Here is a 144,179-nt window from a genome sequence, read left to right as displayed (position 1 = left end):
AACGTAAACTTATGTACGTGAAAGGTGAATCAGAAATCGTTTCGTCCGCATTCCATTCTCATTTTCAGTTTTAAATTGCAAAATTGTCAACCTCATGAGGAGATTTCAAAGAATAAAATGCATGATTACTGTAGCTTATTGTCTCAGCTACAACATACTAAAGTTTCAGAGGAAATGAGGCAAAATCAGCTGACATAATGGTGCTTAAACGTTGTTAAGTCAATGCATGGTTTCTAAAAAAATCACCTCCCATAGACAATACACGTAAACTTGTCCGATTTTGCGTCTTTACCTTTAATCACAATTTAAGGTATTATGACGTCATCAAATATCAAAAACATGACATGGACTTAAAAGGCAAATGTTCAAAGTACAACATATCTGAATTTGGGATAATATTGAGCTTAAACAACAGAGATACGAGCAAATGAATGTCAGAAACAGTACCTTAAAAAAATTAATTCCACTTTTTTTATTTCAGATGACGATATGATGACGTCATAATGTAATTATGGAAATATTGATACTTGAAACGTTAGGTCCAATTTATGTGCTTTTGTAATATGCAATAAAAACATAGGGTAACCAGACGTTTTGAAGAGCTATGGCGAAATAAACAAAGACATGTTTTTTCACTATATTTGCACATAGACGCGCAGGCGAAATTTGAACTTTGACGCAAGTGCATTGCTTTGTTATTTGTCAGAATCGATCAGAAATCAATGGATATTGTTACTCAAAGTATCAGGAATCCAAATCAGTCAAAAAAAGTGCATTTTCATGTTACTGACGCGCTGTGCGCGCGAAAACGCGCGGACGGACGCGCACGCGCAAAATTGTTTGAAACGCTTAAAATTGTCTGAAACTTCGAGATTTCCCATTGGAAAGTTGTTTTGAGCCTTTTAAAAGTTTGACGCGCGCTTACGCGTCCTAGATGACGTCCTAGGTAATTAGCATCAGAGAAAGAAAGATAGAGCGTGACCTGAACTTTATGTTCACAAAAAATGATACAGAAATGACCTTTAGTTATGAAGTTATGATCGATCATGTAACATGGTCCGAAAATCACAAAATGGCGCCTAGATGACGTCATAGATATGTTACTGTCATGAAAACCTTATTGTGGCTAGATATTGTCATGAGACATGTTCCCTGAAAATGCCATGTTATTCCGTAATGTCATTCTTGAGATATTGATGACACAAAATTGTCCAGAAAGAAAGAAGAATAAAAAGAAATAAAGAGAGATTTTGACAATCACAATAGGTGATACGCTGATAGCGTATCACCTAATAAAGAGAGATTTTGACAATCACAATAAGTGATACGCTGATAGCGTATCACCTAAAAAAAAAGAGAAATTTTGACAATCACAATAGGTGATACGCTGATAGCGTATCACCTAATAAAGAGAGATTTTGACAATCACAATAGGTGATACGCTGATAGCGTATCACCTAAAAAGAACAATAAAAAAACACGAGATATGAAACTCGTCACACTAAGGACGAGTTAGGTGATACGCTTGGGGTCATCAGATGTCGGTCATCCGTGATCGACAAAGAAAAGAATGTGATATAGGCACCTTGAAATTATTCAGCGTGCATGCAAATCCGTTTCTCTAACCACTCGGCCACGGGACATCCACGGAAATGGTTAGGCAAAAAAAAATGTATAGATATTACAGGGGGAAAAAGTCAATGCCCACTCAACAAACGGGGCCGCGTGAACATGTATTGCATTGCTAGACGGAAATGCGGCCTTGTAACGACTGATGTCGCTATGCCATTTCTGGCGACTTGGGAAAAATACGTGCCGTAGACATAAAACCTATAATCGGCTGGTTTTGATACCTTGCCTTTAATCACAATTTTCAGTGTGATGACGTCATCAAAGTACGAAACAATAAGCCAGTTCGGGGTTCCACTTTGAGCATGAGCAGAAAAAGGTCATCTGTACCAGCAGAGCATGGTGGTTTTTAAATTCACTGAGATAAGCATCTGTAATGTAATGATTATTCAACTGATCCCTATAAGTGGTGCTTGCCAGCACATCCACATGACAGCAAAAGCGGTGTCTGACAATATCAATAGAAAGAGATTGTTAATACATTCAATGCAAAATAATGAAATGGATGCTTTCCAAAATGTCAATGGAAGGATCATTCTGGTCACCTGGTATATGCAAGTTCATCCTTTGTTTGAACATGACTGATGAATTCCATAAATTGTTACGTTGGGCAAGCTCATGCCTTCTGTCGCTTGAAACTAGTGGAGTGCCTAATCAACTGAGAAAGAATAAAGGTCATTTGTACCCATGTGCCCATGAGCTAACCCCGAACTGGCTTATTGACATGGTCTTGAAAGACAATTTTTCAAAGTACAACACCTCCGTCGTCGTCATTACATACTATGATCGGTTTGACAAAGTCAGCCTGCAAAAGTTTGCAGCAGTCGAAGCAATGTGGTCTCCAACACAAAAAAGAGGGATATTGTGTGTGTGTGTGTGTGTGTGTGTGTGTGTGTGTGTGTGTGTAGGTGCGTTTATATACGAACTTGACTTCTACATGGACGAATATGTAATACACCATTGAAGAAAAAAAAGTAAAATAGCAAAGTATTTTGTTTCGTGATCTTGTGGGGTTCGAACCCGCACGTATGCAACCTCACTTCTCTGAGACGTCGCCTTTAAAGGAGACCTCCGGATGATTTTCAAATTTTTACATTTGAACATGTATAAATTAGTTATACTGGGTACAGAGTTTCAGGATTTATAATGATTGGGATGAAAAATAAGAATATTTTCGAAATTTCTAACAAATGGCAATGAACAAGGATGATGACATGGCAGCCTCACCATAAGAATGCATGAGATGTGGCTCAAGGAAGCAGAACAAAAGAAGAAGGCATGCATAGATTACACACAGGTGAGCTTGCAAGCATGCCGTATTGTAATGGAATGACACTGCTACATTTCTGAGATATGTGAGGCTCCTATGTCATCATCTTTGTTCAGTGTAATTTGTTTAAGGTTTTTGAAAGTACTGTTTCTCTGCTCAAGAACCACAATAAATTCTACAAATCTATACATGAAGCTGTTGATTTATGTACTACATGATGTGAAATTATGAAAATCGTCCGGAATGCCCCTTTAATCACTCGGCCATACGTCTCGACGAGAAAATATGACGAACGTAAACTTATGTGTGTGAAAGATGAATAAGGAATCGTTTCGTCCACATTCCATTCTCATTTTCAGTTTTAAACTGCAAAATTGTCAACCTGATGAGGAGATTTCAAAGAATAAAATGCATGATTACTGCAGCTTATTGTCTCAGCTACAACATACTTTAGTTTCAGAGGAAACGAAGCAAAATCAGCTGAGATAAAGGTGCTTAAACGTTGTCAAGTCAATGCATGGTTTAAAAGAAAAATCACCTCCCATAGACATAACACGTAAACTTGTCCGATTTTGCGTCTTTACCTCTAATCACAATTTTCAGTGTGATGACGTCATCAAAGTACAAAACAATGACATGGTCTTGAAAGACAATTGTTCAAAGTACAACACCTCCGTAGTCGTCATTACTTATACTATAATCGGTTTGATAAAGTCAGCCTGCAAAATTTTGCAGCAATCGAAGCAATGTGGTCTCCAACACAAGAAAGAGGGATATTGTGTGTGTGTGTGTATAGGTGGGTTTCTATACGAACGTGATTTCTACATGGACAAATATGTAATACACCACTGAAGAAAAAAAAAAGTAAAATGGCTAAGTATTTTGTTTCGTGATCTTGTGGGGTTCGAACCCGCATGTGTCATGGTATACCCTACTGTAAAGTCATGTAATGTCGTTGTGTTTCTACTGTCTTGTTCTCTCCTGTCTTTGTAAAAAAAAAAAAAAAAAAAAAAAAAAGTTTAATGTATTCACAAGAATCCTTTTGAGTGGTTCACAATTTACAAGCATGCTTTTCAGTGAACCTCTCAGTTCTTTCTTTTTTTTTTAATCCTCCAAACATAACTTTGTATTTTGCCGGTATGCATGTATAATTTCGTATTTGTTAACCATTATCTACCATGTAAAGTCGAATACATGCCTATGTTATATCTTCTGATACATTTCGTGTTATGTTTGACGAAAAAGAAAGAAGGAATGAAATAAATGAAATGAAAATGAAAATGAATGAATGAATGAATGTGTGCAACCTCACGTCTCTGAGACGTCGCCTTTAACCACTCGGCCATACGTCTCGACGAGAAAATATGAGGAACGTAAACTTATGTATGTGAAAGATGAATCAGGAATCGTTTCGTCCACCTTCCATTCTCATTTTCAGTTTTAAGCTGCAAAATTGTCAACCTGATGAGAAGATTTGAAAAAAAAATAAAATGTATGATTACTGCAGCTTATTGTCTCAGCTACAACATACTTAAGTTTCAGAGGAAATGAAGCAAAATCAAGTGAGGTAAAAGTGCTTGAGCGTTATCGTCTATGCATGGTTAAAAAAAAAAATCCCCCCCATAGACATAACACATAATCTTCGCTGATTTTGATATCTTGCCTTTAATCACAACTTCTAGTATGATGACGTCATCAAATTAGAAAACATCGACATGGACTTGATAGACAATTGTTCAAAGTATAACATATTCAACGTATGTCGTCAGTTTGGTATTGACTGGACGATCAAACACAGGAACATGAGGCAGCGATTAGTAATCTTCGCTGATTTTGATATCTTGCCTTTAATCACAACTTCTAGTATGATGACGTCATCAAATTAGAAAACATCGACATGAACTTGATAGACAATTGAAGGGGTCGATGCAATATAGTGCTAACCCACACAATGTTCATTTTGAGATAATCGCTGTTGAATGTTTGGAAAGTCCATACATTGTATATTGATAAAACATGAATGCATGCATTTTTTACCATCTTATTGGTTGAATTCAAATATGATATTTTCACGGAGGTTAGAGTGAAGGATAAGGATTATGAAAATGCTTAATCGTGTCATTAATTCCCAATCAATGACATCCCTACTATAGGCATATCATAATTTCTCATCTAAAATCAATGGTCTATAGGATTCATGCACCATTACTTGTATAGTGCATAAACTTTGCTTTTTAAGCTTTGAGTGAAACGTGTCATAGCATAATTCTGTAATTCCATCAGCAGTGATTGACATAATGAAGAAGAAATATATATCACATTGAACGCTTAGAACCTAACGGGGGGGGGGGGGGGTATTATAGCATGATACTCGGTTTTTTACTGCCCAGCTAGATGCCAACAACATCCATCACTCACGGCTACGCATAGAGAAACAGCCATGGCGAAAATAAAACTTTGCTTTCTCATAGGCACAATGACACAGAACCCCGTCAAACACACTTTTCTTGGCAGGGATGGACATGAAAAAGTTCATTACTAATACTAAACAGCGTATGCATTCCATTCATGTGGAGCTAGATACCTCTATAGCAACATAAAGCCTGTCTTCAACTCCGTTGATAGAACAATGACAACCTGAAATTTCAAAGAGATGAGCGAGACGCTATATACACCTGGCCTAGAGTTAATTTATTCAGTTCTCATTCCTACTTCAAGTTGGGTTATGTTATTGTAATCATTCCCATCTGCAGTATAACAAAACCAAAGTGAGGGAAAAGGGGAGAGAAAAACGAGAGGTGGCAAAAGGAAAACTGCATGCACAACTGCAATCCATAGCATTGCGTGTGACAAGTGAAACAAATGTTTTAGTTGTTATAGCAGTGTTTTATGAGCATAAACAGACAAATAGACAGACAATGTCAAATTTAAAAACCATCAATTTAATGTCAGAGAAGATGGTAAACAAGATGCATTGAAACCGTAACTAAATCGAACATATTCAGATATAACAAACAAGATAAAGAAAAATAATGTCCACGTCAGGATTAAAAAAAAAAAAAACGCCGCACGAACATGCATTATATTCTTGATGCAAAGTTCCAAGGATTGTCTCATTAATTTAAAAGCAATGATTCCCTTACCACCACCAGCACCACACCACAATGACGTCTCTAAAATCAATGGTAGCACATATCATTGTATCTTGCATTGAATTAGCTCCCTTTTCCTAAACTACCAGTGAAAAGTGCCATATTATATGGTGTAATTCGATCAGTAGTGATTGACTTTAAAGAAGAAAGATAATGCAACAAATTGAATGCTTACCACATTGCTTATAGGGCTATTCCAGTTTGGTACTGATCTGTTCTATTCTCCCAGATGCCAACAACACATATCACCTATGGCTAAACTAGTGAAACAGCCATGACGAAAATAAACGACAGAGAACCCTGTCAAAATCACTACACTAATTGGAAAGGTATTGCCCGAAATTCCTCATATAATATGAAGCAATATCAAGTCACTTCCTTCCCTGCCTGTCTTTAACTCCGTTTTTGTCAAACAATAACAACCTGGAATTCTAAACAGATAAGCGAGACGCCATACACCTGGACTAGAGTTAATTAATTCAGTTCCCATTCCTGTTAGTTATGTAAACGTACACGTTCCTAAATATCCTGCTACAGTATAACAAGAACAAAATCTAAATGAAGAGAAAAGGAAAGAGAAAAAGAATGGTAGCAAGCGTGGCACTGTTTCAAGGGGCAATTTGCAACATTACGCGTGACAAAATTAATGAAGCAAACCCAACCTCCAAACTCCAATACAAAACAAGGGAAATAGAGTAGCTGTGTTCATGACATCAGAGTGAAGCTGAACTGCTGAAAAAAAGAAAAGAAAAAAGAAATAAAAGGAAAAAGTCCTGCGGGACTCGATTAACTTCTCTCCTTCCGGTCGGGCATTATAAACACGCAGCGTGCTAAGCGATTCTGCCACACGGAAGATCCGAAGATCCAGTGCGAAACTTAAATCTATCTATGTATGCTATACACAACACAAATTTACATTGATATTCAGTTTTTTGGCGATATACGTCAAGTGACTGATAGCGCTGTTCAACTTCCCACGAGTGGCCGCGTGGATTCGATCAATATACAGTTACAAAGATAAATCGGGAATCGTTTCGACCAGATTCCATTCTCATTTTCAGTGATCGACAACGAAAATAATGTTAAGTAGCGACTTGAAGTATAATATAATATTGAGAAATATTCGTGAAGTCCAATTCTTTATGCAGTCCTACATAATTCAGATGAAATTGTTTCTGTCATGCAACCAATTGAAAATTTCGTGTGGTGTCGGCGTGTCCAAGTAAGTTGATTGGAAAGGATATGTGAATGAATATTTACCAATAGGTCTTTATATTGTAAAAAAAAAAAAATCAAACATGGCCATGCGGTCTTTTAAGAGCCATCTTCACTTTAACATTTGTAATTTCAAGTCCAAGTTGCCAGTCAAATCAATGTGGTCTCCAACACAAAACAAAGGGATATTGTGTGTGTGTGTGTGTGTGTGTGTGTGTGTGTGTGTGTACGTTTACATGAAAACGTGATTTCTACATGGACGAAGGTGAATACTCCATAAAAGAAAAAAAGCAAAAGATGTAAGTATTTTGTTTCGTGTTCTTATGGGGTTCGAACCCGTACGTGTGCAACCTCAGGTATCTTGTGACGTCGCCTTTATCCTCTCGGCCATACGTCTCGACGAGAAAATATGAGGAATGTAAACTTATGTATGTGAAAGATGAATCAGGAATCGTTTCGTCCACATTCCATTCGCATTTTCAGTTTTTAGCTGCAAAATTATCAACCTGATGAGGAGATTTGAAAAAATAAAATGCATGATTACTGCAGCTTATTGTCTGAGCTACCACATACTTAAGTTTCAGAGGAAATGGAGCAAAATCAGCTGAAATAAAGGTGGTGAAACGTTGTCAAGTCAATGCATGGTTTAAAAAAAAAAATCACCTCCCTTAGACATAACACGTCAACTTGTCTGATTTTGAGTCTTTATCTTTAATCACAATTTGAAGTATGATGGTAAGTCTTCTCGAACTAAGAGTGTGGAACGGAAGCTTCTACGTGAAAGATGAATCATGACGATCACCCGTGACCGACACATCTTTAAAGGGATCAGTTATTAGAGGTGGAAGACCTCGTGCCAAGATATTGTTTCAGCAATTCCAAAGCAATGATACCCTTACATTTAGGTATACCATAATTTCCCTCTGAAATCATTGGTATTATTCATGTACAATTGCTTGCCTTGTCCATAAACTTTGCTTTATAAACTTTCAGTGAAAGGTGTTATAACATAATTCTGTAACGCCATTAGCAGTGATTGACTACATAAATAAAGATATATCAAATTGAACGCTTAGCGCGTATAAAAGGGGGATTTTAGCCTGATGTTGTGTTATTCACTGCTCAGATACCAACAACACTCATCACCTACGGTTACGTATAGAGAAATAGCCATGGCGAAAATAAGGTTTTCCTTTTCTTTGGCAGATAGACACACAACCCCTTTGAACACACTATAATTGACATGGAGGGACATGAAAAAGTTCATTACTACTACTAAACAGTGATGCCTTCTACTCATGTGGCACAAGATACCTCTATAGCAGCATAAAACCTGTCTACAATTCCGTTATTGGGTCAAACAATAGCAACCTGGAATTTCAAAGAGACGATCGAGACGCCATACACCTGTCCTAGAGTTAATTTATTCAGTTGCCATTCCTGCTCCAGTTGAGTTATGTAAATTATTTTCCGACCTGTCTTGTGCAGTGTAACAGGAACAAACGTAGAGAAAAGGAAAGAGAAAACGAAAGGTGGCAAGCGGGGCACTGTATATCAAGGGCAATTTACAACATTACGTATGATAAATAAAGCAAATCCAACCTCCAGCCTCCGACAAAAAAAAAAGGGGGAAATTTGAGTGACTGTGTGTCGTGGGGTAATGACATCGGAATGAGGCTGAACTGCCAAAAGAAAAACAAAGAAAGAGAGAGAGAGAAAAAAAAATAATAGCGTCCTGCGGGTCCCGAACATCTCGTCCTAAGGTAGTGCATAATGACCATGCAGCGCGCTAAGCGACTATAAAGCCACACGGCTGTCCCGAAGATTGGATGTGAAATTCATATCTTTATATCATTTACAACATGAAAAAGTTCATTACTACTACTAAACAGTGATGCCTTCCATTCATGTGGCACAAGATACCTCTATAGCAACATAAAACCTGTCTACAACTCCGTTATTGGGTCAAACAATAACAACCTGGAATTTCAAAGAGATGAGCGAGACGCCATACACCTGGACTAGAGTTAATCAATTCAGCTCCCATTCCTGCCAGTTATCTAAACGTACATGTTCCTACCTATCCTGTTACAATATTACAAGAACCAATGAAGAGAAAAGGAAAGAGCAAACGAAAGGTGGCAAGCGGGACACTGTAACAAGGGGCAATTTACAACATTAAGTGTGACAAAATTAATGAAGCAAACCCAATCTCCAAACTCCAATACAAAACGAGGGAAATAGAGCAGCCGTGTTCACGGGTTACGTATACTTGGTAAAATAATACGATAAATGACATCGGAGTAAAGCTGAATTGCCGGAAAAAAAAAAAAAAAAAGAAAGAGAAAACTTCCGCGGGAGTCGAACTTCTCGCCTTCCGGTATGGCGTTATGAACACCCAGCGCGCTAAGCGATTACGCCATATGGCTGTCCTGGAGATTCTATGCGAAACTTAAATGTATGATAATACTGTCGTGACAGTGCTGACTGAGATGGCGCTATTCAACTTCCCACAAGTGGCCGCGTGGATTCGACCAATATACAGTTGCAAAGAACAATCGGAATCATTCCGTACAGATTGCATTCTCATTTTCAGTTTTTAACTACAAAATTGTCGACCTGATGAGGAGATTTGAAAATATAAAATGCATGATGACTGCAGCTTATTGTCTCAGCTACAACATATTTATGTTTCAGAGGAAATGGAGCAAAATCAGATGAGGTATAGGTGCTTAAACGTTGTCAAGTCAATGCATGGTTTGAAAAAAAATCACCTCCCATAGACATAACACGTAAACTTGTCTGATTTTGAGTCTTTACCTTTAATCACAATTTCTAGTATGATGACGTCATCATATATCAAAACCATCACATGGACTTGAGAGGCAAATGTTCAAAGTACAACATATCTGAATTTGGGATAATATTGAGCTTAAACAACAGAGATACGAGCAAATGAATGTCAGAAACAGTACCTCAAAAAAATCAATTCCACTTTTTTTATATAAAATGACGATTTGATGACGTCATCGCGTTTCTCTGGCAATATTGATACTTGGAATGTTATTTACAATTCATATGCTTTTGTAATATGCAATAGAAATATAGGGTCAACGGACGATTTAAAGAGCTATGACGAAATAAACAAAGACATGTTTTTTCACTATATTTGCAGAAAGACGCGCGTGCGGAATTTCAACTTTGACGCCTGTGCATTCCTTTGTTATGGGTCGAAATCGATCGGAAATCAATGGATACTGTTACTCAAAGTATCAGGAATCCAAATCAGTCAAAAAAATTGCATTTCCATGTTTCTTAAGCGCTCTGCGCGCGAAATTGCGCGGACGGACGCGCACGCGAGAAAATGTTTGAAACGCTTAAAATTGTCTGAAACTTCGAGATTTCCCATTGGGAAGTCGTTTTGAGCCTTTTAAAATTTTGACGCGCGCTTACGCGCGCCTAATGATGACCTGGGTAACTAGCGTTAGAAAGTAAGATAGAGCGTGACCTGAACTTTATGTCCAGCGAAAATGATACAGAAATGACATCTAGTTATGAAGTTATGATTGATCATGTGACAAGGTCCGAAAATCACAAAATGGCGCCTAGATGACGTCATAGATATGTTACTGTCATGAAAACCTTATTGTGGCTAGATATTGTTATGAGACATGTTGACTGAAAATGTCATGTCATTCCGTGATGTCATTGTTGAGATATTGACGACACAAAATGTGGCAGAAAGAAAGAAGAATAAAAAACGAGATATGAAACTCGTCACACTAAGGACGAGTTAGGTGATACGCTTGGGGTCATCAGATGTCGGTCATCCGTGATCGACAAAGAAAAGAATGTGATATAGGCACCTTGAAATTATTCAGCGTGCATGCAAATCCGTTTCTCTAACCACTCGGCCACGGGACATCCACGGAAATGGTTAGGCAAAAAAAAATGTATAGATATTACAGGGGGAAAAAGTCAATGCCCACTCAACAAACGGGGCCGCGTGAACATGTATTGCATTGCTAGACGGAAATGCGGCCTTGTAACGACTGATGTCGCTATGCCATTTCTGGCGACTTGGGAAAAATACGTGCCGTAGACATAAAACCTATAATCGGCTGGTTTTGATACCTTGCCTTTAATCACAATTTTCAGTGTGATGACGTCATCAAAGTACGAAACAATAAGCCAGTTCGGGGTTCCACTTTGAGCATGAGCAGAAAAAGGTCATCTGTACCAGCAGAGCATGGTGGTTTTTAAATTCACTGAGATAAGCATCTGTAATGTAATGATTATTCAACTGATCCCTATAAGTGGTGCTTGCCAGCACATCCACATGACAGCAAAAGCGGTGTCTGACAATATCAATAGAAAGAGATTGTTAATACATTCAATGCAAAATAATGAAATGGATGCTTTCCAAAATGTCAATGGAAGGATCATTCTGGTCACCTGGTCTATGCAAGTTCATCCTTTGTTTGAACATGACTGATGAATTCCATAAATTGTTACGTTGGGCAAGCTCATGCCTTCTGTCGCTTGAAACTAGTGGAGTGCCTAATCAACTGAGAAAGAAGAAAGGTCATTTGTACCCATGTGCCCATGAGCTAACCCCGAACTGGCTTATTGACATGGTCTTGAAAGACAATTTTTCAAAGTACAACACCTCCGTCGTCGTCATTACATACTATGATCGGTTTGACAAAGTCAGCCTGCAAAAGTTTGCAGCAGTCGAAGCAATGTGGTCTCCAACACAAAAAAAGAGGGATATTGTGTGTGTGTGTGTGTGTGTGTGTGTGTGTGTGTGTGTGTGTATAGGTGCGTTTATATACGAACTTGACTTCTACATGGACGAATATGTAATACACCATTGAAGAAAAAAAAGTAAAATAGCAAAGTATTTTGTTTCGTGATCTTGTGGGGTTCGAACCCGCACGTATGCAACCTCACTTCTCTGAGACGTCGCCTTTAATCACTCGGCCATACGTCTCGACGAGAAAATATGACGAACGTAAACTTATGTGTGTGAAAGATGAATCAGGAATCGTTTCGTCCACATTCCATTCTCATTTTCAGTTTTAAACTGCAAAATTGTCAACCTGATGAGGAGATTTGAAAAAATAAAATGCATGATTACTGCAGCTTATTGTCTCAGCTACAACATACTTTAGTTTCAGAGGAAACGAAGCAAAATCAGCTGAGATAAAGGTCTTCGCTGATTTTGATATCTTGCCTTTAATCACAACTTCTAGTATGATGACGTCATCAAATTAGAAAACATCGACATGGACTTGATAGACAATTGTTCAAAGTATAACATATTCAACGTATGTCGTCAGTTTGGTATTGACTGGACGATCAAACACAGGAACATGAGGCAGCGATTAGTAATCTTCGCTGATTTTGATATCTTGCCTTTAATCACAACTTCTAGTATGATGACGTCATCAAATTAGAAAACATCGACATGAACTTGATAGACAATTGAAGGGGTCGATGCAATATAGTGCTAACCCACACAATGTTCATTTTGAGATAATCGCTGTTGAATGTTTGGAAAGTCCATACATTGTATATTGATAAAACATGAATGCATGCATTTTTTACCATCTTATTGGTTGAATTCAAATATGATATTTTCACGGAGGTTAGAGTGAAGGATAAGGATTATGAAAATGCTTAATCGTGTCATTAATTCCCAATCAATGACATCCCTACTATAGGCATATCATAATTTCTCATCTAAAATCAATGGTCTATAGGATTCATGCACCATTACTTGTATAGTGCATAAACTTTGCTTTTTAAGCTTTGAGTGAAACGTGTCATAGCATAATTCTGTCATTCCATCAGCAGTGATTGACATAATGAAGAAGAAATATATATCACATTGAACGCTTAGAACCTAACGGGGGGGGGGGGGTATTATAGCATGATACTCGGTTTTTTACTGCCCAGCTAGATGCCAACAACATCCATCACTCACGGCTACGCATAGAGGAACAGCCATGGCGAAAATAAAACTTTGCTTTCTCATAGGCACAATGACACAGAACCCCGTCAAACACACTTTTCTTGGCAGGGATGGACATGAAAAAGTTCATTACTAATACTAAACAGCGTATGCATTCCATTCATGTGGAGCTAGATACCTCTATAGCAACATAAAGCCTGTCTTCAACTCCGTTGATAGAACAATGACAACCTGAAATTTCAAAGAGATGAGCGAGACGCTATATACACCTGGCCTAGAGTTAATTTATTCAGTTCTCATTCCTACTTCAAGTTGGGTTATGTTATTGTAATCATTCCCATCTGCAGTATAACAAAACCAAAGTGAGGGAAAAGGGGAGAGAAAAACGAGAGGTGGCAAAAGGAAAACTGCATGCACAACTGCAATCCATAGCATTGCGTGTGACAAGTGAAACAAATGTTTTAGTTGTTATAGCAGTGTTTTATGAGCATAAACAGACAAATAGACAGACAATGTCAAATTTAAAAACCATCAATTTAATGTCAGAGAAGATGGTAAACAAGATGCATTGAAACCGTAACTAAATCGAACATATTCAGATATAACAAACAAGATAAAGAAAAATAATGTCCACGTCAGGATTAAAAAAAAAAAACGCCGCACGAACATGCATTATATTCTTGATGCAAAGTTCCAAGGATTGTCTCATTAATTTAAAAGCAATGATTCCCTTACCACCACCAGCACCACACCACAATGACGTCTCTAAAATCAATGGTAGCACATAATCATTGTATCTTGCATTGAATTAGCTCCCTTTTCCTAAACTACCAGTGAAACGTGCCATATTATATGGTGTAATTCGATCAGTAGTGATTGACTTTAAAGAAGAAAGATAATGCAACAAATTGAATGCTTACCACATTGCTTATAGGGCTATTCCAGTTTGGTACTGATCTGTTCTATTCTCCCAGATGCCAACAACACATATCACCTATGGCTAAACTAGTGAAACCGCCATGACGAAAATAAACGACAGAGAACCCTGTCAAAATCACTACACTAATTGGAAAGGTATTGCCCGAAATTCCTCATATAATATGAAGCAATATCAAGTCACTTCCTTCCCTGCCTGTCTTTAACTCCGTTTTTGTCAAACAATAACAACCTGGAATTCTAAACAGATAAGCGAGACGCCATACACCTGGACTAGAGTTCATTAATTCAGTTCCCATTCCTGTTAGTTATGTAAACGTACACGTTCCTAAATATCCTGCTACAGTATAACAAGAACAAAATCTAAATGAAGAGAAAAGGAAAGAGAAAAAGAATGGTAGCAAGCGTGGCACTGTTTCAAGGGGCAATTTACAACATTACGCGTGACAAAATTAATGAAGCAAACCCAACCTCCAAACTCCAATACAAAACAAGGGAAATAGAGTAGCTGTGTTCATGACATCAGAGTGAAGCTGAACTGCTGAAAAAAAGAAAAGAAAAAAGAAATAAAAGGAAAAAGTCCTGCGGGACTCGATTAACTTCTCTCCTTCCGGTCGGGCATTATAAACACGCAGCGTGCTAAGCGATTCTGCCACACGGAAGATCCGAAGATCCTGTGCGAAACTTAAATCTATCTATGTATGCTATACACAACACAAATTTACATTGATATTCAGTTTTTTGGCGATATACGTCAAGTGACTGATAGCGCTGTTCAACTTCCCACGAGTGGCCGCGTGGATTCGATCAATATACAGTTACAAAGATAAATCGGGAATCGTTTCGACCAGATTCCATTCTCTTTTTTTTTGTTTTAAAGAATATTTTATTCTTCATCAATGGAAACATAATATACAAATAAATTGATACAAAAATCTCCGGACCAATTTTATAGTCCTTTTCAACCTTGGATGCAACACTGATACCAAAACTTTACATCGGTTTAACAAGTTTTGATACACTCTGGTACATTTTTTTTTTCACAATCAATATATACAATCCATATAAACATCTCTTCTTTTCTAGTTTTACATTACTAATTCTATCAATCTCTTAACAATTTTTTTCTTTCATTACATAGTAATTTCTATTAACTGAGTCAATTACCCCAAAAATATTTCTTTTCAGCTTTCATACAATCCAACCTAAATTATCAATATCCATTGATTGAAGTTTTTTGTTAAAAAAACAAAACAAAAACAACCCCCCTCGCCACCCCCCTACTCAATACCCCCGTCCATTCTCCCTCTTACTTACCCACCCCATCCCCCTCCCCCTTCCAGAACCCCCATCACAACTGAACCTCAAAAGCAACTGAAACCTGTGTGTCCTGACTTAGATTATAACACTTAATACGAGTGCGTGGAAAAGGCATTTCGTGGTGGATGTGCGGCAGACCATACTCTGTTTTCAGTGATCGACAACGAAAATAATGTTAAGTAGCGACTTGAAGTATAATATAATATTGAGAAATATTCGTGAAGTCCAATTCTTTATGCAGTCCTACATAATTCAGATGAAATTGTTTCTGTCATGCAACCAATTGAAAATTTCGTGTGGTGTCGGCGTGTCCAAGTAAGTTGATTGGAAAGGATATGTGAATGAATATTTACCAATAGGTCTTTATATTGTAAAAAAAAAAAAAAATCAAACATGGCCATGCGGTCTTTTAAGAGCCATCTTCACTTTAACATTTGTAATTTCAAGTCCAAGTTGCCAGTCAAATCAATGTGGTCTCCAACACAAAACAAAGGGATATTGTGTGTGTGTGTGTGTGTGTGTGTGTGTGTGTGTGTGTGTGTGTGTACGTTTACATGAAAACGTGATTTCTACATGGACGAAGGTGAATACTCCATAAAAGAAAAAAAAAGCAAAAGATGTAAGTATTTTGTTTCGTGTTCTTATGGGGTTCGAACCCGTACGTGTGCAACCTCACGTATCTTGTGACGTCGCCTTTATCCTCTCGGCCATACGTCTCGACGAGAAAATATGAGGAATGTAAACTTATGTATGTGAAAGATGAATCAGGAATCGTTTCGTCCACATTCCATTCGCATTTTCAGTTTTTAGCTGCAAAATTATCAACCTGATGAGGAGATTTGAAAAAATAAAATGCATGATTACTGCAGCTTATTGTCTGAGCTACCACATACTTAAGTTTCAGAGGAAATGGAGCAAAATCAGCTGAAATAAAGGTGGTGAAACGTTGTCAAGTCAATGCATGGTTTAAAAAAAAAATCACCTCCCTTAGACATAACACGTCAACTTGTCTGATTTTGAGTCTTTATCTTTAATCACAATTTGAAGTATGATGGTAAGTCTTCTCGAACTAAGAGTGTGGAACGGAAGCTTCTACGTGAAAGATGAATCATGACGATCACCCGTGACCGACACATCTTTAAAGGGATCAGTTATTAGAGGTGGAAGACCTCGTGCCAAGATATTGTTTCAGCAATTCCAAAGCAATGATACCCTTACATTTAGGTATACCATAATTTCCCTCTGAAATCATTGGTATTATTCATGTACAATTGCTTGCCTTGTCCATAAACTTTGCTTTATAAACTTTCAGTGAAAGGTGTTATAACATAATTCTGTAACGCCATTAGCAGTGATTGACTACATAAATAAAGATATATCAAATTGAACGCTTAGCGCGTATAAAAGGGGGATTTTAGCCTGATGTTGTGTTATTCACTGCTCAGATACCAACAACACTCATCACCTACGGTTACGTATAGAGAAATAGCCATGGCGAAAATAAGGTTTTCCTTTTCTTTGGCAGATAGACACACAACCCCTTTGAACACACTATAATTGACATGGAGGGACATGAAAAAGTTCATTACTACTACTAAACAGTGATGCCTTCTACTCATGTGGCACAAGATACCTCTATAGCAGCATAAAACCTGTCTACAATTCCGTTATTGGGTCAAACAATAGCAACCTGGAATTTCAAAGAGACGAGCGAGACGCCATACACCTGTCCTAGAGTTAATTTATTCAGTTGCCATTCCTGCTCCAGTTGAGTTATGTAAATTATTTTCCGACCTGTCTTGTGCAGTGTAACAGGAACAAACGTAGAGAAAAGGAAAGAGAAAACGAAAGGTGGCAAGCGGGGCACTGTATATCAAGGGCAATTTACAACATTACGTATGATAAATAAAGCAAATCCAACCTCCAGCCTCCGACAAAAAAAAAAAAGGGGGAACTTGAGTGACTGTGTGTCGTGGGGTAATGACATCGGAATGAGGCTGAACTGCCAAAAGAAAAACAAAGAAAGAGAGAGAGAGAAAAAAAATAATAGCGTCCTGCGGGTCCCGAACATCTCGTCCTAAGGTAGTGCATAATGACCATGCAGCGCGCTAAGCGACTATAAAGCCACACGGCTGTCCCGAAGATTGGATGTGAAATTCATATCTTTATACAACATGAAAAAGTTCATTACTACTACTAAACAGTGATGCCTTCCATTCATGTGGCACAAGATACCTCTATAGCAACATAAAACCTGTCTACAACTCCGTTATTGGGTCAAACAATAACAACCTGGAATTTCAAAGAGATGAGCGAGACGCCATACACCTGGACTAGAGTTAATCAATTCAGCTCCCATTCCTGCCAGTTATCTAAACGTACATGTTCCTACCTATCCTGTTACAATATTACAAGAACCAATGAAGAGAAAAGGAAAGAGCAAACGAAAGGTGGCAAGCGGGACACTGTAACAAGGGGCAATTTACAACATTAAGTGTGACAAAATTAATGAAGCAAACCCAATCTCCAAACTCCAATACAAAACGAGGGAAATAGAGCAGCCGTGTTCACGGGTTACGTATACTTGGTAAAATAATACGATAAATGACATCGGAGTAAAGCTGAATTGCCGGAAAAAAAAAAAAAAAGAAAGAGAAAACTTTCGCGGGAGTCGAACTTCTCGCCTTCCGGTATGGCGTTATGAACACCCAGCGCGCTAAGCGATTACGCCATATGGCTGTCCTGGAGATTCTATGCGAAACTTAAATGTGTGGCGCTCCGTCGGAATGAGTCAAAAGTCGCAAAAAATGAAATCGTAGTTATGCCTATAAGTGAATTCTACAGACTCTAAGCTTTACACTGATATGTAATACAACTCATTTCGACATCCCTATAGATCATAAAAACGAATATTAACCACGTTTGTTATGTCAGTTGATTTTCTAAATAACGGAGAAAATCGCTCTCAAAGTTCAGGCTATGTTCATGCTCACAACCTGTTTCTTTCACGGGACGAAACAATACAACTGTCCTGCTTAGCGACGGCGTTTACGCTCCATCGCACGCACTACCGTATAAGGCGATAGCTTGGGTATGTAAGATAATCAACCAATCGCAGGACAGGTCTATCATTAACGATTCTGACCAATACGGCAGCCCGAATGTAAACTTCGGCGCGTTTGTGTCCGTGCCGCTGCCGCCGCATGAATGAGTCGGTACGCGTTGTGTGTCGGCTGCGTTGTGGTTTGCCGCAATTTTTAACTCATAAACAATAGGAAACAGTAGAAAGAAAAGAAGGCACGCAATGCGTCTTACGAGAAGCGTCTTTTAGCGAGGGCGTTGATCGCTTCTATTCTCCTCCCATGTTGTTGTCAATGGAAACTAAAGAGGATGCGTTTAGCAAGTACCAATACCTAAATAGAACCTGAGAACCTATTGTAGGCGGGCACGCAATGCGTCTTACGAGAAGCATCTTTTAGCGAGGGCGTTCATCGCTTCCATTCTCCTCCCATGTTGTTGTCAATGGAAACTAAAGAGGATGCGTTTAGCAAGTACCAATACCTATTAAATAGAACCTGAGAACCTATTCTAGGCGGGGGTTCAAAAGACAGCATCGGCAGAAAAAGTCAATGAAGTTGATTAACGATAGTCGTCTTTTGAGATCGTGTTCTTTGCGTGTACTTAAAACCCTCAAATTACGCACATGGTCGTAATGTTGCAGAGCATCAAAAACTGCTTTCGCGTCTTTTCTGCTGCAGCTGTATACAGCCGTAACATTATGAATTCCCGCCATATTAAAGGCACATTTCCTTTATAGGCGTTGCGTGCACAGTAATTATCGCTTATCACGCTTGCCAATGCTGCACATATTATACATATCAGAAGCAAAGGTTGATGTAGGCTTGACAGCTTCACGTTGGGTTTACAATGATTCTCAGTCACTTTTCTAATAGCATAGCATATAAAAAACAATTAACTTGTAGCTTAAGCGGAATTATTTTTTTTTTTACATCACATGTGCAGTTACAATCTTTCTGCGTTTGAGAAGTGGATCATAAATAATAATACTGAAAAATATTCGGAATTAATACTTAGGCCTCCTTCACTTCGTTTTGTATTCACAAACCTTATCAGAAAAAAAAAAAAAAAATGATTGCTTGATTACATTCGGGTAAAGGAACTACCGGAAAGGACCCGCATTTAATTTTCTTGTTAACGAACCTAAGCTAATAGCAAACCATATTTCATTGTGTGATTAACGAACCTTCAGAATAATCAATTGTATTACCCCCCTCCCCCAAGGAAAAAAAAAAGCATTTCAATGTCATGTGTTGTCAATAGCGATAAAAGGCCCGTTTTTATTTCGTAGTGTGTCTCAGTACTCCTGTGCTTATTTCTAAGGATGTGCCTCTCTTAATGATTGCGATTGATGTTCAACTATTTCTTTCACGCGAGTTTGAACAGGAAGAAGCTAAAATTCAGGCAAGGAGACGAGTTTTCTTCCATGAAATGCAATCATTAAGACACATCTATTCACGAAAGTTGTGTGATTGCTTATGTGCTAAAGAATTGTGTCCATTACATGAATCAGGCACTATACAAAACGGTTGAAATCTACTGAAAGTCGAACTTCGTTTTGTTTTTTGTTTTTTGTTCAATTTCATTTCAATTTTAAGCGGGGATAGACTAGAAATTAGTTTGTCTATACTGGCAGGAGACATTACAGTTTTCCAGTACATGCTCCGCATTTAAACAGTCGCCATATTTTCGTGGTCAGAATCAGATAATGGACACGTGATATATTATAAAAATGAAAATAGAAAACAACGAACACGCCATATGTACAAACATTATGAACTTCAATGAATTAAACTTACCTGTGATATTCTGCATAAAAAAACAAGCACGCCGATTAAATGATTTAATATAATTAATAGAGCACACAGCGATATCATGCATGGCAGATCAAATCAAGTTCAATTGGTGAGAATGCTAAATGAAGTTAAAAAGTTGACTTCTTTTCGTTTCTCTTTCAATTCATGAAAACAGAATTACATTGTATATCTATTGAAGAGGATTGTCTCTGTTGCGAACAATCGCCATATATAGCACTGTTAGTCTCCTGCGCAAATCCGAATCCCTAAATACTTTAATTTTTGCTTGATAATGTAATAGCCCTGCTCATAATTTCATAAAGGACTCGCAAATTCAAAGTTTCAAACCGTATACTAAAACATTATATTGTATACGGTGTATTTCAAAAAAACATTTTGAATGCGTTGCGTGTTAGCATGTTAATAGCACCAATCTGCCTTTTATTTTCCGTATACGTAAAGCGCACAGAAACGTAACCAAATGTTACAAAATACAGTGAAATGCATTGTACGGCGTGGTACTATCATTAGAAGTATATCCCATTCCTTTTTACTTTTATTTGCTTGAACCAAACCATGTGTCATTTTCGTAGCGACATCACTAGGAATTAGAATGTATGAAGATAATCGTTACTCATTTTTTTTTTTTGCGCTACTATTATAGCATTTACATTTTTCAACTTTTATTGACATGCAGTACTATGTTACTGTATTGCTACGATTACGAATGTTGGTTATGAATTCAAAAGACTGGTTTATTAATCGAACTACAAAGGTAATAGCTGTTTTGAAAGTAGTTCGATACAAGTTCAAAACGCGATCGAAGTCATTGTCATAGGGGGAACTGATAGCTCTAGAAAACTTGTTTAGGCTAGTAAAGATTGCCGTATAGGCAATCTTTGTAGAAAGTTTTGACTTAGGCCGTCTATTGAGTATTTTGAGAAATTTAATAAAGAATTATTTGTTTTGATTATGTCAAGAATTAGTTTGAACTATGAGAATAAAAAGGCGCGGTTACCCAAACAATGTCGTAGTTCGATTAGACAGTCATGATGGGTAAAGTGAATTCATGACTTGACTAATCCTTACTGAATTGATGATCACTTCTGTAAACCATCAGTTATGTCTTGTAATCGTAGTCAAAATTCTTTTGAGCGATGAGACGAAAACCAACAAACAAAATGCCGTGTATCATCGCTCGAGATTCCAACATTTGGCGTCACCCGACCAACAATAAGTGACAAATCAAATGGAATATTATGTTGTGGGATAGCAGACTGTGTTACGATTTTTAAATGTTTCGAGCAATTGTTTTAAAAAAAAGAGAGAAAATGAGGGCAAAGTTCAAGAAATTAGAAAAAAGCAGGTAAATGCAGGAGATCATGTTTGATAATCAAAGTAAGAGATTACAATCAGCCATGCGGATGTCTATGATTGCCTTATTTACATGTCTGATTTCTGTAAACTATGTGATATTTAAATTTAAGTTCCCTTCCCTCCTTGATAGAAGTTTTGTTGGGTTTTCGCTAAAGGCATTTATTAGGAAACGCTGTAAAAACGACAACAAATGCCTACTATACATCAAGATAGGACCTATACATACATGAAACACAAAAAAAAATCTCTACGTTCTGATATAAATCAACTGCTTGTTTGTTTGTTTGTTTGTTTGTTTGTTTGTTCTGAATTACCATGGTCTTTGTCGGGGGAAAGATGAAGAAAAGTAGTAGAGTGTATCACTCTCAAATCCGGATGATTGCGATAAGTGTGTATCCCCGCCCTTTCTATACAGGTAAACGATTTAAGCTTGGTATGCTATTATAAAAGCCTGCATGTGTCACGCGGAAGAACTGATTCCGTGATCACTTTTAGCCTTTCATAAAATTCACGTTTTAAGATGGTAACGATAGCTTGTAGGAGATAGAGTAAGTTAGCGTCACTGACTGTGGTTCTGAACACAAAAGGAGACTGAAAAATTCCTTTACAAATTAGCAGACATAATGCCGATCCTCCAACACTGTTGCTCCATTCCGTCATTGATTCTGCTATCAATGGCGAAGAAAGAATACTGGTTGCGTGATTATCCACCCCTTGATAGCAGGAAGTTTACCTTTCATTGTTTAAGGCTTCGTTGATGCGGGGTTTACTCGGATACAAGGCGTGAACATTGCCGTCCGAGTTCTTTCATTCGAAATTCCTCAGAATACGCAATTCAATGGGCAATTAGCGCTGCTACTTGGCAAAGTTGTTAGCCAACCCAATTCTTTGCAGACTTGACCTCTCACATGTCAGCTACACGCAATACACGGCAAACAGCTATCATTACAAACATTCTGATTAAAAAACAAAACAAAATGAAGAAGCACACTTTTGAGTAGCGACACAGCTTTCTGTCCCTTTCTCAAATAGGTCCTACTTCTAAAAAAATACACAGATGACTAGAGTCAGAATATCCTCCAAAGGGAACACGAGCTATCTGGGCATTAATAATGTTTGTCTTCCGATTTCTCTCCATGCCGTCACGGCCCAAACCATCATAAGTAATAAGGCAATAAGTTTCATTAACCAGGGAAATAATAGTACGCATTACATACATTTGGCGAATTATCACACAAATTGTCGACTTTATAAAAACGAGAATAATTGACAACTTAGGCCCTACTATATCTCCAGAGATGAACTTTAAACAGCAAGTCACATACCAGGGAACGAAAGTTATGATTATTTGAACAAATTCATAAATGAGGCCAATTAATAACCGTTGTAAAAGTACACACACGCATAAAAAAGGTTTCGAGTTCGATATGTGATCATTGTATTAGTTCATAGATAAAGTATCATAAATTTTGCGTGATCGTTCGTTGGAATTATTTTTTTTTTTCAGTGCGATTTGTGCGTCATGTCAATCACCATGTCATTGAAATGGAGTGCATGTATCAAACGAAACTCGCTGGTCATGCAATCAATAGCCTTGGTCAGCTCACTATTATTGCGTAATTCTATAGCCCTCGCCGCTTGGCCGCCGACGCCGCCGCGCGCACCATGCTTTGTTTTGTCTTCAAAGGGGTCAAGAGCAATGCCTCATTAGCATACACCCTAGCAACGGAGGCGGAGTCTCGATCTGGCAAGAACAATAGGTGCGAAACGCAACGCAAAGGCGAGCGTTCGAAAAAAATGTAACCGAAAAAAATTGTCTCAGAAAAACAGTGATTTGGGACACTTGTACTCATTTTCACACGCTGAAATTTTCTGTACAAACAGATAAAACATAAAGGAATCAAAATCCGTCATAAAAAAATTTCGACCCGAGTAGTGCTTCCCCTTCATTTTCGGCTCATTACGGGAAAACTCCCCGTGCGACTTATGACTCATTTTGTCGGAGCGCCACACAAATGTATGATAATACTGTCGTGACAGTGCTGACTGAGATGGCGCTATTCAACTTCCCACAAGTGGCCGCGTGGATTCGACCAATATACAGTTGCAAAGAACAATCGGGAATCATTCCGTACAGATTGCATTCTCATTTTCAGTTTTTAACTACAAAATTGTCGACCTGATGAGGAGATTTGAAAATATAAAATGCATGATGACTGCAGCTTATTGTCTCAGCTACAACATATTTATGTTTCAGAGGAAATGGAGCAAAATCAGATGAGGTAAAGGTGCTTAAACGTTGTCAAGTCAATGCATGGTTTGAAAAAAAATCACCTCCCATAGACATAACACGTAAACTTGTCTGATTTTGAGTCTTTACCTTTAATCACAATTTCTAGTATGATGACGTCATCATATATCAAAACCATCACATGGACTTGAGAGGCAAATGTTCAAAGTACAACATATCTGAATTTGGGATAATATTGAGCTTAAACAACAGAGATAAGAGCAAATGAATGTCAGAAACAGTACCTCAAAAAAATCAATTCCACTTTTTTTATATAAAATGACGATTTGATGACGTCATCGCGTTTCTCTGGCAATATTGATACTTGGAATGTTATTTACAATTCATATGCTTTTGTAATATGCAATAGAAATATAGACATAGGGTCAACGGACGATTTAAAGAGCTATGACGAAATAAACAAAGACATGTTTTTTCACTATATTTGCAGAAAGACGCGCGTGCGGAATTTCAACTTTGACGCCTGTGCATTCCTTTGTTATGGGTCGAAATCGATCGGAAATCAATGGATACTGTTACTCAAAGTATCAGGAATCCAAATCAGTCAAAAAAATTGCATTTCCATGTTTCTTAAGCGCTCTGCGCGCGAAATTGCGCGGACGGACGCGCACGCGAGAAAATGTTTGAAACGCTTAAAATTGTCTGAAACTTCGAGATTTCCCATTGGGAAGTCGTTTTGAGCCTTTTAAAATTTTGACGCGCGCTTACGCGCGCCTAATGATGACCTGGGTAACTAGCGTTAGAAAGTAAGATAGAGCGTGACCTGAACTTTATGTCCAGCGAAAATGATACAGAAATGACATCTAGTTATGAAGTTATGATTGATCATGTGACAAGGTCCGAAAATCACAAAATGGCGCCTAGATGACGTCATAGATATGTTACTGTCATGAAAACCTTATTGTGGCTAGATATTGTTATGAGACATGTTGACTGAAAATGTCATGTCATTCCGTGATGTCATTGTTGAGATATTGACGACACAAAATGTGGCAGAAAGAAAGAAGAACGAGATATGAAACTCGTCAGACTGACGAGTTAGGTGATACGCTTGGGGTCATCAGATGTCGGTCATCTGTGATCGACAAAGAAAAGAATGTGATATAGGCACATTAAAGTTATATTGAGCGTGCATACAAAACCGTTTCTCTAACCTCTCGGCCACGGGACATCCACGGAAATGGTAAGGCAAAAAAGAAATGTATAGATATTACAGGGAGAAAATTCAATGCCCACTCAACCAACGTGGCCGCGTGAACATGTATTGCATTGCTAGACGGAAATGCGGCCTTGTAACTACTGATGTCGCTATGCCATTTCTGGCAACTTGGGAAAAATACGTGCCGTAAACATAAAACCTATAATCGGCTGGTTTTGATACCTTGCCTTTAATCACAATTTTCAGTGTGATGACGTCATCAAAGCACAAAACAATGACATGGTCTTGAAAGACAATTGTTCAAAGTACAACACCTCCGTCGTCGTCATTACATACTATGATCGGTTTGACAAAGTCAGCCTGCAAAATTTTGCAGCAGTCGAAGCAATATGGTCTCCAACACAAAGAGGGATATGGTGTGTGTGTGTGTCTGTGTGTGTGTATAGGTGCGTTTATATACGAATGTGATTTCTACTTGGACGAATATGTAATACAAAACTGAAGAAAAAAAGTAAAATAGCTAAGTATTTTGTTTCGTGATCTTGTGGGGTTCGAACCCGCACGTGTGCAACCTCACGTCTCTGAGACGTCGCCTTTAACCACTCGGCCATACGTCTCGACGAGAAACTAGGAGGAACGTAAACTTATGTATGTGAAAGATGAATCAGGAATCGTTTTGTCCACATTCCATTCTCATTTTCAGTTTTAAACTGCAAAATTGTCAAAGTGATGAGGAGATTTCAAAGAATAAAATGCATGATTACTGCAGCTTATTGTCTCAGTTACCACATACTTAAGTTACAGAGGAAATGGAGCAAAATCAGCTGAGATAAAGGTGCTTAAACGTTGTCAAGTCAATGCACATTAAAAAAAAAATCACCTCCCATAGACATAACACGTAAACTTGTCTGATTTTGAGTCTTTACCTTTAATAACAATTTGAAGTATGATGGTAAGTCTTCTCGAACCAAGAGTGCGGAACGTAAGCTTCTACGTGAAAGATGAATCATGACGATCACCCGTGACCGACACATCTTCAAAGGGATCAGTTATTAGAAGTGGAAGCCCCCGTGCCAAGCATATTGTCTCAGCAATTCCAAAGCAATGATACCCTTATATTTAGGCATACCATAATTTCCCTCTGAAATCAATGGTAGGTATTATTCATGTACAATTGCTTGCCTTGTCCATAAACTTTGCTTTACAAACTTTCAGTGAAACGTGTCATAACATAATTCTGTAACTCCATTAGCAGGGATTGACTACATAAAGAAAGATATGTCAAATTGAACGCTTAGCGCGTACAACTAAAGGGGATTTTAGCCTGATGCTCTGTTCTTCACTGCTCAGATACCAACAATACTCATTACCTACGGCTACGTATAGAGAAACAGCCATGACGAAAATAAGTTTTTCCTTTTCTTTGGCAGATAGACACACAACCCCTTTAAACCACACTATAATTGACATGGAGGGACATGAAAAAGTTCATTACTACTACTAAACAGTGATGCCTTCTACTCATGTGGCACAAGATACCTCTATAGCAACATAAAACCTGTCTACAACTCCGTTATTGCGTCAAACAATAACATCCTGGAATTTCAAAGAGATGAGCGAGACGCCATACACCTGGCCTAGAGTTAATTCATTCAGTTGCCATTCCTGCTCCAGTTGAGTTATGTGAATTATTTTCCGACCTGTCTTGTGACAGTGTAACAGGAACAAACGTAGAGAAAAGGAAAGAGAAAAGGAAAGGTGGCAAGCGGGGCACTGTACCAAGGGCAATTTAAACAATACGTATGATAAATGAAGCAAATCCAACCTCCAGCCTCCGACAAAAAAAAAGAAAGAAAGGAACTTGAGTGACTGTGTGTCGTGGGGTAGTATAATTGATAAGATAATACGATATTAATGACATCGATCGGAATAAAGCTGAACTGCCAAAAGAAAAACAAAGAAAGAGAGAGAGAGAAAAAAAAATGATAGCGTCCTGCGGGTCTCGAACATCTCGTCCTAAGGTAGTGCATAATGACCATGCAGCGCGATAAGCGACTATGAAGCCACACGGCTGTACCGAAGATTGGATGTGAAATGTATCTTTAATATTTTTTTATTATATATATATTTATCTTAAATCTTTATACCATTTACAAGATGAAAAAGTTCATTACTACTACTACTAAACAGTGATGCTTTCCACTCATGTGGCACAAGATACCTCTATAGCAACATAACCTGTCTACAACTCCGTTATTGGGTCAAACAATAACAACCTGGAATTTCAAAGAGATGAGCGAGACGCCATACACCTGGACTAGAGTTAATCAATTCAGCTCCCATTCCTGCAAGTTATTTAAACGTACATGTTCCTACCTATCCTGTTACAGTATAACAATAACCAATGAAGAGAAAAGGAAAGAGCAACGAAAGGTGGCAAGCGGGACACTGTAACAAGGGGCAATTTACAACATTAAGTGTGACAAAATTAATGAAGCAAACCCAATCTCCAAACTCCAATACAAAACAATGGAAATAGAGCAGCCGTGTTCACGGGTTACATATAATTGATAAAATAATACGATAAATGACATCGGAGTAAAGCTGAACTGCCGAAAAAAAAAGAAAAAGAAAGAAAGAGAAAACTCCTGCGGGAGTCGAACTTCTCGCCTTTCGGTATGGCGTTATGAACACCCAACGCGCTAAGCGATTACGCCACACGGCTGTCCTGAAGATCCTATGCGAAACTTAAATGTATGATAATACTATCGTGACAGTACTGACTGAGATGGCGCTATTCAACTTCCCACAAGTGGCCGCGTGGATTCGACCAATATACAGTTGCAAAGAAAAATTGGGAATCGTTCTGTACAGATTGCATTCTCATTTTCAGTTTTAAACTACAAAATTATCGACCTGATGAGGAGATTTGAAAAAATAAAATGCATGATTACTAAAGCTTATTGTCTCAGCTACAACATACGTATGTTTCAGAGGAAATGGAGCAAAATCAGATGAGGTAAAGGTGCTTAAACGTTGTCAAGTCAATGCATGGTTTTAAAAAAAATCACCTCCCATAGACATAACACGTAAACTTGTCTGATTTTGAGTCTTTACCTTTAATCACAATTTCTAGTATGATGACGTCATCATATTTCAAAACCATCACATGGACTTGAGAGGCAAATGTTCAAAGTACAACATATCTGAATTTGGGATAATACTGAGCTTAAACAACAGAGATACGAGCAAATGAATGTCTGAAACAGTACCTCAAAAAAATCAATTCCACTTTTTTTATTTAAAATGACGATATGATGACGTCATCGCGTTTTACTGGCAATATTGATACTTGGAATGTTATTTACAATTCATATACTTTTGTACTATGCAATAGAAATATAGGGTCAACGGACGATTTAAAGAGCTATGGCGAAATAAACAAAGACATGTTTTTTCACTATATTTGCAGAAAGACGCGCACGCGGAATTTCAACTTTGACGCCAGTGCATTCCTTTGTTATAGGTCGAAATCGATCGGAAATCAATGGATATTGTTACTCAAAGTATAAGGAATCCAAATCAGTCAGAAAAATTGCATTTTCATGTTGCTTACGGGCTCTGCGCGCGAAATTGCGCGGACGGACGCGCACGCGAGAAAATGTTTGAAACGCTTAAAATTGTCTGAAACTTCGAGATTTCCCATTGGGAAGTCGTTTTGAGGCTTTTAAAATTTTGACGCGCGCTTACGCGCGCGTAATGATGACCTGTGTAACTAGCGCTCAAAAGTAAGATAGAGCGTGACCTGAACTTCATGTCCACCGAAAATGATACAGAAATGACATCTAGTTATGAAGTTATGATCGATCATGTGACAAGGTCCGAAAATCACAAAATGGCGCCTAGATGACGTCATAGATATGTTACTGTCATGAAAACCTTATTGTGGCTAGATTTTGTCATGAGACATGTTGACTGAAAATGTCATGTTATTTCGTAATGTCATTCTTGAGATATTGACGACACAAAATTGTCCAGAAAGAAAGAAGAATAAAAAAAAATAAAGAGAGATTTTGACAATCACAATAGGTGATACGCTGATAGCGTATCACCTAATAAAAAAAAAGGGAAATTTTGACAATTACAATAGGTGATACGCTGATAGCGTATCACCTAAAAAGGGAAATTTTGACAATTACAATAGGTGATACGCTGATAGCGTATCACCTAAAAATATCTGTGGAACGGGGTTATAATCTCAAATGGTTGTGAATACAAAATACCTTTTCATCAATAAATCTTTTAGTATATTTTTTATGGAAACTTACATGCAATGGAGACTACTTCTTAGTCTCTGAATCACAAGCCTTTCTTTCTTTCTTTCTTTCTTTCTTTTTTGACTACAGACTTACTAATCTAGTTATCAGTCCAATATACCTTTACTTTAAAAAAAAAGAAACAGACTTTTAAAGACTACGGACTTACTAATCTGTTATTATTCCAGTATCATTATTTTTTTTTTTTTTAAGAAATAATTGTTGCGCTTGTAATTGATGTGGTAAAGGCTTAAGGTCAAGAAGTAAAGCAATAAGAGCGATATCAAAAATTGATTTTATATCACGCATTATACATGTTCTGTCAGAATACAATGAAGAAATTCGCCTAATACTACAGCGTACATCATAAACTTATTTTCACTAGCTTTCCCCGGCCAGAAACATGCAAGCAGAAATGTTATGTCAAAGCATTAATTGATATGCTCCTGCTGAGCTGTTCACTTACGTCAGTCGCGTGAGCGATGGATGTCGATCATGAATTAAATACAAGGAACAGACTAACTTAGAACATCAGACATGAAACTAGATGTTAGAAAGAAAGATAGCAGTAAGGCAGATGGACGTTTGTGACAAGTCCCCAGCTAGACTAGGAAAGCATGACAACAACCTTCTGTAAATAGTTCGCCTATAGATAATCCCTTCTTATATGATTCGGATCAACGATGAGAGTTATAACTGACTTGAAAAGTTATAGTTATGATTGATTTTGAAAAAAAGAATATCATTGATTCAGGAGGAAGCTACACATACTTGATTTCCATCATAGGCCCTTGATAAATCAGACTTATGATAAATAAATCACTAAAAACATAGTGATTCTTTTTTCTCTTTTATCCATCCACTACATCACAACTGGACCTTTTCGAGCGCTCAAAGCGCACCAGCTATACATTGCGGGAGCCAGTCAAAAACTATTAGCATGTCATTCCTAATGTCCGCTCGGATTTCTGTGTTGTATATATTCCATTGTTATCGTCTCGGAAGCCCTCGGAGACAACCGATTTGTCCTCGTTTACATGTTATGTGTGTTTCATGTTTCTCTTCGTTGTTACTGAACTTTCTCGTCTACTTTGTACTGCTCTCTTTTCTTCCCTGTTCGACTTCTTCGCAGCGATCCTCTGCTCATTATGATTTTGACAGAATCCATGTTCTTCGGCTTCTCCAGTGTCTTGCCTCACTCTGTTGGTTTCTTATTTTCTCGCAGTATGCACTCGTTCCTGTCATTGGGGCTCGATCGGTAATACAAACTTTCATAGATATGTTCCACATTTATAATGGCTCATTTCCCGAATGCAACGTTTAGTTCTCCTTCAAATAATGACTTTTTTGAGTTATTTAGGCACATAAGGTTTGATTCAGATCCGGTTCGTGGAGTATCTAATTCACGAACAATTTTTTATGACAATGCTGTCGCTGAAAACTTAAATTCATCTGTAAATGAATTGCCTTATGATTTTGGTGGAGAGTTAACTGAAAATATGTTGTGTAAATATATTACTGTGAATCAATGTAAAGATATGTACGAAAGTTTTTTCTGAAGATACATTTTCTTTGTTGCATTTAAATATCAGGAGTTTGAATAAGCATTTTGATGAGTTAAAATTATTTTTAGAGACTGATGCAAATCACGCATTTTCTGTCATTGGTTTAAGTGAAACCTGGTTAAATTCCAACACTGAAAATTTTTTCAACATTGACGGCTACAATATGTTTGCTAATAACAGGCCCGATAAGAGTGGTGGAGGTGTTGCACTGTACATATCGAATGCTTTTGAATGCATTGTTCATGATGATATTTCCAGAATGGATAATATTGTTGAATCATTATTTTTAGAAATTTACATCACAGGAATTAGGAATATTGTGGTCGGCATTATGTACAGACCTCCAAACTCCAATATCAAGGATTTTTTAACTTACCTTTCAGATTTGATAAAATCCCCAGTTTTTAAAGATAAGGATTGTTTCTTCCTCGGCGACTTCAATATTGACTTACTCAAGTTGGAAAATGATACTGCCGCACACGAGTTTCTTCAAACATTTTTGTCCTCTTCTTTTCTTCCGCTTATTTCGAAACCTACGCGTGTCACTGATCACTCTGCTACTCTGACGGACAATATGTTTTGTAATACCCTACCCCTTATTAATTCTTATATAATTCTTTCAGATATGACAGACCATTATCCAATTATGACTCATTTTGCGCTTAAAACCTCAGTTAATAATGTTAATTTTTTTTCATCTCCTTTATTGAGTCGTCGAGTCTCGTCTGAAAAGCTAGCTAGTCTTGATGCGGTTCTCGAAACTGTTGATTGGTCAAGAGTTTTTGAAAGTGATGATATTAATTTGTCTTTTGATTATTTCATGGAAACATTTAATTATCATTTGGATAATGTAATTCCGAAACAAAAAATAAACCAGATTATAAAAAGACACCTAGGTTGCCGTGGATTACAAAATCAATTCTTCGGTCGATTAACAGGAAAAATCAATTATATTACAGATACAAATTGGAAAAAAATGAGCGATCAAAACGTAAATACACTTCATATAAAAACACTTTAACTATGATTTTACGTTCTGAAAAGAAAAGATACTATTTTAAGCAATTGCAAAGATACAAGTTTGATATGAAAAATACTAGGAATGTGTTAAAGCAAGCTATGAATATTTCGAGTAAAAAATCTGGTTTCGACAACATTAAGTTGAATGATGAAATCATCAGTGACCCTGTTCACATTGCAAATGCTTTCAATTCTTACTTTTCAAAGATAGGTGAAAATTACGCCCAAAATATTCCTGCGTCAGAGCATCATTTTATTGAATATTTAGGCCAGCGAAATTCCAATTCTGTTTATTTTACTCCAACTAATAGACATGAGATTATTGATATTGTATCTTCTTTTAAGAACAAGAGGACTTCTGGGTATGATGATATAGATAATTTCATTCTTAAAGGTTATATCTTCAGTTGCTGATCCACTTGTTCATATATTCAATTTGTCAATTTCTAACGGTGTGTTTCCTGACAAGATGAAACTGGCCAAAGTAATTCCATTCTTTAAGAAGGGTGATAAATCCGATGTCAGTAATTATCGTCCAATTTCATTATTATCATCGTTGTCCAAAGTTTTAGAGAAACTCATTTATAAGAGAACTATTGGTTTTTTTGAAGTTGCATAATATTTTTACTAATTCGCAATTCGGTTTTCGAGAGAAGCATAGTACAACTCATGCTCTTTTATATTTTATTGATAAAGTGGCTCACGCAATTGATAATCATTCTCATTTAATTAGTATTTTCTTGGACTTCTCCAAGGCCTTCGACACTGTTGATCACGATATTCTACTTCACAAATTATCACATTACTGAATACGTGGGAAGGCCTTGGAGTGGTTCAAGAGTTATTTGGAAAATAGAAGACAGTTTGTTATAATCAAAGATAATTGTTCAGTAAAAAGAGAAGTAAATTGTGGTGTTCCGCAAGTTTATTAGGGCCACTATTATTTATTGCTTATATTAATGATTTTTGTCAGGCATCTGAGGTACTTTCTTTCATCCATTTTGCTGACGATACCAATGTATTTTTTGCCCACAATGATGCTAATTTTCTTGTTCAAAAAGTTAATTCTGAATTACAAAAAGTGAGTAATTGGGTAAGAGCCAACAGATTATCCTGGAATGCCCAAAAAACGAAATACATGATTTTCAGTAATACTGTTGATACTCTGAGTACAGCTATAGTTTTGAATGATATTCAGTTAGAAAGAGTTTCACATCTTAAATTTCTTTAAATTATTGTTGACGACAAACTTTCCTGGAAATTACATATTGATTATATATCCAACACAATCTCGCGTAATATAGGCGTTATAAATAGAATGAATTCGTATATTCCACAAAAATCATTACTTATGTTATATTCTTCATTGATATTGCCTTATCTTAATTATGGTGTTTTAGTATGGGGTAACACTCATCAGAATCTACTGGATTGCTGGATAGAGTGTTCCTTCTACAAAAGAAAGCTCTCCGTGTCATCTGTTATCCTTCCATACCCTCCCACTCAAATTTGTTATTTTCCTCCAATAAGCTATCAAAAATTAAAGATTTGTTTTTATATAATTTGGGGCAATTTATGTACATGTACAGCAACGACTCACTCCCGTCCATTTTTGCTTCTATGTTTCAAAGAAATCAATCATTCCATGAGTATCCCACTCGACGCTCCAATGAATTTCATTTACCTCTTTTACGAACGATGTTTGCTGAGAACACACTTATTTACACTGGCCCAACTTACTGGAATTCCCTGAATAATGATATAAAAAATTCCCCCTCTATATATTCATTTAAAAGAAGATTAAAGTTTTCTTTATTGCAATTTTATGATCCCACAGAATTGAATTAGCCTGTTGGCTAATTTCAATTCCTTTTCGAAGAACTTGGCTTACAAGTGATATACCGTATTTTCTCGTCTCTCTTGTCCTGAGACACCTACAGAGTAGTTTTGATTTTATTTATATTATTTCTGCATCTATTTCTCTATACTTTTCTATATAATGGTATCCTTTTCACGCATCCCATCATTTTTTTTTCAATGAATTCTGTCGAGGATCACTGGATCTGTTCTGTCTTTCTGTCCGTTGTATTGTCTTCCTGTTATATTAGTCTTGTCTCGTTCTGTCTTGTCTATGAGTCCCCCTGTATTAGTTTCGTCGTCCCAGTTTCGTTTTATGTTTACTCGCCTGAGTATGTATGTCTGTTTGATACTCTATCTTCCTGGTGGGCTTCCAGACTTTTTTCTTTTTTACTTTATTCCCAGTCTTTCTTCCCCTTTTTGCATCAGTTCAATTTCTATTGACATTCTGTACTTGAGGGGCCCACATTCTACAAGCATTGTCTTTTAACTAGGTCCCTCCATATTTCGATGTCTTACGTATTATGTCGTCTTTATCACTTCAGTCAATTTTCATTACAACGTATTTCTTATTCCAAGGTTCCTCGATTATATTTTTCTCAATTTACTTTGTTTTGACTATGCAACCTTATTCTCTGTTACCAAAGAAAGTGAAATGTTTATGTTCTTTTCGAAAAATGAAATTAAGCATGAATTGAATTGAATTGAATTGAATAGAGAGTGTATCATTAACCAATGGACTGGTTCTTGATTTGGTAAACATTGATTTCGGGGATTTATAATCAACTTTTGATAAAAACGGGCGCTTTACCATACAAGCATTCCGTGACATTACCATATTTTCACCCCTTCGTGTGTATGTGTATGTGCGTGCGTGTGTGTGTGTGTGTGTGTGTGTCTGTTTCTTTTTTTTTTTTTTTTTTGGGGGGGGGGGTCACCTACCTCATCTGCTTGGTTTTCCACGTTCTCTCTACGTTCCCCAGTGGCACTGGCTTCAATCACCACGTCCCTTTGCATCCCACAGCATGCCATTGTATTTGTTAATGGAACTGGAATACAAAAGAATTGATAAATTTGTGAAAAGTAGAGCACCCTTTCGTGATTGGTATATAATCCTTTAAAATTGATAATACGGTCACTACGGATAATACGGTTACTTGGATTTAACCTGGAAGAACCACTAAAAGAATATCACTAAAAGTTCCTCCAAATTCGAGCGGTGGATCAATGTTCAATTTGCATAAATTCGAAATCGGAGCCATGTGAAACCTATAATTCCTATGTCTTTGGACACAAAACCTGTTATTGTATAAAGTAAGTTAATTCCGGTGTCTCAGCCTATGTTCTTTTTTTTTTTTAGGACAACAGTAGCAATTTCCAAGTATTCGTCCATACATAATTTGCATAGCTTCACATGTATGATTACATGCATCCAAAATGGCCGTCATATGGCCTGTTAATGCACTAAAATTGCATCTGCAGATGTTCCCTTGGTGTCTGTGGTCATAAATTATTGCAACTGCTAAGAATCCTTCCTCTGCAGTACATGTAACACTCAGGAAAAAGGTGCTGAAAATCTGCCTATATCTATAGAACGTATTGAAATTACTACCGTGTGCCATATCCAACCTATATTTTAGAATATATACAATTTGCAGAACGTCAAATTCTGATGTTCATATCCGTGAATTCAAGGGAGAGACCATCTTTTTAAACTGAACAACTTTAAAACATGTTCTGACTGCGAGTTGCAGGAATTTGCATTTGATCTAGAAATAGGCCTAGTACTGCACTACCTACTTTCCTTTTCTTTACAAGAAGCTTCTGAACATTACGCAACTGAAAATATCTTCAACACATAACTTGCATGTTCCCTAGACATGTCTTTTGTTAGTCACATTGATATCACAGAATCATGCAAGTTATGCTGAGTCGAGAGGAAGGTGCATTCCAAGGTCTTTTGTTAAACATTTCAGTACTTTAGCAATGATTGACATATGAGGTCATCTCAAGAATGTTGGTTTGGAAGGATTTTTTTGTGGGCGTTACCAAGTAATCTGAAGAAAAATACAAGAAAGAGTCGTTAAAATATATGGAATGTTTCTAGATATTCGTTTCACTGCAAAAGTGCTGTTGAGGGTATCATAAATCAACACAAATCAACATGCATTAGGATTTCAGGGCCCCTTTGAAGCCAATAGCTGGGAGCAGTGACTTAAAAATTGTTCCAGTTATCACATTTTATAAACAAGAAAGAAGAAAGAGAAAGGAAAATGGAAAAACAAGAAGAAAAACAAGAAAAGCATAGGGCCTATGTGTGGGGCAGTTGTATCACAAAACATCCTACCATATAACAATTTCTCAATTAAAGCCTAAAATTTAAGGAAATGTAAGACATTTAATTCTTTACAACATAGTTTATGTAAAAGGGTCAAGTTCGGAAGCAGAGTTTACATTAGTCGTTATCTATTCATTATGTCAATGACTGAATACTCGGTATGAATAGATAACAATGTAAATTAACAACGTTTAAACACACACACATATACACACACACATACTCAGACAAACACACACGTGCGTCAAACGTTCATATAGAGCAATTTCACAAAATGTTAAAACAAAAAGAAAAATGAATATTCAGGGCATTTTGTAGGGCTGGATGATTGTCATCGTTGTATCTGACACCTTTTTTGTGTGTGTTTCTTCTCTGAGTACTACCATTTGATTGATATGGACAGAAGGCCATCAGAGGGTGTGATACGAGGTTATCCCCCCCCCCCCCTCCTCTTCACACACGAAAGAAATTGGGTAGTTTTAGAACTGAAATTCAACGATCTGGTGCAAGCTTTTGCAAGAGCATTACTCTTGATCAAGGTCACTTTTGATGAAATTTAAGACAATTAAAAAAAAAACCAAAGAGGGATTATTGTAACAGTAACCGTTCACTCACTTGTAAGCTGTGCAATACTTTTTGAAAGTAAACACCAGTGTCGCTTGATATTGTGAGCCATTTACACGATATTAATTTTGTTTTAATTATAACAGTAGTACAGACAGTGACGATACCAGCAAAAACAATAGTTTCTTTCTTATTTCATATACCCAATCCCCATTGTAAACGTTTCTTGTTCCCCATTCACCACACTGTCCCAAGAGAGGAAGAAGAACGTTCTTTTTGTAGGGATTTAGGAAGACGAGGTGGCGGCGAAGGAGAAGAAGAAGGAGGAGGAGGAGGAAGAGGAGGAGGACGAGGAGGAGGAGGAGAAGGACCATGTTTAGGAGGAGAGTGTTGATAACAATATGCGGAGGATGATTGTACATGCCCACCCCCGATGTGTCTCTACTCTCAACGTTCTTTCTTACACAATTTGTACGATGCTTAATGACCTGCCCTTCTCACAAATTCAGATTCTTACTAAACATTTTCTTTGTATTATGCATTACCTTTTGTTAGATGGAAATAAAGGGTAATAGAATAGAATTCATTTCAACTTTCAAGACAAGTTGCTCCGTCTCAGCTATGCGGCGAAAGGCAGTAGGCATGGTAGGATGTCTCACAATTACAAACGCTTGGAAGGTTATCAGTGTGTAGTAGCGTTCTTCGCACTCTAATAAGCCAGTTCGGGGTTCTACTCTGAGCATGAGCAGAAAAAGGTCATCTGTACCGGCAGAGCATGTTGTTGTTGTTTTTTTATTCACTGAGATAAGCATCTGTGATGTAATGATTATTCAAGTGATCATTATGACTGGTGCTTGCCAGCACATCCACCTGATAGTCTGGGTGCCAGAGGCTGAACCTTGTTTTACCGTCCACCCAATGTTTTTTTTTTTTTATGGTTTTACCCTATTTCGGGGGTGCTGAATCCGAATCCGGATGATGCAACTCTTACATCCTTGAGGGTTTTGAGATATTCGAGATGGCCGCCAAGATGGCCGCCAAAACCGGAAATTCCCACGTATGTCCTTCTAAATGGTGAGATATTGAAAACAAGTGATGGTTTTACCCTATGTCGAGGGTGCTGAATCCGAATCCGGATGATGCAACTCTTGCATCCTTGAGGGTTTTGAGATATTCGAGATGGCTGCCAAAAATTAAATGGCCGCCAAAACCGTATTTCTTTCTAAATGGTGTGAAATTGAAAAGAATTGATGATTCTCCCTATTTGGAAGGTGCTGAATCCGAATCTGGATGATGCATTTCTTGCATCCATGAAGTTTTTGAGATATTTAAGATGGCCGCCAAAGTGGCCGCCAATTAAAACCGGAAATTCCCACGTTTTTCCTTCTAAATGTTGAGAAATTAAAAATAATTGATGGTTTTGCCCTATTTCGAGGGTGCTGAATCCGAATCTGGATGATGCAACTCTTGCATCCATGAAGTTTTAGAGATATTCAAGATGGCCGCCAAAATGGCCGCCAATTAAAACCGGAAATTCTCACGTATTTCCTTCTAAATGGTGAGATGTTGAAAACAATTGATGGTTTTACCCTATTTCGAGGGTGCTGAATCCGAATCTGGATGATGCAACTCTTGCATCCTTGAAGATTTTGAGATATCTAATATGGCCGCCAAAATGGCCACCAAAACCGAAAATTCCCACGTATTTCCTTCTAAATGGTGAAAAATTGAAAACAATTGATGGTTTTACCCTGTTTCGAGGGTGCTGAATCAGAATCTAGATGGTGCAACTCCTGCATTGTTGAAGATTTTGAGATATTCAGTATGGCCGTTAAAATGGCCACCCAAAACGGAAGTTCCCATGTATTTCCTTCTAAATGGTGACAATTTGAAAGCAATTGGTGGTTTTTATCTTATTTCGAGTGTGCTGAATCCGAAGCTCAGGATACAACTCTTGCATCCTGAAGGGTTTTGAGATGATAAAGATGGTCGCCAAAAATGACCGCGAAAAACGGAAATTCATATGTAGACTCCCTATTTCCTTCTAAATGGTGTAAAATATAAAACAGTTGGTAGTTTTACACTATTTTGAGCTTGCTGAATTTGAAGCTCCAGTATACAGCTCTTACTTCCTTGAGGGTTTTGAGATAATAAAGATGGCCGCCAGAATGGCCCCTAAATAGCCGTCAAAAACGAAAATTTCCATGTACGCCCTATATTACCTTCTAAATGGTGTAAAATTGAAAACAATTGGCGGTTTTACTTTATTTCGAGGGTGCTGAATCCGAACCTGGTTGATGCAACTTTCGTGTTCTTTTTTAAGAGTTTTGAGATGTCCAAGATGACCGTCAAGATAACTGTCAAAAATTGGTAAATTTTAGGCCCTATTCAGCACCCTCGAAACAGCCAAAATAAGTGGCAGAAATTCCAATGTTAATATATTTTTTCTTAATGGTAATAATTTTAAAATAAATTGATGGTCTTACACTATTTCGAGGGTGCTGAAGGTCTTTGAAGGTTTTCGGACATCTATAAATGTTCTGTATGAACGGAAACTCCTTAACATGTTCTTACACTGAAATGGTAAAGTATTGTGCTCCAATGCGAAGCGGGAGATTAAACCCATGCAGGGTGAAAAGCAATAATTCATATCCTTGAATTCAACTCAGTTGAGCGAATTTGTCAAATCAGCCAAAATTTATTGACAGTCAAAATGACTGTCACAATGGTATTGTAATATACTGAGATATTCCGATATGTCTCAAACGGAACTTTAACACGTACTGGAAAAAAAAAAAAGAAGTGATATTGACATCATACTGAAACGTACAAACGCCAAGAAAGATACGACTGAAAATGTCTTTATGCATAATTGTTATGAAATAATGCTTGTGGTCGCCAATAATATGGCTCCATAGATGTAAAGTTAATCCTTTTCGGCTATCAATGGAGTAAAATTAAATTATGGCATGTTGGTATTTAGTGTTGAAACTTGTCTTGCATTCTGACGAGTCTCGCCTCGTATTCTTGTGAAACTTGTCGCATATTCTGATTAGGTCATTGGAAATGGTTGCATCCATGACCACTATAGTAGATATCAATAAGGGTAATTTCAAAAGCACTCTGCGCGATTATGATATTCGTAAGTACTGCATAATCAACTATTACCTTCCATGTTGTCGTTTGATTTTTATTTAGTTTTTTTTTTTCACGGCGCGTTACCTGTGATTTGTCCGTCCCCTTGTGTGTTTTGTAATAGATCATATATACATATATACTATACACATACATAATGTTACATCATATTGAAGAAAAAATTGAAGCATAACAATAAAAATGTCCCACTCGTGTCTTCAAAAATGTCATCAAGACCACCAATATAAACCAAATAACCAATTTGAGTGTTCATGGATAAAGAGATTAAAACTGCTCATGGATTAAGGAAGGTAATGTTGGGTAATTTCAGTACACTTCTCTACATCACTATCACAATATGATTTAGATGAACATGTCTTGTCCATTAATCGTTAGTGTTCAAAACTTATCCATTATATGTAGACGAAACAGTGTAATCTTGCAATTATTCAACCGCATCTGTAGTCTTGAAGGGTTAATTGCTGGCACATTTGCGTCGTATATACCAACTCAAAGATATCCAGTAGAGCTAGTTTCACTGTATGTACAGCAAGTTCAAACTGTGCCATTGACGAAAACCATCGATTGTTATCAATTTCTCACCATTTATAAGAAGGAAATACATTGGAGTTTCCGTTTCGGCGGCCATTTTGGCGGCCATCTTGACTATCTCGAGGTGCATCATCCAGATTCGGATTCACCACCCTCGAAATAGGGTAAAACCATCAACTGTTTTCTATTTCTCACCATTTAAAAGCTAATACATACAAATTTCCGGTTTTGATTGGCGGCCATTTTGGCGGCCATTTTGGCGGCCATTTTGGCGGCCATCTTGAATATCTCAATACCCTCAAGGATGCAAGGTTTGCATCATCCAGACTCGGATTCAAAACCATAGAAATAGGGTAGATCCATCAATTGTTTTCAATTTCTCACCATTCAGAAGGAAATACATGGGAATTTCTGGTTTTAATTGGCGGCCATTTTGACAGCCATTTTGGCGGCCATCTTGAATATCTCAAAAACTTCACGGATGCATGAGTTGCATCATCCAGATTCGGATTCAGCATCTTCCAAATAGGGAGAATCATCAATTATTTCCAATTTCACACCATTTAGAAGGAAATACGTGGGAATTTTCGGTTTTGGCGGCCATTTTGGCGGCCATCTTGAAAATCTCAAAAACTTCATGGATGCATGAGTTGCATCATCCAGATTCGGATTCAGCACCTTCCAAGTAGGGAGAATCATCAATTATTTCCAATTTCACACCATTTAGAAGGAAATACGTGGGAATTTTCGGTTTTGGCGGCCATTTTGGCGGCCATCTTGAATATCTCAAAATCCTCAAGGATGCAAGAGTTGCATCATCCAGATTCGGATACAGCACCCTCGAAATAGGGTAAAACCATCAATTGTTTTCAACATCTCATCTTTTAGAAGGAAATACGTGGGAATTTCCGGTTTTGGCGGCCATTTTGGCGGCCATCTTGAATATCTCAAAATCCTCAAGGATGCAAGAGTTGCATCATCCAGATTCGGATTTAGCACCTTCAAAATAGGGTAAATCCATCAATTGTTTTCAATATCTCAACATTTAGAAGGAAATACGTGGGAATTTCCGGTTTTGGCGGCCATTTTGGCGGCCATCTTGAATATCTCAAAATCTTCAAGGATGCAAGAGTTGCATCATCCAGATTCGAATTCAGCACCCCCGAAATAGGGTAAAACCATCAAAAAACATTGGGTGGACGGTAAAACAAGGTTAGGCCAAAAAAGTGGCTTTGGCACCCAGACTATGACAGCAAAAGCGGTATTTGACAATATCAATAGAAAAAGATTGTTAATACATTCAATGCAAAATAATGAAATGGATGCTTTCCAAAGTGCTAATTGATGGATCATTCTGGTAACCTGGTCTACGCAAGTTCATTCTTTGTTTGAACATGACTGATGAATTCCATAAATTGTTACGTCGGGTAAGCTGAAATACCTTCTCTCGCTTGAAAACTTGTGGAGTGCCTAATCAACTGAGAAAGAAGAAAGGTCATTTGTACCGATGTGCCCATGAGCTAACCCCGAACTGGCTTATTGCCTGAAATGAGCCACTTATCACTGCATTTCTTGCGCCGGCGGGATATAGAAGCAACTCTGTAGAAGATGAATTAATGTGTGTAAAGAAATTACACAAATCAACCTTACCGTTTGTCGACCAACGTGTGTTGAAGGTAGCTAAGAGTCACTATTGCACCACAGAGGCGTTCTTCCCTGGCTCCACGTATAATGAGCAGACTGATTATGCTGATGTGTGGCATGTCATGAATACTAGTACCCTGGGTGCGCACAGTAGCATGGCATGTCCTCATTTCGATGAAATATTTCTATTATGATAAGATGGGTGAAGAAAATTCTGCGATTTCATTGGTTAGGAGCAGTGCATTCATTTTTACTAGCTTCGCTTTCGATATCACAGTTGTGATCACTGACGAGACGATAGCCCATGTAAACATGCTTGCTATCCTTGAGAACTTGTCGCGTACTTGTGACTTTCCCCGCTTGTAGGAAGATGAGAGGTGCTTGCGGCCATACTTTCAGGGACTATTTGGTAAATTACTAGAAACCTGAGTGAAATGTTTATTTCTTTGTCTGTTAGTGTGTTTTTCTTTTCTCTGGCAGTGTTTGGTTAGGGGGCGAAGATTTGTCCATCGCTCTATAAAGCAGATGATGCACATGTGTTAACAATAGTGTGCACGAGGTAAAATGGAATGTATCTTAAAGCTATACTTGGCTAACCCTCTTGGACTGAATTAAGACAATCTAAATGCACACATTTCCTACTTGTATACGCACTTAGACATGTGCATCATTTGCACACTTAATGATGGTATATAGCATGGGCGTAAATCCCGGGGGGGGGGGATATATCCCCCCTGAAATGGAGGAGGGGGGATGGCCTGTACAATCATCCCCCCTGAATTTTTAGGGAAAAAATGGAGCAAGCAGAAATGTGATATGTATCAATTTTGGCATATTGCATGACGTTTGTACGCCGGCCTTCAGACAGGTAACAGAGCTGAACAATATATGCTATCTTGTAGGAAAATGTATACACAATTTTCTCAGGCGCTCGCTCGCTTCGCTCGCTCGCGAAGAAAGTAACATCGACATACACTGCGAGGTATGGCTCAGACGTTGACAACGTCAAATAGTATAGGCCTACATGTAAACATCCTATGACGCGAGTAACTGGGGACCATCTGCAAAATATGTACGAAAAAAAAAAATATATATATATATATCGCCATAATTGAACCCCCTCCATTTCCTGAATCATTATTGAGAAACGACAGTGACTGATGACTCAGTCAGGATACATCTATGGGCATACCCAGGGAAGATCAGGGGCGTCGAATCTATTGGGGGGGGGGGGGCAAAGGGGCATTTGCCCCGCCCCTATATGGATGTGTTTAGGCAGACAAATCATTTATCCCCCAAGCAATTCCCGAGATGAGGACAAATCTCGAACTTTCTTAATGGAAAATATTGTCCAAATATCGCCAGAATTATGCACCAGATCGTTGTATTACAATCATAAACATGCAAATGCTCTGCTATACAGGATCCCTTTCGATAAACTTTGTACACTTTTGATATTGACGTATATTTCCCTAATTTATCAAAAGAGTGTGGAGCAGATCTTTCACTTAACAAAAGCACCCTCATATTATGAAGAGGCGTCGATGGGGGGGGGGGGGAGGTGGTTCCCCCATAAAAGTGGGACAAACAAAAGCGAAAAATATAGCTACAAACGACAGTTTTTGGAGTGTAAAATGTCAAAATTTTAAAGATCGCTCGCTCCGCTCGCTCGCATTTAACCGTTATGCCATTCTCCTGATGTTGCTGCCAGTGACTGACAGCAGTTGCGCCGGTGCGCCCCCCCCCCCCCCTTAATTGCCAAAGCAAAAAATATAGCTACAAACGGCAGTTTTTGGAGTGTAAAATGTCAAAATTTTAAAGCTCGCTCGCATTTAACCGCTATGCCATTTTCCTGACGTTGCTGCCAGCGACTGACAGGTGCAGTTGCGCCCGGTGCGCCCCCCCCCCCCCCCCCTTAATTGCCAAAGCGAAAAATATAGCTATAAACGGCAGTTTTGGGACTGTAAAATGTCAAAATTTTGAAGCTCTCTCGCTTCGCTCGCTCGCATTGCTAATCATTATTCCATTCTCCTTGTGTTGCTGCCAGTAATTGCCAGCAGTTTTCGCCCGGTGCGCCCCCCCCCCCTTAATTTCCAAAGCGAAAAATATAACTACAAGAGGCTGTTTTTGGACTGCAAAATGTCAAAATTTTGAAGCTCGATCGCTTCGCTCGCTCGCATTTAACCATTATGCCATCCTCCTGATGCTGCTGCCAGTAATTGCCAGTAGTTTTCGCCCGGTGCGCCCCCTTAATTTCCAAAGCGAAAAAAATACAGCCACAAACGACAGTTTTTTAGACTGTAAAATGTCAAAATTTTCAAGCTTACTCGCTTCGCTCCCTCGCATTTAATCATTATGCCATTCTCATGATGTTGCTGCCAGTAATTGCCAGCAGTTTACGCCCGGCGCGCCCCCCTTAATTTCCAAAGCAAAAAAAAAATACAGCCACAAAGGACAGTTTTTTAGACTGTGAAATATCAAAATTTTCAAGCTCACTCGCTTCGCTCGCTCGCATTTAATCGTTATGCTATTTTCCTGATGTTGCTGCCAGTAATTGCCAGGAGTTGCGCCCGGTGTGCCCCCCCCCCCTTAATTTCCAAAGCGAAAAAAATTTTCAAGCTCGCTCGCTCCGCTCGCTCGCATTTAACCACTATGTCATTCTCCTGATGTTGCTGCCAGTGATTGACAGCAGTTGCGCCCGGTGCGGCCCCCCTTAATTTCCAAAGCGAAAAATATAGCTACAAACGGCAGTTTTTAGACTGTAAAATGTCAAAAATTTCAAGCTCGCTCGCTCCGCTCGCTCGCATTTAATTGCTATGCCATTCTCCTGATGTTGCTGCCAGTGATTGACAGCAGTTGCGCCCGGTGCGGCCCTCCTAGTTTCCAAAGCGAAAAATATAGCTACAAACGGCAGTTTTGGGACTGTAAAATGTCTAAATTATTAATGCAAAAAGATTTCATCCTGGGAGGGGAAACCTCCCTACCATACCCTCCCCCCCCCCCTCGCTTGCTTTGCTCCCTCCGTGGCACATAACCGCTCCTCCTAAGATCAAATCCTGTCTACGCCGGTGATAGGCCTCATTATTTAGTAGGCCTTCACAGTGATGTCGCACAGGCGAAGCAGGAGCTGAGATACCACGATTTAGTCATTCAATAATATATTGTGAATATTTCATTTTCTTATTGTTTTTTAAAGAAAAGAAAACAAAATTTCACCAAAAGTGTGCACCAGATCGCTGAATTTCAGGTCTGAAAATGCAAAATCTTCCTCGTATGGGAGAGGGATACACACCCTCCCCCCGTTCGGTTGTTCCGCTCCCTCTCACAGATATTTCAAAAACAAAAAGAAAAATGTTTTCATACTTTTAAGGTCTCATTTTCCGCCGAAAGTCATCTGACAAGCAAAAAAAAAAAAGCAACAAGAACAAAACGTCTTCATATTTTTGCTGCCACTTTCCTCCCACTATAACTTATTCCACGCAAAAGAGTGGGACATCCGATCCCTGTAAAATGTGTGTGTGTGTGGGGGGGGGGGTTCACCAAGCTTCCCTTTCCCCCCCCCCCCCCCCCAAGGCTGCGCCGGTCCGGTTATGGGCTTGTAATCGTGGTGATGGTGACCATCCCCCCCCCCCCCCACTCCTCAGTACGGATTTACGCCGTTGGTATATAGGATAGGTTGAAGTGAGAATCCAGTATTTTAACTTTTTACGAGATTGTAATAGAAACCGGCGCTGTATGAAATGCTATAAAAAGCGTACAATTCATAAGGGAATTCAAAGTTTATCTGATAAAAATGGGTTTCGAAATGACTGAGATATTCAACAACAAAGTAAAACATAGCGATCCTTATAAAAGTTGGGTCCCACCTCCCATTAGAATCGCTTTGTTCTGGATACCACAGCCAGTTCAAAACCGACTTTCATCAAATATACTTATATACAATATAATATAATTCCTCTTCCTCTATATGCTCTTTCATATTTCACATTAAGTTTCTCATTACAATGTATTTCAGAAAATAATCATAAAAAACGTAGGAAACCTCAAGTCCCTTCTCAACCAAAGCTATACCATCCCTTATATACTCATTCCTCTCAGCAAAAAACGTGAAGATATTTCGCGATCACTGTGAGATAATTGCTACAGCTCGGAAACTTTATTTGTAGCAACGAGAGCAATATATGGCAAGAAAATCACGTAAAACAAAATTGATTGCGCTTCAGAATTTAATCTTCCTATAACCAGGGAGAAGATACTCACCTCCCTGGCCTAACAGAGAAAGAGAGAGGGAGAGAGAGGAGTGATGAATAATATATCATGTACACAATTACTCAGATGCCTAATTAGATTGTTAGATAGGACATAAATATTTGTGACCGTGCACCTCAAAACGAACATAAAGTCGCACACACTGATTTTGCGTGAGGACTGAAAATAAGTGAAATGGGTAAACCTAGCCGAACTTGACTTTTTCATATTTTCTGAAAGAGCGGGTCTTCTTTTACATTATGCTAAAATTTGGTATTATAAAAAGGGCAGGAAAGTGTGTTTTTTTAGCAGTTTATCTCGAACATTTTTGGTAAAATAGTGTGATTAGGTGTGTCTTTAGAATCCCTTTTTCATTTCTGAAAAACCTTGTCCAAACTCTTCACTTTCAAACTCTAATAACTTTTGAAAGGATAGTGCTACTGCTTTGAAAGTTGGCATTAATTATGGACAGGATGTGTTAATGAGGCATGCTTAATTTCAGTTTAATCTGATAATCCCTTCATTGTTATTACTCTGGTGGTTTACTTCCTGTTTTTTGTCCCATTCATCGTACAGCCAGCACGGTTTGGTAAAGATTAAGCGCTTGAATAGACACTGTACTTCAGAGCCTCTTTTCTCAGTTCACACTTTACCTGAGTTTGTGCTTTCTTTCCAATGTTTAGATAGGTTAGGAGAGTCCATTTGATTTGAGTTATACATCATTTTAAAGCTTAAAGTCCGCTCTTTCAGAATATGGTCTTAACTAAAATGTCATGTCTGTCGACTTTTTGTTTGTTTTGAGGTGCAGGGTCACATTTTATTGATGCGCCCATGAGTCTAATTATTTTTCACTGGCACATGACACTCCATGCATTGTGAGATTATCATTAGATTCCAGGCTTCATCCATGAATGAAAAAAACTGCAATAGTATCTGCAGATTAAAATTAAACATAAAGGTTGACCAAGCAGTCATCTAATGTCTATGAAATGGGAGTTTTTGGAAGTGCTGTCTTTTAGCATTGCTTATTCCAGTGGCCTTTTTTTTATCAAAGTGTACATTATCAATAGCAGAATTGTTGCGACTTTTCACTTTTGAACTGTCCCCATGCTGTTTTGCACATTCCAAGAACACCCAATCACAACAAGTGAGGTGTCACTTTTAATAATAATAAACTGTGCTTGTATAGCGCATATCACATTCAGGGAGAAGTCTCTATGCACTTTAAGAATGAAACAATACAAGTAAAGGAAGTAAGGTGAAAATGGGACAGGTAAGTAAACAATAGAAAATTAAGATTAAGCTGACACTGAGAAACACTGATGGCCATGAGCCTTATCATTGCAAAAATAAATATGTTTTCAACATTCTTCTAAATGAATCAATTGTTTCAGCATCTTTAATTTTATCAGGCAGACTGTTCCATAATTCTGCTGACGCTACAGCAAATGTTCGTGCTCCATAAAATTTGGTGACAGTCTGGGGACAAACTAAGAGAGACTTGGATTTTGAGCGAAGATTTCTAGTCGGATGATACCTTTGGATGAGGTCTTGGAGATATGTGGGACCCAGACCCTGTAAGCATAGGAAAGTCAGCGACAGTATTTTGTATTGCACACGGACCTTCATTGGTAGCCAGTGCAATTCATGTAAAATAGGAGTGATGTGGTCATGCTTTTGAGCATGTGTCACCAATCTCGCAGCAGAGTTTTGTATCCTCTGAAGCTTGTTTATTTGCATGTCAGGAAGACCATACAGAATGCTATTACAAAAATCAATACGTGACATCCCATGAGCGTGAACAAGTCTCTCTACTGATTTCCGTTTTAAGTACTGTCGTATTGTCCCAATTTTATGGAGTGCGAAGGATGCAGCTTTACAAGTATCATTTATGTAAGAATTCAGCGTAAGATGTTTGTCGAGTCTGACACCTAGATTTCTAGCAGAGTCGACAACTGTATTAACAACTCCTTCATCCAGTGTAACAGATTCAAGTTGATTACGTTGTCTAAATCTACTGGTAAAATGAAGAACCTCAGTTTTATTTGCATTAAGTTTGAGACAGTTGTGAATAGACCAATGCTTAATATCTGAAATGCAAGCCTGTAGCTTCTGAATGGCATCATTTTGCCTACCACCTTCAATAAATACATAAACTTGAGTATCATCAGCATACATCATACAATTCAAACTGTGATGTGAAATGATGTCCTGCAGTGGATCAGAGTACAATGTAAATGCTAAAGGGCCAATTACCGACCCTTGTGGGACACCATGGGCAGATGAATAAACCTGGGATTTTGAGTCCCCAATAACTACACAATGACTTCTGCCTTCAAGATAAGATGCGATTAGCTTCAGTGCATTTCCGGTAAATCCATATCTTTCTTCTAGGCGTGATACTAACATTTGTTGGCTAATGGTATCAAATGCACCTGTGTAGTCAAGAAGGAGTAAGATTGCCTCATGTCCCCTATCAAGAGCTAACAAAATATCATTTATAACTCTAACAATAGCAGTTTCACAGCTATGGTAAAGATAATTAATCAGGCTTTTTTTATGATGTCATATCTAATGAAGAAAATGAGGGTATAAGAGAAATATGATATATCAATCTTTGATTGCAGAACTTATTTTGAGTTTATATATATATATATATATATATATATATATATATATATATATATATATTTATAATATATGTGTGTGTGTGTGTGTGTACAATTATATTGATGATTAATATGTTTCATATAGCGAGATCACAAGGGGAGGTACACAGTTTGATGATGAGTATTGAGGAGTATTTTAGGATCATTCTGTAACGAAGAAGAAAATAAGATAGCAACTGAAAGAGGAATAGTATGCATTTGTTAAAGTGGGCATATAAAAATGATACGAGCTGAGAATGGACTGCAATTTCGGATTTTTTTTCCTTTGGCTTGTTTTCTGGTATTTGCAAGTTATTGTCATACCGTTGTTGTTGTTGTTGTTGTTTTCATTGCTTTCCGCCACTTCCACAGCACTTCCGCATTGCTACTAGGATGTGTCTTATTGCATGAGGAAAAAAAAACCCGGCAATTTACAGGTAGGCCAAATCTATTTAAAGGACAAGTCCACCTTCATATACACAGGGATTGAGAGAATGCAGCAATATTAGTAGAACACATCAGTGAAAGTTTGAAGAAAATTGGACAATCCGTTTAAAAGTTACGAATATTTTAAGTATCTGCGCAGTCACTGCTGGAAGAGAAGACTACTACAGTGTATGATGTCACATGCGTACAACTATATAAGGAAAATAAAAAGAGAATTTCACAAAACTTTACTTTTTGAATAAAGTGCACATTTCTTTGACTTGCTACTGACGTATGTTAAGGGTAATATTATTCCCCCTGTCTTCTAAAAGAGAGAAGTCCAGTGTTCTTTTGTTATGCGAGAAAAATGGAAATATGTTGAATTTTCTTTATTCTTTTTTTATATCGTTGTACTCGTGTGACATCACAAGCTATAGTAGTCTTTTCATCCAGCCGCGACTGAGCAGAAACTTCAAAAATTCATAACTTTTGAACGGATTGTTCGATTTTGCTCAAACTCTCACTGATGTGTTCTACTAATATTGCATGCATTCACTCAACCCACATGTCTATGAAGGTGAACTTGTCCTTTAAATGTGAATAAAAGCTGAAACCCGACAGCTGAAGGCTTGGGAAGGGGGGGGGGGGGGGGGAGTGCGGGGTGAAGGACTGTTTGTTTGGTTTATTTTTGCATTTTCTTTCTCCGAATACAATTGCAAATGAAAACAGAATGATACAGATAACATACAAATCAATACAAAAAAAAAAATATCATTTGCGTAACAACATTAGTCTGAAGTGACATATGAATCAAAATAACATATTAAGGCATACTGTATCTATTAACAAAGGAGAAATCAATGCAGGGGACCATCATCATAAGCAGAGCTTGACGTGGATGAGGCCCTATCTGAATATGTGATACCAATATAATACAACACCAATCATATATGTACTCATAAAACTCTTAATCTTAATACACGAAACACATTTTGCTAGAGAAAAAAGAAAAAAAAAGAAAAGAAAAATAGTGACTTGGCGCATTAAAACAAGAAAAAAAAAAACCAGCACGCTGCACCATTGACTACTGCATGGTATAGTAGACAATAAAAGTGTAGGTGTGTGCGAGTGACAGTGCGTCGTGTGTGCAGGTGACAGTGCAAGAGAGAAATAAGGGCTGTAGCATGCCTATTCTGGGGGTAAGGTATGGGCTTTACTGAATGTATGCAATATCATTATCAAAGAAGGGAACGGGAGGGAATGGAAAAAATCGAAAAAAAAATTGCATGGATCAGGGCTGACTGAGACTTAAGAAAAAAAAAATACATTGATCAAAGACTACTAACTGGAAACATATTTCAATAATAAATACTTTTTTAAATGAGCTTTAGAGGAAAAAAGTGAAGTACACTGCTTATAGGTTATTCCAAACATCGGGACCGTAATGTCTAATTGATTTCTGAGCTAAGACAGTTTTGGGGTTTACGAGGTGAAAGTCTGTCGAACGGCGAGTTGGATATGTGTGTATATTTGAATTTAAGTGAAAAATATTATGAAATAAAGAGGGAAGTTGATTTGTTGCGTACTTGTACATGAATATACCTGTTTGTAAAATGTGGATGTCCTGAAGCTTCAAAGTATGCAAACGATGAAACAAAGGATCTGTATGAGATAAATATGTGGAATTAGTAATAATGCGAATAGCACGCTTTTGGAGTAAATACAATGAATTCAGTTTAGCAATACTACAATTTCCCCATACAATATTTGAATACAATAAATGAGGCAAAATTAAAGAATTATATAAAATAACCAGGGATCGTTCTGATAGGAGATCTTTCAACTTCCAGAGTACGCCAATATTTCTTGACAGGGTCCTTTGTAGACAGGATATATGTTCGTTCCATGTCAAATGAGAATCGATTGTAATGCCTAAAAATCTAATAACCTGTTTCTCGCAAAGAGAAAACCCATCAATTGATATATTGACATTAAAATCCTGTGAGTAGGGTTTTCTAAAATGAACAAAATTTGTCTTGTTAACATTCAAAGATAACTTGTTTGATTTAAACCAATTCAATATATTCAATAATTCAGTGTTCAAACGATTAACAAGGGTCCCTATATCATAATCTGATGTAATAATAGATGTATCATCAGCAAAAGGTATAAAATTCAGAGATGGAGAAGAACTTATAATATCATTTATATAAATGTTAAACAACAGAAGCCCTAAAATGGAGCCTTGAGGTACCCCACATCCAATATCAAGTTTCTGTGATTCATAAGACTGAAAACTAACATACTGTTGACGGTTTTGCAAATAATTTATAAACCAGAGCAGAGCGTGACCTCGGACTCCATACGTATTAAGTTTATATATCAATACTTCATGGTCGATGGTGTCGAATGCTTTCGACAAATCCATGCATATACCTATAACATTCTTCTTATCAGCAAAAGCTTCAGTTATTTTATCACACATGTGAGCGATTGCATAATCAGTAGAATATCCACTTCTAAATCCAAATTGATTGGGTATCAATAAATTATTGGTTTGTAAAAACTGATGTACCCTTTTATACACAATTTTTTCAAGAACTTTGGATATACTTGGTAATAATGAAATTGGTCTATAATTGCTCATTAATTTAGAGTCATCTTTTTTATGAATAGGAATAACTTTTGCAAATTTGAATGAGTTCGGAAAAAATGCCTGTTGAAAGAGACATATTAAATACGTGAGTTAGGGGGTTTGCAATGTAAAAGATTATTTGTTTCAATAAATGAACACTAAGACCATCATGCCCACTCGATTTAGTTGTTTTCAGATTCTGGACAACATTGATTATTTCATGATCATTGGTAGGCGTGAGAAATAATGAATTTTCACAAGGATTGGGTAAATAATCAGTAAAATGTGTATTACATGAATTCATATTAGATGTTAAACTAGGACCAATATTTATAAATTAGTAATCATTAAATCATTGAGTTGGCAATTTTGGTAAAATCAGTAATTTCCTCATTGTCAATGATGATAGAGTTGGTAGTTTCTTTTACCGTCTTTCCCATAAGAGCATTGACAGTTTTCCACAATGAAAAAAGATTATCCTTATTTTTTCTATATTATTTGAATAATACAATTTTCGGGACAATCTTATTACTGATGTTAATTGATTTCTATATTTCCGGTATTTCATAAATAAATTATTACTTTGATTCTTTATTGCTTGCTTATATAACTTATTACGGGTTGATATAGACCGCATAATACCTTTGGTAATCCAGGGTTGTCTATTTTTCTTTAACGGTTTCCGTTTAACCAAAGGAATATTTTTTTGATAATAATACAATAACCTGCTGATAAATTTTTCATAAGCAGTATCAGCATTGCTTCCATCAAATACATCGCCCCATTCTTCCTGCGCTAAATCAAATATCAAAGAATTAATGTTACTTTCTGTTTCCTTATAATACATTTGAGATTTTTTATTATCAAAATATTGTTTTGTTTGCAAAAAAAAAAAACTATTATTGATGGTAAAAACAGGTAAATGATCAGATATATCATAATAAAATATACCATTTGTAAATTCTGTGTTTATTACATTTGAAAATATGTTATCAATAAGAGTTTTTGATGTACTAGAAATTCTTGTTGGGTTGCTGATATGTGGTTGAAATAAATAAGTTGCCAATAAACTTAACAACTGCATTGTATGATTATCAGAATTATTTCAAAGATCAATATTAAAATCTCCCATTATAAAACTGTCTTTCTTTTCCTGAGAAATAATACTCAAAATTTGATCAAAACTTTCTAAAAAACAATCAATGTTATTTCTTGGGGACCTATATATATTACCTATTATTATATTTTTTGCTTTACTGTTCAAAATTTCGACAAAAATATCTTCCGTACCCTCGATATGTAAGTCATGCCTTTTATATCAATGTTATTTTTAATGTAGAAAGCAACCCCACCTCCCTTACCTAAGTAACGATCAGAACGATACATTCGATAATGCTCTAAATTAAATATTGGTGGTGAATTTGTGTTAAGCCAAGTTTCTGATATACCAATTATACTGAACTGAAAATTTTGTAAAGAGGATTCTATAGAATCAAAATTCTTATTTAAACTTCTGGCATTGATGTGAAGAAGACTAAACAAATCAAAAAATGATTGAAATTCATTTTGTTTTATCAGTGCATTAAACTCGGCAGTTGTGTAATAACCACTTTCGGAGTCATTCAAACTTTGATCATCAAAGATCATACCATGAGGGATCATTGTCGGTGTGGGGGTATGTGTAGAGACTGAAGGGTCGTGGGAAGAGGTTTGAGTGCAAGTGCAGGTGTCTGTGTGTGCATGTGCGCTGAGCGTGCGTGCGTGTGCATTCATCGTATGCATGCAGGCTGTGCATTTGCGTTCTCGCAAGTGGCTTCGATTGGGGATGTTGTATTTTTTTTCCTCCTTTCTTCTTCTTCGGGCGGCCGACGAGGCTTTATTTTCTTCTTCTTCTTCTTCTTCTTCTTCTTCTTCTTCTTTGCGCTAAATGTGTGCTCAGAGTGTTTAAAGTAAATAGGTACATGCATAATATAATACAGGTATGTGGGCATGTTTGTGATCTGCGTGTGGGCAAATAATATTTCAGACTGTTCGAGTGGGAACATTCGGAAATATGTCTCATTTATAGTGTGTCTGCTCCTAACGCTTCATGGTTTTTTTTTTTCGTGTGTATTTGTTAAACTGAATTCAGATTGTATTTCTGATCCTGTTCTTCGATTTCTTTCAATTGTATGATATTTCGTTCATTCCATTTCATTTATTTCATTCTCATTTCTATTTTCATTTTTTCTGTCAACAAAACATAACACAAAGTAAATAAAAAATTCAATCATAAGCATATATATAATACAAAGTATGACAATCAATGATAATGAACAAACTTACAAAGATATGCACACATACTGGAATTACGAAGTTATGTTTGAAGGGTAAAAAATGAGAACTGAGAGGTCCACTAAAAAGCATTGCTTGTAGATTGTGGACCACTTTAAAATATTTTCAAAATATTATTATAATTACAAGTACATAATACATAATACAGAAAATAAGACAAAATGAAACAAACAACAGAGACACAACAACATGACATGACTAAACTGAGGGGGATACGATTGAAAGGAATAGAGCAAAAACAAAATTAAAGGAAGAAAAAAAAAAGAAAGAAGGAGATAGAGAGAATGCCTAAACGCTGGACAGAGAAACGGAAAAGGGGATTGAGGAAGTATTTCGGACAGCTGGTGACTGCACGCAGCTGTGGAAAAGTTAAGGAAATAAGATATCGAATTTCATTACTTTATAATGCCGTTTTTCATTGTGAAAGGATGAATTCAATAACTGATGATGAACCTTATGTTTGCTGTAACCTATATGGGTAATGAACATAAATATCTCATCCAGAATTTAACAAAAAAGATTTCAATTTGCGCTTAAAAGAATATAACGATGGAGAATTTTTCATTTCAGAACTTAATGAATTCAAAAATTTAGGGCCGGTGTATATAAATGTATTCTGAGCTAATAAGGTTCTGGAAAGGGGTAGATGAAACTCATTAGACCACCTAGTAGGATAATCATGAAAACATTGATTTCGTGGAAACATTGAATTAAAAATATTGGGGAGAGCATTTGTGTTGTAGTTGAACATGAATCGACCCAGTTGAAAAAGAAACAAATCTTTAATTTTTAAAATCTTGTACAGTATGTCCCCAAAAAATACAATCAGATTTTCGCATTGATAACACCCAATATGATTAAACTGTCTAAATGCTACTTCAGGGTCTTAAAATATAACATCTTAGCTCTATTTTGCAGAAAGCCCCGTTCAATTTGGTTAAGCGGTCACAGAGAAATGTGGATTGTTGTAAAGCATGTCAGGAGTCTGATTCTTCCAAGTTTAGCAGTTGGATGCTCTCGTGTGTGAACACGATAGACAGAACTTGGAGGGAAGAGATTCCTGACACGCTCTGCACAATTCCTCATTTCTCTTTGACCACGGAAGCAAATCGAATGGGGTTTTCTGTAAGATGTGGGCAATGAGTTATAGTTTCATACCCTGAAATTGTATTTGGATTGATTCATTATTTTTTAAGTTATCATTGCGGAGGGTACCGTTGTAATTTTTTTTTTTTTTTTTTTTTTTTTGGGGGGGGACATACGGTATTTGATGAATAATGAATCGGAGTGGGAACGTGGCGAAACCCCACAGATAATACGAAGTACTTTTTTTCTGCAATAACAATAATTTATCTAATAAAATTTGATGGGCGCTGCCCCTATTTCGCGATCACTGTGAGATAATTGCTACAGCTCGCAAATTTCATCTGTAGCAACGAGAGCAATACATGGCAAGAAAATCATGTCAAACAAAATCGATTGCGCTTCAGAATGTAATGGGAGTAGGGCCTATAACCAGGGAGATGATACACACCTCCCTGGCCTAACCGACAAAGAGAGAGGGAGAGAGAGGAGTGATGAATAATATATATGTACACAATTACTCAGATGCCTCATAGATAGGACATAAATATTTTACTGATGCGCCCATGAGTCTATTTTTTTTTTTTCACTGGCACATAATAATGACACTCCAAACAAATGATCTCCGCTGCTAATGTGATGGTCTGCTGATGTTTTCGTTCTGGTTAGTTTTGTTTCCTGTTTATTTTATCCGTCATATTTCACCATCAAATATATACATATATAATTATATATATATATATATATATATATATATATACTTATATATGCATGTGTGTGTGTGTACAATTATACTGATGATTAATATCTTTCATATAGCCAGATCACAAGGGGAGGTACAAAATTTGATGATGAGTATTGAGGAGTATTTTAGGACCATTCTGTAAAGAAGAAGAAAATAAGATAGCAATTAAAAGAGGAACAGTTTGAATGCATTTGTTAAAGTGGGAATATAAGAAATGATACAAGCTGAGAATGGACCGTGATCTATATTTTTTTTTTTGCTTGTTTTCTGGTACATGTATTTGCAAGTTATTGTCATACCGTTGTTGTTGTTGTTGTTGTTGTTGTTGTTGTTGTTGTTGTTGTTGTTCTTGTTCTTGTTCTTGTTCTTGTTCTTGTTGTTTTTGCTTTCCGCCGCTTCCACAGCACTTCCGCATTGCTACTATGATGTGTCTTATTGCATGAGGGAAAAAAAAAAAAACCCGGTAATTTACAGGTAGGCCAAATTTATTTAAACGTGAATAAAAGCTGAAACCCGAGAGCTGAAGGCTTGGGAAGGGGGGGGGGGGGGGGGGGAGTGCGGGGTGAAGGACTGGTATGCATGCAGGCTGTGCATTTCCGTTCTCGCAAATGGCTTCGATTGGGGATGTTGTATTTTTTTTTTCCTCCTTTCTTCTTCTTCGGGCAGCCGACGAGGCTTTATTTTCTTCCTCTTCTTTTTCTTCTTCTTCTTTGCGCGACTGTGTGCCCGTTTGCTCAGAGTGTTTAAAGAAAATGAAAAGCTAGAGCTACATGTATAAATGTATAGACACACGTATGTGCGCATGCTTGTGATCTGCGTGTGGGCAAATAGTATTTCAGACTGTTCCAGTAGGAAAATTCGTAAATATGTACATGACTGTATTCTTGATAGTGTGTCTGCTCCTAACAATTCATGGTTTGTTTGTTTTTTTCGTATTTGTTTAACTGAATTTAGATTTTATTTCTGATCCGATTTTTCGATTTTAATTGATCGGTTTACAGCAAGAAAAAAGAAAATGTTTAGTTTTCTGTGTTTTTTTCTTCAAGAAACAAGTGGTGACAATGTGTCCAATTGCCTTGAGAAAATCATCGTGTCCCCAGTTGTGCGCACTTTGCGATAGTATGTGCGTTGAAAACAAAAACAAAAACAAAAAACGAAAAACAAAAACGGATTTCGTTTTTATAGTCAAAGGATTCAATGTAGGGTATATTTCTGTCAAATGTTTGTGCATAATATTGTTTGTCTTTGTACAATGTTTTGTTTTGTGAATGTGATTATGTGAATGTGTATTTTGTGGCACCGAACGAAACTCGAATAAAGAACTCGAAAAAAAAGTGTGTGTGTGACAGACAGAAAGGGGGTAGGTAAATGAAATAACGCATACATTCCTTTTATATGAGTATCGCCATACGCCACATCGAATCCACTTAGTTTCAGTTTACATATTAACGGGTGGACGTCTTTCAAAAATCAAACGATGTGTAAGTGTATATTATTGCAACTTCCATTTCAACTTTCATTATCTCAAACCATTGCAATCAACTGTACCAAAGTCTATAGCATAGTGATATAGCAGTAAATTATAAATTTAGGTACATACATCCATTGAAAAATGATGGATTTAGCGCCTTTTAGAAGCAAGCTCTTCTTATATATAAAATATATAATATCATACATATACATACTGTATACATATAATATATAATGGATATTCATATACATATTACATGTACATGTATAATACATGTATATAATTACAATACATTGAATAAGTTATAATGGCATGAAAATTGCGCTCGCTATCTGTTAACTGGTAGTCTGTTTTCCAGACCCTTTGTCAACTGGACTCCTCGGAGACGAAATCGCCGTCTTTGCCTTCGGCAGAGGCGCAAAATCATCTAAACCTAATCCAGTTTTCGACGTTGAGGGCGTCAACATTCTGTATAGCAAAATAGTACAAGCAGAGGGTCTGGAAGCCAGACTAGTACATGGTTGCATCGTGTTTTTGTTTTTGGTTTCAGTTGTTTTTGGTTGTTTTTGTTTTTTCAGTTTCTGGTTGTCGTTTTTTTTTTTTCAGTTGTTTTTGGTTTCAGTGATTCAATCGGAAAAGGAGACATACACATTGACAGACATCATCCCAGTCTTGGCCGCTGTTGGAGTGGCCTAGGATTGCACGCGCGCATGCGCAAGCTGAGAAGCCTGTTCACGTATACCGAACCGGGCTGGCCAGAAAATACGGAAAAACGGCCAGTGATGGGTGGTGACAGTCTGTTTTAGAATCTCCACAATATTGCGGCAATAACGCAGCGGAATTGAATTGAATTTGTGTTCCTTAAAGAAAGAAAAAAAAAGATATTTGTATAAATTTTAGTAGGTATTAATTAGATTATAGGCGTAAATATTCATAACTGAATGATACACGCCTTAAAATTAAAATAACAACAACAACAACAACGTGCTGACTAATCCAGTAAAACGTAGAGGACACATTTATGCTCACAAACACACAAAACCGTAAGTCATCCATTCAACAAGGTAAATAGCCATCATAATCGCACCGATTATCATTCGCACAGACAACCCAGAATCATCAGATGACAGCGATGACAAAGTGAAAAACAAACACACAAACCCAACAACAACAACATTGTTCAATGAGCCATGTATGTTCACAAATGTAGTGACTAGGAATAAAAGGCGGTATGTATTTCTTCATTCTAAAGTAAAACAGACAGACTTCAGCCCTCCGCAGAGACTAAATGCATCATGATTAATAGCTTTCTCAACTTAACGTAGAGTGAAAATAATACACTACTTACCATCCGTTATATTGCATAATCACGGAGATACGTCTACAATATTCTTGACAATGATACCACATAGATTAAGTAACTATCAAGCTACATAATAATCAATACATGTATTTTTTTTTTCAATACAAAACAGGCATACAAGTTTGATTTTGAACAATTGCATGCTAATTATGTACACTACAAATTATGGTCATGCAAGCATGTACATGTATATAAAAAAAAAAATTGTTCAAAAAACAAAAAATGTTTTTGAGGAAATTTTCGTATAATCGTCAACAATCCGCCAAGAGTATGCAACACAGATACAATCTTACCCCAAGCAACAATTTTGAGACTCATTTATTTGAGTTATATAACACTCAAAAAGTAAAATGTTTGCAAGTTCATAGCTCTATATCTTAAGCTAAATATATTCATATCCTATGCAAAATACAATTACCATGAACATTGTACTTTTCACGGCTCCTATAACTAGCAAATGTGAGAAGTCTCCGTGCGTGACTAGTTTGAGTATGCACTTACTAGCTACTCTATCAGCGCAATAACATGGCGTCAATAATTATGTAAAATTTACATATTGACGTTTACACATATTGCATTTGATACAACGTACAACCGTGCATTATAAAAACAAAAGCAGACGGGACTATACTCCTTATTATAACTAATCATAATGTTAAGGAAATGAACTTCAGGAAGCAAATTGATAACTATGACAATCTAAGTTCCATAACGAATAGTACCAATATCGATCAATTACGTGACCCTGCATCACAGCACTACCAAATGGCCGCCAGACATGGATTTTTAGTTGAGAGCAGTTTCTAAAGGAGCCACTCTAAGCTCTAAAATGACATCTAATTCAATGTACAAGCAGGGACTTTTGAAACCCATCTGAATGGCACAAAAAAAAAGTACATGTGTACAATGGAAAAGTGTACTGAGAAAAGAGGTTTTGAAGTTATTGGGTCAATAGTCAAGTCCGTAATTTCACCCAGGGACGTGCACTCTACAATGAATGGAGGAAGAAAAGGATTCAATGCTCAAAAGCAACCACTATGAAGGGTTAATAAAGTAAAGTGAAAGTTTTCACGCCATTGAGTGTAAATTCTATTCATGACGGTTGGCCTACCAACTTTATACTCTATAGCATCATCCTCTCAAAACTTATCAAGAGTTGAAAAACAAAAAATGTTTGAATGGTTTCGAGCGCTCGGAATCCGCATATCTGAGAGAAGTCAGACCGACACAAAGTGTTCTAGAAAAAAAAAATACAACCGTTTTCCATTCGTCTTATGATCCTATACCTTAGAAATGCTATGACATTTGTATTAAAACGAAGAATGGCTTTTTCACCAAATATTAAAAAAATCATAACAATTATTGATTAAGTTTTCTCTTTTCTCCTTTTCCAAGTCCTCACGGAAAATCAGGTCGTGCGACTTTTTATTGGATTTGTCATGCACGGTCACAAATGTACAGTGCAAAACAATTATGTTAAAATAAGAATACAAAAGGCAAATGCTTCTACAAGGTGTCCTTTGCATTGTTACATCGTCTTTATTTTAGAAAAAGAAAATAAGTGGAGCGTAGACATTTCATAAACTTCTAAGCACAAAAGCACATAGAGAGCCCTAACCTCCGCCATGTAGTTCATTTTCACCCACTTGTGATTTCCACTTAAGAAAAACAAACAAACAAACAAACAAAACTGGATCCACACAGTGACCCGGATCACGAGCAAAATTTAGTCATCTGTCTTGCTTTGTTTTTGTTTTTTGGGGTGTTTTTTTTTTTTGGGGGGGGGGTCTCAAAAGCTTTTTTTCAAAAAAAAATCCTTCAAATCAGTTCAAACAGAAAAACCAACGCCTGCAAGAAAAAAAAAGATTTCCTTGAGGTAATTATATCTGATTTGTAAATATAAATGGACCTAGGGACTGTTTGCATACAAATAAGTTGGTGAAAAGACAAATGAAATGTTGTATTTGACATGTTGCCTACAATTTATAAAAGGTGAAGTGAAGATAGTATTCATGACATACTTGGCCATTGTAAGTAATTAATTCATAATGACAGTTACATGTATCAACAGTAAAATTACAACACATACAGAAAGTATGGTATAAGCTTGCAGATGATAAGGAACATAATACAATATTATGTGACCTGGGCTCGACCATCATCCAGCGAGTTTCAGGTAAAATCTACTACATGTATAGCATTCCATCGCTTCAGCCTCAGCCTACCAGTGATATAAAAACTTTTACTTTGTACTATAAAATATCAATAAGTGCACTGTGGTAATACCCACGCTGATAAATTTCCCACACAGCTATGAGTCCTTAGAAATCTCGATTCTAAACACAATGGCATTTACTGCAAGAAAATGAAATGTCTCAAAAAAGTGAAGGAAAAATCCTTTGTTTGTTCGTCATACACGCGGAGTTGCCAAAGCGTCTTCTTATTTCTTTTCTTCTTCTTCTCCTCCTTCTTCTTTCAGAAGTGGATGTGAAGAAGGAATAAAAACGGTTTTAGGCATGTGTTTATCAAAATCGATCTCGTGTCGTCAGACTTTTCACGACGTTCTGGGTTTTCTTAGCGTCCACTAAAATTCAAAACTGAATTATCAGATGACAGCGATGACGAAGTGAGAAACAAACACACAAACATAACAACAACATTGTTCAATGGGCCATTTAACAACAAAATTATTCATACCCCGAGAAATTATTAGTTTTGAGCAGATTTCTTACAAGTGAAGGAATGAGTGATGGTGATTGGGTGTCAACTTTATTACTCTTATTCGTCCTCTGTGAATTGACATTAATTCCAGTTTCACCTCATTTGCATAACGATAGAAATGTTGAGATATAACACCCAATCACTGTCACTCCATCCTTTACTTGTAAGAAATCTACTCAAAACTTAAGATTTCCCAGGGGTATGAATAATTTTGTTTTTAACCGTATGTGCACAAATGTAGTGACTAGGAATAAAAGGCGGTATGTATTTCTTCATTCTAAAGTAAAATAGACAGACTTCAGCCCTCCGCAGAGACTAAATGCACCATGATTTATAGCTTTCTCAACTTTGGTGTACTGTACTTTGTTCACCTGTTATATTGCAGCCAGCCATGATTTATAGCTTTCTCAACTTTGGTGTACTGAACTTTGTTCACCTGTTATATTGCAGCCAGTTAACAAGCCAGACTAGGTTACTGGCTGCATGGTGCTGACTAGCCCAGTAAAACGTAGAGGACACATTTATGCTCACAAACACACAAAACCGTCAGTCATCCATTTAACAATAGAAGGTTAATAACTATCATAATCGCACTGATTATCATGCACTCAGACAACCCTAAAATGAATATTCAGATGACAGCAATGGAGAAGTGAAAAACAAACAAACACACAAACACAACAACAACAACACTGACAACATTTTTTTCAATGAGCCATGTATGTTCACAAAATCGATGTAGTGACTAGGCATAAAAGGTGGTATGTATTTCTTCATTCTAAAGTAAAACAGACAGACTTTAGCCCTCCACAGAGACTAAATGCACCATGATTTATAGGTTTTCAACTTCGTATAGTAAAAAACATTTTCGCATACATTGTACTTTGTCAACCATTCATATTGCATAATCACAGAGATACGTCTAAAATATTCTTGACAATGATACTACACAGATTTAGTAACTATCAAGCTACATTTTTTTTCAATGCAAAGCAGGCATACAAGTTTATACACTGTAATTTGCAACAATTTCATGCTATTCAAATTCATGAAATTCTTCCGTCGAGATGTTTTCATTGCAACTGATTGACAAATTGCCCTACAATGTACACCCATGAATTGTATTTTTTTTTTATCATGGCTACTACTAAATCACTGATCATTTCAGTGCCTATTTAGGTCGATGTAAGGCAATTTGTCAATCAGTTGCAATTTCATGCTAATCATGTACAATTGTAGTCATGCAAGCATGTATATAAATATGGTTGAATAAACAAAAATTGAACTTTTTGGGAAAATTCTCGTATAATCCTCGACAAACCGCCAAGAGTATACACCACTAGTACAGTCTTACCCCAAGCAACAATTTTAAGACACATTTATTCAGTGTTCACTAAAAGAAGCATCTACACCACGGCTGCCAACATCTACAGAGCAATTGATTAAGGTTGCAAATAATAATGTGGCGCGTGGGAGAGGACCAGGGGTGCCACATGCTCCACAGTAAGTATGAAACCTTTTCAAAATTAAGCCGGAGACTTCCACACTCTCTTGTCAAGACATGAAAACATGAATTGTTCAGCGACCATCTCGAAAATCAAAAGGACTTGAGGAATCTCTGCTCCACTGACAACAAAAATCTGGCACTGACATTTCCCCTTGCCCATTAACCCTATTCCCACGGGGGGGGGGGGGGGGGCACGTTTCGTTTCGCGTGATTATTCTGCAACGCGTGATGCTCTCGCCGCGACATTTTATGACTTCTTTTTTTTTTTCAAGTATCGCGAAATTTTTGAGACCAAATTTGTCGCTCCCGGGCATACCGCCCCTTTGAAGAAAATTTGTCGACCCAAAAATTGCTCAAAAACGTGATTTTGTGTACAAATCCAATGTAAATTGTGTTTTTGCAATTAATTCATATGAAAATAAATATTTTTACTTTCAACGGCTGATAATGATTTATTTTAGCTTGATCATGCTTGATCACAAATTTTGACGAATAAAAACAACAAAAACAAAACGTGAATAAACAAAGAAAAGCATAAGAAATTCAATAAACAATCAAATACATAAGAAATAATTATGAAGCCGAATTTTTGCTTCAATATTATTGTTGAGGATATTAAAAAGAATATGTTCACCAAAAATAAGAAGTCTTGGAGCTTTATTTTTTGATTTATGGGCAAAAAATTATTTTGCATAAATGAGCATAAATTAATTAATATAAGATACATAAATTAAAATTTGAAAAATCTAACTATTCAGTCTTGTAGATTACAATGGCCTCTACCTTTGTGCAAATTTTCGCGAGGATCGCGCGATCCACGACCGAGATCTGAAGGGGGGCCAAAGAAGCCCCCCCCCCCCCCGGTGGTTTCAAGTCCCTCAAAAAACCCGGTGGGATTAGGGTTAACTGCGTATTTTCTAACGCTGCGCTGTTGCTGTTGCAACATTATTATTGTCCGTCATGGAGAAACACCGATTGTTCAGTGTTTGTGTACTAGCCAAGTGAAAATATTGGGCATAGATACTTGGATGGTATTCGAAACCAGGAGCTCCTGACAGGCGCCATGTTCACTCCATAGACGACCGAGATCCCGCCCGATAGGCAGTAATTGTTCTGATCAACAAAAAAAAAAAAAAAAAAAACACACACAAAAAAAAAAACAGCGGGTACTGTGTAATCTATTCAAATCAATGATCCCTGCATCGATATGTTTTTATTGCAAATGACAGGCAAGTTGTCCTTCATCCACGTACATACTGTAAAGACATAAAGCATTCAGGTAGTGTTTGTCCCTGTTGTTGCAGATAATGAAGACAGAATGCACATAACTCTACAGACTGTGGGTATATATCACTCAAAAAGTAAAATATTTGCAAGTTCATAGCTCTATATCTTAAGCTAAATATATTCATATCCTATGCGAAATACAATCACCATGAACACAGAGAGATTCACACATTGTATTTTTCACGGCTCCTAATTAGAAAATGTGAGAAGTCTCCGTGCGTGACTATACAGTTTGAGTATGCACTCACTGGCTACTCTATCAGCGCAATAACATGGCGTCAATGTGTAAATACAACGTACAACCGTGCATTATAAAAACCAGAGCAGACGGGACTAAACTCCTTGTTATAACCAATAATAATGCCAAGGAAATGAACTTCAAGAAGCAAATTGATAACTGACAATCTACTGTAAGTTTCACAGCGAACAGTACCAATATCGATAAATTACGTGACCCTGCATCACAAAACCATCAAAAGGCCGCCAGACATGGGTTTTTAGTTACGAGCAGTTTCTAAAGGAGCACACTCTAGGCGATAAAATGACATTTGATTCAATGTATATGCAGGGACTTTTGAAACCCATCTGAACAATAGCAACAACAACAAAAAAGTACAAGACAGTATATACTCTGGAAAAGTGTACTGAGAAAAGAGGCTTTGAAGCTATTGGGTCAATAGTCAAGTCCATAATTTCATCCAGGGATGTGCTCACTACAATAAATGGAGGAAGAAAAGGATACAAAGCTCAATAGCAACCACTATGAAGGGTTAATAAAGTAAATTGAAAGTTTGCACGTCATTAAGTGTAAATTCTATTCATGACGGTTGGCCTACCAACTTAAAACTCCATAGCATCATCCTCTCAAAACTTATTAAGAGGTGAAAGCAAAAAAAAAAAAAAAAAAATGTTTGAAGGGTTTCGAGCGCTCTAATTCCGCGTATCTAAAGCCTAAGTCAGACCAACACAAAGTGTTCTAGAAAAAAAAAAAAAAAACACAACCATTTTCCATTCATTCCATGATCCTACACCTTAGAAATGTTATCATTAAAAGGAAGAATTGCTTTTTTTACAGAAAATATTTTTTAAAAATCATAAAAATTGATTAAGTTTTCTCTTTTCTCCTGTTCCAAGTCCTCATGGAAAATCAGGTCGTGCGACTTTTCGTTGGATTTGTCATGCACGGTTTAATGTACAGTGTAAAGTATGCTTGAAGAAGAATACAAAAAGCAAATACTTCTACAAGGTGTCCTTTACATTGTTACATCGGCTTTATTCTAGAAAAAGAAAAACAAGATGAGCGTACATATTTCCCGTATACTTCTAAGCACAAAAGCACTATAGACAGCGCTGACATCCGCCATGCAGCTCATTTTTCACCCACTTGTGATTTCCACCTAGGAAAAAAGAAAATCTGGATCTAGACAGTGATCCGGATCACTATCTGGGTCCAGACAGTGACCCGGATCACATCCAAAATTTAGTCACCTGTTCCTCGTGTCTTAAAAGCATTTTTTTTTTAATATTATATAAACAAAAATACTTCAAATCCATTCAAGACTTCTTTTGTAATTTTGAACACAAGGAAACAAACGGAAAAAACAACCCCGGAAAAAAAAAATCTCCTTGAGGTAATTATATCTGATATGTAAATATAAACGGACCTAGAGATTGTTTGCGAATAAATAAATTGGTGGAAAGATTAGGGTATAAATCATTGACACGCATACACAAATGAAATGTTGTATTTGACATGTTACCTACAAATCATAAACGGAGAAATGAAGATAGTATCCATGACATATTTGGCCCTTGTAAGTATTTAAGTAATAATGATAGTTACGTGCATCAACAGTAAAATTACAAGACATACTGAAAGTATGGTATAAGCTTGCTGATGATAGGAACATTATATAGATGATGACTGACGGGGGAGGGAACATACCGAATGTTCCACCCGAAAGGGTTTGAAATGCTGTTGAGGGAGGTTATAAATTATAGCCTCCCGAAATAGTATTTCAAACCCTGAGGGTGGAACGTTTGGTACATGTTCCCGACAACAAAAGTCATCATCTGTTATAATATTGTGTGGGTTATTCAAAGACCATGATTAATCGGTCATCTGCTTTTTCACATTGTATGGAATAGGCAAATTTATCTCATCGATTGCGTGAATATAACCGTTCAATCGTTTGGTATCGGTTGTCACTTGTTACGTGAAAATGCTTTCCCATGGGAGAACATTACAAAAATGTTCTCCCATGGGCGAACATAACCAATGTGCCTCCATCTCGTGACTGTGTTTAGCCAATCACTAACCGGTATTTGACTAACCCATTTAATATAATACAATATGTGACCTCCTGGGCTCCATCGCCCAGCGAGTTTCAGGTAAAGTCTACTACATGTATAGCATTCCATCGCTTCAGCCTCAGCCTCACAGTAATACAAAAACCTTTACTTTGCAGGTCCTACTATAAAACATCAATAAGTGCACTGTAGTAATTCCCACACTGATGAAGTTCCCACACAGCTTTGAGCCTTTAGCAATCTCGATTCTAAACACAATGACATTTACTGCATGAAAATGAAATATCTGGAAAAAAAAAGGAAAGAATCCTTTGTTTGTTTGTCATACACGCGGAGTTGCCAAAGCGTCTTCTTATTTCTTTTCTTCTTCTTCTTCTTCTTCTTCTTCTTCTTTGAGAAGTGGATGTGAAGAAGGAATAAAAACGGTTCTAGGCATGTGTTTTTTAAAATCAATCTCGTGTCGACAGACTTTTCACGACGTTCTGGGCTATCCACTAAAATTCACAACAAGGAGACCTATGACTTAATGCAATGAACGTCAATGAACGTCAATGAACGTCAATGAACGTCAATGAACGTCAATTTATTCAAAAATCAAACATAAATAACAAGATAACACAAATCGCTGATACAAAAATTTACACGGTTTTTAGGACCCGAAAGAAGTCAAGCTTGTGAGTGGGGCCCTATGCAAGGTACAAATAGGTTGGGACTCCGCAGCACAAAGGCCAACCACCAATGATGTAAAGTGACATTCCCCATCATAATAATCAGTTGAGGGAACATTCAGATTCAATGATGACAAACGACATATGCGGGCGCCATTTTTCTTTCTCTAGGCTGCTTCTTAGCGAAATCTAAAGCTCCTTGTTAATACAACGCAGGGAGAGAGGAGAACGGTCAACTCGACCGTTGCCTTTAATAACCATCCGAGTCGCAAATCTAGAAGAACCGTATTGCCCGCGTTATCAACGGGAATATACAGATGTACATCAACAAGCAGACAGCAAAGCATGTGAAATTTTCCTTCAGCATATGCGTTTATCTGAAAGATTAAAAAGACGCAGCACTGAGGTAAGCCTATATTATCTCACTGGACGTGTACATGCACATTGTACGTATAAACGTTTGAAAGAACGCTGAATGTGAAGGCACAGAATGTTGTTATGACGATGCTTGAATAGATAGTCCAAATTCTCTTCATGATTTTAAAATCATTAAAAAAACAGCAAAATTTACGCTGTTAAGTGATGAAAAAATAGAATTATTGGTTACTGAATATTATCAAAAATCGCATTTTGGTGAGGAAAAAAAGAATACTAAAGCCACGCTTTACAGGCCCACTTGACTTCAAGTATCTCTTTGGAAGCTACAGAAATTTATGGAACTATTTTTGTTATCAAATTATTTCTATTTTCAATCATTAGTTTTCCCCGTTGCTATGACGACCAAAATTGGATAGACTAGTGGACGCCCCAGCAAGTGACCGGGCATCACCGTCTTTCTTGTATCTGTTCGACATTAGTTTGGTTGGAAAGAGAGGCCTTTTCACCGAGTGATCCCCTCATTCAGCGTTCCCTGGGACCTGTGGGCACCGCCTTTCTTTTTCTTCTTCTTTCTTTTTCGTTAAGTATAAACGCAAAGTAACAACATTTGTGGATTCAATGAGTTCAGTATAGTTAAGGCGATTTTGAATTAGGGATTGAAAATAAGATTTCTTCAGAGAGGGTTTAAAATGCAGTTGTATTAAAAAGAACAACTGCCTTATCAACGGCAAGTAGATAGCGCAAACGACTTGTCGTGCAGGCGAATAAAATGCTTAACTTCGTTCTACATCCATGTAGAGGGTTATAGTACTCGTCAACCTGTTAATCCAACTACTACTATTATAGGCTGTTTTGAGACTCGTGTTCAATTTGGCGTTTCTTCCCATGGGATTATGGCTTTCCCTGCAGCGGAAGGCGTTCTTCTTGCACTCGAGCGCCCTCTGACGGTGATTGCTGTGGGGAAAAAAAAAAATGAAGTCAATTATCGACTCGATATCCAAGCAGTGTATATAATACGATCACGGGAAGTGCACAAAGGACTAGAATATCAGTTTTTTTTTTTTTTTTCATTAATAAAAATATATACATATATTATTCATATTCAAATATCTAGGTACACATAAAAACAAATAAAAGTCATTCCACGTGATATCTAGTATAAAATACACACGATATGACAGCCAGCTACAAACACTCAATAATTTATGAATTACATTCCAGCTGATACAGAATACACAGTCTTTTTTTTTCGGTTTTTTTTTTTCTTTTTTCCTTTTTTTTTCTTTGCTCACATGTAATGTACTCATCTATATAATATTCTGTGCTTGCCTTTATGAATAACAAAAATCAATTGTGGAGAACACAGATTAGATACCATGCACATATTTTGACAGAAGTAAATACCCGGGCGGGTAGGGAAAAATTGACGGTTTTGGAACTTTTTTTGGAAAAGTGGAGCTGACAAGCCGAAATAATGCTACAAGCAAGTACACCAATATACATAAAGCATGCTGATTACATTGAATTCATTCAAATAGGCATTACATCAAACTACATGTATTTCTAAAGTCAACGGTTTATAATCATACATATTATAAAAATACCGTTTATGAATATCTTACCTTGAATCGATCACCTCTGCCCTTCCTTGATGATATCTCGTTGCACAGGTCCTGAGCAATAATAATAATAATAGCAATGATAATGATAATAATAATTATTATTATTATTATTATCACTGTTGGAAGGTGAACTTTCTGTAACACTCTTTATGAAATCTATGCAATGCCTTTCCACGACCATACACGCATAACACGAAAATGACGAAATCACTAAATGGGCAATTCCGCGGTTAGTAACGTTACATTTCTCCTAAATCACCGTTTATTCATTTCAAGTCAAAGTCATGTTGAAAACATGTTCATCCTTCCCAGGTTTACAATATGGAAAAGAATGAATGTAAGCCAATAAATATTAGAATTGCTATGGCAACTAAAAGGGCTGGTTAGTAACGTTACGAAAAAAGGACATGACAAAAAATCAATGTCTTGTAACAAAAAGTGTGCAAAAATTCAAGTTACTCCAAACAAAGTGTTGCATTAATTTCAATTATTGCATCATGACAAATGTTCACACAAATATTTTTAGCAGTTCGACCGATAATTTATTAGCTAGACCCCCAGAAGCATGGTTAGTAACGTTATGGTTAGTAACGTTACATTTGTCCGGAGTAATTCCGCAGATCATTTCACCCTTTTTTTAATAGACAAAATGTCACATGATTTCTGGTGTATTTAAATGTATTCATCTTTCACCCTTTAGCAAAACTTTGAGGAAATATTTTCAAAGGAACCCACTGTGATTTGCATTTAAGTGAATTTCAGCGTCCCCAGTCCCACATGTACATTTTAAATGATGGTTTTGGATCTCGCAAAAACCAATAAATACGAAAAATAAAATCTATTGAATTTGAAAGATCTTAATGATTCGTGAACATCCATGGCATTACTTGATACCGAAATTAAAGAGTAAGATAAAGAGGCACATTTCTTTTATCCATGTCATGTCCATCTAACTGCGGAATTGCCCAAATTCATTTTTTTTTCTGATCAATTCTCATGCACATCCCACTATTTTGGCAAACGAAACAACGTTGAAATTACTCACATTGTATTTGTTTGTTGCCTCCTGCATTTGGTGTCCCACTGTCCTTGACTGGAAGCAGATGATAATTTGAAAAATACAGACAAAATAACAGTGAGGTACATAATGTTGAAAAAAAAAAAAGAAGTTGTGAACGATGTTATGAAATGCATAAACAATGCATGGATAGAATGAATTTGCTCCGCAGCTTAATCCACCTCGTAGATCAAAATTGTATAAATCTTGTTCTCTACTCGGAAGAGGATGTAACATTTACTGATGACTAATTGCAACAGCGTCCTACATAAAAAGAGAACACTCGTTCTCTTTCAATTTTCCAAGTTTAAATATTGAGGGTCCTATAACTCCAATTTAATTGCTGGAAAATTTTTCCCCCGTTTGGAATACTTTCTGCATATCGACAACAGAATAGGCAGGAGTCTCAAGGAAACATAATACACACGTAGTTTGCTGTCACCGACATTATACCCTGTTTCTTGTGCTTAACCCGTTGAGGACGGTTTGATTATGCTACAACACGCAATTCCCATAGACACCTGCCCGAGTAAATTACCAAATGCTGGTATCCAATTCAGACCGATAAACTGGAAAAGCTGTGTCGCAACATATCCTTCCTATAGATCATACCCTAGCGACAAATGGGGAAGAGTGCTTTTACAATATCATTTAACGAGGCTATCAGTGTGAGGACTTACTTTGACACAGGACAGAGCGATGAAGACGATGTTGACAAGCACGGTGACCCCACCGAGCACGGCCATACTCACGTTGTCGAATATCAAAGCGCTGGGGCCATAGAATGCTGATACCGCAGCGTTCTGGACGACGACCACACAAAGGAAGACCATGCACCACAGCACGTAGTAGTCCTAGGATTTGGGTGAGGGGAAAAGGGAAATAATGACGTATTTTGTGTAACAGACACGTTGTATTCAATGTCTGTTTTATCATTGACATCACACCATGAAGTTACATCAGTTCCAGCAATTGTCTTCTATTATAGTAAGGTCTTCTTTATCCAGGGTAGCCTCTTCAGTGTTAACACTGCTCTACCAGAGGGCCTGCCATTATTGGTTCCATGACATTTTACTCCTGCGGCATTTGCTCTCACGAAATATCTGCACCCTAAGCCAAACATAAATTCTACCCATGAACTTAATTCTAATCCTAATCCTAATCCTAATCCTCACATAAACCTAAATCCCTATCACAAACCTAACCCTAACCCTAAGTATTTGGAGAAAATAAGCCCGGAGCAACTGTCGCAGGAGCATTAGTCGTGTCACCCTTATTTTCACCCTGCCGTTGCCAGATATCCAGTCATAAACTTGGGTCGAGAGGGACGTGGTCGGTAAAAATATTTTGTCAAGGACGTAAGCACTGGGTGGAAATCGAAGTCGGGCCCTGCGATTAGCAGTAGAGGTCTTATCTACTTTGCCACGGCACCCCCATCAAGTAATATGGAGATAAGAAGAGTGATATTAAGGCAATGCCAATCAAATTGAAGCCATGGTACTGATTAACACATTACGGATGAGTTATATTACACTGCTCTGCTATTATTGATATCAGGACTACAGTGCTTCCTCTATTCCAACTGTTACTCAAACTACTTACTGCTACTGCGACTATACTGTTATCGATATTACCCCGACTAAAATACATGATGTAGTAAAAAGGGGTAGGAAAATAACAGCATTTGGACGAGGAGGAGGAGAAGAAGGAAAATAGGAAACGAAATGTATAGATGATGAAGGAAAGCATTTAAACGTTTGAGTTCTTCTGAATAAAAGAAAAGTGTGATGACAAAGGTAAGAACATTAAACGCCATTTCACAAAGAACTTCTATTCACTAATCAACATTCAGATATAAAAAAAAAATGTCACATCAAATGATACATAAAGACAAGTAATACAATTTGACTAGCAGCTACAAACGGTCTAAATGATATGAATATGATTTCAGTTAATATTGTTTACAAAACCTTTAGTTTTTTCACACATATTTATCTACTTTCTTTGCTTGCTTTAAAAATCAACAAAAATGGCGAAAATCTATTGATTTCTTTTTATTTCTGGCAGAAATTATAAAGTACTTTGCATACAAATAAACCACATCATAACACTTCAGGCTTTCTGTAGAACCAAGAATAAAAATACTTCTAGTAATTTGAGTTTGATTTCCTGAATTAGAGGAATTAATCTTTGTGTAACATCACATTCCCAAAACAAATGTGTAATTGTTTCTGCGGATCTCGAACAAAACGTACAGAGGTCTGTGTTAGAGATGCCCATTTCAAAAAGTAATTCATTAACACCAATATTCCTGTGCAGAATTTTATATTGAAAATAACACAGAGTATAAAGACTTACGAGTAGCGTCTGGTATGATGTGTTGGGAAGGCTCTGGGAGACAACGAATTTGAAAGCCACAGCTGTGAGAAGCAGGGTGAGAGTGACGCTCAGCCGGTCCTCAGGCGCTTCCCTGTCCACGGCGAAGGATGTGAAGGCGAGCGGCGTGATGAGAAACTGAGGATGTGGATTATACGGGTAGAAGGAGGTCATCAGAACTTCGGAAGATGCTTACTCACGAAAGAAAACACACACATACTCGGCCTTCCTGTCCGACTCTCATCTCTCTGCGACTTACTGCCTTATGGATATGCGATCTTAAATGTCCTTTTTGCTGTATCCTCCTTTCTTACTATTACCCTTTTCAGTTCAGTTTAGAGCTACTATATATAGCTCCATGGTTTATTTCACTAGCAAAAAAAAAAAAAAAAAAAATATGTTCAGTTTCAGTTTGTTGTATTTTCCACTTGTGCAAAATAATAAGGTCACAACAACAAAAGCAAAGAAATGTCTCATCAAAACTAAGAAAAGTAATTAGAGAAATTAATATAATCGAATTTAAAAATCATACGAACAAACATTCCCACGAAAAACGAAAATAATGTTCTTATTCCTTCACTTTCGACGTCGATACTGTCATGATTACATAATTATGTAACATTTTACATTGTACACTTTCAGCCCACATGCATTCTCTCAAACTCTCAAATCCTGCCCTATCCTTTCTTTCAAGCCTATTCACAGTCACTAGTTAATCATGAGACGACTATAATGTTTGACAAAATTACTGTTCACGTTTCGTCGCACAGTCTGCTATGCTGGTTAAGTGCGATTATCTTGAATTTGTCGGAATCATTGGCGTGATTCGTATGAATTTTTACATCACATTAGTTTTGATGCGACTGCATTCTGATGAGAGCGGTGGATATTGGAACTTAAGAGTTGCGCCCAACTTACCATGGTCAGGGCTACATTCCACATGTAGTAACTGGGTTTTCTCTTCACGTTCACGGTGATGTTGTAGAGAGGATACGTGTTGACCGCCCCTGAGCTCATCTTCTCTTCCTCCACTGGGGCCGCATCAACATGCTTCATCAGCTCCCACTCTTGGCCGCCTGGTCAACCAACATCCGGGCGAGACATGAATTGTGAGTTACCACTGTACTCAGTTACACAAACCTTCGAAGTATAACGAGTGGCGGGATCAAGTACACTGTGCGACTGTGGTTATTTGATAAATTGTAATTCATCATTCTATCAGGGCCTTTCGCTTAATATATTAGTAGAAAATCTGCAATCAATATTTAAAGACAATAAAGGTAAAGAAAATGAAAGGCAATAAAAGCTAAAATTTATTCATGAGAAAACACAGAACATAGATAAAAAGGCAATGGGAGAATGAACAAATTATAGGACGAGTATAAAAGGGAACGAATGGATGGAAAGAAGAAAGAACCATTTGGAGAGGGAAAATGGGTGAAAACACATGAAGGAGGAGGAGGAGAAAAGGAGGATAGTAGGCACAAGATAAGAAAAAAAAACGAATAATGGGACTCGTGTATGATCTTTTTTTTTTCACAAAGAAATTCTATTCATATAAACATTCAGGTACAAAATAAATCTCACATACAATACATAAAGACAAATGATCCAAATTTGACAGGCAACTGCGAAACAACTAAATAATGTAAAATGCGACTCCAATTGATATTAGGTACAAAACCTTTAGTTTTCTCTGACAAATATTCGTCTTCTTTCTTCGCTTGCTTTAAAAATTGACAAAATTTGCTAAAATGTAACGATTTCTTTTTATTTCTTACAGAAAATATAAAGTATTTTGCGTACAAATAAACCACGTTGTAACATTTTGGGTTTTCTGTAGAACCAAGTATAAAAGCACTTCTAGTAGTTTGAGTTTGATTCTGTGACATAATTTCCTGTATTTGAGCAATAAACCTTTGGGTAACATCACATTCCCAAAACAAATGTGCAATTGTTTCTGTGGAGCTCGAACAATACGTACAGAGGTGTGTGTCAGATAGTCCCATTGCAAAATGTAATTCTATGCAGACTTTTATACTGAAAATAACGAAGTCTTTGATTCAGAGTAGCTGTAAAAGGAACAATATATATTTTAGTCCAATCTAAGTTTTGATTAAATATTTCTTCCTATTTCCTTTCTGATTTAGGTGGTTGAAATATTCTGTCACACAATGTTCGGCGTATATATCGACATATCTTAATTCTTTTGAACAAATTATATATCGTGTCTCCTTGTTGCGTCTTTATTTCATTATCATTATCGTGTATGATTGTTCGGCCACCGATTGACAGCAAATGAAAAAATCTCGTGACTGCAATGGCTCATTCAAGGCAATAATCATGTGGCGTGCATGGGAGTTATGATCTTTATCCTTACCTGTGAAGGTATCTGTTCTGACGCTATCCTTCTGGGTCATATCTTTGCTGAACTCGATCACTTTCTTTGGCCAATCCGACATGAGTTTGATCGTCAGATTCTAAAAAAAAAAATGCATCAAGAAAAGAAAAAAGCCTTATCACATTGAATACCATCTGCACTATAATCAACTCCTCAATTATGAGAGGTATCATTATTCCTTGACTACCGGTACAGAGTTTTACACACAAGATGAAACTCATCCTGACTACAAAGAACAGCGAGCTTTTAGATCTGAGACAAGAGGGAGCTTAAGAATTTCGCGACGGGGACAATCAGAGGGGGGGGGAACATGTTCTGCACAAGCACACATTTGCTTATTACAATCGACCTCGCGTCGTCTGAGTTTGGACACGGGTGGGTTCTTTTTGCGTCCGCTCAAATTCACAACGCAGAGAACTACTGGACGCAATGACCATATGGGCGCCATTTTACTTTGTACATGCTGCGTCCTCGTGTCCTCGCGTAATCTACACTTTGTAAATCTACCTTGCAACACAACGTAGGGAGAGACTGTGAAGAGAACGGCTATTAAATGCAATCGTCGTCATAAATGTCCTCCTCCGTCGCAAATCTAAAGCTCCTTACGAATGTTCACGACGCGCCTAGCTCCTCCCTGGTTGGATAATGGAAACAGTTTGCTCGCGCATTTGTAGAACACTTTTTCCCTTCTTCTTTCCTTATAATTGCGGCATCTTAGCGTTTGCGTCGCAGATCTGGAGCTCATTAAATTGGGCGCCACAATTTATTGCAATCGGCTGCTCATTCCAAATGCGCATGTGTAGACGACATCGTAGGATCTCATTGATACACATGAAAGCAAGGAGAACCTCCTTGGTAACAGTAAGACTGAGCACTAGGTGAATTATAATCTTAGTCATGTACAAGGGCACGATCGATCAAGACAAACGAAATAGTCTCACTGTCCACTATTTTCTATTTAAAATGTGTGTGTTGGTTCAAATAAAAATCTGTACCCGTTGAACAGATTAAAAACCAATGCTAACACAAAATCTAAAAAAAAAAAAATAAGTAGGTCTATACAATTCTAAGAACGTCCTTTTAAATACCGTATTGAGAACACTACATCCATTATGAAGTGTGATACCGTGTTACAACATTGCTTGTACTAACTTGTATTATGTGCTAATACCGTATAGAGAACTACATCCATTATAAAGCGTGATACTATGTTACAACATTGCTTTATTCAAATTCATGAATTTCTTCCGTCGAGATGTTTTCATTGCAACTGATTGACAAATTGCCCTACATCGACGTAAATAAGCACTGAATTGATCAGTGTTTTAGTAGTAGCCATGATAAAAAATCACGGGCGTACATACTCGAGCAGGATACGAACCTACGACCTCCTGATCACCGGACAGGCGTCATCTCCACTAGACCACCGAGCTTTCGCCCGAAAGCAAGTGTTGGTTCTAATCCTTATAGCATGCAGCGGGTACTGCTTTGTTATTCAAATTCATGAATTTCTTCCGTCGAGATGTTTTCATTGCAACTGATTGACAAATTGCCCTACATCGACGTAAATAAGCACTGAATTGATCAGTGTTTTAGTAGTAGCCATGATAAAAAATCACGGGCGTACATGCTCGAGTATGTACGCCCGTGATTTTTTTATCATGGCTACTACTAAAACACTGATCAATTCAGTGCTTATTTACGTCGATGTAGGGCAATTTGTCAATCAGTTGCAACATTGCTTTATGCTTGTATTATATCTATAGCATACGGAAAGCCTTTAAAATCTATTCATTTTCAAGACAGTAAGTTCAGGACGAAGGCCGCTCCCGTTAAATGATAACGGGTGTGTTTGTCAACAAAAGTCAACGATAGATTTATAAGCTTCCAACCCACCTGGTAGTCGAAAGGGAAGTCGGTCAGCTTCATGACAGACTTGAAGGTGCCTTTCATCCTGATCGACAGCTGAGCGTCGGGAATCGGGTCTGTCTCGTCATCGTACGGCGACTTGAGTCCCACGCGGTGCTTCACCTCGTACTTGTCAATGCTGACGGCGTTGAAGAAATAGATTCGGGGGTCCCAGTGTTCACTCCAGTCTATCTCCTGCAAATAAATAAATGACCAAATTATTATTGATGAGTACATGTGCAACGCCAATGAATACATAGATGGCGGACAAACAGTCAACGTTATTGTGCCAAGAAAAAAAAAAAACATTGCAGAGGAAACAATCTTCGAATACATAGATACGATCGAATTGCTATCCCCAGTTACGATTACAGGACGCTGCATGCATTCTTTCCATTGATCTATACGTCTTCAATCTGGTTTCTTTGTCTCAAACACTGGACGACGCAGTGGACGTCACCGCGAGAACGGTAAATAGCAACCAAATATTAAAGTGAATGACGAGCCCAAACCTTATGCTCAATTATTAGCGCCTCTGGTCTAGGGTCATTACCCCCTGGGCAATTACCCCAGACGCTTTCCCTGACCCTAACTCTAATCCTTATCCTGAACATAATCCTAACTCTAACCCAAACTCTAACCCTAAACCTATAAACCGTAATCGTAATCTTTACTCAAACTCTATCACTACTTGTATATACAGCCAGTATTTAGCCGGAGGTAATTGCCCTGATGCGAACGCCTCACTGTAATATATTTCGCCCTAGCCCAGGAATCCTGCCGTAATACTCACGTCAGCTTTGAGTCCCCTGATGCTTGGTTCCTTCCACTTGATGGTGAGGGCGAGCTCGCAGTTGAATTCCTCCTTCAACGTGTCGATGTCGCCGAGAGTGATGATGTTCACACGGACACGAGCGTACACCTTTTTAAGACAGGGCGAGAGGAGAAATCTCATGACCACCTTAGCTAAGACACAAATCAGAGTGCTGCAATGATATCTTTAAACCATTTCTTTTGAATTTCACATCTGGCACATCAAGCGATGGCTCCTGTATGTGTTGTTGTGTTTGTTGTTGTTGCTGCTGTTGCTCTTGTTGTTGCTGTTGTTGTTTTCGTTCGCAATTTCAAGGTACCAATTACAGATGATTTAGCATGCTACCTATTTGAATTCATTTGCATTGGCGTTTATGGATTCTAAGAATCACAATACAAAAAAAAAAAATCAGCTGAGGACTTATATGAAAGTATCAGTGAAAAGGTGAATTTTTCTAGGGAAGAGCTAATCCCACCGCACTTGAATGGCATAGCAATTACATATACAGTACAGCTGGTAAGGGATATGACATCATTTAATTACAGTTTAGGCCTGTTCACATAGCTAGAAGAAAATCTAAGATTCTTTCGCGATCACAAATTGGCGCTCCAAACACCAGCCCGATTAGAAACAGTGAGCTTATTTTATTTTCGAAACATCGAGCTCGTGTGAAAAGGTCTAAATCAGCTCTACATTGTTTTTTTCACAGGAAGCCGTTATTGGATCTGTCATCTATATAAGACAGCAGAAGTTGGCCACAAGTAATGTATCCAGGGCTGTACAGGAGCTCCAAAGAAAGAAAACTGAAACAGGCTACACTAATTGATCGCGTGATTTGCTCGGGTATCGGCCCTGGTTTTGCGTTTGTTTTGCTGCCATCTACTGTTTAAACACGTACATTGTACAGCCTATACATGCATGGGTGCTTCTACACAGAACTCTGTGGTGTGGTGCTTAAAGGGATCGTATAGCTTTGGTTCATACCTAATTTCAAGTTTCTAACATTTTTGGTGAGAATATGAGAAACCTCTTATGAAATATGAAAGAGTATGTAATTCTATGAGGAATTCAACGTTTATTTGATGAAAATTGGTTTTGAAATGGCTGAGATATCCAAAAAAGAGCGATTCTGATTAAGTGTGGGACCCACACTTCATTACGATCGCTTTCTTTTACTTTGTTTTTGGATGTTTCAGTCATTCCTAACCCGATTTTCATCAAATAAATTTTGAACTCCTCCTAAAATGGTATGATCTGTACTATATCATAAGTGTTTTCTTGGTATCTCGCAAAAAGTTAAAAGCCAAATTCTCATCTCCACCAATACTTAAAGGACAACGTCAGTGAATTTCGTATCTTATACGGCTCCTCATGGGGGCATGGAGGAAATGCAAACATTAAATAATATTGAAAACAACATACATGTAAATGGCAATAGTTGGCAAAAATAAGAATATCTACAATGATTCATCCAATTCATAAGAATGATAATAATGAATGACAAAAGGATATAAAGGGAACCTCAAGAGGATTATCAGGTTGATTAAAGATAATTTCATGAGGATAAAAAAAAAAACACCTTTCAGTAAAATGTACATGTATGTCCAAAAGTACAACCAATGTTTGCATGAACTAGAAAGTCAAGTGGGAAATCATGTTGAAAGTCATGTGCCTGTAAATGCATGTAGTTAACCTTAATTTTGAAAGACGAGTGTTTAAAACAAGAAAGCAAAAGGTTTAGAAATTACATGTAGTGTTTAAAACATTTCGTTGTGGGTATCAAAGTAACAGATCTCCCCACCCCCCCCCCCTTATTTTCGCCCTGAAAGCTATGAGGGCGCGTATGTGCTTGTGCGAGTGTGGGTGGGGGCGGGTCCAGTGTGAATGATGAGCTCCTAATGTAAGTGGGTGCCGGTGTGTCTCGTTTGCATGTTTGTGGAACAAGCATGGGGTATGTCCATGGTACAAATACATTGTACAACCAGCCATAAAATGAAAAGCCATTCTGCTTTGCAGTATATTGAAATCAGATTCTGGAAAAAAAAAAGTTAATGGTGTGTGCGCAGTTATGACCCAGATAAAGTAATGCGTCAACATCATAATTATCAACAGAGCGATTTTCTGTGATATTGTCTTGTCACATCTGGAAGTCAACCAGTATTAGGTAACATTTTTTGAGTAGTCATCTCATCGTCAGGATCGTAACCAACTCATATCAAATTAAAGATGAACTTTGAAATCGAAAATAAAGCGATAATGCGTCCTCTCCATCCAGATAACCTCTCCCAAGATCCCTGCAAAAACACCAAACAATGTCTCTGGTATTGTTACCGGACCTGAGTAAAGTGCAGTAGGCCCTATAAGACTGACGTGTGTTTTCAACATTAAGTCTTATATGCCTTGAAAAAAGAGAAAGAGAAAGAGGGGGTGACAATGGAATGTAGAAAACTACCCAAGAGAAGAAGTGATTTTGTGTCAAACCTACAATAAATTGTATACATAGCTTTACAGTGCCCAAACCGATGAGATGAGTTTAGCATGGAAACCGTTTCGGCGTCCTCTGACAAGTTGAGGTGCTCCCTTCATGGTCAATGTTACGTAACACTTGTATTCACCCGATAATCACTCATTTTCCTCGAGGAAAAAAAAAAAAAAAAAAGATCCGCAGACCTCACATACCCAACAGATAGCGTATCCTCACCATGGAGCTACATACATTGTACACTCAGACAAAAAGGGCAAAATTATTTGTTAACTTCCGAAGATTATGTTCTGACCGCTATCATCACGACAAAGTCAATACCGTAACAAAAGTGCTAACGTTTTCATCATTACATATTTATATTCCCTTTTCGTGCTTCTGAGATTCATTCAAGCAATTATCTTTTTATGCTTTCTATAAGAGCTCGGTAAAATGTTTTGTTGATTTCTTTGAATTGACTCATTGTTGAATTCCTTTCATGTTTTCATTTTCTCATTCAATATAGTGTGCCATCACGAATTGGTGTAGAGTTCCCACCTTTGTACAGAGCGAGTGAAACATGGACTCAACTGGACTTTCAAAATAATCAACTTTTGAACGAATTGTCCGATTTGATTGCTCCAATTTGTCTTTTTGCGTTTGTTGAATCGAGATTTACACTTTAAGAACACTTTCTCTTTCAATCATACACTGAAACTTTCTCTGAGGACAATTACAAGTCTATTAACGTATGACTGACGTCATTATGCAGGGAATTTGATGCTAATTTTCAAGGAGATGATAACATCACATTACCCGACGTAGAACTGATGACAGTTCATGAATATGATTATATCAAAATCACGATCAGAAAAATCAATCAAAAAAAAAATCCATTCGTTTTCAGTTGTCTTCATTTCGCACAGGAGTAGGACTTAAAATTGAAGAGTTTTATCGCAAGATGAGTTAAACTCATTCTTGTTAAGATATTTGTGATTGGCTGCTAAAAAAAAAAAGAAGAAGAAAATAATAAGAAAATGCCGGATATCTTTAATCATTACTTCTGGAATATTCCTTGTTATGTCACAAGTGAGGTATTACTAGAAAGGTTTAATTTTGCTCTCTCTGATGACGGACTTACTTTGAAATGTTTTAAAATGGCGCTTAGCTCATTTTGCAATATGCGACGTGTTGTAACTTCACCATAGTTAGATACAGACAACCGTCCCAGCACATAATAATTATACACACACATCCAGTACTAAACGCGAAGATTGCATCATATAAATATTGCATGATTCTGACAATCGCGTCATGTGGAGAGTCCATTATTCTATTTTCCTATTTGCCCAAGTTTGTTTGATGATATGGGAAATTATCCATGACATTCGACACTATAATATGATAATAACCGGTGTTATTTTACGTGCAGTCTCAATAAAGAGCTTTTTGTTCATTTTATGATCTCCACTTCCGTTAAATACCGGCAGTCTCTGATAATGACTGTCATAATATCCTTCATGTGATCGTGTAGCTCCACGTCATGTATCGTTGTCAGTATTGACTACGTGCATTCACTATGCTCCATTCCAATTAGAGATATACAGTACATGATCGTGTTCTTCGTTTCATCCCCATCGAGTTGCCAATTTTACAAACATCATCAATTTCAATGGCTTAAGAAGAAAGAGACCGACCACCCTCCCCCCCCCCCCAAGAGTAAAATAAATAGATGAATAAATACATGAATAAATAAATAAATAAATAAATACATAAATACATACAATAAATAGATAAATAAATGAATAAATAAATACATACATACATAAAATAAATAAATAAATAAATAAATAAATACATAAATAAATAAATAAATAAATAAATACAGGCTTATCACAATTGCCCAACTTCCTGGTAATAATCCAGGATTCTCGAGCAATATCACTCGAGGCAGAGGGAATTAGTCAGTAACGAACATTTCTACTTCCATGAGAAAGGCAAACATAATCATCTACACTGATATAAAAAGGGAGGAATGTGTTTACACGTCACGTTATGTAAGCTGAATCCTAGCCAACCCACAAATTGAAGAAAAAAAAAAAACAGAAAGCGTGTCTGCATGCAGCCAAACCCATAGTCTGGGCTCCGTCCCCTTTTCCTTGGTGCGACCAAGAGAGGGCGCAAATTTTCTGATTGCGATAATCGAGAGACTGCGCGCCCAACGAAATTTTCTCGGGTATCGCAGTTCTCGGCGTATCGCAATCCTCGGGTGTCACGCCCTCATACGGCTTGTCGCGTACACTGAATCACCCCTACGAGTAAGAAGAGTCCAGAAGTTAGACTACCAAACCCAAAGAACTAGATTCGTGTTGGTGTATATTTCCCCCCTCCCAATCACACTGACTAAGAAGTATACGTCACACTATTCCAAATACCGCATATGTTATGCTTCCGTTATTTACATTGTGGGTCAACATCCGGATTCAGTAAAGTGCGGCATAATCATCTGAGCAGGAAGGCTATTATAATCTGTCAACTTAGATGGGGTTATCTGAAAAGGCGAACTATTTTATTCATATATCCCGTTCTCTCTCTCTCCGCTTGTTTGGTCCTTTTCTTAAATAACTACATTGTATTTACACCATCCCGTCTGGAGACTATAAGCGAGGGTCATTGTTATTGCAACAGATTGATAAATTGCCCTTCATCGAGGTAAAATGTCCTGGTCCAGATGGCTTTCCCTTCTCTATCTCTCTCTCTCTCCTTTTATTTGACATTTGTTTGTTTGTTTGTTATTTTGCTAGCTTGTTTTGTGGTAGTGGTGTGGATGAGATAAGATCGTGAGATTCTGGGGACTGACGCTGTGTAGCAAACGTGGTACGCTCAAAAATAGCAGTGCCGGAAAAGGAAAAATGGCATTAGCTACTGCAAGAATAACTTGGTAAGAGCGAGAAGTGAAGAAGAAGAAGAAGAAGAAGAAGAAGAAGAAGAAGAAGAAGAAGAAGAAGAAGAAGAAGAACTTCTTCTTCTTCTAGAATATACATTCTTCTACAGAATGTGACAGCCTCACCTTTTGGTCATCGCTTCGCTTCTTGTGAACCACCTGATTTGGTTGATCCCTCCCGTTTTCCTCGATCTTCTCCAAACACTTCTCCATCCTCAACATGGACGACATCACCTCCTCCATGGTTACCGTCTGCGCCATCTTTGCTTATACAATTGTATAGTCTCTATCGCTGATCTGCAAGACACAGATAAACATCGACTCCATTACCGTATCAGCACAGATCAACTCGACATGGGGTTTCCCCCTTCTCAATACGCTCACTGTCTGCGTGCAATGCTTACAGATCCGTGTTGTAGTTTCACTTTGCTAATTTTTGTTATCATTATTGCTATTATTACAAAAACAACACCAAAGTTAAAGTCTTGTTCGAGCAAATAAGTGTACGACATGCGCATTCTACCTTGTTCATAGTTCATTGTGTGACGTATAACATACACTATAACTTAGTCTTCCATGATTTTCATTCATGTATAGGCCGAAGCACTTTCATTTCTTGATGACTCACTCATTTTATTTTGAATGATTAGCTCAATACCACGAGAAAGTAAACAAAGTCCTTCCCCGCCCCATTTTTTCCCCTCAAATCCCATCAGTTCATCCAACACTACTACGCGAGCTCAATAACATACTTGTATGTATACAGAGCTCTACACGTACTTGTAGTATACAAGCAAGAAATGGTGATTTCTTGTCAGGCTGTATACACCGAACATGTTTGATGATTTCAAAAAATCATAAAATCTACGTTCAGCTGAATAAGTGACATTGCTTTGCAAACGTTGTAGATCAGGTATACATGTCTGACAAGTCAGTTATTGGTGGAAGTCACGTTATATGGGCCTTGAATACATCATACACTGTGGGTTCTAAAAATTTCTTCACAGCAGAAACATACGGAGCGTAAGGCCCACAGACAAAAAAAAAAAAAAAAAACGAAATGAAAAGAAAATCGGACTGGAATTCAAGTGTGTCAATATCTATTACACATCTAATACTGGATAGCATTCGACATGTTCAGAATTATTCGCATATCAAGTTACAAGTATGTACCTACTATAAATGGGACTTTATTTCCAGTTCACGAGCCAGACCCAGATTGATAAAAGCTGAATTTCATTTCTGTACTTTTTTTTTAAATGTCCCTAAACGTAACGAAGTCATTTTATTTTCATATCACTGTACTGATACCAAGTGCAATGTATTAAGATTGCTGCAGACACAAAATTTTGACCTGTACGTGTTTTATTTTAGTGTTCTGCAATCTATAATTGATATATAATTTTGCTTTGAGCATGAACAACAATTTTAGAAAAATTACAAGACCTTACTCTCCGTGACGGGCGTATATTCGACACATAGACTGCAATTCAATATCTAACAAGCGTTTGGTATATCTATCGAAAAGCCAAGTTGCAGGCCGGCATCTCGAATCCTGTCATCTCTGCCTGTGTGGAGGTGTGGGCGTGCTGCTGCATATTGACACATGCAAACAGAAAGTAAAACCAAAGGCAAACAGCACAGTTTACATTTACTGTATGCTTATCATTTTCTGTGCACTAAAATGCCTCACACCACCATCATTCAGAGGGAACATCCTAGAGTAGAGTATTTTGTTAATAACTTGGGCACAGCTTATGTAGAAGAAAGAGAGCTTGTTTCTTGCATACAGTACATGTGTACAAGTACATGTACATGTATCTCAAGGTAGCGTATTATGTATTTCTTTTGCACGCTGCTGACAAGCATTGCTTGGTACACTTAAATTGACTACTATAATTTTATGTGCTGTTCTTACACAGTCTAAACATGACATAGTCAGGAGCCTACATGTAGGCCTACATTTTTTTTTTTTAGCCCGAAAACCTACAACGTATATTTCTTCGTGCTGATGAATACAGGTATACATGTAGGCATATACCGTGAAGGTCATTTGCTCCGTTTGAGGTGTCTTACACTAAATATTGCAATATGACACATGTATTCACTTCCCTGTTGACTATATTATTCCGCAAAATAAAAAATAAAAAATAATGGAATAATTTTGCTAGCATTAGAATTACAAAACAGGACAATTTTTTAACAAAATCAAATGAATCAGACAATGACGAATATGCAGTGGCTATATATTCTCACAGTGCTCCAGCATTCGGATTTCCAAATCGACAAAATATGTTTATACATGTCGTCTACTACAATGTATAGTGACAGTCGATGTGGTATGCATTTATGGACAATCATGCATGTGACAAGGAGCAGTGAATAGACATATCTTTCACTTTCGCATATATTATTTCAGGCACGTCCTGCGATACTACTATCACAAATTATGCTCCTTGAACCTTGAACCTTGATGAGATAATCCCTGAAGCAGCTCTTTCCGAACTAAACTGGGATGGGATGTGCTGTGACACTATAAAGAATGCAATTGCAACATCTTATTGTGGGCCCAGCCGTAGTATACACAAGTTTACCGTATACCCGTACGACAGCAGCCAGGCGTTATTTCTGTATACGCCCTGTGCACGCCCTGCCCTGTGTATACAACCTTCGTTCGTAGAACCTCGGTATAACACTGGGATGGATATACGTAGCATATGAGTGGTATCCAAGCGATAAACATCGCGACATCGTATATGATGTGGACCATTGCTCGTATCTACAAGCAGAAATCAAAATAAGTAGGAAACTGGCATGTGGATACAAGGTAATTTCTCGCCATAGGAACAGCAAGGCTCGAAATACTTACATGAAATGAGTGTACAGAAGAACCGTTTACACTATAACTTCGTCTCCCCTCGACACCTGAATCAACGCACGGAGTACGCGACTGGCGTACACTATTGTATCTTACTATTCCACCTCCCTGATTGTATCTTATGCGTGGAAGTCGCTTGTGCCAGATTCCGAACAATTCATGGAATACAGTCAATCATTGACTAACTGGCAGTATAAAGTGCACTTAACGCCCGACTGCACCTTTTCACATCCCGTTGCATAGAGAGAAAAAGAAAAACGTATACCCAGGGAGGTGGAAAGATATTCTCCTTCTTACTCAAGAAAGAGAAAATCTGCATGGAGTAGAAACGGGTGCTGTTCGTTATTCCGAAGGTTCGATATTCCGAAGGTTCGTTAATCCGAAACACACAAATTCCCTATACCTAGAAGTTCGTTAATCTGAAAATGAAAAAGGGTTCGTTAATCCGAACATTTGTGGCGTTATTCCGAAGGTTCGTTATTCCGAAGATTTGTTCATCCGAAAATGAAATTCGGAAAAACGAACCTTCGGAATAACGAATCTTCGGACTGAAGAGCCTTAGGATTAACGAACCTTCGGAATAACGAGCTGTAACCGTAGAAACAGATAGCAGCATAAAAGTATACTGTTCTTCGGAATACTGTTTGTTAACTCTTTTGATGCCATTGAGTCAAATGTGCACATAAATTCTGCACACAAACTTATGAACAGGCAATTAATGTTAGCACGCAGAGAGTTAACTGCCAATTATTGCGAACGCAACAGTGGAGCAAAAAAAAAATAAATAAAAGAGAGAGAGAGAGAGAGAGAGAGAAAGGAAAAGACGAAAGAAAAGAAAAAGGAAAAAGGTTCTCCCATCTTGTGGAAAGGAGACTACTAGGTCTGATGATAATCCATATTTATTTCCTGCTTATGTATTTTTAATAGTAATCATACTGTCACTGTTATTAGTCTTTTTCCTTCGTCAGTGATTTGTCATCTTCCCTACATCGTATTATTTACATTCACGTTCCTCTTTCTCTGCCGCTCTTTCTCAATCTGCATTCGTTTTGTTTTTCCTCTCCGTCTAAATTCTCTTCCAACCCTTTTATATTATGTTCTCTCTCTTTAATTTCTCTTCTTCCCATTTCCTCTCGTTCTGTGTTTACGATTACAAAACAACATAAAATCACATGAGTCAGCTTAGATAGCATTTCGTCCAGTAGCACGACAACCAAAGGAACATTTACCCGATATACTATGGATTCATAGAACACAGTAAGTTGTAAAGTTTGAAGAAAAAAAAAACAGCTGGCAATCTCTCCAAAAGTTCTGAATTGTTATTTCTCTTTCTTTCTTTTTCTTTCTGTCTTTTTGTAAGTTTTGTTGAAATTTACGCTGGACAGGAAGCTAGACTACAACAGCCTGCTAGCTATGTCACAGAATATGAAAATGATTATAAAGAAAACATAAAGAGATTCCACAAATCTTCATTTTTATGGAAAGCACGCATCCACTTGGATTGTTACTGACCTGACAAAATTAAAGAATAGTACAATTTTCCTGCCTTCTCGAAGGAGGTATTACAATGAGCCCATTCATTATACAAAACAATAATCAGATACTTAGTATATGGCAATCTCTTTATAATTTCTTTCCATTGATGTTTCTGATGCGATCACTGAACCCACACATTTCGATTAAACACGAATCTATCAGCATGTGATGATCAAGGGGTAAGCTAGAAAAAGCGGCAACCAGAGATAGATAATCATTTATCGAACCCTCCCAAGGCCTGATAACTTAATAAAACCATTACTGAAACAATAGCATAAGAAATATTCTATAATATTGATGAGTTCCAGGTTTCATTAAAAAAAAAGACAGTTAAAGTTTCATGATATATGCATCTTCAATGGCGTTCATTCCGTGCAATTTCCAGGTTGGACAAGCGCTCCTGAAGACACGAAAAAGTTTAATTTGTTAATAATCGACCAAGAAACATAATCACCAGGATATCTAGCTGAACTTCGCTGTTCCAACTGACGTATCTGTTTGTTTGTTGGTTTTTTTTCCCTCTCTCTCTCTCTCCCCCTCTCTCTCTCTCTCTCTCTCTCTCTCTCTCTCTATTTCCTTAAAGGGATGATACAGTATTGGTTGAGGTGAGGATTCAGCTTTTTTTTTTTTTTTTTGCGAGATACTTACAATGCACTTATTAAGAGTTAAAGAGCATACAACTCTTCCAGGAATCCAAAGTTTTTGATGAAAATCGGTTTTGTAATGACTTAGATATATCCACAGTCAAGTATTAGGATTGCTTTGTTTTAAATATCTCAGCCATTTCATTATTAATGTTCATCAAATAAACGTTCGGTTCCTCTTACATTTATGCTCTTGGATATTTCATTAAAGGTTTCTCATTATCTCACATAAAATTAGCTGAAAACCCGAATCAACCAAAACTATAATCATCCCTTCACGCGTCGTGATGTGGAAGTGCGCCATCATGTGGCCTCATGCACTACGGTAACAGTCTTCAGCTTCTTGAGGGCAGGGTTGACACTGGTCGTTCTCCCCTCTTAGTGCATAGACAAGACAAATTTTAAAAAGTTGACAGAGAGGCGGAAAGCTGTTCATCTCTCCACCGTGCTCCCGAGAAACGTCATTATGCCCGTTCACGTGACAAATTATGATATTAATACTGCAACTGATTGACAAATTGTTTACATCGACGTTGATGTAGGGCAATTTGTCAATCAGTTGCAATGAAAACACCTCGACGGAAAAATTTCATGAATTTTAATATTAAAACTTATTAACTTGTTACTACGTATGTATCATGATAGCACCTGGCAGGACTCATCCATGAGATCCTCCTAGGGGTCTCCGTTCTTAGGTCGAGCCTTTTTTACTGTTTCAAAGTTTGTGAACTTAATCATGCGGATTAATTTGCATAAAGCCATTTTAAAGCTGACTTTCATCAATCATGTAAAGTTAAACATAACAGTCGAGGTGACATATTTATTGAAGTTATTATCTCACAACCCTCATTAGTGAATTTCCAGTCTGCATACAAAATTGATATCGCTAAAAATAGAGAAAATACATGTCGAATCACTCGAATGAAACCTTAAAGGGTGTGTACAGTTCTGGTCGAGGTGGGTTAGCTTTTAACATTTTGCGAGATATTCAGAAACCACTCTATGAGATGTCAAAGAGCATGCAATTCTAAGGGGTATCAAAAGTTTATTTGATGAAAATCGGTTTTGAAGCGGCCGAGATATCCAAAAACAAGATGAAACAAAGAGATCCAAATAAAGTTGTGGCCTGTAGTCTTTTATTATTATCACTTTTTTTTTTTAGATATCTCAGTCATTTGAAAAACATATTTTCATCAAATAAACGTTGAATCCTCCTTAAAATTACATGCTCTTTCATATTTAAGAAGAGGTTTCTCATTATCTCACTTAGGAATGTAAAAAACATAAATCCCCACCTCAACCAGTACTGTACAGCCCCTTTAACCTGTGAGCCTGGTAATGCACTGAAGATTTTTTTTTTTTTTTGCTTGTCAGTTGAAGAAAACCCAAAGTGGCACCAGAAGTTGCACTGAAGGCCTTTTTTCCCCCACTTGTTAGCTCACGAAACCCGGAAGTGCCCCCCCCCCCCCAACTTTTTAAAACGTGGCACAGGCAGCGTATTTCATCACTTACTAGTACTCTGATTTGCAGAAGATGATGATGGGACATAAAATGAAATTTAACAAGTTTCATAATCATTGTCCGGGTCAGATATTAATTTTTTTTTTCATTTCTTTTTTTTTGCATACACTCACTGACATTACTGTACATGTATCAGCTTTATCAAAGACAACCTCAGCAAATTGTAATGTAGCCATTTGTAAAGGCAGCTCGCAATAATTTGCGAACATGCACAGTCACATCCATTCGCTGTTTGCGCGTCCACAAACTATTGCGAGCTGCCATTGCAAAAGGCATGGCATTTAAGCCTCTCTGAGCCAGGGACTTTGAAGATTGTGTACAATGCCATGGGGTTTTCTTAGCCAATCGACACTCCAGGCACACAAAGGCTTACAGAAAGCAATCAATCAACTCCAATGGCTTCCAATGTCATTCTTCACAACCACACTGTGGCAATAGTGACTTCCCTTTGTCTCCATGCATGCACCACATCCTCATTCTTCTACAGCAAAGACTACATGGCAAACAAGTTAGGTATTTGAACTTCAGACTCTTTGACTCATTCATACTCCTTTATTATCTGCAAAGAAAGACAAAGATGATTCAAATTGTCGAGCTACAGCTGTAATTACAGTACATGCATCAGAGTAGGAATCTTTGACAACAAAACATATGCTGTCATCATTACACATTGAATGGTTGTACGGAGGCGAGAAAGCCCTGGTAGGAAGCTTCTCAAACATATTGAAAATCAAACTGTCTGGCCCTAGGCAATATCATTGACTGATAAGTACAATCTCTGCATGCCACCCTGCCACTGTTAGTGCCTTAAACTATTATGCATAGGTAAGTTGAGATGGTTCAGTCTGTAGGATGTCCACTTTGCCATCACCTGGCTTGGATGATAATACCATAATACTTCGGTGTCACTAAAATGCTATAAGAACTTGATTGGCCCACTCTGGAACAGAGCAGAGAAAATGACGGGCTAACCATGATGTACAAAAAGCACAATAATTTTATTCATCTTTTGGCACAGGACTATATCAAACAGGTTACTCAGTTAACGAGAGCCACGCAACCATATTCCTATCAGATACCATACTCGCGAACTGAATCACATCGCCATTCGTTCTTTCTGAGAACAATAATGAGCTGGAATTCCCTGTTCTCAGAAATTGTTGCAGCGCCATCTGTGGGAGCATTCCATAACTGACTAAAGTTACGTTCAGACGACAAGCCCTAACCTCGAGGTTCGGAAACCTCAAGGTTAAGCTCTTGCCCCCTAACTTCGACGTGTGTCCACACGACGAATCTTAACCTCGAGGTTATATTCGTGCCCCTTTGACTGCGTTGATTTTTATGTCCACACGGTGCTTAACTACGAGTGGGGACCCCCCGCGGCTCATGGTTAGAGCGCTAACCATAAGATTTCTCGTAGCTCTTAACATCGAGCTAACCTCGAGTTTAGCTAACTACGAATGCGTCTTCACGCTAACGGTCCCTAACTACAAGCTCTAACCTCGAGGTTAAGGCTTGTCGTCTGAACGTAACTTAACGGTTGATCACAGTGGCTAATCTTTGTTCTTCATATTTGTTATGTGCTTGTAAAATATCTGTAAATAAACTGTATTATACTGTAAATAACACAGTCTGCAAGAATCTTCAGCTAATTGAAGGAGGCAGATATAACCGGGAGAAGAAGAAGAAGTAGAGGAAGACTGGAGGTCGAGTTAGTCAAGCTGAGAAATGCTGTTCTGTCATGTCATGCCCTCTAAGCGCTAAAGAGGCAGAACACCCTACCCTCAAATAAAGGAGGTCCCATCATATTTGAGAGAGCCTAATCAATCAATCACACACATCATGCAAGCCATCCAGCTCGACTTTCCCCTCTTCGCAAAGAGCACAGTGCAAACTCAGTGATGTAGTCCAGTTCCCCTGCCAAAAACTGCCCCGTTCGACAAAGACAAGCATGAGTAGGCATTGACCACATACACATGCCATACAATGGCCCCGTTCAGCACACAGACAAGCACGAGTGGACAAACGCCATCAACCAAACACGTCATGCCTCTGGCCTGTATGAGTGATAGAGAACTAATGGGAATAGCGCAAAGTAGTTGCTGCTGTTGGGACATGTGCCATTGTGGGTTATTGCCCAAAAGAGAAAGGTCGACACTGATCTTGTTGCTAGTTAACAGGCCACTAAGCTTTCTGCATACACAATATAGATCAGCACTAGGAGTTGTGTAAGGGTTGTTGTTGGCTTTACTCTCTGCATTACACAAACAAATTTGTATGTCCAATGTGGTTATGCTTGCTACAATCAAACCAGATGCCAGCAAATAATTTCATCATCTGAATAAAAAGAAAGAAGAAATAACACTAAGTATAATAATAACATCACCGACCAAATAATGACAACAAACATGCATTGAGCATGCAGCATTACATATTAAAAGGCAATCAGATAACCTCTTATTAACAGCAAAACATTTTGAGAATACTGAATTACCCAAATGAAAGAAACAAAAATTCAATATATGTTCAATCATGTGGTTAATTCCTATGGTACCTGAGCACAAATCTCGCACACAAAGCACTTAATTAAAGGTTAATTTTATACTACACATATTCCAAGATGTCCTGTGCTATTTTAAGATAACATCAACAGCACTAGCAAACACAAAGCAATACCTTGGCTTGCATTAAAATATGCTTTGCTATCTTTAATACTGAAATGCATTCTTACTCTTGAACCAGTTCTGGACTCACTATGTGGGTTTATCCATGTCGATCCTTAACTTCACATACAAATAAATAAATAAATGATAGCCATACTAATGACGGATATATCACGTTGTATCCATGCCATGAAACACAGCAAGTCTCTCCAAATCTGTAAATCAAAAGCAAGCTCAAATGGACCCACAAAAATATTGTGACACAAAGATGTGGATGCCATGAATCAAAATTTAGACAATTAAAGCTTGAAATACATGTTATGGGGCAAAAGGAACAATGCTACAAGAGCAACCTTTATTTGCTAAATCTGCACTTCATCCTCAAGAGTTAGCAGATTTTCGACATGACAGTCGTTATAGCAATTATGAATCTCATGCGTACTGGCTACTGTGGCCACTACAAGCAAATGACAAAGGAAAGGGTCATTAGAGAATAGGATATTAGGTATCAGGCATCACAATGACAAGCTGGCTTCCTAAAAAAAAAAATTTCCAACTCTGAAACGGGCAGCAGATTCTGCTGTGATCATACGTGTAGATTGTAATATTATCAGCATGCAGATAACCTCTCAATATATATCTACAACATAGGCACCTTCTTTTTTTCCCAATTAAAAACAGAAAACAAACAAAAAAATACTGCTATTGAGCCAATGGCTCCTTATATTCATAACAAAAATAAATCAAACATCTTGTCTGGCAAAAAGTAGCAGTTTCTACACTTGTAGCATATTCATTCTGATTAACTTTTCATTGAACAGAAATAAATAAAAATTCTTGTTCAATGCACCTAAAGTATATGTTCTCAATTAAAAATCTACGCTCTGAATTCAACATTTGTGCCAACGACATCCTGACAAATTTTATTTTTTTTTTAAAAATACAGTTATTTCCCTGCATCTGTGCAAACCCCAATATAACATACCAATGCATGGTGAAAACAAGTATTATATGGGAATTCTCATTCATTAAAAAAATAAACAAACAAAAATGTAACATGCAAGCTGACCAGCATTAGTTGGTATATTGCAAATCTCTGTTCAATACATGCAAGCCACTGCAACAAAGCGATCTTCATTCTTGGACACTTCAAACAGTTAGCATCAGACATGCTTTAGTTTTGGGGCACAAAAAGCCCCAGTGGCCAGTGCACAAAGATCCAATGACATTGAACAATGACATGGGTGCATGGTCTTTAGCAATACCTGCTTCATATGAATTCCCAGGTGCAGTTCATGGTAATCACGTGCTTAGCACTTGCATTTAAAAAACAAACAAACAAACAAAATGAGCATGCCTGTATAGCCTATGTACCTAAAAGATCTCAACCATGATTTACATGAAGTTTGAAATTTGGCACGTCAAATGTAAATATCAAACAAACAAGGTACATGTACCTCATAATGCAGGGAGCTATAAGTTCAGCCTGGTCCCTTGCCACAGATTAATGGTCCTATTTTTCCACAGTACTTTCTTTACTGATAGATAACTCTGCTGCTCACTCAGCAGGCCCTGCCATTACATTCTTCCAAACGAAATGGTCGGTTAATATGAAATTATATTCCAGTGTCAATGGAAACAACTTTTGAACAAATCAACCCATCCAAGAAGGCAAGCATCCTAGCAAGATTAAATCTCAGGATCTCCTTTTAAAGACTGTCTATCCTACATGCCATATTCCATGGTGAGCGTCGAACAATGAACGTCCTACGCTATTATTTACATCATGTAAACAGAGAGAAGAGTTGTGTGAAAAAAACAGCAATTTTCTCCCCCCCCCCCCCCCATTACACATATAAACAAATAAATACATTCATGAATAAATACACAGCCATTGTTCAGACAGCATAGGCACAGTGTAACAGGAGTGTTTTGGCTCTTTACACATATTAACATGATTGAGGATTGTATATCACATTTACAGATTAAAAACACTATTAAGTGTTACCACAATTTACATATCTGACATTTAAGGATGGATGATGAAGTTGTACTAAGGGCAAATGTCATTAAACTCTCTATGTCTCTGTTCACACGTGGGACATAGCTATTCTGCTCAAACGTACAAACTCGCCAAAACCGATCGATAAGTTGCCATATGCCACAGTGCAATGAACTTGCATTTCTTGCGATTCCATTCCTGTCACATGTAGCTCGATTATATGAGATGACTATCAAGTAGTGTTCCCAACTGGATTTGCTAGTAAATTCTAAGTTTTTGTTGCTGTTTGTGTGCAAAAGTCTTGTCTCTACAATGATATACTTGTAGCTACTGGCCATTTGAAAGAAAGAAAAAAACAACAACACAGATTTGTCATACAATTTACATCAAAGTAAAGCTTGGCATTTTTCACCATAACTTTTGCTTAATACATATCCGGGGTAACACAAATCTACAGAAGTTGCATAGATTTGAAAAACAGACTGCTTCCCCAAAGCATGAATACGTTGTTGTCTCAGAATAATGTGGCACACAGAAGGCTTACAAGCTTGTACACCATGGCACATAAAGAGATAAGTAAACTGTCCCTGATTAAAAAGCACAGTGACAAACACACTGGAGGCATCATGACTGTGGCTGACAGGATGATAATAATGACTCACAGCATTAGTACGCTGCCATATATCTATCTATATGCTGTCATATATAACAAAAGCATTCAACAGCGCAGACTCCTCAAGAGAGTTTAGTAATTGAACATCTGGTGAAAAATGTGAATCTCATATGAAGCTCCAGATTGTCAATTTCACTGAGAAATGTTGGATGGGGGTTCCATAGGGGAGGAACAATAGAGGAAAATGCCCAGTCTCCACATCCATGAATTGTGTTGTAAGAATCTGGAGAGCAAGACTTCGTTTACAGTGGTGGGCCAGCCTCCGTTGCGGTACTCTGTGCTGCATTTTTGGGCATTTACACTTCCTTGTTGAGCCATGCCTGGCAAGTGAAGTTTCCTTTCCCATGTTCGCTTTTTTCATTATAGTGGTGCTCTTCAAACATGCAAACAGTTTCTTTTTGTTTTGTTTTTTTACAGCAATACCTACAGTACAGCCGAGTGGTTTTGGCCATGCATTTGGGTCTGCTTGCATTTACGCGTACATCAGCAAAAGGCAGGTCTCAGGCTGGCCTTGCCTTTGGTACTGCATTTTGATTTGTGTGTGTTTACATCAAAATGAGGGTCGGCCTTTTGCCCAGTGTAAACGGGGTCTCAGGACAAATGAACAGAGACCAGAGTGAGAATGATGCCATTCAATCTGGGATGACCGATATCGTGTGGCCTATAGTAGAAGAATAACATGTATGTACTCACTTCTCCCACAAAAGGTGTCAAACACAATCTTTACTCTACTAAGTGTTATTTGAAATAGCCATAACTTCACATGATACGATAGTTACAACTACCAGTATTCAAATTATTCACCTTCAAATTTTGTTGTATCGAAAGACAAACCCCAAAACATGAAACACTGCAATGCACCTACTTGATAGTCTCTTGACACAAGAGGGATCAACAGGACACCAGAGCCAACCGACATTGATTGGTCCATTTTTTAGGGCATCTGCATCAACTGTTGCAATACAGATAAGCATGCCAGCAAGTGTCAAGTTTGGCAAATGGAGGAGATTAAATACAGAAAAGGATAAATACACTGTGAGGCATGTTGATTACCAGGAGCAACACAAAGGCTTCAAACTTATTTATTGTTTGTGTGTGTGTGTGTGTTTGTGTGTATGTATGAAATGTGTTGATTTTTTTTTTTTTTGTATCATTATTATTGCAAAAGATGTTGTCGGTATAAGTTTCTGCAATCATCACAGATTCACTCCAACTTTGAGGCGAAGAGGTGAAGCTGTCCTATTGTCATGCATGACAACATCCCACTTTAACACAAATTGTCCAACAAATTCAAAACTTACATGTAGGGATACTGCTCTGTGTAACGTCAGCATCACCACTACATACTGCTACACTGTATCTCATACCTTAGTTCCCACTCGATTATAGTGTAATTATGTCATGTATTGAGAGACAACAAAGGGTGCTGTGTTTACTATATTATACGTATCTAAGATAGCTCCACTTCTACTTACAATTACAACTAAACACAGAGTCAGTTACCCTCCACAGCCATCACAGGATGTACGACCACACACATGAATATGTCGGGCTAAGTTACATAGTACTGCATTGTTAATAACTGCTTCATACTAATTGTGCACAAGAACGCACATCAAGAAGGTATGCCTGTGTCTTTCTTGTGCGCCATAATGATGAAAGATAACTTTGAAGGATCCACAAAAATCTTGACTTTATATTATGCCCCTTTTAGATGTGTATCCTTTCATGTCATTCAAGTCGCATCTGGATTCCAAGCTTCTAGCTTTGTTCATACTGAAGGTAGATCATAACTGCTTTATCATACAACACTACGAAGAGGTGGTAGCACATTTGTTCTGAGAGTTCAACATACAGACCACACTAAACAAAATGTAGTCTCTTCAGTTGAGATGAATGGAACACCACATTGCACATGACGTACATCCTCCAACACACGCATGGAGGCACAATCGACAGACCTGCTAAAGCTTTGGTTCATGCAAAAGTCTTGCAGCTCACATATTGATTGGGCCAGTCATCATAACCTGTGCACCGCGGCTGAAGCATTGGAGTCACCACTAGCTTGGGTCCCCTCATGCGGGGACACAGTGACGTTTGCAGAATTAGCCTCCTGTGAGTCCTGGTGCCCTCGGGGTGTGCTCCACTTGGCAAAGCCCCTGTATTTCAGCTGCTTGGCAATGTTGATATCCTGTGAGAGAGATCAAGATCAAGGAAAGATCTTGGTGAGTACATATTGTTATGCCATGACTAGCATCACATCCTTACTGGCATTTTACCCGTTGAGGACGGTTTGATTTTGCTACAACACGCATTTCCCCATAGACGCTTGCCTGAGTATTGTCAGAACTCGTCCTCAACAGGTTAATACTTAAACTTCATAATCATCAGTATTAAAAACTCTCACATCACTATAATCATAATTATCATCACTGTAATCAGTGAGAGAAGGTCATAATCATACAGTTCATGTGCAACGTCCTGGCTGACTGAAGCCTCATTCTGAAGACAAGTAACAGTCAGACAAATTGCCAACCCTGCCTCTGCAATGGGGTCTCCTAGGGCTGAGTACTTTGTGCTATGCTCTTCATCCGTCTGGCAGACTCAACATGGGATATCAACATCAACACCATAGGCACAAGTGCCTTGTTACCAGTGTATAGGGCCGCAGAGCAAATTTAGTAGTGCCCTCGAGGAAATGCCTGTAAATTCCTGAATTTGGCATTCTGGCTACAGTACACAGAATTCATCATGTCATCCTCTTGTTTCTTGGTCTAACATCTCGGAGAGTCATCATCCCACACCACTCACATTATCTCCTGTGCAGTCAAAGAGATCCACACATGGTATTGTCTCTCCATCTGAGCTTTGGTAATCGATGATCTTGGCCATCAGTGGTTTCCACTGGGCGACAGAGGTCAGCGCTTCAAAGTGTGTGATTGCATCCTCGGCCCACTGGTCACCTGCAAGCACAGACAATGAATTGGACATGGGGAGAGTCTACAGTTAGCCATTACTGTGCTTTGTTCACCAAATGGCATACACACTGGAGTATTTTCTTCACCAATCAGTCACACAACATAGTTTTGCTTGCAAGATAGTTGGCTGAAGTTACATTATACCCATAAATCTTGCATTCAAAATCATCACCCCCTCCCCTCTCCTCCTCATCCTCATCCTCCCCCTCCTTCCTTCCTTTCTCCTCCTCCTCCTCCTCTTCCACCTCTGCTGCCACCACCACCACGGCACTGACATAAAATTATGATAATCATCACTGTAACTCCCACCCATAGCATCAAGTGTAGCCATACATTCATCTCATGGACATTTGATTCATGTTACCCTCAATACTGTAGAAGCCGTTATTTTCGCAAACAGATATTTTCTTGAATGAGGAGGACACAGACATTTTTGCAAGCTTTGTGCTGCTTGGCGATTTGACACCAAGGCACCACTGCCTGTCTTTTCGCTCCGCCAAATTATGCCATCAAGATCAGGTGGCAATACTTTCGCATGTTGATAAATTTGCGGTCCAACAGCGATTCGCGAAATTCGTGCAAATTAAATCTTTGTGTAAATAACAGCTTTACAGTGAATGTTTCTGCAAATAACCACAGGGCCAAGCCCCAGTTGTTCTGTTACAAGACAGGTCTAGTTAATAGTAGTCTAAGAACTGCCATCCTTGTCAAAATCTTACCTATGGGCTGCACACCAGCTAGAGAGAACTCCACTGCTTGAAATGGGAGACTCAAGAAATCCCCTCTACAAAAACAAAGAAATAAAAAAGGTAAAATAAAAACAAGGATTTAAAAATACAGGGGTGAGAGTGAGTGAGGGACAAAGTTTCAGAGGTGGAGGCAAGATTTCAAGAGCATGGAGCTATAAAATCTGGACAGTGTCTATATCTATTTCTTCATTCCATATTTCATTTAAACCAATTTTCTAAAACATTCTAATGAATCCAGACTTTGCAGGGGACCAATCATGTACCTGAAGGCAATGCATGACTTTTCTTTGTGCAGTCTACTCTTAGATTTTCCTTTTACGTAAAACTGGGACCCGAAAGGTCACGTTGTCACTGACAGCTGTTACGATAAATTGCTTCAGGATTACGTATGATACAACATGAAGGTCTTCACTTTAGAATACAGCACTCTGACCAAACAAAGTGTCTATGCCTAATTGTTATAAATTGGTGAGTTGTACTGCTTCAGGTGGTCATCAGACACACCAAAAGAAATCAAGAGCCATCGCATGCGCCGGAGGATTCTTTTTTAAAGAGCTCTTTAGAGATTTTGGCACAACTCGAACTTGACCCAGTACTGAAACTACAGCTTCATGATTAACTCTTCATCTTTTCATATGGTTTCATGTTTTGCAGGGTTGAGAAGAGAGGGCAGCATTTCAATCACTTAATACAGGATTAATCTTCCCAAGACACAAACACCTATAGACACTTTTGATCATTTACTGTAGATTTGAAAATACCTTCAAATACATGTATTTAGACTAAACAAGAACAAACAAACAAACCACAGTTGGACTGTCATACATAAAGTTTGTCAGTTAAAAGACAGTGTAATTTTATCAAAACTCGTTCCTTCCGCAATTCTCTGAGTGGCTTTAATGCCCTCAAACGAGATTCTTTTTGCCCGCCGACAGAGAGGCAGAAAGGTTGGTAATCCACCTGTGTGAAGGCAGTCAAGTGGTACATTGTATCCCCCTTTCCACGGGCACGGTCAACTACAAGTGCGAGTGATGTTATGGATACATGTGCATTGTACTATCATTTCTGGGCACTTGATTGTTCCGTGGAGGAATATGTAAAGAAAGAGTTCGACAAGATGACCAAGATCGACCAAACACCTTGTTTGAGAGTCTGGGTATTTTGGTGGTTATGATGGTTCGCTAGGCCAAGTTAACCTCCGTAACAGTGAACAATGGAAATAATCGATCGGGTGCGAGGTATGAATAGAGCGTGTGCTGATGATCTCAAATCACTTTCGGCGCAGGCATAAAAATAGTTGATAAATAATCATGAAAGGAAGAGAGAGAGAAAATGAGAAAGAAGCATGGTTGGCCTGCATTTGGTATGGTGTGGGCGCTGGCACTACTGTACATTCAAACAGAATTGTGGGTTATGTTACAATGTATTACCTCAGCAAGCACACATCAGATCTGGCCACAGCAGCGCAGTCACCGAAGTCAACATAGTACACATCAACCATGTCGTTCTCCAGCAGGCCTAGGACCCTAGCCCGGTACCAGGACTGATCGTGGGCAAAAGGGGACGCAATAATGTCGCCCGCCCTCACAGCACTCACGGCAAATGACTGTGTGGAGATGGAGACAAGATACACATTTGTACTAGCTCAGCAAATAAAGTGGGTGATAATTTCCTCCTCTCTGATAATAATATTACTGTAAAACATGATTCGCAGCATGACATTTTTGCTAATTGGAGCTGATGGCCTTTTTCACGTCATGAAATTTTCACAAATTGCCACTGGCATTCAATGCATACAGTGTAAACGAGAACTTTCGTGTGCATTTTAATTTTGTGATTCTTGACTCTCGCGAAATCTGCGGAATTAAAATGCACGTAAACATTCCTCGTTTTACAGTAACATTTGCGTTGCCATTTCTTTCCTCTGTAAAAGAATATAGCATTATAAAGTCAATAGTGCATTCCTTGAATCAATTGAGAGTGGAGAATGAGTTTTGTTTGACCTGCATGACATAATCAACACACATTTGCATATTATGGTCAGAAAACACACACTTTGACATACATTGTTACAGAGTGTACTAGGCAGAAATTTGACTTGTGAGACTTAAACAATGTGTAATCACCAGCTTCTGTATGGACATTTTAGGCATGCTCTGTTCACAAAATATTACTATAACAACCACAAAGCTTGAAGGCTTGCCTTACATAGTGACAAATAATGAAAGCTTTAATAGTGAATTCCTATATGAAGCTTAATTGGAGGGAGTAGGTACAAATGAAATACCTTGTTACTGCACTGTAGGAAAAGAAACATCCATGAATTCCAATACACTACCAAAGCAGTCTTTTGATTCTACTAAACAATATAACAATCGAAAGATTGTCTTAGACCTAAGATCTTCACATCCTACAGATGGATCCTTTTGTAGCCACACCCCATTCTCTACTTCTTGCTTATTCCATCGGCAGATAGCAGTGGAGCCCATGTTCAGAAGAGGATATGTGACTCCCCACAACAAAAGGATCCGAAAGTCGCTAAGGGCTGAGCCAAGAAAATCAAGTTTGAAGTCGGATTCTAGAATCAAACTTGGTCAAAACCACTGGATTTTTTTTTTTTTTTTTTTTTTGCATAATGTTATAGTCTAATGTTTCGTCTATCATCTGCTGAAAGTTCAAAGCCAAATGATCGAAGGAAAGTGAAGAAATTAGCGTTTTTCTGGGCCATGATTTTCCGACTTTCCATGGAACAGAAACGTGTCCGAAGATTTGGATTTAGGGCTGCACAAAAATTTCGCCCCTAGCAATGAGGAACTGATTGGTCAGTGTGTGGCATCCTAGATACTGATTGGTCATGTGTAGACCGCTGGCGCTAAGCTTGAATGACCATCGCCGAGGTTGCTAGGAGCATACCTTCTCTTGTCAAGAGGTGAAAACTGTCTTGCCTCCCCATGGTCATGATAGCATCAGTAGGAAAACTTGTAAGGCTGTTTTCTCGAAATGCTGATTTCCTAAACCACTCGGCATGCTCTAATAAAATCATCAATATCTCTGCACCCTAGTACTTCTATGAGTCCTGCTATATACCAAATTACAGACTGTAATGTGGAAGAGTAAGAGAATAATACCATATCATTTTCAGAAAATCTACCTCCCCCGACTTTCGGATCATTTTGTTATAGCATGTCAGATTAAGCAATCTTCTACATTCCCATAGGAGAGTGAAAGAAAATAACCGGTATGTTCTGAGCTACTATGACAATCATGCATTCTTCAAGTCACAAGTCAACAAAAGAAAAAAATGTATCTACATCATATCCAAAAAAAAAAGAAGAAGAAAAAGGGTACCTCTCTTCAACTAAACTCCCGGCACACAACCCCATTCCACATAATTTAGAGTTTCTTCTGAGTTGAAAAAAAGTACACCTTCCCGTCACATTTACACATTTACACACATTTACAGAGTAATCTCGGTTCCCATGCAAATAGAATTGAAGATTATGGAACTTAAAGAAAACCATCTCAGAACTACGCTACCTTATCATTTTCAGCAATCACAATAGAAAAGCAACATAATTCTAAGAAAAAGATGTTGGTGATCAGCAAGGGGTTCTTAAATCATAGAATTTAACCCGTTGAAGACAAGTCCAGAGTATAATCAGGCAAGTGTCTATGGGAAATGCATGTTGTAGCCAAATCAATCCATCCTCAATGGGTTAATTTGAAACAAAACCTTGGGCTATGTCCTACGCACATCACTAATTACTAACTCTTTATGTGCCATGGTGGAAACCCCGTGTGCCACAATATCCTGAGACACCAACGTAGCTTTGGGCGGGTTTATACGTTTGAGCAGAACATGCGAAGTTGGCATGCCGTCAACTGAGTTGGCCGTGGGAACGTGGCACATAAAGAGTTGAACCACTCATCACAGACTCCAGACCTACGTTAGGAGAACTTTACAGCTTCCTTTCTAGATATCTCTGATGTCATTAGGAGGATTTACCGGTTAGAAAGTTACATTACAAAATTTTGTTTCTTCTCAGTTAATAAAGAAAGTCTGCTGCTTGAAAAAAAAAAAATGCCATTTAAGCAAGTCCACATGTTCAACCACCATTAGAGGGAAGCCCTACAAAAGTGAACATATACTATACATATGAATACATATAGTTTGGTTTGTTTTGTTTTTTTTTGGGGGGGGGGGATTATTCCTCTGCAAGCAATCCTTGGAAATTATTGACAGTTACTGGCACACATAAGTGATGTACATGACAGAAACTTGAAGCAATGGCATATTGTGCACGTTCACTTGGGACAACTCAAATTTCATAATATTATAACTGCAAAATGGATGGATGAAACAAAAACAAAAAATCAAAAGTTGTATGCAGGTGTGAATACGGCCAGTAGATCTTCACAAACGCTTAGCCATTATGTGTACAATGAGCACATATTTACAAGGGTTGATCATGTCTACACCTGGATCTACAGAGACACACCAGGTGAAACACCACATCTGAAGATGATCCAGGCAGGATTCAAATGCAGGATACCTGCTCTGCGGATCGATCTGTAGCTCCAACTTTAATATGTGCTGCCGGGCAAAGGGATTTGTTAAGCTTAAGCAGCATCCATACATGTGTCCGTCGACAGCATTTGATGATTTGTGATCACCCAGCTCAACCCCTCCACCCCCAACCCCCCCCCCCCCAAAGAAAAAGAGAAATGTCATAGATTAGGATTCTCTGTATCAAAATGGACCAAAATATGTCCTCTGGGTTGACAGACTCAATTTTGTAAAAATCTGTCTTTACCTAGGAGAGAAATCTTTTCTCTGCCTTTTCTCTAGCATAATTATGCTTAAAATAAGTTCTGTAAAAAAATTTTGTGGAAAAAACCGGAAAAAAAACAAAAGGTCGAAAAACAAAGAAATACATAATATTCATAAAACAATAGAATACATAAGAAATTAACTTTGATACCAGATGTTTGTTTTTTCACGTACATTGTTACGAATGCTACAAGGAATAATGTCAGCATAAATTAGGATGCCATTAGCTCTATTTTCTGAATTAGAGCAAAATTCATGATTTCATGCATTAAAATATAAAATATGATTTTTTTGATCATATGATCAGTGGGGGGTGGATCAACCCTCCCCCGGCCCCAGGACATGCTAAAAATCCCGGCCTGGTTAGGGTTAAATCCTCTTTTCTCCCTTTTCTACGAAACTGCAACTCTGAACTCTCTTAACTCTTTATGTGCCACGTTCGCTCGTCCAACTTGGGCGACGGTTTGCCAACTTTGCATATTCTGCTCAAACGCACAACCCGCCCAAACCAATCGATAAATCGTAAAATGGCGCAGTACAAAAAAAGCGTTTCTCGCATTTTATGCTGTGATTGACTATCAAGCTGTGTTCCCTACTGGATTTGAGTGTGAATTCTAAATTTCTGTCACTGTTTTGTGTGCAAAAGTCATGCCTTTACAGTAATAGCTACTAGTCATTTGAAAGAAAAACAATCATAGATTTGTCATACAATTTACATCAAAGCAAAGCTTGGCATTTTGTCTACAACTTTGCTCACTATGTGTCCAGCTTCAGAAATCTATAGATTAAAGTAACGTACTATATTTAGATTTGAAAAAAAAAAAAGAAAGAGTGTTTTCCCAAAGCATGACAACGTTAGTGTCTCAGAATAATGTGGCACACTGGAGGTTTCAACCATGGCACATAAAGAGTAAATATGTGACCGGCGACAACGGTTTCAGGCAAAAGTCGGAAATTTTGAAAATTCGTTTTTTCACTGAATCACATTGCCCATTTTCTAAGCTTTGCATTGATATAAAACACTTGTATTCTCCGGCACCATTAGTGGGCATAGAAAGAGAAATAAAATGCACTTTTTAAGGTGTTAGCCTGACAAAATTGCGAGAAAACAGGCTTTGAAGATTCACCTCTTTCTCAAAGACAATTTCGGAGCGGCGATGCGCAGGGAGAATCACCCATCCGTACGATGGTGCCAATCGATGTTAAGCTCCGCCTCTAGCAACCACATCGCCTTCTAATTGGCTCACTGAGAGAGTCAAATTTCCCGGGCACCTTCCTCGGTGCTCAGCGTATGGAGCCGAAAAAACAATGCGTTTCGCTCTGGTTTGTTTACCAGTACGTCTTTCAAGATGGCGAATACGATAATTGCACGTTCAGCTGTATGGTGTACATGTACATGTGTATTTGGTGCACGCATTACGCAATGGCATCCACACGCCATGACCGTGTGCATGTAACAGGAGCGGTGGCGAATCCACACATTTACAAATCGCGTTTTCATTGTTGTTGATTTGTCTATATCATTGGCGACCCTTTTGAAGGCAGAAAATTGCCAGTGCTGGCAAGGGTCACGCTTCCTGTTTGTTTTGCTTTTACAAGACAGGCATATGTTGCTTTGTTCGGTGGTGCTAATCAAGTTAAAACAAAGAAACAAACAAACACGACTCGTTAGTTTGGTGCGATCTTGACGTGTAGTATTTGAATATAATTAGTCGCATGTGACCGCTCCTTTCCTCTCATCTACCTTCCATTGAGTCAGTCTGCTGTCATAATTTTTACTACATGTACAAGTAGACAAATTTGAGAATATCTAGTTTTCTTTTCACACGGTTATGTCATGCTACATGATTTTTGTTTCACTTCCGTTGTCGAACATTGCGGTAGAATAGTTTGGATAGAACGCCAAACGAAGAGCACACGCACTACAGAGCGAGCGTATATAAACCACTATAGCAAGAACAATGGAGCATGTAATCGTGCACGCGTGGACAAAGCATTCCCTAAACGCTGCAACTGGTGTCTGCGAAAGCCGAATTATGTAAATGTATGCGACGCACCAGCCAATCGCATGCGAGACCCTGCGCCGTAGCAACGCTTGGGATATTGGCGCGGCGTTCGAAAAAAGCTCGAAACTGACGAGTGCGATCTAACATAGGGTGCTTAAAATTCCATTTTCGATAGGAAAAACTTAGTCTTATGCTATGAAATTTAGTGTAGATGTAGAAAACATATCAAAGATTCGATTTCTGCAAAAAACCTAAATCGACAAAAATAATGGTCAAAGTCTTTGTACCCCGCCTAGAAGGGAATTTGCTCTTGCGACTTTTGCCTGAAACCGTTGTCGCGGGTCACATATTTCAATCACTTTTTGAATGGGTTAGGATGGTCCATTCTAACAGGTTACATGCCATCAGCCTAGTACTCTTTTAAACTATGTAGAAAAGTGGAAATTCATTTTGGCCTACAAAGACTCTTTGGCCTATAAAAACTTTTTTGTGGGTTTGAGCTGCACAGTTTCATTTGGTAAAGGTCAAACTGTCCTTACCTCTCGTGTTTCAGGCTTGTTGTAGAACTCAGTCATGTTGTCTTGGAGAAGGTCCAGCTGCTGTGCCTTGCTGTTCACCATCTGCAGCCAGAAGTGGCCCGGGTGCTCCACCGCGGACATGTAGACCGTGAAGAAGTCTTTGCCCTTAGGAGGCTCCACCACAGACGTCTCCTCCCGATTCCAGAGAGTCTCTGCCACTGGATACATGAGGTGTACACAGGAGGTGCACTTACAATCCACGAAAAGATTGGGAAATGCTCAAGTATCACCTTTCGAGGGCTGCCAATGTTCATATATCCAACTTGGGCAGCTTTTAATAGAGGGTAATCAGGGAGATACTTGTGTTTTACATGGCTCCAAAGAGAAAGGTGCAAATTATTTTCTTTTTTCTTTTCTGGAAAACTGCTACACTTTCTTGTAAGGGCAAGAACAGATTGATTTTTCAGGGACTCTCTCACAACACCAGGGAGACTTAACAGCCCTGCTTGACACATTTCTGCCATGATTAGCTGTCATTGTTTCACTGTTCAAATGACAGCATTATGGCACAACTGAACTGGCGAGTGATCTTAGGTGCAGTTGAAACTGTTAAAAGGCAAATCTCTCATTTGTTTGATTGACAGGTAACAAATCCCTCAGTTTTCACTGGCATATGACATACACATAGTCTACTCCATATTTACAGTGTGCTACATTAAATACAACAGTCAATTATATGTACAGTATATGTTTATATCATAAACATCATAGCCCAATTTCCCTGTCCTTTGAGGGACTTCATAATATCCTCAAGAACATCTCTGAATGCCACAGATGCAGAAATATCTGAAACTTTTTCCAGGCTCTTGTTTTGTGGTCACCACCTTGGATGCGATGCCAGACTCGCTTGCTTTATACCTGCTTCTTCCAATGGTTCTGCTGTAAGTAGGGCAGCTGTTTCAGGCGCAGCTTCCTCAGGGCGCTGAACGGCCACACTCTGCTTGGAAGGCTTTCCTGTGGGTCTCTGTTTCCTCTTGGCGGCCGCTTCAGCCAACCTCTGGTTATAATCCTCCACCTCGGCTATTTCCTCTCTGATCATGTACTGCACAACAGAGCAAAGGGGCATTATGTACTTTACACATACTATTCATGTACTCGCACTAAAGACAGCACTGAAATGTGTAAGTGCAACTTTATTGCCTTAGTATTGATCTACCTGTAAAAGAGACACAGCAAAATTAAAAGCATATCACATTTTTGTTGCTACTTTGACAATAAATATGATATGGCACCATATGATAACTACAGTAATTGCTTGACTCGCCTAATGCACTCATTACCTCCGCCAAGGGAGGAGGTTATGTTTTCATAACCGCTGGTTTGTTTATAGATAAGTAGATAACGGATTTGGATGAAACTTGAAGGAAAGGTTTAAAATGACAGAAGTAACAGATGATTAAAGTTTGGTAGTGATCCAAAAATTTGGGGGGAATTTATGAAGGATTTTTGATATTTTGGTAGGTAGGGTCAATGAACTTTGGAGTTCAGGCTGCGCATATTCGAGGTTTGCATGCGCGCACTAGTGCATGCTCTAGTTTCTGCTAGGGCGAGGCGCGCCATGCAGCTGAGGGTTTATGACGTAACAAAGGCTTCTATATTGGGAAATCGGGCGACATTCAGCACACAATGCTATAAGTACGTATGGGTGGAAACTCTATGGAAGACAAGATCAGTGGTGGAAATGAGCTGCATGCTTGGCAGAGGTTTGCACTCTCAGAGTGCTTCTCTAGTTTATCTTGTGACAACTTGCAAGGTGGGAGAAAGAGTTTCAATAAGTGACCCGGCACAACAAAAGGATCCTAAAGTCGCTGACGGCTGAGCCGAGAAAGTCGAGTTTGAAGTCAGATCATCAAAATCGGTCAAAATCATCGAATTTCTGTTGTTGGCAAAATGTTGTAGTCTAATGTTCAGTCTATCATCTGCCGAAATTTCAAAGTAAGTGATCAAAGGAAAGGCAATAAATTAGTGTTTTTCTGGGCCATGATTTTCTGACTTTTAATGGAACACAAACATGTCCGAAGACTTGGATTTAGCGCCACAGATAGACTCCGCCCCTAGCAATAATGGAGTGATCTTATTGGTCAGTGTGCAGCATCCTGGTTACGGATTGGTCATGCGTAGACCGCTGACGCTAAGCTTAATGAACATCGCGGAGGTTGCTATGAGCAGACCTTCTATTGTGAAGAGGTGAAAACTGTCTTACTTCCCCTTGATCACGATTGCGTTAGAAAGAAAACTCTGAAGGCAGTTTTCTCGAAATGCTGATTTCACAGACCATTCAACATGTTCTGATAAAATCATCAATATCTCCGCACTTTTATAAGTCGTGTTACATATGAAATTAAAGCAGAACAGTATGGGAATAATGTCATGTCATTTTCAGAAAATCGACCTCCCTCGACTTTCGGATCCTTTTGTTGTAGTGGGTCACATCTTCTAAATACCTTCCTTATATGAAGTGGTACAAATTTACGTCATTGGTTAATCATCATATGTGACCGTGCACCTCAAAACGAACATAAAGTCGCACACACTGATTTTGCGTGAGGACTGAAAATAAGTGAAATGGGTCAACCTAGCCGAATTTGACTTTTTCATATTTTCTGAAAGAGCGGGGCTTCTTTTATATCATGCTAAAATTTGGTATCATAAAACGGGCAGCAAAGTGTGTTTTTTAGCAGTTTATCTCGAACATTTTTGGTAGAATAGTGTGATTAGGTGTGTCTTTAGAATCCTTTTTTCATTTCTGAAAAACCTTGTCCACACTCTTCACTTTCAACTCTAATAACTTTTGAAAGGATAATGCTACTGCTTTGAAAGTTAGCACCAATTATGGACAGAATGTGTTAATGAGGCATGCTTAATTTCAATTTGATCTGATAATCCCTCCATTGTTGTTACTCTGGTGGTTTGCTTCCTGTTTTTTGTCCCATTCATTGCACAGACAGCACGGTTTGGTAAAGATTAAGCGCTTGAATAGACACTGTACTTAAGAGCCTCTTTTCTCAGTTCCCACTTTTCCTGAGTTTGTGCTTTCTTTCCAATATTTAGATAGGTTAGGAGAGTCCATTTGATTTGAGTTATACATCATTTTAAAGCTTAAAGTCTGCTCTTTGAGAATATGGTCTTAACTAAAAATTCATGTCTGGCAACTTTTTGTTTGTTTTGAGGTGCAGGGTCACATATACACCTGTAACTGCCAGTGCATTTCCATGATTAGTGATCATCATTAATAGCAAATATTTTCCTTTCTCGTTGAGACATCCCCACCCAATCCTTCCTCTCTCTTCCTCACACCCACTTCTAAACATTTTTTTTTTCCTTTTGATGGGGACTACTATGCACAGGACTGACCTCTGCACTGTCCACCTGCTGCTTGGAGCCCCTGATGTAGCATGACCGTGTGACCTCCGGCTGGGTGGTGTCCTCTGTCATCCTGTCGATCTTCACCCGCGCCCCGCTGCTGTTCTGGATCTTCCTGATGTTGGCACCTTGACGGCCTTCAACAAAAAGTGACAGAGATTGATCAATTGGCTCTACTCAAACTTTGTGGACATTCTGTTGAACACCTGGGGGGGGGGGGGGTTCATACAGCTGTTCATAAAGTTACAAACGACTTACGAGCGACTGGTGATCAGTTCTTGTGCTGAGTTATGGAAATTCTGATAAGTAAAGCACATCAGAACTGATCACCAGTCGCTCGTAAGTTGTTCGTAACTTTACGAACAGCTTTATGAAACAGGGCCCTGGACAAACTGGCAATGCAATATGACACGCATATCAATATGAAGATTCATCTGTAGACTTGCTTGTTTCTTAACCCGTTCCTCCTGCAATTGTCCGAGCACCTTCAATGCCTCCAAACAAGATTCTTTGTGCAGGTTGAAACAGAACAGACAGGTTGATAATCCACCTGTGTGAAAGCAGTCAAGCAGTACATGCACTACTCCCTTTCCATGGTCAACTACATGAAGTATCCATTGGGCGCAAGGTATGAATAGAGCGTGCGCTAATGGGCTCACAAACTCTCGTTATACACAAAAGCCTCACCTGAATGGGGTCAGCAAATTCCACTAGAAATGTCGCTACAGCAACTGGTTATACCCCCGCCAAACAACATTTCATAAGCTTTGGTCAAAACAACATTTCATAAGCTTTGGTCAAAAAACTGAGGAAGTAGTTAAATCCACAAGATCTTTCCTTGATCTTCTGCCATTAATATGCCGTTACCATGGCAACGTACTTTCGGGTACTGTCGAAAAATGCGTCTTGCACATCTACAACCAAAGGCACACATCTGTACCAAGTTTCATGGAAATTGGGCAAAAACTGAGGAAGTAGTTTGCAACACAAAATTTTCCATCATTTTGGCTCATAATATGTGAGCTGTTACCATGGCAACATACTTTTTGTCACTGTCAAGAAATGTGTCATGCTGACCTATATCCTAAGACAAACATTCAATATGAATTCCATGAGAATTGGAAGAACACTGATGAAGCAGTTTTTGCCATGAAGCATTTTGCCCTATATTTTACCAATAACATGCCGTTACCATGGCAACGCACTTTTTGCCACTGCGGAAATATGTGTCTTGCACATTAACATATTCAGATGAACATCTGTACCTAATTTCATAAAAATTGATCAAAAACTGTGGGAGGAGTTCGCGACGCAAGATTTGTACCCATTTTTGCCCATAATATGCCGTTACCATGGCAACGTACTTTTGGGTACTATCAAAAAATACGTCTTGCACATCTACAACCCAAGGCACACATCTGTGCCAAGTTTTATGGGAATCGGTTGAAAACTGAGGAAGTAGTTCGCGACGCAAGATTTGCAACGGACCGACCGCCCGACCGACCGCCCGACCGTCCGCTGATTCCTATATACCCCCTTCAAACTTTGTTTGGCGGGGGTATAAAAATCTGCTGAGCTCAACCCTGACTGCTATGCACGTGTTCATACAAGTTTTACAGCAAAACAAATGCACACTACAATTGTACATTGGAGAAAAGGCAAATAATACTGCAATACATGCAGTTTTCACACAGAAAGAAAACAGATATTGACAAATGAAACTCTAATCTTTCTATCAAAGCCATTTTTTGGGGCAGCATAACACAAATCAACATGATTTAAGGCCACTAATGCAGGCACTCCTGTCTACAATTTGGGTACCTGGTAAACCAGGTTGCCGTATATCAGTTGATGCCATGGTTTCCCATAAAGGAACAGGTTTATAAGAGAGAGCTGTGGAGAAAGGCTGATTCATACACAAACACACACACACACACAACAGGTACAGCTGTACAATGTGCCAGTCATTATGTGACTATGCATCACAAAACCAACAAAAAGTTGCATGCCATGCCATGAATTTACCCCAAGGACTCTGATTAGGTAAAATGGGTCAACCTGGTCCATTTTCAGTTTGTAATAATTTCTAAAAGAACAATTCCTCTAATAGATATTTCTAAAGTCTGAGATCAAGAAACGAATGGGAAATTGTGTTTTTGCAGTTTGTCTAGAACACTTTTTCGTTAAGATAGTGTGATGCACAAATAGGTAAGTCTTTGAGGCCCCTTTTAACCCTTTGCACACTCATCACTTTTAAATGCGATAACTTTCAAAAGGATGATGCTAAAACTATATTTAAAGTTGGCATCAGTCCTGAATAGTGTGTGCTTAATGAATGTAAAATTTTTGGTGTAATCTGATAATCCTTTCATTGTGGTTGCTAGAGTTTTACATCCCGTTGTTTGTCTCATTCACTGCAGAGCACAGCACAATGAGATTTATCATGTGAATAGACCCCAGGCTTCAAAGCCTCATTTCTCAGTAAAACTCTTTTCCAGAGTGTGAACTTTCTTTCCATCATTTAGATAGGTTAGAAAATTTCATTTGTATTGAGTTATACATCATTTTAGAGCTTAGAGTCTGTTCTTTCAGAATCTGCCTTTAATTTAAAATTCATGTCTGGTTGTTTTGTGACACAGGGTCACATACATACAGTACCTGGTACCTGAAAGTGTGAGACTAAGAGAGAACGAAATACATATGTGACCCGCTACAACAAAAAGATCCTAAAGTCGCGCACGGTAGAAGCTGTGAAAATCGAGTTTGAAGTCTGAGCATTAAAATTGGTCAAAACTTATGATTTTCTGATTTTGATATATTATTGGAGTCTAACATGTCTTCTATCATCTGTCGAAAATTTTGAAGCAAAATGATCAAAGGAAAGATTTTTAAAAATGCGTTTTTCTGAGCCATGTTTTTTGGCGTTTCAACGAAGCAGAAACTGGTTCGAAAATTTGGATTGAGCGCCACAGATAGGTTCCACCCCTAACAATGACCAGAGTGATCTCATTGGTCAGTTTGCTGCTTGCTGCTAACCGAAGCGTGAAGCTCGCACACTGCCCAGTTGACTGGTGTGTGCGGGCGGGGTGCGCTATGATCAGCCGCTTCTCACATCCTGGTTACTGATTGGTTGGTGAGGAGACCGCCGACGCTGATGTGCTTGAATGAACTCTTCGGGGGTTGCTAGGGCTTACCTTCTATTGTCCAGAGGTGAAAACTGACTTGCGTGTCCCTTGATCGCGATTGAGTCAAAAGGAAGACTTTTAGGGCGCTTTTCTCGATACAGTGATTTTCCAGATGTCTCGACATGCTCTCTTTTAAACGTCGATATCTCCGCAGCCGATTATTTTTATAAAATGTGTTATATATCAATTTAAAGCAGAAGGATTAGGGGATTATATCATGCAATTTTCAAATAATCGAATTCACCCGACTTTAGGATCATTTGTTGTAGCGGGTCACATATGTACGATATGGCGCACAGTGCAGCTTGAGACATCACTCGTACATCTATGCATTATAGAGTACCGAAGCGTGACATCATAGCCATTCATTGCCATGGAAACTGGTTTTAACCCGTTGAGGACAGGCTGATTTTGTTACAACATGCATTTTCCATAGACACTTGCCCGAGTATAGTATGTAGGGACTCATCCTCAACGGGTTTAACAATCTCACATACCTTGAACATCTTTGAACACAGCAGCTGTACAACCATGCTCGAACAAAAGACTGTGAAATCATCACTTTGGTAGTTTATTTGATGTGCAGCAGAATACAGGACACAGGGGTCACAAACATCAAGTCAAAAAAACAACAACAAAATGTTGAAACTCCTTTATCACTGGTACATGTATCTGTGTTCGTTCTGACATCAAAGGAGTATTCATACTCATGAATTCCCCTTTAGATAAATCTCTCAAAATTGTAATCCTCTCTTCACATTGAGTGCCTCAGAATCGCACAGTATTTTGGGCAAGTACTGCAAATGCCCATCGCAAGCTTGATGTGATGAAGCTGTAGCCCATGATCGAGTACTTCAGAGGAGGACATGCTACACTGTAGGTTGTGCTGATTATGTGTGTCAAAAGGAACAGCAAGATGTTGTGGGATGTTGCGAGATTTCATGCCATTGGTTCCAACACTTACAGGACTTGCGAGAGAATACACACATAATTCAGAAAATTGCAAGATCAGCCAAGAATAGAAATATGCTAGCACAAAAAAAAATCCTAAGTTTGCATCTTCAAATACTGATGTTGTCACCATGCCTACCTATGATTCTTCCAACAGCTTGCTGTGGGATCAGGATTATCTTGGAGATAATCTCGGGCTGGGATGCCAGGAAGTCCTGGATGAGTTTCTCTGCCAGGAGGATGCTGTCACGGTTACCACTTATTCTGAGTTGCCTATCGGCATCATCGTCTCGCTTCGTCTCATCCATGAACTTCACTTGAGCCCCGCTCTCTGCTTGGATCTACAAGTATGTGAGGAAAAATGGCAGGAAATGCATTGAGAACTGAAATCAGAATTGAGGCACCACCATCTCTAGGACTTAGTCTTGCAGTAAAATGATATCTTTATACTGTTTCCATCACACCTTTCTGAAACCATTTTAAAATGTGCTTTGAGTGCTAATTGGTGTAGAAAACCCCAAAGCATTGCACAAACTGTCCAGGGTTAAGCAACAACAGTAAAGTGGGCTGGTTCTCACGACCGTACAAGTATAATGGGAGGAGTAAAAATGAGCATGTATTCTACCACAGTAAATTTTTACGAACATTTCAATTAAAGGTACTTTTTTGTTCAATATAGAAAAAAAAATGAATAGATTTGATTTAATTTGAGTTGATTTATTGGTTCCTGCATTATCGCTGTTCATGCCAATACATGTACATACATGTGCACACACATTGTTGATACCATCAATATAAGTTGTTGACAAAGTGATTTTGTTCCCACAATGTTCCCACAAAATATATCAGCGATACAATGAATAATACAGAAGGGCTGCAACTTAAGCCTAGCTTGATTTGCTTGCAGCCCTTACACACAATACATATAAAAAATAGAAGGGAGGGATGACTTGCGTAGAGATAGGATAGAAGAAAGGGGAAAAGAAAAAGAGGTTTGTTCACTTTCATCATGGACCTACTACACATACGGTGTTGTATGGACTATGAAGGGAGGTCTTTCTTTGATCCCATCATTACCACCGCCACCTGATTATGTGCATCTTAGTGAGTACATTCAGGTGCTTGGATAATGGCGATTGTGCAATTCTGCATCGTCACTAACAAAAGAACCAATTCCCTCATTGCGGTTTTGTTTCGCTGATGTGCCTTTTTCAGACGGAAATTGTCTTTGAATAAATACAAACGATGAGGAGCAGCAAAACCTGAGAACATGGCAAATTTTGTGTCAAAAGATGGATAACTGCTGATTCGCACATTTTCACACACGCATAAGACCTTGCCTAATGGCAAGATATACCTGTTCTCTACCATTACTGTCCTTTCGCTATGGAATGAGCTGGAGAAAAGTGAAATATTGAGATCACAAATGACAATCATTCTGCCAAAATGTTAGCTTTCTTTTAAAAACTGTCTGCTTCTCCCAAGCGAAATTGTTTGAGGCATGATTTCCTAACATACACCACAACTGCACGTTCACTTTACTTGATTTTTGTGAGTTATTTTCTTCTGTGCATATAGTTTTAAATTTCTCGAATCTCTGTCTTGTTCTTCTCCCCGCTTGCTGGCAGTGACGATGATAGGGATCAATGCAGTGAAGCATGTTAAAAATGTCTTTGTGGCGCTTTTGAGAGGTAAAGGTGCATGAATTAATTAACGATACGATGAATGTCATAAGCCATGTTCAGACACATTTCTAGTCAGAGTAAAATTTTATGGCGCAGCAATTAGAATTCAAATCTATGCTTATTTTACCATGACCCTGTGTCCACAGGACGGTTGTGGGAAGAAACTCTGACCAATTTATCATGGCCTTTGTGGGGATCACCATGGAGGGTCGGTGTAACTTCCGGAAGTAGTAGGGCCATGCACGCCAACCATACCATTGTTTTTTTTTATGGTGGCATTAATCTTCTCCATTCTTGTTGATGACAATTTCTGAGCGCTAGCTTCTCCGTCGCGATCGACTAGGTTAGAATTGTACTGCACGCGCATGTGTACTCGCATTTGACTCCGGAAGTTTTTGGTCGTATAAGGTTTGTAAGGTCATAGATACTCCGAGGGCTTGTCCGCACAGGCAATTTACTCCGACCAGCTAGTCGTGGTAGCGAGATACTCCTAAAAAAACTCAGGAGTATCTTGGTCGGAGGAAGGGGTCGTGGTAAGTTCCCTCAACTGGAGGAAGTTACCACGACCTTGTTCAGACGGGCGCTACTCCAACCTTTCCTCCAACCTTCCTCCGACCAAGCTTCCACCGACCCTTCCTCTGAAGTTACTCCGGCCAAAACTGCCTCCGTCTGAACGCAGCTCATGTGTGTAGTAGGTCCATGCTTTCATCAAGGTTAAGACAAAGTTATGTCACCTGGATCACTGATCAGCAAGGCATGACAAAATATTGTCTCACCCAGGTGCAGATGAACAGTTTTGTATGCCAGGTAATGGTTAGTCACATGGTTACGTAAAAGATATTTATTGAAGTGCAGCAATATCTTATACACAAAGGAATTTCATGTACAGCCCATTCACACAGACATTGACACACTCAATGATGCAAACGAGCTCAAAAATACACAAGTTATGTGTTTTGTTTTGTTTTTTCCTTCTCTCTCTCTCTCTCTCTCTGCACCATCTAGAAGGCAGATTAACTTTACAAACTTTTTACTATTTTCTCCCTTAAACAAATTTCTCAGCCTCATATGGTTAAACCCCATTTGATTACCTGAATCCTCCATCTTGAAGTACAGCAAATTCAGCTCAAAGAGATTACTGAGGATCTTGAATCTTAATCTGAAAGAAATTGGTTGATTTCTTTATTTTAATGATGTACCACCCACTGCCTATTGTTTATTTTCAATAAAGCCAGAGTTTCTCTACTCTAAGCTTTTCCTGGCTAGGTTCTGAAAATGAGAAATACTGTAGGGTAAGGGGTAGATATTAACAAATGATTTGGCATAACTGTTAATGTGACCCTGCATCACAAAACCAACTAAAAGTCGCTTGATAAGGATTCTCAATTAAGGGCAGGCTCTGAAAGAGCAGACTTAAACTTTAAAATGATGTATAACTCAATTAAAATAGGCTTTCCTAACCTATCTAAATACTGGAAAGAGAGCACACACTCTTGAAAAGTGTGTACTGAGAAAAAAAAAAAAGGCCAAGAAGTATAAGGTCTATTCAAGCACTTAATCTTACCAAGCCATGCTAGCTGTGCAACGCAAAGGAATGAATTAAAAAAAAAAAAAAAAAAGATGTACACGTGTAAAATGCCTTCTTAGCAACAACATAAAGCACTTATCACTCAAGCTGAAACTGAGCATGCTCTATTACATGTGTAACACATTCTGCCCATGACTAATGCCAACTTTAAAAGGTAGCAGCACCATTCTTTCAAAAGTTATTATAGTTGAAAGTGAAGATTGTGTCAAGGATTTTTAAGAAATGAAAAGGGACCTCTATAAAAACATACCAAATTATACTATTCTGCATAAAAAAAAAATGTTGTAGAAACACCGCTCAAAAACACAATTCCCCATTCGTTTTATGATCCCAAACATAAGAATAATGCAAAAGAAGAATTGCTCTTTAAGAAAATATGAAAACCTCAAGATTGACTAAATAGATCTGTTTCACCTACATGTATGTATTTTGAGTCCTCCCATAAAATCAGGGCATGCAACTTTTTGTTGGGTTTGTGATGCATGGTCACAAATCGTTGTGCACATGGCAAAATGTTGTTAAACCTATGTGCACTTTCACACCCCCTAACGAAAATCTGTCATGCACACGATGAAATAGTCTTCATCTCTTACCTTGCGGATGTTACACCCATCTCTTCCAATAAGAGACCCGACTTTAGAACAGGGGACACTCATATCAATTGTCTGCCTTTGGGCTGTGGCAAGATTCCCCGATGGTTTAAGTACATCATCTGGATTTGGGGAGGATGACAAAGATATTAATGAGGATCAGACTGTTGATACATCTCGTGGTCTAAATAGGAAAGAGTTTAAATATCTGCAAAACTAGGACTCTTAAAATTCATAGCAGATTTAGCTGTCTCGGCTTTATGTTGTTGACAGGTTGGATGCACCTGTGAACTTGGACCCACTTTATGGCAAAGGAGGTATTTCACCATGAGTTTGGCCGGGTGTTGTGGCATGCGCCTGCAATCCAGCTACTTTGGAGGCAAGGGCGGGGACATGGCTTAGTCGGTAGAGCACCGGGTTCGAGTCCCCGAGTCTCACTGAGCAAAGTTGTGTGTAAGCATTCCGTCCCCTCTAGTAAGAGGCAAAACACTCTGTCCCTCGGATAGGACATTAAATAGAGGTCCCGTGAGTGTGTTAGCCACAACACACACACGTAAAAGATCCCACTTCATTCATTCATCACAAGGGTGCCAACCCGGTGAAATGGTCCCCCAACCCACCCACACAAGAAAGTGGGCGAATGATGCCGACCCCTCGTGGTTCGCCCCAAGTGACTAGCAATAGTCAGCAAACAGTATCAAGCAGGCACACTGTGCCATACACTTGAATGAATGACCATGAGTTCACATGAATTACGGTCAATTTTAGCCATTAATTGCTCATGGGCTTTAAGACGACATGTCAAAAATTTGCAAGCTTCACAGGGAGTCTGAGGTCCTCAAAGACTTTTTGTGAAACTAAAACACCAACTTTGCAGCTCTCTCTGCCTAGGATTTGCTTTATACTAGGTGTTACAAAAAATATTTCCCACTTTTGATCCTTTATAACTTGAAAACTATACATCAGATAACACTGTCATTGATACGAGTAATAGCTGAATAGCGTACAATTTAGTTGGAGGTGATTTGAATGTGAGAGCATGAATCAGTTTCGTTGAATCCATGATTAATTTTAAAGTTAAGTTCCAGGTTTTGGTCAAATTTGAACCCTTTGTACAAAATTGATCTTTACACAAGAACAAATGATGTGTATGTGAGTGTGTGCTCACAATGACCCTGAACAATAGACATGAATACCACGAATACCACCTTTTCAGAGCTCTGCCGACTAGGCTTCTGGACTCTTGCTCCAAGGCACATGAATGCTTTATTAATAATTCATGATCGATTGCCCTGGGCACTGCTAGTCTAAATTAATGGAAAAGGGTAAAATGCAAGTACACTGTACATGAAAAACTAGATATGTGACCCGCTACCACAAAATGGTCCTAAAGTCGCGCACGGTCGAAGCCGTGAAAATCGAGTTTGAAGTCAGAGCATCAAAATTGGTCAAAACATACGATTTTCTGAATTTGACATATTATTAGAGTCTGACATGTCTTCTATCATCTGTCAAAATTTTGAAGCAATATGATGAAAGGAAAGACCAAAAAATAGCGTTTTTCTGGGCCATGTTTTTTTGGCGTTTCAACGAAGCAGAAATTGGTTCGCACATTTGGATTGAGCGCCACACATAGGCTCCGCCCCTAACAACGACCAGAGTAATCTCATTGGTCAGTTTGCTGCTCGCCGCTAACCGAAGCGTGAAGCTCGCACACTGCCCAGTCGACTGGTGCGTGCGGGCGGGTTGCGCTATGCCCAGCCGCTTCTCCTGACATCCTGGTCACTGATTGGTCGGTGAGGAGACCGCCGACGCTGTGTTTGAATGAGCATTTCGGGGGTTGCTAGGGCTTAACTTCTATTGTCCGGAGGTGAATACTGACTTGCGTGTCTCTTGATTGTGATTGCGTCGCAAGGAGAACTTTTAGGGCGCTTTTCTCGAAACAGTGATTTCCCAGACGGCTTGACATGCTCTCATTTAAACATCGATATCTCCGCAGCCGATTATTGTTATAAGACGTGTTATATATCAATATAAAGCAGAAGGGTTAGGGAATTGTTTCATGCAATTTTCAAATAATCGACCTCGCCCGACTTTAGGATCATTTTGTTGTAGCGGGTCACATATATCGTTATGGCGACTGATTATGCCTCCGCCATAATGCATGGTTCTCCTAATAGGTCTATAGTACAATGTCTTGACAATGTGTGATGACAGTTTCACACAATTGGCAAAATATCAAAATGACAGGTTTGCCACAAATGTGCTGAATGTTCACTTTCCTAGAACTAGGTTCAATTGGATGAATTATTCAAATGTCAGAGTGCAGGTATTTGGGGAACTGATAATTTTTACTTGACTTTTGACCCTTTTATAAGTTTATGCATTGACTAATTTTCAAGGTAATGAGAAAAAGTATAATTTCAGTATCAAATGGGAAAATAGCATTATCTAAACCCGGTCTTTGACCTTTGACCTCACAGTTCCACAGAGAATCACTGTTAGGTAGAACATGCATAAATATGTAAGTTTCATGATGATACCTTGAGTTACTTTCGAGATATGGAGGAAAAAGTGCAATTTAGCACTTTCACTTGACCTTTTACCTTTTGACCTTTGACCTTTTGGCAAGAAACGTCCCCAAAAATATATATTGGGTAATACATGCCATACATCAAGTTTAAAAAAAACAACAAACCTTCAGGCATATTGCATTTTAAGGAAAGTAGTGATATTTTGAGGAATTGACCTTGACCTTTGACCCCCCCCCCCCGACCTTTGACCCATGACCCCCAACTTCCCTAGATAATCACTGCCCATCGGTACAAGCATACTAAGTTCCATGAAGATACCTTGAACCATTTGCGAGATATGGAGAAAAACATGAAATTTCTAATTTTTTTCACAAAATAACCTGTGACCCTAAAATCCACACAAAGTATTATCCCCCAAGGATATACCCTCATACCCAGTTTGATGTAAAACCACCACACGGTTCTTGAGATATCGACAAAAACAAAACGGGATGGACGGACGTACGGACGGACGGACGAATGGACGGACGACCCGAAAACATAATGCCTCCAGCCACTTCGTTGCGGAGGCATAAAAAAAAAAATACACTACATTTCAGGATGAATAAAGACTAGCTGTGATAGTGGAATTTCTCATGAATATGTATAAGTGTAATAGAGCATTCCAATCTTGATCCTGACAACCCTGACAATGGTCCATTGTTCAGGACCATTGTCAGGGTGTTAACCACACTCTCATACACACCAATTGACCCCTGTGCAAAATGAAAATTTTGCACAGAGGGTTGAAAACACAGCAAAATCTAAAACCTAAATTCAAAATAAACCTTGAATTTAATGAAACTGATTAATGCTATCATTTTTAAATTACTGTAAAACGAGGAATTTTCGCGTGCATTTTAATTTTGCGAATTTCGCGAGCGCCAAAATTCGCGAAATTGAAATGCACGCGAAAGTTTTTGTCTACACTACATGCATTGAACGCCAGTGGCAATTCGCGAAAATTTCATGCCACGAAAAAGGCTGTCGGCTCCAATTCGCAAAAATTTCATGCCGCGAATATATCATGTTTTACAGTACCTCCAACAAAATTGTATACTATTCAGCTATTGCTCATATCAATGTCAGTGTTACCTAAGACAGGACTCGACACTAACTGTGGCCCGGTGGCCCAGGGCCACCAAAAACGCACGTTTTGCCACCAAAATTTTAGAAATGAAGAATTTGGTGACCTGATCGGGCCACCAAAAAAGGTCGGATGTTTGCCTTTGGGCCACCAAAAATAAAAGTTAGTGTGGAGCCCTGTCTAAGATATAGTTTTTGAACTATTAAGGATCAAAAGTGGGAAATGTTTTTTGTATAGAAACACCTAGTATAATTATATATGGGAACATACAAAATTTGGAAAGTGCAACAATCATAATAATCATAATCATAATCTCAAGCAGGAAGAAGACAAAAGATTCAGACCAATGATGTATTATCTTCAACTACCCCATGACACCCCCCCCCCCCCACTTACAACGGTAACTTTGAACCCTTCCTTGCTTTAGTCAATAATCCACAATAAACTTTCCAAGATGGTAATTGCACATATATTCCAACACCCTGTGTACTGACCATCTTCTTTCTTCTTCTTCAGGAGGAGGTATAGAAGGACAACAGATACAGGCAGAGCGACTGCCAGGGCCACTTTCTGTCTGGTTGTCAGCTGGTCCATCCTGTCAAATCAGCTATCTGTCACAAAAGAATCAAGAAACAGGAGCAAGAAGGCTAAAATGAGCATATCAAGCGAAGGCACCAGTACACAAACCCCGCGTTCACATTGGTCCCCGCGACGCGGGGACAGCCACAAGAGATCTTATCTTTTTTACGACTGACCGTTCACATTGGTATCTCATCTGTCCCCGAGCTGTGGGGGCATTTTGGGGCTTGGAGCGAGCTCTGCCACTTGAATCCAGGCATAGCGCATGCGCACATTTGATAACCACAGCTGGACGCTATCTATTGCGCCCCAAGGTCACTCTCCCCTCCAAATCTTGTCCCCGTACCCGGCTTGCTTCGCGGGGACGAGGGGACAAGTCCCAGCGAGCGTTCACATTATGGTTTTTGAGGAGAAAGTCCCACAGCTCGGGACTTTCCCCGCGTCGCGGGGACCAATGTGAACGCGGGGAAAGACGAAACCTCTTCTTCGCTTTGAAACAGAACATAATATCAAAGTATACAGTGTAAGGTGCTTTGTAAACAAGTTCCATGAAACTAGGATGACAAAGGAATATTTGAACAAGCTCATACAATAATTTAAAAAGTTTAGTCAGTCTGAATGTTGATGAGTCAAACTTTGATACAGCAAGTAAAAGTACAGCAGTAGGACTAGTAAATGGTAACGGTTATTAGCTGAGCAGTATGCCTACTCTGGGGAATACCCACCAGTAATGTGTCAAAAAAAAAAAAAAGAAAGAAACATCCAGCAGAACGTACATAGCATTGCCAATTTGAATGACCGACATAGTATACATGTACAATATTCATGCAATCTGCATTCCAGGGCTGTGTCAGGGAAGGGGGTGGGGGCGGTTTACAGGGGATATTCTGTACATACATCATGTATTTATGGACAGCTTTAACATTTTTTGATCAACATTTTGTGCAATCTAGTGTGGTGTTAAACATAAAACATTCAGCAATGCTGCACACTGGCTCTGGTCAAACGGTCCCTGACTAGTGACCAGTAAAAGTCACTGTTGGACCAGTAACTTTTTCAGGAATGGACCAGTACAAAATGGAAAAACCGAGTACCTACTCGTCTGACAGAAAGGTCGGACCAGCAGAAAAATGGGTTAGTGTGCAGCCCTGCATTCAGGTAAGATTATGGTCCCATCAACAAACAAAGAGTCCCAGCATAAACACGAAGAAGTGACAGTGTGGATTCCACAGTACTGAGTACCAGTTGTACACAAACACTGTCACTCTCAATCAAGCAGTGGAAAATTTTGCAACTCCACAAACGAAAATAAAAAAGTGTGGTAACTATTCCAAATCATTATGGTCAACAATCTCTTCAATATTCATTACCAGTACCTCATCTCTGGAATCAGCTCTCTAATGATATCGGAGAAAGTTCATCACTAGATCAGTTCAAGTCTATATTGAAGTCTCATTTGTTTGTCATAAAGCAATTTTCATTGGAGTAAACTATTTATTAATGTGTTGGGGTTTTTTTAGGTTGATATATGATTTACTTTTGTTTCTGTGTGTTCTTATACATGTGTCTTTCTTTTCTCATTTCTGAAAAAAAAAAATAATAAAAAATAATAATAATAATAATAAGTATAATCATCTACCGGTACATGTAGAATCCCCCATAAACCTACATACATTGAACATACAAGTTTGAATAAAATCCAACAAGAAATATGGCTGATAGAGCACATACAAGACATGTGCCATGGCATCTATAAGTCGGAACACCGAGGGCGCCATCACCACAAACTGTTGTGTCCTACATGTAGAATGACCACCCGTACATCTCCTTTGTAAGTCTGAATAAATTACAAAACACAGTCAGCATTGCACACACAAGCAGACTCTGAAAAATTTATCTTTTTGTGTATAAAGATGGATAAGGTGAGGACACCACCACCAAAAACGATAGCCATCTTTGTTTAATGTTATACACTGTACCATAATGCACCTTCATGCCAAATCTGAAGATGATCCAAGAAGAACTGCAGCCAGTAGAGCACTCAAATAAAATGTCTGTGGTAGATACGGCAAGACAAGGCCAAATCCACAGTATCCTCTCACCACGAGCCAGGAGTATTCTGGTATTGCAATAATATCATGCAGGATCTCATATGCCATACTGAAAAATTTTGACTGTACTTTTAGTTTAATAATTTCTGTCTACTTTCAGCAGAGACTTGTGCTGAATTGTGCATTTTAACAAGTGCTTTTTTCTTTTTTTTCTTTTTTTTTTCTTTTTTTTTTCTTTTTTTTTGGGGGGGGGGGGGGGGGGGCTTCTCATCAGCAGAGTCTCAGTTCTTCTAAAGTGTCACAGTAACTTTTAACTCCTTACATACCCAGTGCAGTGAAACAGCTACACAAGAGAATGATAGCTGTAAACATATTGCTCATCCCATGATGCAGAATTTGCATCTTCTTCTTCTTTTTCCAGTCTGGTACAGTCCGCCTCTGGCATATTATCGTACCTTGTACTTGTCAAATGCTGGGTGTACAGTGTGCAGGTAAAAATCCTCTACAATTTTCCATGTGCAGCTAAAAAAAAGACAAAAGCTCATCGGAGCTTTACAAGTTGCACCTCCTTCTTGAAGATCTCCAAGGAGGTGCAGCTAATGGTGGAAGGTGGTAAGGAGTTCCACAGCCGAATAGCATCTGAGTAGAACGTGGATTGAAACAAGCGTGTTCTGGCAAATGGAACCTGAAGCTTTTGTGGGTTTCCGCGTGTTGTCGGCCCTGCAACTGCCTGAACTCGCTGCAGAACAACTCACAGGTGTTTTTCACATGATCAAAAACGAACAGTCATGACAGACAGCTCAAACTAAAATCTCCCATCAATTCCATCTTACCAGTAGGCAACCCTAAGTATTCTTACATGGTAGTGCAGTACAGCATGGCATTGTGTGATAATCTAACAATAATGCAGCTAATCAGATACCCTGTGGCTGTGGTCCCTTGCTTGGCCCTGCCTGGTGGTCCCACCTATTCACAGCGAACGATGTGAACAGCTTTCTGCCATTACAGTGTACACTGAAGAGTCTACTACAATAATAATTAAATGCATATAAACATGGGATGTTGAATGAATCACTGTACTTGAGATAGGGTCTACATGTCATTGGTGGGGTGGACCAGATCAGTTGTCATGACAACTCAACATCCGCCCATAATATGGCAGCTTGTGTTTTGCACACATTGCAGGTGTGCATTGATTGATTGTGCATGCAATGAGGAACTAGATCTATCCCAGAACAAGCATCAATTTCCATGAGCTAGATTTCCATACAGAAAGTGCAAAGTACAGCAGCTGCTATGAACTAATGTTGACTGTTAGACCCTGTCATATCGGCTACAGCTCGTTATTCCGAAGGTTCATTATTCCAAAGGCTCTTCAGTCCGAAGATTCTTTATTCCGAAGGTTCGTTTTTCTGAATTTCATTTTCGAATGAACAAATCTTCGGAATAACGAACCTTCGGAATAACGCCACAAATGTTCGGATTAACAAACCCTTTTTCATTTTCGGATTAACGAACCTCTAGGTATAGGGAATTTGCGTGTTTCGGATTAACAAACCTTCGGAATAACGAACTTTCGGAATATCGAACCTTCGGAATAACAAACAGCACCCGTCATATCATGCCTAAGTTTTACACACCATACACACGACCTGCGAGCGATGTTGATGTTGTTTGTATTTGGGTGAACGTGTCTTTATTCTGCCAATTGTGAACCATCAAAATCAAATGCCATGTTGCGCTACATCTATACTAGGCCTCGATCGATGAGTAAAATAATAAGACGCTTTATGAACTGCATGAACGAACACGTATGCCACTTGTCACATCGCTATGAATATGATCATGATCGTGATGATTTATTGATGGATGATTGAAAGAATGATGGTAATTGCCAATGCGCAATCGAAAAAGTGTGACAAGTTAGCCTTACAATATTACTATTTTACCATGTTTACCATTTATCATATGTTTATAAACGTTAGTTAGATCTGTAGGCCTCTAACGTGTTACTAAATTTATAGATGATGAGCTACTTGACTTGAGTGGCCTACACTGCCACTGGCATGGCATGCGCATGCACTGCCTTCTCCACTGATTAGGCATTAAAATTGATTGATTGAGGCCTAGTCTAACGTGTAGATGTCTAGTTCTATGTCAACTTGGTCAAGTGTTGTACTTGAAGTTGTAGACATGGTCATTAGCGTCTAACGGGAACGTTAGCAATGGCTAGAGTCTAATGTTATACCTTCAAAAGACAAATGGAATTGGAAGACGTCAAGGACCCTAGCTTACAGCCTTAGTAGAGACTTGCAGGACGTCGGTCGTCGACCGCGACCGAGCTGACAGTCAGTCTGTGTACAAGTGCACAGCTTGTAGAGCTGAGAGTTACAATCACCAACTGACGAAACAGCAGTTCAGCTCACTTCAGCACACCATTTCTAACATTGAACAGTTATATTACATCGGTCGTCAGTCCCGAACCCACGTGTACAGTACAGACAGTATACTAGTGATCCGTAGCTAGCCCTAGCAGACTGCAGTTTAGGTAGGACCCCAGTATCCCATGCAATCCACCTCCACAGTGACTGTCGATCTTTTGCTGTCGATCTACTTCCTGTCAATGTAAAGACTTAGACGCTGAGGGCGCACTAGAAGAGTGAAAGACTACCCTCAAAAATGCACAATAAGATAGTCACATACACTTGTGCATGTTGATGATGATGATGATGATAATAATAATGATAATAATTTTCATCATCATCATCATCATCATCATCATCATCAACATCATCATCATCATCAAAATCATTTTTTTCGTAAAATCATAATCATAATAAAGGACATTTTTATTACCCAGCTACTACAATTATACTCTACTGCTCATGACAAAGTCATAATCATCATACATAATGCAAAACAAAAGTAGCATTCTTCAAAAGATGAGTGTTTAACCTGGTCTTAAACTCAGTTTGCTGTAGCTGCAAACAGAGGGAGAATATTACGTAAAATTGCTGAGAATTATCACGTGACCAGTCTTTTATTTTTTCCTAAAGTCCCAGAATTGCAACAAACCATGATGCACTCATCTGCACTCAGCTGCATTGGCTGGTTTGTTTGTTTGTTTGTTTGTTTGTGTTTGTTTGTTTGTTTGTTTTTTCATGTATTTCATGTTGTTTGTGGCCTGGGAATCTTACGAACTTAGGTGCCGCGGAATTTGAGTCATGGCATGTCATGTCAAGTAATGCACATTAATTTGTCGGGGCATAGTAAAATAAGGAATTTCTTTAATGCATTTCAAACATGAAGAAAGTTATAAATAATGGGTGTATCTATTCCCGTTAAGCAACATTGGCTTTTACTGATACATCCTATTTCATTTTTCTTTATTATAATGCACACTGTTTGTTCTATTGTATTTATTTGCAGGGCTGCACACTGGCGCCGGTCCGACGGTCAAGACCGGCAAAAGTCACTGTCGGACCGGTAACTTTTCAGGAAATCCACAAGTTACCGGTCCGACATGACCAGTAAAAAAAAAGCATTGGCGGGGTCAGTAGAAAGAAAAAGATCAGCCCCGATCAGGGAGAAACAGAATGCAAGATATCGCATTGTTCAACACGTTTTACGCAAGTTTTTGAATATGTCTACCGGTGCAATTTGTAAAGTAAACATACAATTGTATATTAGTTTTGAGCACTAGCAGTCGACCAGTTATTCGCGCTCGCTTGCGCATTGGCGCTGCTCACGCACTGCCATGCTATGCAATACATGCAAAGGATGTACGGTACAATGTAACTGTTGAAATGCATGGATTGTTTCCCCGATCCCGTTTTGTTTGTTCGTTTGCTTGCGATCGGCGGTCATGCCAGACAAGAAGCATTGATAGAATCGCACGCATTTCTGGGTCATTTTACTCATGATTTTTTTTTTTTTTTTTTAACGCAAGATCGATCCGATCCCGGCTTCGCAGCTGCGTGGCAGTTGACATGTTAGAACTATTTTACTTGTGCCGATTTTTAGAAAAAGTAAAAACATATTCTATATTCAGCGATACAGTAAATGAATATTTTCATTCGTTCAGAATGGTCTCATAATGAAGATAGGCGCGAAAAGGATCACGAAATCGGCCCTTAAAAAAATGTAAAGAGATAATACAAGGGAGAAAAAAAATCATGAAATCATCGCAGTCCCGCTTACATATTTCAGGTAGAAATCGTCCCAAAAAGGATCATGAATTCGGCCGCGTCGTACACCTTTCAAAAGCTCATACAAGTACGAAATGCGAAGAGATTATAGAGGAGAAAAAAAAATAAGGACGTATTAATTTGGTGCGTGCATCATAAAAGATTACAGCCGAATAACAATTCATGAAATCAACGCAAACCCGTTGAAATTTGAGGAAATAAATAGGCGCAAAAAAGATCTTGAATCCAGTCCTGCATGCCGTGTCGGTTATCAAAAACGCATGCACAAATGCAACGAGATTATCGGGAGAAAAATAAAGGACACATTTTTACCCTTCTGGTGCGTGCATTACAAAAGATTACATCCGAAGTAATTCATGAATTCGCCACAATCCCGCTGATATTTGAGGTAGAAATAGACGCAAAAAGGATCTTGAATTCGGCCGTGTCGTATACCTTTTAACAACGCATGTACTAAATGGTAGGAGATTAGCGGGATAAAAATAATGTACACATTTTCAACCCCTTTTGGCGCTTGCATCATATAGATTACAGCCAAAGAGTAATTCATGAAATTATCGCAATCCCGTTGAAATTTGAGTAAACAATAACAGGCGCAAAAGAATCTCGAATTCGGCCCTGCGTGCAGTGTATAATTTTGAAAACGCATTCACAAATGTGAAGAGATTATCGGGAGAAAAATAAAGAACTTATTTTCAACCCTTCTGTCGCGTGTATCACAAAAGATTACAGCCGAAATAATTAATGAAATATCGCAATCCCGCTGATATTTGATGTAGAAATAGGCGCTAAAAGGACCGTGAATTCGGCCGTGTCGTATAGGCCTACCTTTTAAGAACGCATGTATACGATATGTGAAGAGATTTTTGGGAGAAAAATACAGGACACATTTTCAACCCGTTTTGGCGCGTGCATCGTAAAGATTATAGCCGAATAATAATTCATAAAATCATCGTAATCCCGTTGAAGTTTGAGGAGACAATAGGCGCAAAAAGAATTATGATTTTTGGTCGTGGCGTATATCTTTTAAGAACGCATTTACGAAATGCGAAGAGAAAAAAATAAAGGACACATTTTCAACCCATATTGGCGCGTTCATCATAAAAGATTACAGCCGAAGTAATTCATGAAATCATCGCAATCCCGCTGATATCTGAGGTAGAAATAGACGCAAAAAGGATCGTGAATTCGGCCGTGTCGTATACCTTTATGTATACGAAACGCGAAGAGATTATGGGGAGAAAAATAAAGAACGCATTTTCAACCATTCTAGCTGGTGCGTGGATCACAAAAGATTACACCCGAAGTAATTCATGAAATCGTCACAATTCCGCTGATATTTGAGGTAGAAATAGGCGCAAAAAGTATCATGAATTCGGCCGTGTGGAACATCTTTTAAGAACGCACTTACGAATTCGAAGAGTTTATCGGGAGAAGATAAAAGGTCACATTTTCAACCCCTTTTGGCGCGTGAATCATAAAAGATTACAGCCGAAATAATTCATGAAATCGTCACAATCCCGCTGATATTTGAGGTAGAAATAGGCGCAAAAAGTATCATGAATTCGGCTGCGTGGTACACATACATCTTTTAAGAACGCACTTACGAAATTCGAACAGTTTATCGGGAAAAAAATAAAGGACACATTTTCAACCCCTTTTGGCGCGTTCATCATGAAAGAATACAGCCGAAGTTATTCATGAAATCATCGCAATCCCGCTGATATTTGAGGTAGAAATAGGCGCAAAAAGGATCGTGAATTCGGCCGTGTCGTATATCTTTATGTACGGAATGCGAAGAGATTGTGGGGAGAAAAATAAAGAACGCATTTTCAACCATTTTAGCTGGTGCGTGCATGAGATCACAAAAAGTTACACCCGAAGTAATTCATGAAATTGCCACAATTCCGCTGATAATTTGTTTGAGGTAGAAATAGGCGCAAAAAGTATCATGAATTCGGCGGTGTGGAACATCTTTTAAGAACGCACTTACGAAATTCGAAGAGTTTATCGGGAAAAAATAAAGGACACATTTTCAACCCCTCTTGGCGCATGAATCATAAAAGATTACAGCCGAAGTAATTCATGAAATCGTCACAATCCCGCTGATATTTGAGGTAGAAATATAGGCGCAAAAAGTATCATGAATTCGGCGGTGTGGAACATCTTTTAAGAACGCACTTACGAAAGTCGAAGAGTTTATCGGGAAAAAATAAAGGACACATTTTCACCCCTTTTGGCGCGTGCATCATAAAATGTTACAGCCGAAGTAATTCATGAAATCGTCACAATCCCGCTGATATTTGAGGTAGAAATGGGCGCAAAGAGGATTGCGAATTCGGCCCTGCATGTCGTGTACCTTTCAGAACGCATGCACAAATGCGAAGAGAGTGTCGAAAGAAAAATAAAGAACCCCTTGTAGCTCGTGCATCAGAAAATATCACAGCTAAAATAATTCATTAAATCACGGTTATGCAGCAAGTTCGTGCGCCGATGTTTAGAAAAAGTCACAAACGCATGATACAATCTGATTTTTTTTTTTCATTAACATTTTACACTGTAATTCACGAACAAACATTCTACTTTTTTTCTCATTTTTTTTATTTCTTGTGCAATAAATAATTCAAGTTTAAAAAGACATTAATCAGTAAAATGTACATGGGGGGGGGGGTACGTCCATAAAAACAAGAAAATAAGTTTGCAAGTAATTTAATGTTTTGTTTTTTTTTAGGTTGCCGTTGTTGACCGGTAAGTTTTCTGTTCGGACCGGTAAAAAATGGTAAAATGGGGCATCTACCGGTCCGACAGAGACATGTCGGACCGGCAGAAAAAATGGGTTAGTGTGCAGCCCTGTTATTTGTTTAGATACGTTTTAAACATTGTCATCTGTACATACTGCGTATAATACAAAATGCCTGTTATTTTGCTACTTTTACCCTTATGAATGAAATTGAAAGCGAATGAATGGACAGCAAAACGCCTATACCGCAGCAAAACTCAAACGCAATACTATTACCTAGTATAGTTGATCACTTATTTGGTGTCTGTGGGGCTTATATTGGCTAGCACTGGTTTTAATGATACATATCCAACGCGTTAAAGGCCACTGAGATTCCTGCACAGTCGCATGAACTCCTCGGTCGTCTAGCCTGGCCTGAGGGATCGGCATTTGCCCGCGGATTTGGCTCTTTCCCACCCACGTTGGCCGCCAACCAGAGACGTGCCTCGACATTCATTGAGGACGCTCGATTTGGAGTACGCCTATAAGAAGAAAATAAAATATGATGTCTTGCCGGTCAGACAAAAATAAGAGACCAGCATCACAGCCCAGAGACTCAGCAGCCATGTTGTAGGCCTATTATGCGAGCGCGTTTCGAAATCCAAAACTTCGGCCCAGCAGCGGCGGATGTGTGGTCCTATACACTCAGGTAGATGTGATGATAATAATAGGCCAAGGTTTGAGCAGGAGAGTCCCGAATGTTTGCATTTCATGAACAAAATGATCATTGCTGCTACATACAATAAATCAAAACAGTGGAGATTTCAATTCCTGTGTTATAATCATGTCAAATAGTCTCGTTGAATGATTATGTGGACCTTTATTCGTTCATTCATGCAAGTATTTCATTCTTCCATTTCCAGCAGAAACTCATATCTAATAATAGATATCTTACAGAAGTTGAATACATAAATTACATCAAAATATATAAAAGAAATGTACGTCTATCATTTGCAATGTCATGGATGAAAACAAAAAGAAATGCAAGTCAAACATACCATTTAACTCAGTCAATAGTATATACAAAAACGAAACGCCGCGCCGTGAAGCATACATCATTAATTGATAACAATCTATGTTAAGCCTCTGAGCTAGAACATTCTTACATTATACCAAGACTTAATTTTCGAGGCGTTATTCTTAACCTAAGGGGAAGTGGAAAGTATTCTTTGATGAACATAAATGGTGGCAGAACAATATTGCAACACATTACGTTGACTAAATCAAATAAAAAGGCTTTTTAAAACAAAATGCAGTTCTAGGCCTATCTAATTTTTGTGCCATGCAGGGGGCGAGGAAATAGTCTAGATAATCTCTTTATCAATTTTGTTATATTACAGGCACTTCCCTTACATCCGATATTTCTTGAAACATAAATGTTTGTCTATTTTTCAGATTTAAAAGTTATTTAGTGAAAATTTTGTGAACCTGACCATGTGCAATCAACGATCATCCCTGATTAGCCACACACGTAAAGGTATTGTGTACCATTAGGAGCAGTGATTTAAAAAAAAATGTTCGAGTTATCACATTGATGACTAATCTTGTGTAGGTCAGTTGTATCACAAAGCATCCTTCCATATAAAAATTTTGCAGGAAAGCCTAAGATATAAAGAGATATCACTAATTTTCTCAACAAACCTTAACTGTAGACGGTTCATTCTTGAAATTATTACAAATATGTTCTGTTAACTTAAGTTTCCCTGTTTATTTAATGGAAATGAAAATAAAGTTGAATTGATTTGAAACAATTTTATGATGACTGTTATGTTCACATTTCGTATATTCAACTATACTGAACATTTTTATTATACTGATTAACATTTCATATTGGTTGTTTCTATCGCTAAGTCACATTATAGAACTATTTTGAAACAGTAAAGCTAGGTTTTGGCTCTATCTGCAAATGGTAAATAATTCCTTTTAATGTGATTAAGCAGTTAGAGTGTGTGTTCCATCTAATCTGCTGCGCTTGTCTTGGCCACGCTTTCCCCTTCATATCAACTGTATGCAATAAGGTGATTTTTGTTACACTATATAATGTTGTTGTCCCCGGAGCGTATCATACAAAGTAAATCTTGTAGAGAGACAGGGAGGGCTACAGCACGACTAACATCTCATATAAATTGAGCGTAATTAATGGTAACTATGATGCTCCTAAATTTCATTACGTGAATCCTCTTATGAGCATTGAAAATATGACCACGTGACGCGTGTTGATGAGCCAGTGTTAAAGGTAGCAACCACACACGCACATTGGAGCGATGATAACATTATAGCCTCAGAAATTTCTCGTCTTTCTTGACAAATCGACCGAAAGAAAGTTGCGTCCTTTTCATCATCATAATAATTACAGCATATGCTTATAAACGATTACTGGTGGTAAACGGGGTGTAGTAGGGGAGGAGAGAAGGAGAAGGCTTGGAGAGAAGGAGAAGGGTTGGGGAGGGAGTTAAAGAGTACTTATTGAACTAGATGTAGCACCCCCTCCATCCATTCTCATGCATCGTTACAACACTTACAGTTGGCAAAATTAGGATTGGACGACAGAGAAGCCTGGTACCACTGTTGTTGAACAGGTTTTATGAAAACTCATGTCTGGCAGCCAAAGGCTGAATTGCACATGTTTTACAATCAGAATTATAACAACAGATCATTTCAGTGCTCTGTACAAAAAAAAAAAAAAATGATATAAAGACATAATTATTAAAAAAAAACACCACAAAACAACATTACGGTGGTCACATGTGGCACATTTCAGGTGGAAGCCGTTTTATCAATAAAAGTGTGCAACAGACAATGTGACCGATCTCGATGAATTCACGGAACAGCATTTCATTATCTGTCGTTTGTTTCCGCTGGTCAATCACAGCCTGCGGCACGGGCAATGCATTAAAGAAATATTATTTTATACTGTGTCCCTTCTTGAATACAACCAACCAACAAAAAGATTAATTGAGCACGCCTGTATTTTCATTGTACGTGCCTTCCGTCGGAATAGATATGCAAATACTTATCCTTACTTCTTAGGAGCTTTGGCGGACTGGACATGGCGCAGAATGTTTCTTGCAAAATTATTCGACAAAATGAAGTGCATCACGGCCTCGAGGTAACGTTGTAGCCGGGCACCTGCGTCATGTCGTTCTTTCATAATCCCTGACGTATGGTCTGTGCTAAGGCGGTGGGAACGGGCTTGACAAATGACGTCGCCGAAACGTGCCCCACGGATATTGGGGAATCGTTTACATGTCCTCACACATTATGAATGTTTCTGTTCAAATTGTCTTAGCTTTATACATGCACGGATAGCTCATGGACGATGCTGTAAACATCGAAATAAGCTACATGGTCCTCGAAAGTCCTCAGTGCATAAAATTACTCTGAACTATTTGAAAACGATTTGGAGTCCATGAATACAAGAAAATCAAGGTCTCTTGAAGTGGCCATAACAATAAAGCATCCTGCGCTAATTTGAGACAGAAGCTGACCAACAACTTACTGATCAGTTAAAGGAAACCAAAACCCAAAGAACAATGTGGATTGATTTAGAGCGCCGCACATTAGTAGAACACATCAGTGAAAGTTTGAGGAAAATCGGACAATCGATGCAAAAGTTATGATCTTTTAAATTTTGGGTGTTGGAACCATTGGATCAAGAGAAATCTATAGGGAGTATGATGTAATTTGTGGACAACAATACAAAGAAAATATAAAGAGAATTTTAAAAAAAAAATAATTTTTCATGAAAATCACACATTCAATCAACTTGATACTGTCATATATTTATGTTAAGGGTAGTAATAATTTCCCCTGCTTTCTGAAAGTGGAAAGTCAAGTGCTCTTTCATTACGCTAGAAAAGTGAAAGCATGTTGAATTTTATTTATATTTTCCTTATATTGTTGTCCACACTTGACGTCATGAACTCTAGTAGTCTCCTGATCCAGTGGTTCCAACACCAGAACTTTTCAAAATTCATAACTTCTGCATCGATTGTCCGATTTTCCTCAAACTTTCACTGATGTGTTCTACTGATGTTGCTGCTTTCACTCAACCCACATTGCTCTTTCGGTTTTGGTTTCCTTTAATATTGTAAGGTCCTATTCACGCTGGGCTGCGGTACAACCATTAAGTTATCACCAATTTCTCCTGGTTTGTTTGTTTGTTTGTTTGTTTGTTTGTTTGTTTGTTTGTTTGTTTGTTTGTTTGTTTCATTTCTATCCAAAAAGATACCTGGATAGCCCATATTCAGTTACAATATAGCTGGTCATCTATGGAGTCCAGTTGGACTCGTTAGGCGGGACCACTTCACCTCGGGTTAAACACCGGCTGCTCTTTGCTATGAATAATAGAAGCGGGATCTTTTACGCATAAGTTGTGACTCTCTCACACACGGGACCTACATTTGTAGCTTTTGTAACATTTGTAACATTTGTAACAATATAGCTGGTCATCTATGGGGTCCAGTTGGACTCGTTAGGCGGGACCACTTCACCTCGGGTTAAACACCGGCTGCTCTTTGCTATGAATAACAGAAACGGGATCTTTTACGCATGAGTTGTGACTCTCTCACACACGGGACCTACATTTGTAGCTCCATTTTATGACCTGTCCAAGGGACAGAGTGTTTTTTCTCTTCCCATGCAGAGGGGATGGTATGATTACACACAACATTGCTCAGTCCAGACTCGGGTTCGAACCCGGGCCCTTAGGATCGTGAGGCAGACGCGCTTCCGACTGAGCTAACTCACCGCCCTTAAAACTCATTTATACATTCGACACCTGCTATGACGAGATGAATAGTGATATTTCATGGAAAAGCAATCTGCAATGCAAGCTGATTGAACCAAAAGGGAACAATTGAAAATAGAGCAATGATATCCAAGCACCGATCATTTACCACCTATGGCGAAAGAGGCTTTCCCATATAAACCATATTAACGTCGCATTATAGTACAGATGTAAGTCCATACTCAGTGTACAATGTGACCAGAGTACGATTTTCTCATTTCATTTGGATGAAAACATGAATGTTCTTTGTGTTGCAGAATACGTTGGAAGATTATTGTAAAAGGTCTAAACTTCACCTAATGTTCAAAGAAATACAAGTCTTTTAACATAAAAAAAGAAGAAATGTGCGTTTCACACTAAAGACAAATAACGCTATCGACATGTGATCGAATTGTCTTTACGATGTTTAACATGTTAAAAGCAATTAAAATAGATCGTGGAATTTTTGGAAATAAAGGGGAGCGCACCGGGCGAAAACTGCTGGCAATTACTGGCAGCAACATCAGGAGAATGGCATAATGATTAAATGCGAGCGAGCGAAGCGAGCGAGCTTCAAAATTTTCACATTTTACAGCCCGAAAACTACCGTTCGTAGCTATATTTTTCGCTTTGGAAATTAAGGGGGCGCACCGGGCGCAACTGCTGTCAATCACTGGCAGCAACATCAGGAGAATGGTATAATGATTGAATGCGAGCGAGCTTCAAAATTTTCACATTTTACAGTCCCAAAACTGCCGTTCGTAGCTATATTTTTCGCTTTGGAAATTGAGGGGGGCGCACCGGCCGAAAACTGCTGTCAGTCACTGGCAGCAACATCAGGAGAATGGCATTATGGTTGAATGCGAGCGAACGGAGCGAGCGAGCTTTAAAATTTTGATGGTTACACTCCAAAAACTGCCGTTTGTAGGTATATTTTTCGCTTTTGTTTGTCCCACTTTTATGGGAGAACCATCCCCCCCCCCCGATCGACGCCTCTGCATATGAGGGTGCTTTTGTTAAGTGAAAGATCTGCTGCACACTCTTTGATGAATTAGGGATATATACGTCAATGTCAAAAGTGTACAAAGTTTATCGAAAGGGATCCTGTATAGCGGAGCTTTTGCATGCTTGTGATTGCAATACAACGATCTGGTGCATAGTTCTGGGGATATTTGCACAATTTTCCATTAAGAAAGTTCGAGATTTGTCCTCATCTCGGGAATTGCATGGGGGATAAATGATTTGTCTGCCTAAACACTTCCAAAGGGGCGGGGCAAATGCCCCTTTGCCCCCACCCCCCCCCCCCCCGAGATAGATTTGACGCCCCTGATCTTCCCCGGGAATGCCCATAGATGTATCCTGACTGAGTAATCAGTCACTGTCGTTTCTCAGGAATGATTCAGGAAATGGAGGGGGTTCAATTATGACGATATAGTTTTTGTTATTGTTTGTTTGTTTGTTTGTTTGTTTTCGTACATATTTTGCAGATGGTCCCCAGTTACTCGCGTCATAGCATGTTTACATGTAGGCCTATACTATTTGACGTTGTCAACGTCTGAGCCATACCTTACAGTGACTGTATGTCGATGTTACTTTCTTCGCGAGCGAGCGAAGCGAGCGAGCGCTTGAGAAATCGATTTCCTACAAGATAGAATACTGTTCAGCTATGTTACCTGTCTGAAGGCCGGCGTACAAACGTCATGCAATATTTTTATTATGTCAAAATTGTTACAATCACATTTCTGCTTCCTCCATTTTTTTCCTCAAAATTCAGGGAGGGATGATTGCACAGGCCATTCCCCCTCCTCCATTTCAGGGGATATCCCCCCCCCCCCATCCCCCCCCCCCGGGATTTACGCCCATGGTATGGAGGGAGAGAATGAAAGAGTTTAAAGATAGCTACATGTATGAAAGGGGGCATCTACGTGTAAGGAAGCAGGGTGTCCAATTTGGGAAATTAAGTCGAAAATTGAATTTCTTTCCCTCTCCCTTCAATAGCAACAATAAATTTAGATTGCGCAAGCAATTACTTCACAATGAAATAATCGCATGCGTTGCCGACATAGTCCTCCTTGCGTAGGCCAGAGGGCACGACACGTGAAAACATTACAAATTTTCAGTGTCATTCTTCAGTAGTGAATTGATTTCTTGCGACACTCTCCTCTCATATTTTCGCTCTCATCTTTAAAATGATGTTTAGAAGCAAGACACAGCGGCGTCTTGCTGGCACGATCTTTGAAGGCAAAATTTGGTTGAATCCGATATCGCCCCCTCATGATTCCTTACGCCCCTCGATGTATAGTGTAAATCGAGAAAACAGCCCAGTGATGAATGTTAATTGAAATAGCGAAGCTGCGGTGTCACGAATCGGCCCGGTATGGGTCAAGAGCCCCTGATAGCGCCGATGTCTCGCGGAAATGTGTCCCCCTCATGGGGTACGGTTGTGGCAGCATCTACCCACTTAGCGACGAGTTATCTTGATCGGCAATCTCATTTGAGGTGGGGCGAGCTGGCCGGTCTCCTCATGTCTTCAACAAAAATGACTGCAGGGTCTCCATGTTTGTTTGGCATTACGTGTTACTTTCCTCCTCTGCCAGTCGCACTCTTCCCCCACTACACCAGGGGTTAAATCCAAAGTTCTCTTCTCCAATATTGAGTTTTAATCCATATTCGGGAAGTTTCCCTAATTACTGTCTCTCCAGCACATGGCGCCTCCGACTAAAATAGAATCAGATGAAACAATGTAAAAGGGATCTCATCTCGATGAAGTGACATTGCTTGATCCCTGCATTACGCATATTTTAGTAGGGTATTAAGTTTGAAAAAAAAAAACTTTTTGAAACTTCACTTCAAGAGAGTGATAAACATTCATAATATTCCAGGCAGAGACCAACACACGTCAATGGCAAGGGTCGATTAACCCACTTACTGTATACGCTTTCTTACATCCAGATGTTTAACTATTTTATTATCACGATTACTTCAGATAAGCAGAGAGACACAAAATACTTTAAAAGAGTTTCTAGAACAATCGAGCTGTAAATGTGTTATCATGACATGTACACATCACGGAAAATGATTGTGCAAAATTTTGAACTTAGGCCTACATCCTTGTCCATAGGTTTAAGAAAAATGGGGGGAAAATGGATGTCAATTAATACATTATTCTTTCAGGAGAAGATCAGTCCGCACTTGAAAAATGCAGTCTAAAGAAAATGTACCATACACGAATCTTCTGTGGGTTGCCATCGTTTTTTGTTCTAATGGTTTAACAAATGGTGTTATACAATAATATACATTTATATTACGACAAGAATTAGAGAAATACGAGTTATATTGTAAGGCATGATACACGCAGAAAATTTAAGTTCCCTCTGATGGGACATAAAATGAAGGTCCCTTATGTGAAAGAAAGTGTTCAGTAAAGTATGTTTAACACTAGCGTGATTCCACAGGTTATACTAGTTGAATTACACCAAGTACAGGTTCAAGAGAATGCAGTCACCACTGTCTTGTTTCCTTTGAGCCCACGACTCGAAAATATTTGAAGCATGTGTCAAACTGGATATAGGAAGACAATTGACTCGTACTTCATTTCGAGATCACCAGTCACTTTCTAAGGAAGATATGTACTTGTGATGGTAATTATACCTTTTCGCTCTCCTACTTTTAAAAGATAAGTGAGACACGGGGATGTGCAAAGAGAAATTGGGCAAAAAAAAGGAGAAATAAAAGAGGAAATTTAATTGACTCTACTGGACATGTCCAGGCACTTAAATCGGATATATCTATTGATAAAGAATATACTTGAAGATTATTCCATATCAGTTTTATTCATCAGAATTATGTTGAAAGTCATAAAACCAGCTTTCTAGGAGGGTACAGTTTCACACATGTTCATATGATACAGCTTTGATTTACACTTTTCCATTATTTCTGGACGGGATTGACTTCTGTTTTAAATGGTTTAACATTAAGTGAGATTTCATTTTATTCGGTAGATAAACAAGCAAAATATAGTCAACATTATATCAACGCTCAAATGGATCCTCAGATTGCTCAGCAAGACGGGGCATCAAACATCGATCATCAAAGGCACAAATTAATGCACCTGTTGAATTCTTTTGTACGCCGACAAAAAAAAAGCTAACAACTGTTTGAATATTTACAGAGAGTTGAAACTCCATTTCGTCATCCTCCTTGATCATACGTTGTCATGTCATGTCCTGATGGAATTACATAAATATAGCTGTTTGGTAAAATAGCAGAAGCTTGCAGTCGATGTATTGCCACGTTGAGAAGACTTCATAGTTGTCACGTGGTTGTATGTCTTGGGTTTTTTTTTTCACTAAAATATAGTTGATTAACGTCCACATGTTCCACTTGAACTGAGAACCTATCACAGGGAGAGGTTTTTACATCTAATCCCATGAATAAAATCCATGCATATACATATACTGTACATGGACTAATCCCATCCATGTACATGACATTGTACGGTCATCAGATTCGTGTAACTCAGTGACTATTCCACTATCACGACTGTATACGTAGCTGAACTCTCTCCCTACTGTGACGGCAGCCACATGGAATCCTACCCGAGTTGACTCCTTCAGTTGAGACTGATTCTCCTTGAAGTCCTGATGTGGGTCTTTCTTTAATATTCGTTGCCTGCAAAAATGGGCCAGTAAGGAGAGAGTGCAAGAGCCGAATCAGTGCTGCTAGTTGGTTGTGTATTTTGCAATAAACATGTGAATTTTCGTCAGGTATGGCGTTTTGTATGAATAGAGCGTTTGCTTTCAAGTTTCATTTGGATGATTAAAGATTTGATGCTGTGAATCCTTCGTAATAAGCCTTAATCCTTTCGTTGCCAGGGACTTTAGACAACGTGTATACAGTTCTATGGGATCTTGTGGCCCAATCAGCAATCAAAGCACACATTGTTTTAATGTTATGATGATTGAAGTTGATATGACAAACAGTACTGATTGAATACTTAATTAAATGACATCTGGTCCTCTTACATTATTCAATATTCATATGTAAGAAACCTATTATATAGAGAAGGTGTAGCTATAACAACAGCCCACACATTATCGCTACTCCTGGATATAGTTGTGTGTTGTTGTTTTTTTCTTTTACGCGCACAACATGCTCTATGTCTGCCAACACAACTAAGGACGCATCTGACAAAGTTCGTGAGTGTGTAAGCATGCGTGTAAAATTCTGTAAAATATCAAGAGTGTCATGTTACGTTCATGAGGTTACCATACTCTTTTAACTAACGGATATCTGTTTTCCTTCCGTATATATAATGTACAATATAATTGTATGTGAACCCACATTGTGAAAGAGGCATATTTCAAGGGGAAAAATACCATAACCCTGAGAATGTTTAAACATAACCTCCGTATACAGGCCTACAACCTCAGTAATTTTGACACCACGGAATATGATTATACTAGCATCCATTTTGGTTAATATCCTAGACCCCTGAAAATAAGTTCTGCAAGTCTGCAGATACTACTGCCTGGAATCTAATCATAATCTCTAGATGCACTCTGTTCGAGCACATGCCTATCCTGGAAAGGCAAAAGGGCATTGTACTGTTTGACATTACAGGATTGCTCCATTTTGCAACATTTCACATTTGAACTTTCATCATATCCAGTCGAAATGTCATGGACTGTGCTTTCCAGAAGTGCGGAATATAAAGAGGTGAGTTGTCTTTGTAAGAAAAAAAAATAATAATAAATAAAAAAATAAATAAATAAATAATCAGGCGTGCTTATATGACGTCACATTTGAATGAAATTAAGGGAACTACTAGTATGATACATCAAACTGGAATTACAGGACCGGTTTTTTTGGGTTTTTTTTGGGGGGGGGGAGGGGGAGGGGCTTTATTTGTATAGCTTGAGAAGTACAATTGGTGTGTGCTGTAAATCTGTCATAATAATATCGGCTAGCATTATTCTTATGCAGAAAATTTTCTGCATTCCTCTGCGTTGTTTTGAACGATTGTGTAATCTTTGATGAATATCATTCATGCCGTCACGCTGTAAGAACGGAAATTCTTCCGCTCTTAGATCAGTAGATTACTCACACATCACCACAATTACAGAAGAGCACAGCTGGTTTTCAGATTTTTACATGAATTTGAACAACTATAAAATGCAACTGATTGACAAACTACCCTGCATCTCGACGGAAGAATTTCATGAATTTGAACTATAAAGTGGTTATATACTGCATGTGTATACACAGTTTAATAATTTATAGTTACTGGAATAAGGAATAAAAATATTTTCAAAATATATAAAAAAAAAATGATTTTGAACAAGGATGATGACATAGCAGCTTCACCATAAAAATGTCATTTGACTTCCCCTTTAAGTACCATATCTCTCGGATAATGGCTTTTCTATAACCCTTTCTCGCCAACTCATCTTCACACAATAACTGCACAGGATGAAACAAAGGACAAACGTAGCAAGGACTGTGAGAACCGGCGTATTGTCCCAAACGTATTCATTATATAACTTGTGCCCCCCCCCCCCCCTCTATTACAAACAAACCCACACGTTGCAAATGAGGCGTTACCCCATTTTTGAAATGTTCCGTGCTGTCTCGGCGTCATTAGCATTAACAATAAAGTTACATTCCCCATGGGAAGTCCAACGAGGCGTTCAGGCCGAACACGTTGTTTTTTTTTTTGTTTTGTTTTTTTTCTTTCGTTTTGGCAATATATTCTTATGGCACGAGAATTCTCAGCAGTTATTTTCAGTACATAAGACGCACGTGTGTTACGTTCAAGAACATGTAACACGATTGTAAAGCAGTAAATTTGTAGGCTTCCTCTGGAGGTTTTTTTTTTTTGTACAAATGATTATGTATATTCTATACATAATCTATTCTGTATACATATTCTATTTTGTATACATATTCTATTTTGTATACATTCTATACACATTCTATACATATTCTATACATTCTATACATATTCTATTTTGTACAAATGATTACGTATGTTCTATACGTGCTCTCGTCCTCTCGTCCTCACAGTTGAATCTCGTCAGCTGGAAAGCTGCTCGACAATGTGTCACTTTCGAAAACACTTGGCTGACTGTCTCTGTGGGCTTTCACCCTTGGTGTATGCATCAACAATTTTTTGGCTTCTCTCTCTCTCTCTCTCTCTCTTCCTCTTTTCCCTGTTTTTTTGTCCCCTTTTTTCACACTTTTGCTTTCTTTTTTTTCTCTCTATTCTCCACTTCCCCAGTTTCCCGCACTCTTTGCAGTTATAAGTTTTCACCCCACTTTCCCCCTTTCCCTCAGAGGTATCCACATGTTACAAGCTTAGTCTTTTGAGTGGGTACCTCCACTTTTTTTTTCTCAGTGTGTATATAGAGTGTATGTATCTTTATTGTACTGATCATGTAGACATGAACATGTTGTTAATCCTATTTGGTTATGTACATTTTCAACGATTCGCATGTCAAATTCATAATAATGTTTCTTGTACATTCTGTTGAAGGAAGAAAGTGAAAATAAAGTTTGAATTTGAATTTGAATTATGTAACTATGCTAAAGAATCACTGATTATGCAAGGACAGAGTTATTGTTTGTGCCATCATAGAAGTATAATAAGATTTCTGCTTTTGAAAATCCGTCCAAAAATAGCTTCAACTCCCCTTCCTTATCGACCCCCCCCCCCCCACACACACACACACAAATAAGATATTTAAAAAATATCAAGGACAAAAGTCCTCTCTTACTTTCATAAACACCTGTTTGGCAATCATGATTCTCTTCAAAGTTATATTGGATATGCTAGCTACCCGCTGTTATTTGATATATATATATATATATATATATATATATATATATATATATATTTTTTTTTTTTTTTTTGCATGTTCGTTTGTTTGTTTTTCTGGCGGTGGAAATTTCCCCTTCAGTTTTCGATTTTCCATGATTAAAATGGGGCATTTGTCTGCTTCATCAATATCATATTATTGTCATGAAAAAATCAAGGCAACGTTTGTAACACAGTGCTGTGCATTTACACCATAGAGGCGGGAAGTTTAAAAATCTG

At 38.4% G+C, this 144,179-nt stretch overlaps 2 protein-coding genes across 2 annotated transcripts; both read right to left on the bottom strand.

The window, feature by feature from the left end:
* Positions 1-67,953: 67,953 nt before the first annotated feature.
* LOC140237931 (cys-loop ligand-gated ion channel-like) lies at positions 67,954-83,879 on the bottom strand. The gene is made up of 10 exons (XM_072317861.1): positions 83,745-83,879; positions 78,193-78,321; positions 77,388-77,594; positions 75,471-75,570; positions 74,009-74,166; positions 73,073-73,228; positions 71,395-71,568; positions 70,703-70,750; positions 69,658-69,708; positions 67,954-68,989 (listed from the first exon to the last, which is right to left on the bottom strand). The coding sequence occupies exons 1-10, from the start codon at positions 83,877-83,879 to the stop codon at positions 68,927-68,929; spliced, it is 1,221 nt and encodes a 406-aa protein (XP_072173962.1). The 3' UTR covers positions 67,954-68,926.
* Positions 83,880-96,941: 13,062 nt separating this feature from the next.
* Positions 96,942-122,301, bottom strand: LOC140237745 (tudor and KH domain-containing protein-like). The gene is made up of 10 exons (XM_072317673.1): positions 122,194-122,301; positions 118,043-118,161; positions 114,316-114,517; positions 110,032-110,177; positions 107,536-107,719; positions 106,639-106,829; positions 100,693-100,868; positions 99,233-99,297; positions 98,347-98,498; positions 96,942-97,726 (listed from the first exon to the last, which is right to left on the bottom strand). Exons 1-10 carry the CDS (start codon positions 122,291-122,293, stop codon positions 97,556-97,558), a joined length of 1,506 nt encoding a protein of 501 aa, XP_072173774.1. The 5' UTR covers positions 122,294-122,301; the 3' UTR covers positions 96,942-97,555.
* Between the last annotated feature and the right edge of the window lie 21,878 nt (positions 122,302-144,179).

This window comes from Diadema setosum, chromosome 14, assembly GCF_964275005.1.
Source record: "Diadema setosum chromosome 14, eeDiaSeto1, whole genome shotgun sequence".
In the NCBI taxonomy this organism is placed as follows: domain Eukaryota; kingdom Metazoa; phylum Echinodermata; class Echinoidea; order Diadematoida; family Diadematidae; genus Diadema; species Diadema setosum.
Note: the sequence above shows the minus strand (reverse complement) of the source record. Positions and strands in the feature narration are given on the sequence as shown.

What these genes read in the sequence shown, in the direction of transcription:
- LOC140237931 (XM_072317861.1), bottom strand. Translation starts at nt 83,879, where the DNA reads ATGGCGCAGACGGTAACCATGGAGGAGGTGATGTCGTCCATGTTGAGG. An exon ending in GGAATGTAGCCCTGACCATG is followed by an intron (nt 73,229 to 74,008) that starts GTAAGTTGGGCG and finishes CCACATCCTCAG; the next exon opens with TTTCTCATCACGCCGCTCGC. An exon ending in GCAGAGGTGATCGATTCAAG is followed by an intron (nt 68,990 to 69,657) that starts GTAAGATATTCA and finishes TTTTCCCCACAG; the next exon opens with CAATCACCGTCAGAGGGCGC.
- LOC140237745 (XM_072317673.1), bottom strand. Translation starts at nt 122,293, where the DNA reads ATGGACCAGCTGACAACCAGACAGAAAGTGGCCCTGGCAGTCGCTCTG. An exon ending in AGCTGTTGGAAGAATCATAG is followed by an intron (nt 110,178 to 114,315) that starts GTAGGCATGGTG and finishes TTTTTGTTGAAG; the next exon opens with GCCGTCAAGGTGCCAACATC. An exon ending in TTGACTGCACAGGAGATAAT is followed by an intron (nt 97,727 to 98,346) that starts GTGAGTGGTGTG and finishes TCTCTCTCACAG; the next exon opens with GATATCAACATTGCCAAGCA.